This window comes from Rhinoraja longicauda, chromosome 1 (assembly GCF_053455715.1).
Source record: "Rhinoraja longicauda isolate Sanriku21f chromosome 1, sRhiLon1.1, whole genome shotgun sequence".
Taxonomy (NCBI): domain Eukaryota; kingdom Metazoa; phylum Chordata; class Chondrichthyes; order Rajiformes; family Arhynchobatidae; genus Rhinoraja; species Rhinoraja longicauda.
The window spans coordinates 122,290,153-122,398,683 of NC_135953.1; the positions used below are offsets into that span (position 1 = coordinate 122,290,153).

A 108,531-nucleotide genomic window follows, 5' to 3' on the forward strand; every position below is an offset into this window, starting at 1 on the left:
GAGTGGTCGATCACACAGACTGGACTTCCCACCATTAACTTCATCTACACCATGCTGTCTTGGCTGGAAAAGCAGCCAACATAATCAAAGACTTGGCCCACCCAGTCATTCCTTCTTCTCCCTGCTTCCGTCTGGCAGAAGGTACAGAAGCTTGAAAGCGTGCACCACCAGACATAGAAACAGCTTCTTTCTCTCCATTATAAGGTATCTAAACAGCCCTTCCATAAGCTAGAATACCATTTGACTCACCTCTACCCCATTGAGGTCATTGGACTTTGTCTAATGCTGAGAACATGTTCTGCAATCCACATCTCACTGTGATGGATGTTTCTTTGATGGATGTTTCTTTTTTGTGTGTTTTTGGGGTTGGGTGGTTTGAGTGCCTGTTTGATGCTTTTATTGTTGGACTGTGTTTTTGGGGGTTTTGGGGTGTGTGATTTGAATGCCTATTTAATGCTTCTATTGTTGGACTGTGTTTTGGGGGGTTTTTGGGGTTGGGTAATTTGGGTGCCTGTTTAGTGCTTTTATTGTTGGACTGTGGGTGATTGAATTAACATTTTGTTCAAGATGGCCGCGCCGTTGTGTTTGGCTGCCTGCCACTGTATGTTTCTTTTTTTCCTAGTCAGATGTGCAGCACTTTGGTCAACGTGGGTTGTTTTTAAATGTGCTATACAAATAAATTGACTTGACTTGACTTGACATCTTCCCTTTTGCACTATTGTACTTCAGTTCTAGTGAAGTTCATAGATATAATCTATGTATAGTACATCTGATCTGCTTGGATAGAAAGCAAAACAAAGCTTTTCACTGTACCTCAAAACTTGTGACAATAATAAACCTAAACCTAGTTCTGAGGGGCTGTGGGATCCAGATGTCAATATTGCATGATTCATAAAAGCCTGTTGTGTAGCAAAAGCAAGCAGTTAGAAACGTTAACTGAATTTTTGTGGAATGACTACAATAGTAGGAAAGATATTGTTTAATTGAGAAGGATATTGGTCAGACCACTTCAAAAATACTGTATACAATATTGGTCTTGTTCAAAGAAGTATGTTACTGAATTGGAGACCATTTGGATAGGTTTACTCGACTAATAACTACATTGGAAAGGTTCTTTTGGAGGAACGTTCAAACAGGCTAGGCTGGAGTTTAGAAGAGCAAGTGATGATTTGATTGAAGTACATACGTTCCTTGGGCATCTTATCAGAATCTGTATTGAGAGGATGTTTCCTATTATGGGAGAATCTGGAATATGGGATCACTGTTAGGAATTTCCTATTTATGAGGCAAAATCTTTCCTCTTTGAAATCTTTCGCTCATTGGGGTTGATGGTGGAGTTTTTGAATATTTTTAGTCAAGATGTAGATAGATTCTTTATGAGCAAGTGGGAGGAGAGCAACTGAGGATAGACAAGACTACTGAGTTGAGGCTACAATTAGATCAGCCATGATCAGATTAAATGATCATATTAATGTGCTTAATGTGCTTGAGGGGCTGAATGACTTTCTCCTACTCATAATACATCTGTTCATTTATTTTTCAACTGTTTCTAAATGTATTTTTTGGGATCCATGTGGCAGCAAATATTTCTGCAGCTTCACTGCTAGCAAGAGAGTGGCCACAAGTTGAAAATAAGTCCTGTGGGACCCAGCTGATTATCAGAGAAGCAGAAGTTAAAAGAACAGGCCAAAAGAATGACCAGTGGGGGGCTGGAGGCAGGGAAAAGATCCATACCAACTATATAAGATACGTTAGAATATGTAGTGATATGTTGACCAATATGCCTATAATTTGACCAATCTGTACTACCTGTGTTTTGGTGTTTCCTGATGCTCTGTGGTTCACAGTTTGTGCCTTTTTCGGGTCTGAACTAATGCTTTCTTTTTATTTTTCGGTCCGTTTGTTGTTTGTATTTCTGTTTCTGAGTTTCACTGCTTTTGTTTACATTGCTTTACTTGCACCTGATGGTTTTTTTTAATGGATCATTCAGTTGATGAATCTCAGTGCAGCTCTTCACTACTGTGTCTTTTAGTCTTATCATGTTTAAGCTTTGTTTAAGTTACACCTGCATAACTTGTGAAGCCTCTTTTAAACTTTGTGCGTGGGAAATTATGTCTCACGAGTCTGATAAGTTTCTTGAAAAGGTCCCCAAGAGGATTGATGAGGGCAGGGCAGGGCAGTGTAAATTGAATATATTGACCTTGGCAAGATCTTGAACAAGGTCCCGCATGGTAGATCAGTGTGGAAGATTATATCACATGAAATCCAAGATGAGCTAGTCAATATTATTTAAAAGTAGCTTGGAGAAAGCAGTCAAATGGTGGTTGTGGAGGGTTGCTTTCCTAATTGGAGGCCTGCGAACAGTGGCGTGCTGTTGGTTCACTGTTGTTTGTTATCCATATTAATAATTTAGATTACATTGTTAGCATTGCGAATAGGTTTGCATATAATATGAAAATTGGTGGTATAGTGGCTATCTAAGTTTACAGTAGACACTAGGAACTGCAGACACTAGTTTACCAAATAAGACAAAAAGTACTGGAGTAACTCAGAGGTCAGACAGCATCTCTTGAAAACATGGGTCGGGACCCTTCTTCAGACTGATTGTAGTAGGGGGAAGAAAGTCCCACATCTCTTCCATCTTTCTCCCTTCCTGAAGAAGGTGGGCTGCCATCTTGGGCCAGTGTGGTTCTTCTAGCAAAGCTACTCCCATAACATGGTTGGGTTGGGAGTTCAAAAAATTAGACTCGGCAACAATGAAGGACCACATCAGGACCTGCAGATGGTGATGTTCTTCTTGGCTGCAGGCTCTGGAGATGCTAATGGAATAGGGCAAATAGCTGTGCTGCCCTTTGTAAATAGTACACATTATAGATGGTGGAAAGGTTCTAGGGTGTTAGACCTCTGACCAATTGAATTTCTGGTCAATGATCGCCTCCAGGATATTGATGGTAAAGGAGGTGACAATAGTAATACTAGTAAATGTCAAGAGTAGGTTAGAGCCTCCCATGGCGGAGATGGTCATTTCCTAGCACTCTTGTGGCACCAACATTACTTGCACCTCTTTGCCCATGCCTGACTGTGCAAGGCCTATTGTTTAGGTCTTGCTGCTCCATTTGCTGAGGAGGTGCAAATGAAATTGAACATGAAGCAATCTTCAGTGACCATCTCTACTCCTGACCATATACTGGAAGTAAGGTCATTGATGAAGCAGATGAAGAGAGCATTTATATCTGGCATTCCCCTCAGTCTGGAGAAATGTGATGAGGTTGAGGGTGGGATTGGATAATGGTAATAGTATTTAAAATCATTTTGCTGACATTGGGCAACCATGATGACACACTGAAGCAAGGGAGCATATTTCATTTTGATGTTTTATGAAAGTTTACAATCTTGAGTCTGGGAAAAGTAGAGCTCTTATGTGCACGGATTGTTTAATGAGACAATAATCTATCCAAGAAAGCAACCTATTTGAAGCACTTTCTACTTTAAAATTTACGTCAGGTTAACAATTCTTCTTTTGTAACAAAATGCATTTAACTAAATCGCTTCTTTTTTTAGCAAATGTATTGTGTATCCTAAATATTCACGGTTAAGTGCTAGTGGCTGAACATCAGGGAATAAAGTACTGGAATGGAATGAGAACATAAAGCTTCAAAAGCATTCTTCCAATTTAATTACAGTCCATTAAATGTCAGTAAGATGGATTTATCCTACAAAGAATACTAATAGTTATGGAACTGTGAATAAAGGGGCACTATGTTGTTATTTATAGAATGGCATAGAGGACTGTCCACAATGATGGTATAAATTTAAAAAGCAGCTGTTGAGGAAACAGCATCTCATTAAGCTAGTTGTTTTGGAAACCACGTTGGCAAACACTAGCATTAGAATTTCTTCATATTTCTAAAATGAGATGTTTATCATAAGCTGCTTGGAAAACAATAGTATTTTAAGTAACTTGATGAACCAAAATGTGAATTATAAACAACAATATAAAGATTAGAAGATACAAAGAACTGCAGATGCTGCTTTACAAAAAAATACATAAAGTGCAGGAGTAACTCAGCAGGTCAAACAGCATCTCTGGAAAATATGGATGGGCGATGTTTCAGATTGGCACCCTACTTCAGACTGATTGTAGTCGGGGGAAGAACATTGGAAGAGAGGGAGAGGCAGGAAAAAGCCTGGTGAGTGATAGTTGCACATTGGTTAAAGGGGGGCAGAGGAGGGTTGATTGGCAGATGGTTGGACAAAGGCCTGAGGTGAAGGTCTATTGTCTGAAAAGACAAAACATGTGAGCTCAGGATGGAAAATGTGCAAAATATGAAGCTGGAGGAACAAATATGTGCAGAAGGGGACAGGGGAAAGGGAGAAATGGGAGTATATCCAGTGGGGCACAGGGAAGAGAGGGGGATAAAGGGGGGCTTGGGGAAAGAGGGCTTGTCTGGAGATTAGCTACCTAAAAGTAGAGAATCCAATGTTCATACCGTTGGGTTGTAAGCTACCCAAACAGTATATAAGGTTATAAAAAGGTTAGGCTTGGTCAAGTTGACAGTGTTGGACTAAAATCTTCCTGAAATGCTGTGGGAACATAGTTAAATATAGAACAGTACAGCACAGAAACGGGCTCTTCAGCCAAGAATGTTTGTGCAAAACATAATGCCCAGCTGCAATAATCGTATCTGCCTGTACATGATCCATATCCTTCTATTCCCTGTACTTGCACACGCCTATCGAAAAGTATCTTACACGCCACTATTGTATCTGTCTCCACCCCTGGCAGTGTGTTTTAGGCCCTCACCGCCCTCTGCGTAAAAAGATTGCCCCACACTTCTCCATTAAATATTCCCCCTCTCGCCTTATAACTATGCCATCTAGTGTTGGACTTTTCCACCCTGACAAAAAGGTTCTGACTGCCGACCCTATCTATGCCTTTCATAATGTTATATAGTTTTATCATGTCCTCTCAACCTCCGACGATCCAGAGAAAACAATCCAAGTTTATCCAATCCCTCCCTGTAGCTGAAACACTCTACTCCAGGCAGCATTCTGGTAACCCTCCTCTGCACCCTCTCAAAAGCTTCCACATCTTGCTTCTAATGTCAAGCATACCATTCGCCTTCTTTACCACCCTAGCTACTTGTGTTGGCCCCTTTCAGTGTTGACTGATTACATTTTGAAGTGCAGTTTTCTTCTGGTATTGCAAAGGTACTATCCTAAATAAAAGTGACAACAGAATATAAATCAGCACCCTCGTCTGACGAAAGGGAAAGATAGTCAGGGCTCTCATTCAGCGACCCAGGTCACAAGGCTCATGGAAAAGGCAAGATTAGGCTCCTCAGACAAATTAAGGTATGGTCCTGGAGTCCAGGTAGATTATTCCCTGTAAGTGGCAAAACAAGTAGATGGAGTTGTGAAGAAAGTGTATGATAAGCTTGCCTTCAGGAAGTCACGATACAGCTTTATAGGACTTTGGTTAGGCCGCTTTTGGAGTATTACATGCAGTTCTGGTCGCCCCAATACAGGAAGGATGTGGAGGCTTTTGAAAGAGTGCAGAAGTGGTTTACTAGATTGATGTCTGGATTAGAGGGTATTAGCTATCAGGAGGTGAACAGACTGGGATTGTTTTCTCTGGAATGTCGGAGGTTGAGGGGGGGCCTGACAGAAGTGTATACAATTATGAGAGGCATAGGTCAGGTACACAGCCAGAATCCTTTTCCCAGAATGGAAATATCAAAGACGAGTAGGCATGATCTTAAGATGAGGGGTCAAGATTTAAAGTGAATATGTGGGGCATGTCTTTTACACGGAGGATGGTGGGTGCCTGGATCATGCTGCCGGGGGGGAGACAGATATGATAATGGTGTTTAAGAGACTTTTGGATAGGTACATGGATATGCAGGGAATAGAGGGATATGGATCATCAGCAGAATGATGAGATTCATTGATCATGTTCGGCACAGACACTGTGGGTCAATGGACCTGTCTGTGTGCTGTACTGTCCTATGTTTTATGAAACTCAATGGCTGGACGTTTCCTATCTCTCTTTCAGATAAACAATATTAGAAAAAACTACTTTTCTGGTCATCATTTTCTGATCATTTGGTTGGAAAACACAATCTGGAATGAAATTCTAGTTATGAGCAGCATAGTTGAAGTCGAAAATCCAGTCCAATATTTTCAAACTCAAAGGTGTCCCTAGTATTTGATAACCATAGATCCTACCTTGGCAATGGACACATTGGATCTCATAACAACCTCCCAACCTGGTTCCTCTATATGCTATTCTGTTCATTTACCAATTGGAAATCCTATCCACCCTTCTCTAAATTCCACCTAAAAGGACATAGCCATCTTTCTACACCTGAATTCCAGTTGCTGCTTTTACCTTAGGTTCGCTCACTCCTATTTCATTGTGAAAATAAACAACAATTGTAGTTTAGTTTAGTGGTACAGCGCGGAAACAGGCCCTTCTGCCCAACTAGTTCGTGCCGACCAGCGATCCCCGCACACTTACATTATCCTACACAATCTACGGACAATTTACAATTATACCAAGCCAATTAACCTACAAACCTGTATGTCTTTGGAGTGTGGCAGTAAACTGGATATCCCAGAGAAAACCCATGCAGGTCACGGGGAGAAAGTACAAACTCCGTACAGACAAGCACCTGTAGTCACGATGGAACCCGGGTCTCTGGCGCAGTAAGGCAGCAATTCTACCGCTGTGCCACCCCGCCGCCCCTTTTATTCTTTGTGATGTTAATTATTGCCTCACTACACAATTGCTCAGCTCTTAGAATAATTCATATTAGTAAGATGTCCAACATTCTCCAGTTTTGTAACTTTTGTCGTAAGTAATCATTTCTTCTTAACTCATTGCTGAAATGGTTTTGTCAAAGTGGTCACCAATTTTGTTCTGCACCTGATGGATCAGTTTTATCTTCCGAATGGCAGCAGTTAATGCAGAGTAGAATAGCTCAGGGATTTGTCCTTGCTACCCGAGTGTAACTGGCCGGTAATGTTGTAGCTGATATTCTATGGAATGTGCCTAGCGCATGCATGGTGGATTTTTACAGATAAGAGAAATGAATGCTGGAAAGAGAGACTCTGATTTTGTGGTCTCTGAAGCTTATGGATAATAAAGTACTTTAGATGAAGTTAAATGACTCCTCATTATTACAACTTCATACACTTTCATCTTCTGGGAAATACAATTCCAGGCTTGGAGTGAAACTTTCCAGTGGAAGAAGTCTATACCATCCTTGTTTGGAAAGAATATCCTCTCAAAGAGAACTTCTTCAGTAAGTTCTTCTTGCACCTTGCTATCCAAGCATGTTCCAAAGATCAAAATGAAGAATCCCTGAAAACCATTGAGGATTGTAATTATATAATCGAAAGCAAAATGCTGGAACCAATAATCTCTGCATCCAAAACCCACTGTATCTAGCCACAGCCCTATTCTCATGTTGAATTCAATACTGCTCATTTCATGCGCATTTGTTTAGGCCACTTTTGGAGTATTGCATACAGTTCTGGTCACCGCAATACAGGAAGGATGTGGAGGTTGTTGAAAGGGTGCAGGATAGGCTTACTAGATTGATGTCTGGATTATATGGTATTAGCTCAGTCTGAAGAAAGGTCTCGACCCGAAACATCACTTATTCCTTTTCTCAAGAGATGCCGTCAGACCCGCTGAGTTACTCCAGCCTTTTGTGTCTGTCTTCAATCTAAAAGATTCTGGATGCTTTGGTTTTTGCTTCTCCTCCTTCAGCTACTTTCTCGGGCTTCTCTTTATGTGCTGTTTTTCTAAGAATGATTCATGTGCTTCCTGGATTGCCTTCCGAGGCAAACTCTTTCTGCTACAAGGTATCATCCATTGTGCTGCATCAACCTTAGTCTATGTTGTAAATGCCACTGAATCCATTTTGTTTTTCATTGATACTCCTGGATATTGAATCTAACTTTTTTTTAGCACAAAATTGATTTAACCCGGAATAAATTGTGTTTTGATAATCACTTCAAGGTGAAATCATACCAATCAAGAAATTGAACTGGGCTTTTCAGGTTGGCACATCCAATGATTTCTGATCATCAGACACTCACTTAATGGTGTCGATGGCCTTAGTGTGCAGATAATAACATGAATTGCAGCTTCAGGCTCCAGCAAATGGATGTGGTTTAATAGTTACTGGGGGAAAAGGAGCACAACACCCTGTATTCTTCTTTAAGGTACCATTTAAAGAGAACTCGGCTGTCATCAGGTCACTTCGCAAAGCAGTTGCAGAGCTGATTAAAGACAGCCAAAACACCTCTCTGTTTTGCAAAATGAGCTTGTAGGAAGTGCTGGTTGAAGCATTTGATGGATGCCTCCTTTATCGCATTTACTGAAAGAAAACTTTATGTTAGGTGTTAAAAGTAACACAGGGAGGGTTAGGGGCTTCAGGGCAGGGAACACAAAGAAATACATGCATGAAGCCTTAAGACTTTAGAGATGCAGCGTGGAAACAGGCCCTTCGGCCCACTGAGTCTGCACTGACCAGTAATCCCCACACACTAACACTATCCTACACACTAGGGACAATTTTACAATGTTACCAAAGCCAATTAACCTACAAACCTGTAAGTATTTGGAGTGTGGGAGGAAACCAGAGCACCCGGAGAAAACCCACGTGGTCACAGGGAGAACATATAAACTCCGTAGAGACAGCACCCATAGTCAGAATTGAACCCGGATCTTTGGCGCTGTAAGGCAGCAACTCTACCGCTGCGCCACTGTGCTGCCCAATACAACCTGTGTAAAGAATAATCAGAGATACAAGATCCTGACTTTCACTGAGACATGTCTCATTTGGCAGGGTGAGTTTCAACCTAGTTCTCAAGCCTGCTCTGTTTCCAATGTAGGAGTGAAGGTCGCAGTGACTCTGCTTCCTTGGTATCATTCTGGGTGGCCATCACTGACTTTCATAAATGTATCAGTTTATTGCTCATCGAACAACTAGGGACAATAATGACAGTGATGAAAAATGCCATCAGAAATCTGAAGACGAGACTCCTCAGTCCACATCAGTCTGGGGGTGCACATAATATACACTGTTTATTATAACTTCCTGCATGCTCCACAACCTGGCTAATTGTGGGCAACATCTGAGCCTAAACCAGCAGGAGACTCAGAGTCTGGAGGCTAGAAAGCACAACAAGATGACCAGTCAGGACCAGGAAGATAATGGCTCTGAGATGGATGTTCCAGTGTAATCACACAAGCTGGATCACTGCACACAATGCAAAACAGAGGCAGCAAGCAGAATCATTCTTGATCAACCTGCTACTTGCACATGTCCTCACACTAATCCTTTGGCTGTGACAGAGGGGGGTGGGGCATGCTAAAGATCTTCATACTGTGATCCTTCCGTGAAATGGAGTGGCTGCAAACAGTGAGTGGGCATGAGACAGTGGAATGTGGAGCCTTGTCCATAACATTGCTCTGCTGGCCTTTGATATTCAAAGGCATTTAAAAGCAATGGAAAGAGATTAAAGCATTTAAAAAAACCTAAAAATAATTAAAACTAAAAATAATAAGTATAGCTGAAATCATATTACACCACTGTTGATTAATTAAAAATATAAATATAAAGTGCAGCACAGAAAGAGACAAAATCCTCAGTGATTTAATTCTCCTGAATAAGTTGTCGCTTGCATATCAGCCTTAACTGGAGGAAACTGAGACACCATAAGCAATAAGCCCTTCAGCATGAGTGCCAAAGCTGCTGGTGAACGCAAGAGTCAAGAGTGTTTTATTGTCATATGTCCCAGATGGAACCAATAAATTTGTACTTGCTGCAGCACAACAGAATATGTAAACATAGTACACAGTAAACAATATAATAAAGAGAAAAAAATAGTTCAATGTGTGTATATATACATTCACAAATACACATATACACAGATCATATATTTAAACACACACACACACATACGTACACACAAAAATCAAACAATAACAGTGCAATAATAACAATAATAGTTAGTTTTCAGGCTCCTGTACCTTCTTCCTGAGGGGTGAAATGAGTGTGTGCAGGGTGGTATGGCTCTCTGATGATACTGGCTGCCTTTTTCAACAACAACAACAGAGCTTTATTTGTCATTCGGTACCAAGGTACCGAACGAAACTACATAGCAGTCACACAAAAAAGAAAAAGAACACAAGACACATGACCCCAACACAAACATCCATCACAGTGACTCCAAACACCCCCTCACTGTGATGGAGGCAACAAAACTTCCACTCTCTTCCCCACGCCCACGGACAGACAGCTCGTCCCCGACCGACCCGCACAGTCCCCGCAAGGGGTGGCCCGCGGCCGAGTCGCACCGGGCGCTGAAACGTCTCGCGGCCGAGCCGGGCGATGGAAGGCCCCGCGGCCAAGCCGTGCGCAGCTAAGTCCCGCGGCCGAGCCGCGCCGGACGATGTTAGGTCCCGCGGCCGAGCCGCACCGGGCGATGGAAGGCCCCGCGGCCAAGCTGCACCAGGCGATGTTAAGTCCAGCGGCCGAGCCGCACCAGCGATGAAAAGTCACGCCGGGCGATGTTAGGCCCCGCGGCCAAGCCGCACCGGGCACTGTTAAGTCCAGTGGCCGAGCCGCACTGGGCACTGTTAAGTCCAGCGGCCGAGCCGCACCGGGCGATGTTAGGTCCCGCGGCCGAGCCGCACCGGGCGATGGAAGGCCCCGCGGCCAAGCCGCACCGGGCACTGTTAAGTCCAGCGGCCGAGCCGCACCGGGCGATGTTAGGTCCCGCGGCCGAGCAGCGCCGGGCGCCGTGAGGAAGAGACCTAAAAGAGAAAGGTTTTCCCCCGTCCCCCCACCCACACCACCACCCCCCCACCCACACCACCACCCCCCACACATACACAACCAAAAAAAAACAAAAAACATCCCAACACCGACACACAACAAAAAAAAAAGGAAAAAAGACGAACAGACTGCTAGCGAGCCGCAGCCGTTAGGCGCCGCCACTTCCGCTATTTTTGAGGCAAAGACTAAAGTAAATCCCTTCAGTGGTGGAAAGGTCAGAACCCATGATGGCCTGGGCAATGTTCACAACTTTTGCAGTCTTCTTCGCTCCTGGGCATTCAAGTTGCTGCAACCAGTCAATATGCTCTCTACTGTACAGCTGTAGAAGTTCAAGACAATCCACTCTGACATACCAAATCTCCATAATCTTCTTAGGTAGTAGAGAGATTGATGTGCTTTCTTTATAATTGCATCAGTGTGCTGGGTCCAGGAAAGATCTTCAGAAATATGCACGCCCAGGAATTTTTAATTTTTGACTCTCACCACCATCAATAAAGACAGGATTGTGGGTCAATAGACAATAGGTGCAGGAGTAGGCCATTCGGCCCTTCGAGCCAGCACCGCCATTCAATGTGATCATGGCTGATCATTCTCAATCAGTACCCCGTTCCTGCTTTCTCCCCATACCCCCTGACTCCGCTATCCTTAAGAGCTCTATCTAGCTCTCTCTTGAATGTATTCAGAGAATTGGCCTCCACTGCCCTCTGAGGCAGAGAATTCCACTGATTCACAACTCTCTGACTAAAAAAGTTTTTCCTCATCTCTGTTCTAAATGGCCTATCCCTTATTCTTAAACCGTGGCGCCTGGTTCTGGACTCCCCTAACATTGGGAACATGTTTCCTGCCTCTAACGTGTCCAACCCCTTAATAATCTTATATGTTTCGATAAGATCCCCTCTCATCCTTCTAAATTCCAGTGTATACAAACCTAGTCGCTCCAGTCTTTCAACATATGACAGTCCCGCCATTCCGGGAATTAACCTAGTAAACCTGCGCTGCACGCCCTCAATAGCAAGAATATCCGTCCTCAAATTTGGAGACCAAAACTGCACACAGTACTCCAGGTGCGGTCTCACTTGGGCCCTGTACAACTGCAGAAGGACCTCTTTGCTCCTATACTCAACTCCTCTTGTTATGAAGGCCAACATTCCATTGGCTTTCTTCACTGCCTGCTGTACCTGCATGCTTCCTTTCAGTGACTGATGCACTAAGACACCCAGATCACGTTGTACGTCCCCTTTTCATAACTTGACACCATTCAGATAATAATCTGCCTTCCTATTCTTACCACCAAAGTGGATAACCTCACACTTATCTGCATTAAACTGCATCTGCCATGCACCCGCCCACTCACACAACCTGTCCAAGTCACCCTGCAACCTCATAGCATCTTCCTCACAGTTCACACTGCCACCTAGCTTTGTATCATCGGCAAATTTGCTAATGGTACTTTTAATCCCTTCATCCAAGTCATTGATGTATATTGTAAATAGCTGCGGTCCCAACACCGAGCCTTGCGGTACCCCACTAGTCACTGCCTGCCATTCTGAAAGGAACCCATTTATCCCCACTCTTTGCTTTCTGTCAGTCAACCAACTTTCTATCCATGTCAGTACCCTACCTCCAATACCATGTGCTCTAATTTTTCCCACCAATCTCCTATGTGGGGCCTTGTCGAAGGCTTTCTGAAAGCCGAGGTACACCACATCCACCGGCTCTCCCCTGTCAATTTTCCTAGTTACATCCTCAAAAAATTCCAGTAGATTAGTCAAGCACGATTTCCCCTTCGTAAATCCATGCTGACTCGGAACGATCCTGTTACTGCGACCCAAATGCTCCGCAATTTCGTCTTTTATAATTGACTCCAGCATCTTCCCCACCACTGATGTCAGACTACCTGGTCTATAATTTCCCGTTTTCTCTCTCCCTCCTTTCTTGAAAAGTGGGATAACATTAGCTACCCTCCAATCCACAGGAACTGACCCGGAATCTATAGAACATTGGAAAATAATCACTAATGCGTCCACAATTTCTAGAGCCACCTCCTTAAGCACCCTGGGATGCAGACCATCAGGCCCTGGGGATTTATCAGCCTTGAGTCCCATCAGTCTACCCAAAACTTTTTCCTGCCTAATGTGGATTTCCTCCAGTTCCTCTGTCACCCTAGGATCTCTGGCCACTAGAACATCTGGGAGATTGTTTGTATCCTCCTTAGTGAAGACAGATCCAAAGTACCTGTTCAACTCGTCTGCCATTTCCTTGTTCCCCATAATAAATTCCCCTGCTTCTGTCTTCAAGGGACCCACATTTGCCTTGACTATTTTTTTCCTCTTCACGTACCTAAAAAAGCTTTTACTATCCTCCTTTATATTATTGGCTAGTTTACCCTCGTACCTCATCTTTTCTCCCCGTATTGCCTTTTTAGTTATCTTCTGTTGCTCTTTAAAAGAGTCCCAATGCTCTGGCTTCCCACTCTTCTTTGCTATGTTATACTTCTTCCCTTTTATTTTTATGCTGCCCTTGACTTCCCTTGTCAGCCACGGGTGCCTCTTACTCCCCTTAGAATCTTTCCTCCTCTTTGGGATAAATTGATCCTGCAACTTCTGCATTATTCCCAGGAATACCTGCCATTGCTGTTCCACAGTCTTCCCTGCTAGGGCCTCCTTCCAGACAATTTTGGCCAGCTCCTGCCTCATGCCTCTGTAATCCCTTTTGCTATACTGTAATACTGACACCTCCGATTTTCCCTTCTCCCTCTCAATTTGTAGAGTAAAACTTATCATATTGTGGTCACTGCCTCCTAATGGCTCATTTACCTCAAGTCCCCTTATCAGGTCAGGTTCGTTACATAACACTAAATCCAGAATTGCCTTCTCCCTGGTAGGCTCCAGTACAAGCTGTTCTAAGAATACATCTCGGAGGCACTCCACAAACTCTCTTTCCTGGGGTCCATTACCAACCTGATTTTCCCAGTCTACCTGCATGTTGAAATCTCCCATGACCACCGTAGCATTACATTTGTAACATGCCAATTTTAGCTCCTGATTCAACTTGCACCCTATGTCGAGGCTACTGTTTGGGGGCCTGTAGATGACTCCCATTAGGGTCTTTTTACCCTTACAATTCCTCATCTCTATCCATACTGATTCTACATCTCCTCATCCTTCCTCTTCCAAAGTTCACAATTATTTCCTTGGTCTTACTGACATTGAGAGCCAGGTTGTTGTGCTGGCACCATTTGGTCAATCAATCGATTTCGCTTCTAGACTCGAACTCATCACCATCGTTAATTCGTCCAATAACAGTGGTGTCATCGGCGAACTTGAAGATAGAGTTCGCACTGTGATGCGTGACACTGTATGATACTGTGTGACACTCTGAACTCCATGATGTATCTGATGGTGAATGAGTGGGACAGATGCACCAGTATCCTTAATTCCTACATTGTGATGTGCAGAATAGGAAGCTGCAGATCTGCTCACCCAGAGGCTGGGTCAGGATCATTCTCTTCAGAACCACTTGCCACAATACAGCACAGTTGAGCCAAGATCTGAAAATAATGGAGGAGTGGGTGGTTTGTATGTGAAGAGATGAGTAATCCAAAGAGTTGTGGAGGGTGCAGTCTCTGCAGAAGGGGGAAAGGTGTGGGGATGGGAAGATATGGCTAGTGGTGGGCTCACGTTGGAGATGATGGAAATGTTGGAAAATTATGTTGGAAGCAGAGGCTGGTGAGGTGGAAGGTGAAGACAAAGGGAACTCTATGCTTGTTCCATCTACAGGACACAGAGGAGATGCAGGTGAGGGATCCATCTATGATGGCAGGGTGTAATCCATGTTTAATACAGAAAGAAGACATTACAATTGTCCTAGAATAGAAAGCCTCATCTTGGGAAGAGATTTGGCGGGGATGGATAAATTAAGAGTAGGTGATAGCATTTTTGTCTGAGACAGGGTGGGAAGAGATGTGGTCCAGATAACTGTGGGAGTTGGTGGCCCAGCCCTGTGATGGAGACAGACTATCGTGTGATGTCATAGATGGAACTAGCGACCAATTAGATCTCCCAAGAATTTTTTTTAAATCCCACACTGACACCATTGACACACTGACACTAGCTCCTAGTAATGATTAAATGCTCCAAATAGAGCACAAAGAAAGGTGAAATACAATTTCTAAGCAAAAACCTCCTAAACCCACCATTCTAACTCCTTCTGGATCTATCCTCTCCTGCAAATTTTCTTTCATGTTGTTGATCAACAAGAGATGTCAACTTTCAGATAAGATGATAAACCAACATTATGTTTGCCTTCCAAGACAGATATAAAGCATCATCTGAAGAAGGGTCCCAATCCAAAATGTAGTCCTCGAATAGAAAGCCTCATCTTGTGAATAGATATGGTGGAGACGGAGAAATTAAGAGTAGCTCTTAGCGCTGTCTGTCCATTTCTCTCTAAAGACGCTGCCTGGCCCTAGGAGTTTCTCCAGTAGTCTGTTTTATGCACAAGATTCCAGAATCTGTAATCTCTTGGGTACAGATATATATATAGCATCCCATGTCAAGGCTTTAAAGAAGAGCAACAGAATTTTCCCTGGTGTCCTGCCAATATTTCTCCTCAACTAGCAACATGATGTGATAATCATGTTGTGTTGTTTTCTACATAAAAATAGTGGCTGGATTTAAAAATCACTGCACTGACTGTATAAAGCTTTGGAGCAACTGAAATGCTCATGAGATGAGCTATTTCAATGAAAGATTTCCGTTTTGTTTTCCTATGCACAATGTCCCCTTTATCATCTTCTTCAATGATGGCTGAAAACATTGTAAACCTGCAAGAAATGCAAATACATTGTTAGGCCAAAAACTGTTCCTACATTCTCAGCCGTGCCTATCTGGGCAAACAAAGAATTGTACCATTATGTAACCCTTATGACAATTATAACAACCTAAACAAACTATTCAAACTAGAAATCATTGAAATTCTCAAATTACAGTCTTTTAACACAGCTCCAGTAACTTAAACATGTACCCTTCAAAGGTAACTATTTGGTTTATTCGAAGTGTAAACATTGATGGTCTAACTCCATCCCGAAGTTTGCAGATGACAACACTGTGGTGGGCTGGACCATCTCTTTGGTGGTTCCGATGACATTTATGTGCTTGGTTTGATCATAACCTATCACTTTGCAAGACGTACAGTAATTGAATTAATTACTTCATGAGGCTAAAATGTGACTAAAGATAATGACAATATTTAGAAAATAAGCTTATTTTGGGGCCACCATCTATTACACAGTATCACGGAAGAACCCAAGAAAGTTCCTATATTGACTCAAACACAAAGTGCTGGAGGAACTCAGCGGGTCAGGCCTCATCTGTGGAGGGAATGGACATACAACGATTTGGGTCAGGACTCATCTTCAAACTCAGTTATTTTGTCACAATTCTTGAAGGAATAATCATCCATTGCAATAGGTGATGCAACTGCAGATTGCTGCAATTTCCATGTTTGCTTAAACATGCCTGAAATGGAGACTGTTAGAATATCTTACTTACTTGGATAAAATTCAACGGACACAAAATCCTATAATGAAATTTCAGGAAATTCTAACTGAAGAGTGATTTATAATTTAGAAAAGTTAAAACGAGCTCATGGATACCTGTGGGTTTCATACATCACAGTAGCAATAATCAAGTAAATTCAGAAACTGGGGCTTTTGTGACATTTTTCATTTTTACTTCTTTGTTTTCTATTAGTATTAATTGATCTCAATATCCTAGAGCTGGGGAGGGGAAATGTAAATAATAATTTATTGATGTTGATCACATTGTAACGATTGTGACAGGCTTTTGAGAGTGAGGAATTCAATGGGCTGCATTATATCAAAAAACAAAAACTATGAATGCTGCAAGTCCGAAATAAAATGGAAAATGGTGTAAATATTCAATTAGTCTATGGAGAGAAATATAAAGTTATCATTTCAAGTTGGCAACCTTTCAAGCGAATTAGAAAAATTAAGGAAAACATGTTTTAAGTTGTAGAGAAGGGGGAGGCATGGAGAGAACAAAGAATTGTCCACCAACACCATGGGAAAGACAGTGAGAGGTGGAGATGGAAGAACAAATTTGGAATTCGCAAAGGGAATGGTCCCTTTAGAATAATGACAAGGGGAAGGGCCGCAATCTTGTTGAATTTGAAGGTTTATGGGGTGGAAGGTAAGGACAAGGAGACCCCATCCTTGCTCAGGCTGGGAGGGGACAAGTAAGTGCAGAATATTCACGATATGCAGTTGAAAGATCAATACCTATAGTAGAAATAAAGCCATGGGGAAAAACGAAAGCATTTTTGAGCTAATAGTGTAGAACATTATCAGAACATATAAGGCAGAAATGGAAAATCTGGGCGAATGCAATGGAGTCATTCTCGGAAGCAGAGCGGGAGGAGTTGTTGTTGATAAGTGGGCTTGTAATGTATATTGAGATGGAGATAAAGAAGTCAAGAAAAAGAAGGGAATGGTCAGGGTGGATAAAATGAGAAAAGGGTGGAAATTGGCAGAAAAAAATCATGAAAAATATTTTGTTGAAGCTGAGCAAAATAAGAGTGACAGCACCATCTGGTGTGCAAAATGCCAACATTCACTTATCAACAGGAGGAATAAACTTGTACACACTATCAGGGGTTAGTTTAGCTCATAATACACTAGGACTGTGATTTTAATTGGTACTTTATTACGCTACAATGGTTTAGGATTTTAAAAAACACCACATAAAGTATGTAACCTCTCAGCAAGCCATGTTCAAACATTTCAAGAGAAGAAGAGAAGGAAACCCAGTGTGTATTCCACCAGCAGGTAAAACAGCAGCTCGGTTAATACAATGATTTGTTATTCTCTCCTCCAACTACCAACCCATCAGTAAGAATTTGCCATGTACAAAAAAATCGAAGGAAACAAAATTAAATTCTACCACTCCACAATGAAACTAGTTGTCCAGAAAATCTCACTTAGCCCATCTTATAGTTTTACTGCTTGTGAATAAAAAAGTTTAAATGGATTTTGTTAAACAGACCATCTGTTCTAAATGTTTCTATGCTACTCTGCTATAAGTTCTGCAATAGCTATAGACCATTTTCATCACTCACCACCCAATAGGCACCTCAACACCTACCTCAATGCATTGCTAGATGTTTATAGAATGATAAAAGTTAACCATTCCAATTGACAGAGATTACATGATGGAAAAAAACTTTTTTAGAGATAGGAAATTCTTTTGCGGGTAATCCTTGTGACAGCATTGGTAAAACCCAATATACTGATCATTGTGGGTTAGCAAAACCTTTGGTGCTGCTCCCTGGTCTGAGGTGAATGAAGCCATACTGGTCCACTCTGGACTATGGAAAGGTTTAAAAAAAGATCAACCAGGATTTATTTCCTGGTTACCAGCCCGTGAATGTTCTTTGTTAATTGCGAGAGCTATTCATGTACTTTTTCAATTTGTCTGTCTTTTCATAGTACAAAGTACCCTAGAGTATTTAGTTCCCAACTTTTTAACCATTTTGAAACAATGGTCATTTCATCAAAACCATATATCTCTCCTTATGGCACCTATTGGTCTCTGCGAGTACAAATGCTTTGTGCCTTTAATTTAAACCATTTTTTAATGTTCTTTGATTTGATATTCACCAGTAGTTTATCTACAAATTCTCATCTTGTATTGGTCTGCTTATCATAATCTATATCAATATAACCTTGATTTTACCATTACATTTATAAAATTTCTCATTATCTTTACTTCATCCTTGACAATTTTTAGATCAAAGCTCGATCTGCAACCTTGCATAAAATACTTGATTTATTGATCTCCTCACAGTAACTATACTGTTAAATTGAGTATTAATCAACAAATGCAATAATCATGTGAGACTTTAATCTTCACACTGAACAAATTAAATGATCAAAAGAGGTTTGGAGAATTGAAACAAGGAAGAGTTTCCAAGTAAATTTGGGAACACTCTCTATTCCTTAAGAACTGATCTTATTTCAATAAGAAATAGAATTTCCTGTGCAGGGTTGATGCAGGACTTCCTAATTTCTCTTAAAAATTCCCTATCAACAACATTTGAGCTCCAAGACAGGAGAGAAACATCCTGAGAAAAAGCAGAAAATTCTGAAAATATTTAACATGTCAGATGCCCATCTGTGGAAGTAGAAAGGGAGGGAATATTTCCAAATGATCTTTACCCTGTACGTTGCTCTCACTAAATTAAAAATAAACAGGAATTCAGCAGGTAACGATCACCTGTTCTGGTATAAATGGGTGAATCTGTTCTGTGAGTCTCAAATACAGGGATCAATACCGGAACTCTTATTGTTCGTTATATACTTTAATGATGCAGATAGGAATACAGGAGTCAACGGTTCAATGGTACTTTATTGTCACATGTACCTGGATAGTGAAATTCTTTGTTTTACGTACAATTCAGTAAAATCATAATATTCATTAGCATAACCATATACAAGTACAATAGTACAATGATTGTTGTGTAAGAATAGTAGACTGCACTGAGACAGTACACAAGGAGGCACCACATTTGGGAAATTATGAGAAAATGGGATAATATAGAACTAGCGTGAACATAGAAAGTAGGTGCAGGAGTAGGCCGTTCGGCCCTTCGAGCCTGCACCGCCATTCAATATGATCATGGCTGATCATCCAACTCAGTATCCTGTACCTGCTTTCAACGAGTGATCGATGGTCGGCATGAACTCGGAGGGCCAAAGGTTCTGTTTCCATGCTGTATCTCTAAAAAAACTAAAGACCTGTAAGGATAGAACATACACATTGAGGCCTTGGGAGTATTGATGAAAAGAGGTACTTTGGTATACAAAACCAAGGATTCCTGAAGGTGAAAGCACATGCAGATAAGATGGTTAAGAAGACAAATGGAATATTTGCCTTCATTAGCCTGGGCATAGAATATAAGATCAAATCAATTATGGTCCAGCTTTATAAAATGTTAGGCCACAGCTGTGTATAGTTATGATTGCCACACTATACCAAGGATGTGATAGGACTGGAATGAGTGCAGAAGAGATTCACCATAACGTTTAAGAAGGAACTGCAGATGCTGGTTTAAACTGAAGATAGACACAAAAAGCTGGAGTAACTCAGCTTTTTAGAGAAGGAATTGGTGAAGAAGGGTCGAAACCCTTCTTCAGACTTTGTGTCTATCTTCACCATAATGTTGCCAGCGATTAACATTTTAGTTATGAGTACTCTGGAGTCTGCAGGTTTTCCTTTGAGTGAAAAAGCTGATGGGAGACCTGCTGGAGGTAAACAAAATGACGAGGGGCATAGATAGGGCAGAGAGTAGTGAACCTTTCTGCATGATACTGCTGTTTAAGATTAGAGGCCATGTGTTAAGGCTAAGGGGTAAAACGTTTAGAGTGGTTCTGAGGAAGCATTTTTCACCCAGAGGGTAGTTGGAATCTGGAATGCACGGTCTGAGTGAGTAACATGGGCAGGTACTCCAACAATAATTAGTTGTTCTGGACACACACTTGAATTGTCAAAGCGTAGATGGCTATGCGCTGAGTGCTGGCAAATCGAATACTATAAGTAATTAACTATCCACACTATCTTGCAAAGCAATCGAAGATTATGGGAATCTTCAGTGGCTTTCAGGGCCGCAGGGGGTGTCGTCCTAAGTAGGCGCAGTACAGTGTGTAGGAACTGAAGATGCTGGTTTACACTGAAGGTAGGCATAGTCTGAAGCAGGGTCGCGACCCGAAACGTCACCCATTCCTTCTCTCCAAACATGCTGCCCGTCCCGCTGAGTTACTCCAGCTTTTTGTGTAAATCTTCAGTGTAGTGTATATAATGGTAACTGTAACTTTAAGTACTGAGTACTAAAATGGTATGATTTGTGTCATGTGATGTATTCTATATTTTATCAGTCTCGTGAATATGTGTGAGAATGCGCAGTGTACTTTTGCAAAATAAAGACCCACACTGGTAACAGCGTGTACTGAAAACCTGTGCTTGTTTTAATTTGAAGCCATAATATCTTACAATGGTGGCGAGGATGCGATAGAGTTTGTGAACTTAACTTTAAATACAGTGCAGGACTATTTTGCAATATGCAGTATTGTTTAACATTTTAAACAGCAAATTCGGAGCTGTGCCACAGTTGTTTGCAAACTGGACACGATAGGCCACACATCCTTCGATACATGGGACTGTAGTTTAAAACAGCAGCTGCACATATCGTCTAGTTTGTCAGGCTATCTTTGTGTTGTGTCTACCTGGCAAGATGGCATCGTTGGGATACATAGGCTGACTAGGGACTTTCGACAAGAACCGTGAAACCTTTACCTTGTACTGTGAGTGAATGGAAATGCTTTTTATTGCAAATTACATTATTGAAGCTGAAGAAACAGAGGATGATGATCAAGAGCAGGTAAAAACACAAAACAAGGCCATCCAGGAACGAAAGAAAGCCATTCTATTAACTGAAATTGGTCCTGAAGTTTATGAAACTCTCTTTATTTTTTGCACAATCCGCAGGCATTGCCACTTTCATTTCACTACACATCGTGTATGTGTATGTGACAAATAAACTTGACTTGACAACATCCTAGCCCCAGAGAAAGCAAGGAATGTTTCATTTAAGACTGTTCTTTCAAAACTTGATGCTTACTTCAACCCTAAGTCCATAGAAATTGCAGAAAGTTACACATTTCACAAAATAAATCAGAAGCCTTGTGAGACTGTGAGTACATTATCTCATTGAAGAAGTTGTTTCTGCACTGCAATTTTGCAACATTTCTGGATCGAGCTTTGTGTGATAAATTTGTATGTGGAATGCTGGATGAGCAAATCCAATCAAAATTACTGAACACACCAGCCCTTACCTATGATTTGGAATGTAAAACTGCTTTGGCCATGGAGATGACATGTCAAAGTGCACATGAGTTTCGACATGCTGGCACAGTAACAGTCAAAAGGCAGTTCCAAAACACAAGCATGACAAGACAGGGAAAAGGCCTTCACAGCAAAGTTCTGGGAAAAGCGCAGATATGTGCTATCGATGCAATGGTCAACACAAAGCAAATAAGTGCGAGTTCAAGGACTCTGTGCTACAACTGTCAAAAGAAAGGCCATATTGCATCAGCATGTAGAGCACCATCACAGGATAAAGCAAAACAAAAGGCTCGACAAAACCAAATGCGAGGGATTCACAACCTCAAAGAACAGTCAGCGAGTAATGAACTTGGACTGTACGGCATCTATACTATGAACGGTCGGTCTGGAAAGGAACACTTTCAGACAAAGGTCAAAGTGAACAATCAATACATTACTATGAGTATTGATACCGCTGCTGATTGCACAATTATAAGCAAAGACACCTATGAATACAAGTTTAGCAATATGTCTAACACAGAAACAAAAGTTCTGCTGAAAACGCACTCTGGAGAAGTATTGGAGACATGTAGAGATAGTTTGTGATGTACAACACAAAGGCAAGACTTTGAATTTGCCAATAGTTGCCGCAAGTTATGTCAATATGCCAACGTTGATGGGCAAAAATTGGCTCCGCTTACTGAAACTGGACATCTGTAACCCAAGTTGAAGAGCAAACACAACTGGATCAGTTGATGCAAAAATATTATGCTATGTTCAACGGCAGCTATGATGGGATAAAGGGTGAGCAAGCACACATCAGGATTCGACCCGATGTGTAACCTGTCTACTGTAGACCGCGACCAGTGCCATATTCGCTAAAGAGTAAAGTGGAAGCTGAAATCAAAAAGTTGGAACAGAACGGGTGTATTGGTTAAAACAGATCGCAGTGATTGGGCTACTCCAATAGTAGTGGTTCCGAAAGCGGACAACACAGTGAGATTGTGTGGAGACTACAAAGTGACCATCAACAGGCAGTAGATGATGAACAGTATCCACTACCAACCTCACAAGATTTATACGCCGAACTTGCTAGTTCCAATGTATTCTCTAAGCTAGATCTGCCACATGCATATGCTCAGCTAAATGTTGATCATAAGAGCCAGCAGTCCCTCCTTCCACATCTGCAGTTCCCTCCTACACATCTGCAGTTCCTGCAAATCCCTCCTACGCATCTGCATTTCCCTCTTACACATCTGCAGCTCCCTGCTACACATCTGCAGTTCCCTCCTACACACTGTACTTTGCCGGCTCGGGACTACGCATCCCGTGCGGCCCCGTCCCGTCCCGCCCCGCCCTCCGCCCGTCCCGCCCCGCCCTCCGCCCGTCCACGGAGTGACGCGCGATGATGGCGCTGCGGGCGAGCTGCCGGCGCGCGGGGACGCTCGCGGACTCGGCGCTGGGCCGTTTAACGGTCGTGAGGCGGTGCGCGCGCTCAGCGGCGGGAGGGCGAGACGGCAGGTGACGTCGCGCGCGCGCGCGCGCACCACCCGCGCTCTGGGTCACAGGTGCCGCCGACCGGCGCTTACGGCCAGCGCCGGCTGCTCGCCACCAGCTTCCGGCTCATGGCGGGGGCGAGGATGAGGGCACAAACATGGCAGCGGCTCCTCGCCGGTTTAACCCCTCGCCAGGACAGTAGCGGCTTCTCTTCGGTTTAACCAGTCGCCGGACAGTAGCGGCTCGCTGTTGTAGCCCAACACACAGACCGTTGCAGATTATGTGTTAAACTGCTAACGCCAAGCACACAATAGCCATTGATTGCCTTTTATTGTTGCAATGTGGTGTCGTTTCTATTTGCAAAGTTTATCCTTATTGTCGGGGGGAATGGAACAATGACTAACAAGAAAAACACATTTGCTGGCTGACAAGCCTTCTTTCGATTGATCAATAATGTCCTGTGTATTTGGAAACATTCTAACGAGTAGTTTTGAAAGCGGTGAAATAATTCACGCAATTGTATTCGCATATTGAATTGATTGGCGAGTCTAACAATGTAATTAGATCGGCGTTTATCGCTGAGTTTGAGCATCCACCTGACTTCAAAGAATCTTGTGGCCTGTAACCCTAGTTAATAAGTAGACAGTATTTTACTGAAAAGTAATAGGACTAAGTTATATTTTATCGTTAAATTTCAGTAGCGCATTCGAATGCTTGCTGTTTGCAATTTGTCAAATTGACATCTTGTGCAGGACCTGCAAAAGATTCTTCCACTTTCATTTTGAGAAGTCCAGAGTCATTTGTGTCACTCAAATGTAAAACCTTTGTCACATAATGTAAGCAACTGTATGAAATTAACCAGACTGTAATTTTGGAGTCATATTTGAACTTGAGTCAGTCTCTTTTCAGTCAGAGAGTGGTGAAGGTGTGGAATTCTCTGCCTCAGAAGGCCAGTTCGTTGGATGCTTTCAAGAGAGAGCTGGATAGAGCTCTTAAGGATAGCGGAGTGAGGGGGTATGGGGAGAAGGCAGGAACGGGGTACTGATTGAGAGTGATCAGCCATGATCGCATTGAATGGCGGTGCTGGCTCGAAGGGCTGAATGGCCTACTCCTGCACCTATTGTCTATCACCATGACTGCCTTTTTTCAATACCTCTACCATTGCCTGACTCCACCAATGTTTATATGCTGAAATCCTCACCAAGTCTGTGTTCCCTCTAGATAATGCCAATGGATATCCGAGTCAGATTTTCTTTTATGACATCTGAACTTGGTAGCTCACCAAAGTTGCAAGGAAGCAATGTAGAGCAAACATCTTTGTTAATTCCATACCCAATATCCAATCCAGGGGACAATAACAAATAAATATTTACCATTGAGTCAGTTGAAACTGACTAATGAAAAATACAAAGATGTATAGGCCATCACTCTGATGTGCGCTGCTAATTGGGGACAGAAGATGACAAAAGTGAAAAATATATATATAAGAGAATAACATAAGAAAATAACTGCAGATGCTGGTACAAATCGATTTATTCACAAAATGCTGGAGTAACTCAGCAGGTCAGGCAGCATCTCGGGAGAGAAGGAATGGGTGACGTTTCGGGTCGAGACCCTGCTGAGTTACTCCAGCATTTTGGGAATATAAGAAAATAACTGCAGATGCTGGTACAAATCGAAGGTATTTATTCACAAAGTGCTGGAGTAACTCAGCAGGTCGGGCAGCATCTCGGGAGAGAAGGAATGGGTGACGTTTCGGGTCGAGACCCTTCTTCAGACTGATGTCAGGGGGGCCTTTGTCCCGCCCCCCTGACATCAGTCTGAAGAAGGGTCTCGACCCAGAACATCACCCATTCCTTCTCTCCCGAGATGCTGCCCGACCTGCTGAGTTACTCCAGCACTTTGTGAAAAATATATACGCGCACATTGGAACATGGGGATACCATATACCAAAGAACACCATAGAAGCATATAAAGCATATACCATAGAACACGGGTCATATTCAGCTGATTGGTGGCATGTACTCTGACTGGCCATAGACACAAAACGCTGAAGTATCTCAGCGGAACAGGCAGCATCTCTGCATAGAAGGAATGGGTGATATTTCGGGTCGAGACCCTTCTTCAGACTGAGAGATGGGAGAGGGAGACACAGTGTAAGGTGTGAAAATGAGACCTCAGAGAGGATGTCGATCAAGGAAAATGTGGAATACTTCATTGTTTGCTCGGTGAAGCATATAGAGATAAAATTTAATTAAGGGGGCAGTCAGACTGCTCGGAGAACTAGGAAGGGGGAGGGATGGAAGCAGGGAAAGCAAGGAATACTTGAAGCAAAATAAGTCAATATTCATACCCTAACCTGCCCAAGCGAAATATGAAGTGTTGTTTCTCCAATTTGCGCTGGGCCTCACTCTGACAGTGGAGGAGGCCCAGCACTGATAGGTCGGTATGGGAATGGGAGGGGGAGTTAAAGTGTTTAGCAGAGTGCTGTGGATAATTTTGTTTTAATGTGGTGAGACATTGATACCTTTTTATAATGAAGAAAAGTTTTTATTATATCTCAAATGTAATCCATTTAAATTTCTATAAAATAGATTTAATTGGCCTTTGGATGCATTGACATTGATGCATTTTGATTTATCATCATAATTGATGATAAATTAGCAATTGCAACATCAGCAAAAACACAAAAATGCAGCTTTCCATTTTTTTCTAATATTTCTGATATAGCAAGAACATTCCAATAAGCCAATACAGTACACACAAATGTTGACCTATTTGAGCAAACTTACCTATTTGAGAAACTGGTTTCTCTTTGGTAACCAGAGAAAGGTTACCAAATTAACTAAGAGCACATTATTTTAAGTGTATAATATCCTCCAGTCAGCCTTTTTCCTTCTTAAAAGAACCACAAACCTTTTCTTTCCTGGCTGCTGATTGGGGGCAGTTTGTAGCTAACTATATTCAGTTTACCACAAGTGAAATTAGGTTTATATAGTACAGTCAATGCATTAAATACATTTTCAATTAACCTAATGGTTAAATGTTTGCATTCTTAATGCTATTTGCATAACTTAATTTCAAATACTTTCTTTTCATAAACAACATGACAAATACAAATGTTGTATGAACATCTACTTATAATTTGGAGATTGAATTTAAACAGAGGGATAGATTTATTGTATTTGTGTATGTAAGGAGTTGTAATTTTGATTATTGTCCATGTTTCTTCCTTGTGCATTATTTTAAACTGCTTTTCATTTAGCAGATGGGAGGGAGTTGTGGGATTGGAAGTTCATGCTCAGTTATGTTCCAACTCCAAACTTTTCTCTGGGTCGCAGGTGCAATTTTCAGCACCTCCTAATTCATTGGTATCATATTTAGATGCTTCACTTCCAGGCACGTTACCAGTAAGTATTTCTAAATTTCTTCATGCTATATAAGTTGAAAATAATAGCACTTTGTATTATTTTCTTTGGACAGAAATCCTGCACAAAACCTCCTATTTATGTAAGTTACTTGTTACAAATAGTCCATTGCTCTTATATTTATCAGCCTCGTTACTTTTGAATACAATGAAACATTAGGCTACTTGCCTCTTGATATTATCTGAATAAGAAAACCTCTTCTTTATTGAGAAAGAAAATTATTTTAGGAATAGGGTCAATTATATTATGCCAAAACTAAAATGAACTGTACAGTAAGATGGATATATTATGGTGCTAGTCAAATTGACACTTGTGAACAATATTGGAATGACAAGAAACTTGTAGTGTAAGAGCACTGAGCATTGACATCCTGTAGTGTGTATACAAGGATCTAGTAAAACTTTTAACCACCATGTAGAAACGAAGAACTGCAGTTACTGGTTAATATACAAAAGGACACAAAGTGCTGGACTAACTCAGGTAGCATCTCTGAAAGTTAAGTTGAGTTGAATTTATTGTCACGTACTGAGGTACAATGAAAATCTTTTGTTGTGTACTATCCAGTCAGCGGAAAGGCAATACATGATTACAATCGAGCCATCACAATGTACAGATGTATGATAAAGGCAATAACGTGAATAATGTTTAGTGCAAGATTATGTCCAGTAAAATCTGATCAAAGATAGTCCAAGGGTCTCCAATGAGATAGATAGTAGTTCAGGACTGCCCACTAGTTGTTGGTAGGATGGTTCAGTTGTCTGATAACAGCTGGGAAGAAACTGTCCCTGAATCTGGAGGTGTGTGTTTTCACACTTCTACACCTTTTGCCCGACTTTCGCGTTCATTTTCTCTCGAGCTGCTGCCTGACCTCTGAGTTACTCCAGCACTTTGTGTCCTTTTAACCACCTTGAATTAGTCCTCAGGGGGGAATCAACTGTGGTCTGTCTCACTGACAAGGTTTGGCTGTGAGTGATACCTGAATTGGAACTCCAAGCAGTCACTGATAGTTTGATTTAAGTGTGATTTCATGTAATACATGTCTATTTTGCAAGTTTTCTTGACCTCCATGTAGTGGGGTATTATCTTTACTACAATCTAAAAACAAAATAACCCACGTGAGCTGGATTTTATATCACTGTTTTGTTTTGCTGCAAGTTGTACAAAAACTGTTACACAATAATTTATTGTTGGACTAGATCAAAATATAAAGTAAAAGATTAGTAGGTAAATATTTTCTGAAAACTGTTATTTTATAGATGCCTTATCTTAAACCATACAAATAAGCTGCAGTAAAAACAATGAAACACTTCAAGTCTAAAACAATTAGTAAAAAATAAAAGTGTAAGCCAGAGCAGTTGGTATTATATTTCCTTCATCTAACCTGTTAAATTGTCTACTCTGATCTAGAATCTTTCGTTTTGTTTTTATATCTGACTAAAATTATGCAGTCTGGAGTTTGGATCCAGAAACAGAAAATTCAGGAAACATTCAAGAAGTTAGGCAGAATTTGTGGAAAGGGAAACTACAGTCAGCATTTCAAGTCCAAAATGATTTGTCAGAAGTAATCCTCTATCCTGAGAAAAACTACCTAAGAAGAAGAGAAGAGGAAAAGTTAGGTGGAGATTTCTTAAATGATACAATGTTCCATTCACAGCTCCTCAGATGAGGACGCGGTCTTTGCCTCCAAAACGTCAAATATTTGGGTTTTGGCTGCCAAATCTCAATTAACATTAATGCTATAAGGTGTCAAACAACAATTCTGTCCAATGTAAGAGCTCTAACTGTTTACATGTAATATTCTATTGCATTGCTATTATCAAATACACCATCATTAATATTTTAAATTGTTATTAACCAGAAAGTTAACTAGGTCAGGCATGAAAACATTGTGACTAAAAGAAAAGGTAAAAGGTTGGATTTTCTGTGGGTGACTTGCCTGACTTACCAAATACAGGGCATCAACTCATCAGTGCCTCTTTGACAGGACTCCTCAAATTGGTGACCTTCTCTCCAGAGATGCTGCCTGTCCTGCTGAGTTACTCCAGCATTTTGTGTCTTTAAAGGGAATAATGTTTAGTGCAAGATAAAATGTAGTCTCCTTGCGTAAAGATGGATTTATTTGCCACAGATTAAGTGCAGCAAAGATCGCCAATATGATTCCTGAGATTGCAGGCTTGGCGTGGGAGAAACTGAATGGCTAGCCCTCTTTAATTTAGGCTTAGAAGAATGAACATTGACCTCATTGAGATTTACAAAATATTCAAGCGGATTCAACAGAATGAATGCCATAGTCACAGAACGATACAGTGTGGAAACAGGCCCTTCAGTCCAACTTGCCCACACTGGCCAACATGTCCCACCTGCCCGCGTTTGGGCCATATCCCTCCAAACCTATCCTATCTATGTACATGTCTAACTTTTTTAAACGTTGGGATAGTCCCAGCCTCAACTACCTCTTCTGGCAGCTTGTTCCATACACCCACCACCCTTTGTGTGAAAAAGTTATCCCTCGGATTCTTATTAAATCTTTTCCCCTTCACCTTAAACCTATGTCCTCTGGTCCTTGAATCGCCTATTCTGGGTAAGAGACTCTGTGCATTTACCTGGTCTATTCCTCTCACAATTTTATACACCTCTATAAGACCCCTCAACCTCCTGCGCTCCAAGGAATAGTCCCAGCCTACTCAACCTCTCCCTATGGCTCAGACACTCTAGTCCTGGCAACATCCTCGTAACTGCCGGGTGGATGTTTCCTTTGATTAAGGAGACTATTAGTCCCACAATCTCAAAATAGAGTTTCCCACAGGTACTTCAGGTATTTACATCTAAAATGAGGGGGCATTTCCTCACTCAGGATTATGAATTCTCTATCTTTTAACTGTGGAGTCTCGGTCGATGATTGCATCTAAAATAGATATGAGTGGAGTCTTGCGATCTGGGATGAGGCAGGGAAATGGGTTGGAAGAGAGATCAGGTGTCATCTTATTGACTGACAAAGCAAGTTATGACCCCTTTAGTTTTCTCGTTCTTGTGTTAACTCAGCATCGGCCAGAATAGAGTTATTTAGTTTATGATGGTAATTATATTTGTTTCTTAAACTATTATCAATCATTTGATGCAGAACGTGTTATGAATTGCAGCTTACATAAGAAAATCATAATTATATTTCTTCATTCTCAAAAGGTTCTAAATAAGCACTGTGTAGAAGGAGCTGTGAAGACAGCCTTAGCTGTGAACTGTACTATCAATAAGAAATCCACCTTTGACAGAAAACACTACTTCTACGCTGACCTGCCAGTAAGCATGTGCATTATTTCAATTCTCTTGGATTAAGTGGATAATTTTTTGATTTATTTCATTTTAAATTAATAATTTCACTTAAATAGAATACTGTTGTTAGTTGATAAACTCAGCTGACAGAAGTGCAGCGGCATACTTGCTACGGAAAATTTCAATTTACAATAGAAACTAAACCTTGCTCAAAATGCCAACAGGCTTTTTTTGAATTGTATATTTCCTCAAGGAGTATTTTTAATTTAATGTATAATATGAATGCACACCCTCTGGATATTATGGTCTTTGCCAATTCAGCAAAAGGCATACAACATATGTTCTAGGAAATGCATTTAACAAAAAGCATACGTTCTTGTGTTTTTCTGAAACTGAAATTGTCAAATATCAGACGTGGATGTCCAGAGTTTACATGCACTACAAATTCTGTTCTCCACACCACCAAATTCTTTCATGCCTCAAATAATAATTTTTTTTTTCTGAATTTCCTTTTTTTTTGTTTTTTGCTTTGTTTTCATTTTTTTTGCATTATCAGGACACTGCTGCAAAGACAAGTGCTTAGCTGCATTTATTTTTGCCTTGTCTCCAACAGTGTCTGTTGGTGTGGTAATGCAGATATACTGAGAAAGGTGATGTGTGATCGTAGATTATTTTAAGAAAAATGATTTGACTTGATGTTGAACTATTAATACTACCTGCAGAGTATTTCTACACCTGTATAAAGGATCCATGACAATTTAATCTGTGATTTTGATCTGGCTTTTTGAAAGGTTTTGTTTATGCATTTAGGTCGGATATCAGATTACACAACAGAGATGTCCAATTGCCGTCAATGGAAACCTTGCATACAGCCTTTCTGTTGGGAAGAACAATATGATACCCAAGTCTGTACGAATCAAACAGATCCAACTGGAGCAAGATAGTGGCAAAAGTCTACATGATGATGCAAGAACTCAAACATTAATTGATTTAAATAGGGCTGGTAGGTGGGCGGATTTGATTTCATATCATATATCATATATATACAGCGCGGAAACAGGCCTTTTCGGCCCACCAAGTCCGCGCCGCCCAGCGATCCCCGCACACTAACACTATCCTACACACACTAGGGACAATTTTTACATTTACCCAGTCAATTAACCTACATACCTGTACGTCTTTGGAGTGTGGGAGGAAACCGAAGATCTCGGAGAAAACCCACGCAGGTCACGGGGAGAACGTACAAACTCCTTACAGTACAGCACCCGTAGTCAGGATCGAACCTGAGTCTCCGGCGCTGCATTCGCTGTAAAGCAACAACTCTACCGCTGCGCTACCGTGCCGCAATTTGTCATTGTAAGTCAGGCATTTTGCTCATTTTAAGGAGGGAGCCATTGGCTTGTGGTTGCTTTCCCACAGGAACTCTATGCTACAGGGTTTGATTCCTGCTCCAGAGAGCTCTGGGTCTGAATTCTGGATTGACAGACAGTGAGATATTAGTCTGATTGAATATGTGCCAATGAACCTACCTCCACTTTCCCTCTTCCACATTGCCTGAGCCTCTAAAATCTTTCAGTCGTATTGGACTATCTACCCGTTAGCCTGATATAAAAATAATTTTGGACATGGAAGATGCTTTGATGTTGGGACTTTTATTTGACCACACCTTGTTTCACTGTTTCTGACTCCTCTCCACATGAAGAACATGAGGATCTGGAAAGATTATAATTTAAATTGCAAATATTTTACATGTTTCGGTGATTCTACAGGCCTTGTCAAGAATGCTTTTTGGAGGATTTATGCTGCCAATGGTGTGTTTGGGTTATTTTTCAAAACTTTGTCTATCCATGCTGTGCATATCATACTGAAGGCATGTCTGAAGGCATATCAGACATTTATAGTTGTTCACAAGAGAAATTAGGACATGACAGTTTATGTCTCAACATTGTCAGTGATATCTAGTATAAGAGGGAATTTACCTTTTTTTCCATTCCAAGTAAGGCGTGCCATGATTGTTCCACTAGATTAGTGCAAGTGCTGGTTTGAGGTGAATATGTTTGTGTGATGCCTAAAGAAAATAGTGGCCATGCAGATATATTCAATATTGCCATATGAATGGGACAAATGGTGGCACAGTGGCACTGGAGGTAATGTAGTTGCATCACCTGAGTACAATTTTAATCTTCAGTGCTGTCTGTACGTTCTTCCTGAAACCATGTGGGTTTGCCCAGGTGCTGTGGCTCCCACATCCCAAAGATGTGGGGTTAATTAAGTTAATTAGTTGCATGTAAAATGTTCCTTGAGCAGATGGGTGGTAGCAATATCAGAGGGGTCTTATCTGGCCATGTGTGATGAAATGGTTTACAGGGAAACAATTGGGGGGAAAGGGATTGATGGGATTTGTTTCCTAAGAAACTTGCATCGGCTTAGTGGGCTGAATGCCTCCTCCTGTGTTGTAAGGAAATATGACAATATCCTCTACTTTGGTGTCAATGTAGAAACATAGAATCGGGAAGGTGACCAAAACTTTCACGATTTGCAATATTTGACACAGTAATATGGTTTTGTTTGTTGTATTTCTTAATCAATTTTTTGTTCCTTCGGCATTTCATAGTTTTCAGAAGTTATCTAGTGCATTTTCCTTCCATCTCCAAAGATTAATTGGCATTTCTGATAGCCAAGGGTGCCAGCGTAAATCCTTAAACTTACCGCACGGACCTTGCATATCACTGGATCATATTTTATGATCCTAATGCCTAATGATCCTAATGTTTTATGATCCTAATGGACATGGCATTCTTTCCTGTTTCCTGGGTGTCCAGATTACTGAAGGACAACTAAGTTGCTGTTTTGTTTTGTGGAGACAGGTGGAGCCTGTCCACTTTCTACATCATCCTGTGGGCTGACATCATCAAAGCTGGCTACATTTTTCACAGCCTTAATGGGGAAATACATTGGGACACACTAGGTCAAGACAGTAATTGTATTTTATATTTCATATTACCTACTTTTCAAGAGTCAAAGAGTGTTTTATTGTCATATGTACTGAAGCAGAATAAAAACATTCTGGCACAAGATCAGCGTCTCTAAAAAGATACAACTCATTTTTTTAGCATTCAAATAGTAAAATATTTAAAATATTTTCCACACTTTTCAAACGTAGCAGGATGTTTCCTTGCTGTTCAAGCACAAGTCACATAGAAACAGATTGAGGTGGCTTTAATTTTCTTGTGGGACTACTGTTCATCGCAGTAACAATATCATTTGAACCATTTATTTGATTACAAATTGCTTTAGGATGTACTGACTTCCCATTTTCAGGCTTTCTCTCCCTTAATTTTTTTTTTCCCCCTCCAGAAGTAATCCTTAAATTGTTTGATTGCAGGGGTTGGTTTGATAGAGATTGTTATGGAACCAGATATGTGTTGTGGTGATGAAGCTGCAGCAGCAGTTAGGGAGCTTCAACTTATTCTACAGACACTTGGGACAAGCCATGGAAATATGGCAGGTAAACATGTTTTCTAAATCTGAAGTAGTGATCCTGTATTCACAAAGTTTAAATTTATGTTTAACTTTAAAACACATGGTTGTAAACTGCTATTTTGTTCGGAGGAGGGCGGGTTTTGAACATCGTTCAGATTGTTATGGGCTTTTAACCAAAATGTGTAAGGTTGTGAAAAAACTATCAGTTTTTGTTGTTTGCACTGTGGGGGGCAGCAAGGATGCTATAATTGGCCAATTTGCTCATTAATTAGGAGGGGAGTTATAAGTGACAGGAATTAGTATTTGTTTACTGTGTATCAGGTAGGGAGGACATTATTAGAAAAATGTTTTTTTGTGTACATAAGCCATTTATTCCAAACATACAAACTATATAGATCTAGTTTCATAGTTCTAAAGTCCAGAGGTACATCACATTTTATCATTTTTAATTACTTTTCTACAAGCGTTCTTGAACTTGTCTAAACCTCTTGTCTTTCAATAGTTGCTACCGAAGTGAGAAACTTAGCAGATTTTGTTGGTGCCAAAGTGATCACTAATAGTACTGTCTCAGCATCCTGGTGAATTTTCTTTACTTCAAGTTTTGTTTTGCGGATACAGAGGGCTATATTGGCTGGCCTTTCGCATCCTGCATTGGTATACTGCTATGGTTGTGCCCTTCAATGTCCCTGTAGGATTTGGTAGAATTCAAACAGTGAAAACTTATAAAATAAAGCGTGTAGTTCATCTGATCAATGACATTTGATTAACGTTAATGTAAAAATTAAGACAATTAAAAAAATAAAGTTAGTTAAAATACATTAAGATGCTTAAATGGATGAACATCAACCTAAGTAAAATAATGTTAAATTAATTACCTTTGCTCCCTTACCAGTAGATTGAGAATAACCAAAGAAATGAATGGTGTTACTGATGCTGCACTATATCAGACATGGGCTTGAAGGACAGGTCTCCAGGATAATGCTGGGGAATCTCAGCAAAACCAGGCTCCATGTAGACTACAGCAGCAGCACATAATGCCAGATGTAACATCATCTGTTACTCAATAAGCCTTGGACTTGCAATTGGCCTGTGTAAATCTGGGAGTTGCTCCAATTGGAATAATGAATGCCCTGAGGCTCCTTCAGAACCTCTGACAATGGCTTGGAAGATTTTCCCTATTATGTTTCCAGCACATAGATACAGCGCAGGATTTAGTTCCAGGGGAATGAAGTGGGGGAAATGATGCACATTTTCAATGGGAGAGCAATTGGAAAATAACAATCAAAATATCATTGTCTAAAATATTAGGCAAAGGATAAGTTACCAATTTTATAAAATGATTCTCCATCTATTATTAATACAGAGCGTGGAAGATCGTAACAATTAGAAATGGCATAGGCATCTTCTAGTGGAGGCAGAATTCATGACTATAATATCGAATTATATTTTTGCATTTATCTTCAGTAAAATTGTAATGCTGCCAGTTTCAGAGTGAAGGAGAAGGGCAGTAAAGCTATTACATGGGGGGAAAAACTGGTGGTATTTAAAAGGCTGAACTCAAAGTAAAAATATCATCTGGTCCGGGTAAAATGCATCCTAGGCAGTTAAGGGAAATTTGCGTAGCTCGGGGCAAAATCTTATATTTCACAATGGGAATCTGAGTGGTGTCAGAGGACTGGAAGTGTTGTATCCTTGATCAGAAAATGAGAAGTATGGATAAGAGTGCACAGAAACATTTTAGGTAGAGTAGATAAGAAGATTAGCAGATAGTTCAAGGACCAGGGAACACACTGAGAGGCAAAGAATTTGGCATTCTGGGGGAGTAATGTGTCGGGTGGAGAATTTGAGCAAATACATTTTTACAGTGTCTGCGATCAGGAGCTTACTACTTGTAAATGTGGTGGAAACAAAATAATAATGGACAGACACCTGAGGGATAAATAATTTATTGGGCCACTGGAAAAGAATTGGGGATGAGACTGAATTAATTGCTCTACAGAGAGCCAGCAAGGATTTGGTTACTTAAATGGCCATCCCTGTGCCATAATATTGCCATGATACAGTCTAATAGCTGCATTATAGCTTAATTACTGAAAGCTGAAATGGACTCAGAAATGATAAAGTAATGGAGGGGATTATTAAAGAGAGAAAGATTGTTTGCAGATATCCAAAAGTGGTTGAGATATCACATTACAGAGGAAACTAGTTTATAAGTTCAACCAGAAATCAGTTGAGATTGACTGATGAAAATACTTATTTACATCAAGTGTATGAAGGAACTGCAGATGCTGGTTTAAACCGAAGATAGACACAAAATGCTGGAGTAACTCAGCGGGACAGGCAGCATCTCTGGAGAGAAGGAATGGGTGACACTTCAGGTCGGGACCCTTCTTCAGACTCTATTTACGTTATTTACATCCTGATTTGTTGCATGACCCTTTCCTGAGGTTATACATCACAAGTTAAAAGATCACATGACAAGATGGGGATCAGGGTTCTTTATGTCTTGATCAGTCTAGAACATGTTACACAGCAGAAATAATGGCTTGATTTGCTGAGTGGTATGTTACCTGAGCTCATCAGCTGCCTGCCCTTCAAGCGCACTCTTATTTAGAATTGATCTCTGGGTGAAGTATTCCTCCAGGTAGCCAGCTCCTAACTGATCATAAAAACACAATGCATTTCCAGGTGCAACAGAGGCTTCATTCTCTTTGCTTTGAGATCTGGTCCCCAATTTACCAGTTATCACTTTAATCTGTAAAAAGCTGTCCTAGGGATTGAATATCTGTTTTGTGAGATTTGCACACAAAAGCACTCTACTAAAGATATTCATAATTAAAAAATATTCAATTAATTGAAAAATTAATACATAAAACCATTAAGAGACAAATACTTTAAAATTAACCCAAATAATAAAAAAATGACTTTGTAATTGAAATGAGTGGGCCTGGTGAAAGATCAGCAGTTTCAAAAGGAAGGTTTTGCAATCTATCTGGTGGGAAATGTATGGAATTTTACACTTCTCACTGGACTTTGCAGTGAGCACAGAAATATAATATGGTTTCTCGAAAGAAACAAGTAGTTGTCTGGAAGTTTGGAACTTTCAATTACGCCTGAGAGTACAAAAGTTCCAACCAGTTATGTTGGTAAAAGTCACTAGTTCTGGTTGAGCTACCTGTTCATAGGAGAACGATCCTGGACTATTTATGAATTTTATAGAAGTTAAGTAGAATCCTATTTTGACAGCTAATTTGCCCCATCCATTAAAATTCTGACTTTGAGAATTGTATTTATATTTCATAAAATAAAAATAATGAGCACGTCCCACCACCCAGATGATCACCTTTGTGAAGGCTGGAGTGCAGCTGCCAAGAACCACAACAGCCAAGAATCGGTCAGGAATCCTGGCAACTGCGCAGGATTGGCAGCTTGCTGTAGACCTGGTGAAACAGCTGAAGTTCACACGGCAAATCGCCCGACCTGAAATGCCACCTATCCCTGTCCTCCAGAGATGCTGCCTGACTCGCTGTGTTACTGCAGCACTCTGTGTCTTTTTTTGTACCTGTAGTTCCTTGTTCCTACATAGTATCCTGCAAGTTGTGCGAGACCTTCTGACTTAGAAATTTAATGTAGTCTGAAATATATGAATCATGCCCTGTTAACTTTCCTCCTTTTGTATTATATTTTGAAGGAGATTGATTTTAATTCTTCTGTGTGAAAGTGTCATGATTCAGTGAAGTTTTCATTTGAATCTACATTTATAAAATCACTGTCCAGGAACCATAAGCAGATTGTATCCAATTAATTTTTATAAAGGCTGATTGTAGTAATATCTCATTTTCATTTGTATAGAGGGACAGTTAAGAGTGGATGCCAACATTTCAGTACATCAACCTGGGGAACCATATGGCGTGAGAACTGAAGTGAAAAATATTAACAGTGCCCGATTTCTGGCAAGAGCAATCGGTTTGTGAATATCTTCCATCTGTTCTAATTTGCTCTGTTTGGTACTCCGTAACTTTATCCTCTTAACAATGTTTTCATTGATTTAAACTCTGTACAAATGTGTATTTGTTCTTTGGTCACGTGACTATAACATCAAGTGCAATTAATTATTTTTAAATTTACTTGGATAGCATTTTGAGAATGGAGATTAATATTATTTAGTTTGTTGGCTGTGGTTAATTGTATGTAATATGCAGTTTTCTTTATAACAGATTATGAAATTCAGAGGCAGATTGAAGTACTGGAGAATGGAGGGAAAGTATTAAATGAAACCAGAGCATTTGATTATAAATCAGGGTGAGAACTTATTTTGGACTTGCTTATCTCTGTAAAGAACTGGAGAAATTAGATGTTATTGTACTTTATCTGGCTTAATTTTTTTTGCGTCGCGAAGCCATGCAGAACAGAAAGATCCCAGCGTTTATCATTTTTTCCATGTTGTGTTGGCTATTTCCCTGCCATTGCAGAGCAGATAACGCAGATGGTTTTAGCATCTTTGAGCTTGGGAATGATCAAGCAGCATGTCAGCCTATGTTTCCACCCACTATGACACTACTCACATCACTGGAGGCACATGAAAAACAAACATAGCTTCTTCCAGCTTTATATTCCTCACTATGATCCTCAGATGTGGTTTGGCTGCTGTTTTTAAAAGTTGCCTGGTTACTTCTTGGAAATTATTTTGAATCTTTAGTACTGCTGTGATTTTGAAATCATTGATTGAGCATATTTTATTAGTTGTTTAACAGAAACATCGGAAAATAATGAAAGGAAACTCTCGTAATAGTCACACCATAGTTTAACCATCCAAAAATCTCTGAAGGAATTCCATTTGGAGTCCGATTGGTTGTTAACAAATTCCAGAGTTTTCTGAAAATATTTTCAATCTGCTGACTAGTTTGCATGTAATATAAAACTAAAGTTATCTTTTATTTGAGTTTCCATGTTATTTGGTTCTGCCCTAACTCTTAATTCGGAGTTGCTTTTGTAGTATTTTAATTTTCTTACTCTACAAGATAAAACACCGCTACTGGCAGTGGCCCAGATCCCTTTGATTCAATTGATTTTTGATGACTATATTAGCCAAACCCAGCATATCTTTCCTTGTTAATACCATCTATTATCCATCTGGGTCCACCTCCGCCCACATATTCCTCTCCCAAGTTACACATCCTGACTTGGCAGTATATTGTTGCTGCTTTAATGTTGCAGGATTTAAATCCCAGGAACATTATGTCCAATAATACTGTGCAAGTGTGTTCATCAGAAATTTCAATTTCAAGTTCAATTAAACAATTGCTCCTAATCTAGTTTTCAAATACTTCCGAGTTGCACAGTGCCAAAGCATACTTCCATAAGTGAATTTTCTTTCTTGGAAGTAGACCAAGATTTTCATATTTACTGGTGCTAGGAACTGAGTATTCCGTGGCTAACAGCAATACAGGTCTCAGCAGTACTGTATCATTTATACTTCATAAGAAATTGCATAATCCATTGTTAATCCTGTAAATTATTCTGGATCCAGATCCACTTGCATGGAATATTGTTGCAATTTTCAAGGGTAAAACAAGAAATCGGTGGATTTATTTTAGTAAATTTAGACAAACTTTAAAGTGTTTATGAATGCATTTGATGTTCTTGAGAAGAATTTGCACTTGTTCTAAGAAATTAGTTCTTAACAAAATTCTAAATTTATTTTCAGACAGACCATATCTATGAGAGACAAAGAGGGAAAACAAGACTACAGGTAATAATGCATTGAAAAAATGTATAGGTAGCTATGCTATAACGTGATAATTGCGTTCCTAAGAAAATTATAGAAAACACGTTATAGAAAATTGCGCGAAAAAACTATTATACTCTTGGGGAAAAGGAGGTTAGGGGCTAGAGTTCCAGACTCTCAATAATTTATTTTTCCCACAGCATTTTCAAAAGTAACATTCTTTTTAATAGCTACAGTTGATTTTTATTACTGCAAGCTAAAAATACAAAAAGCTGTGTGTTACATCGTTTCTTAGAGTATCGTTGCACAAGTGTTAATAGAAGCGATTGCTTATCAATCTCAGTGGCTACCTGTGGTGAAACAACCTGAGATCTTAAGAAATGATGGTGTCTGATTAGCACAGGGAGGTTACATGAAACAGTATTTTCCCCTCAGATGTATTCCCAAAACAGCTTTTTTTTCTGCTTGTCAATTTGCAAAGTAACTTTTAAGTGGTTCTCTCGTTCCTGAATGAAGTTGTGTCATAATCAATTTGGCCCATGTAACATAGAGTGTTCCCAAGTTCATCAATATGTTATATCCAATTAGTATATGGAAACGTGTGTCAAAGCAAAACTACATTACCATAAACATGTACAAAACTACATGTACTTAATAAATACTGTTGTGCCACCAGTAATAATTGTTACAAACTTTGAGGCTAATTATAAAGAAACATTCTTTTTTGGGGGGTTTTCCAATTCGAAGGGAGTTGATTTTTTTTTCTCCAGTCACTGCTCATTTATACCACATTTACAGTCTGTTGTGGATACTAAGTTATTACATTTACAATTGATTTCTGTGAGGATACTTTGCATGCATTTGGAACAATCAGTTATAAGAATATTGTAAATAGTCATGAAACTAAAGTGACTTAAAATTTACGATGTAAAAATAATAATATATTACAGAAAATAAATTTGTATATAGATTTCTTGTAAGTAAAAGGTTCCTTACTAAAAATGATATGTGGAAAAAAAAACTTCAGTTTCTCATCATTAATATTTTCTTTCATTTTCCATGAGTTTCAGCTAGGGGAGAGACTGATATAAATTAATCAATCTACTCTGAACATAACAATGAAAAGTTATGCATTAGTGCATTAAAATGTACAATTACACAATGCAACAACACCAAGATTATAGGAAACAAATCTGCAGATGCTGGTTTAAATCGAAGGTAGACACTAAAAGCTGATTGATTAGTAGGACTAGATGTTACAATCCCTAAGGTTTGCACTACAATTGACTGGTGTTGTTCTTGGGGGTGACCACTAGGTAATGTTGCTACAATTCAGACACATCTTCAATTGTGTACCTCAACGTCACTGGGTGTTTCGGCCCTTTATCACAAGACACCCTCAGTCGAGGCAGGCCCACCGCAGGGTGATCAGTCCTGGGTGTGTGTCTTATGGTTAGCCTCTAGATATGGTCACTTGGCAGCCCAGACAGCATCTTTTCTTTTCAGCTACAGCCAGTGACTGCTCCGTTCGGCGGCATTCGCAAGTTCTTTGATTGCCCTCCTTTGGGCCTGCCCTCTGACTCCTACTTCCCTCAGGAGCCTTGCAGTGGAACTGGCTACAAAGCCACTGCACCCCACCTCCACTGGATGCACCCTTACACTCCAATCTCGCTCCTCTGCCTCTACTGCAAGGTTGGAATATCTCAGCCTTTTCCTTTCATAATAATATTTTGCAAACTTTTTTTGTCGGCCTCTGATTAAATATTTACATTTAAAATCAAAGAATATTAGTTTAGTTTAGTTTAGAGATACAGCGCGGAAACAGGCCCTGTCGGCCCACCGGGTCCGCGCCGACCAGCAATCCCCTCATATTAACACTATCCTACACACACTGGGGACAATTTTTACATTTACCAAGCCATTTAACCTACATACCTGTACGTCTTTGGAGTGTGGGAGGAAACCGAAGATCTCGGAGAAAACCCACGCAGGTCACGGGGAGAACGTACAAACTCCGTACAGACAGCACCTGTTGACGGGATCGAACCCGGGTCTCCGGCACTGCATTCGCTGTAAGACAGCAACTTTACCGCTGCGCCACCGTGCCGCCCTAAAATGTTAAAATATTTAAATGATTCAATTGAGTTTTATATTTTATTTTTTAATTTCCCAAATGTTTAAGGTTTATGCCAGAGCCAAATTTGCCTCCATTGATCATTTATGACAATGAAACACTCCCTGCTAATATGAATCCTCGACAAGTGGTAAATATTGACTGTATTCGTGAACAGCTGCCTGAGCTACCTTGTGTTAAAAGAACAAGACTGGTGGAAAAGTATGGTATTTGTAATGAACACAGCTTCACATTGGTGGTAAGTAATTAGACTTGAATCTTTGTATTTAGTCCTTATCAACTCAAAGATGAAAATGCTGAGTTTTAATTTCTTTCACAATTGTACCGGTGCCATTTATTGTCATTTGCATGTTACGTTGCAATAGTCTTAATCCATGGAGTACATTGTTTTAAAGTAAGCATAGAAATGGAAGGCTTCTAAGAAGCTGAACTGGGCCATAAGAACTGGGCCATATTGACCAACCCTAGATTGATGAATAGCTAACCTCAATTTAAAATCACAAAAATGCCTACAGCTGCATAAGTAAACATCTGGTATAGAGATTTTCAGAATTCATTGTAATCATTAACTAAATTGCTGTTACCTGCTTCACCAATTCTAGCTCGCTCGCTTTGTGGGCTTCAGTGGAGAGTCCATTCCTTACAGAGAGGGGTTAGGGAAGGGGAGAGGGTGTGACTGAGGAGCCCTGAACCCAAAGCCTCTCCTGTATTGGTGTAGCACCCTCAACCCCCCCACTCAATCCCCCTTATGCCCCCTCCTCCCCCCACTGACCCACTCCACCCCCCTACGCACCCCCACTTGCCCCTCCCCTGCCCCCACCCCCACTTGCCCCTCCCCTTCCCCCACCCCCACTCCCCCAGTCCTGCCTCCACCCCCATTCCCCCCTCCCCATCTCTATTCCCCCTCCCCCACTCTCCCTGCCCGCACCCCACTCTCCCCCCACCCCAATCTTCACACCTCCCCACCCCCACTTTCCCCCACTATTCCCTCCTCCCCACCCCACCCTCCCCTCCTCCCCAGCACCTCATCCCCACCCCCACTCTCCCTCCCCCTCCTCCACTCTCCCTCCCCCTCCTCCCCCACTCTCTCCACCCCACCCCCATTCTCTGTCCCCCCCTTTTCCCCCCACTCTCCCCTCTTCCCCACCCCCACTGTGCCCCTTCCCCACCATCACCCCCACTCTCCCCCATCCCCACTCATCCCTTCTCCCTATCCCAGCCTGCCTTCTTCCCCAGCCCCTCTCCCCCCCACCACCACTCTCCTCCCCCCACCCTCCCCCTCCCTCTCTCCTCCCCCACCCCCACTCTCACTCTCCCCCACCCCCCCTTTCCCCCTCACTCCCGCTCTCCTCCCCCCACCCCATCCTTCCCCACTCTCGCCTCTCCCCTCCTACCCCTCCACCCACTCGGCCCCCACGCCAACTCCCATCCGTGGACCCGTTGGCGGCGAAAGCCACTTACCACTATCCGTGCGTGGAGGGAGGAGGAGGGAGCTCCGGAGGAGAAGAAGCTGCCCGTTGGTGCTTGTTTGCGGTGATGGTGGGGGGCGCTGGGCCCGGGTGGAAGCGGGGACTCGAGGTCGCCGTGTGTTGAAGGGATGGAAGGGAAGGATGAGTGGACCATCAGTCCGACTTTCTCCCTCCTGCTCGGAGTGTCCCCCGGGTGGGGGAGAGAGGAGAGGGGCAGGCGGCGGCCTCGCTAACGGCGTCCATCTTGTTCGGTCGAGTGAGGAGAGAGGTCGTGCGTACGCTATAGTGACGTCATACTCACAGCACTTTGAAGGATTGGGTTTTAAATGAAATTAGAAATGAACTTTTGAAACTTTTAAATCTCTCCAACAAAAAATATAAGACCAATGTAAATAAAACTTGTTATAAACAGTCGGCAGGACAGTGGTGATTAAGGTGGTGCTAAAATTGTGGCGCTATGGTTTACTGTTTTGGCTGTAGGTTCACATTTTCAGACACATATATATATATATATATATGAATTTTGGTAATATATACTAGACAAAGTATATGTTGGGCCCAAAGGTATAGTTGGGCCCATTCCTCGTAGAGGGGGGGGCAGGGAAGGGGAGAGGGTGTGACTGAAGAGGCGACTCTCTCCTCCCCCCCCACTCTAACTCTCCCCACACCTTTTCCCACGACCCTTTTCCCCACTCTCTCTTCCCCTCCACCCCCCCATTCTCTCATCCCCATCCCCTTACACTCCCCCACCCCCCTTTCCCCACTACCCCCCTTCCCCCCACCCCAGCTGTCCCCTCCCCAGTCCCTCTCCCTCCCACCCCCTCTCCTCCTCCCACCCTCCCCCTCCCCCCACTCTTACTCTCCCCCATGCCCTTTCCCCACCAGCCCCTCTCCTCCCCCACCCCCTGCCTCCCCCACTCTCTCCTCCCCCCACCCTGACCCCCATTCTCCCCTCCACGCACTCACCCCCTCCACACCCCTCCATGGAGCCGTTGGCGCCGAAAGCCACTCACCGAGCGTGCAGGGAGGAGGAGGGAGCGCCGGACTACTGGGGACGGGCAGCGCGGCGGCGGCTGTGGCCTAGCCGAGCTGGGATTACTCGTGGTGGTTGTGGGGGAGAGGGGAGAGAGAAGCGAGGGGAGAGAGGAGAAGGGAGAGGAGAGGGGAGCTCCTGATTACAGGCGGGCGGCTCCGCTAACGGCGTCCATCTTGTTTGTGCGAGTGAAGAGAGAGTCCGTGCGTGCCCTACGGTGACGTCATACGCACAGCAGCTCTTGGAAAAATGTTTAGAAATTAGATTTTTGAACTTTAAAATATCTCTAACTTCAAAAATATGACCGATTTAAATGAAACTTGTTATAAAGAGCTGCCACGGGAGTGGTGATTAAGGTGGCACAAAAATTGTGGCACTATTGTTTACCGTTTTGGCTGCAGGTTCACATGTCACATGTCTCTCAGAGATATACATACAGACAAATATAGTTTATATATATACAAGATCTGAGTTTTAGTAGTATACTAGAACAAGTGTGCCCGTTCAAAGCGGGCCCGTTGGGCCCGTCCCCACACCCCCCATTTTCTCCTCCCCCAGCCCCACTCTTACTCTCCCCACACCCTCCCCTTGGGCGGAGTCCCACTCCCCGGTCCCCATTCTCAGTCCCCCCCATTTTCTCTCCCCCAGACACACTCTTAGCATCATTTTGGGAGAGAGGAGAGGTGCCACGCTGAAAGCCTTCAATAAATCAGTAGGAGGGGGGTTGGGCGAGTTTTTTGACGTCACACGCTGAAGGCAATTGAAGAAACGGCTTTTTTTTTTTTTTTGCACTAAAACCTCTGTAACTTAAAAAATACGAGACCGAATCAAATAACAAAATCATTTTCCAGCAGCGTTCGGCGTGGTGATTAAGGCGGTGCAAAAATCGTGCTGCTACTGTTCACCGTTTTTGCCGAAATCAACCAAAATAACTGAGAGAAAAAATATTCTGACTTTTAAACCTCTGTAACTTAAAAAATAAACGTCCGAATTAAATAAAAAAATCATTTCCGGCAAAAATTGTGGCGCCACGGTTTACCGTTTTGCCGTAATCAGCCGAATCAGTGAAATATATGTACAAGTGAGGAGATGCCGCGCATGCGTACTGAGCACAGCCTCACCGCAGCGCCCTCTATAGAAACCTCAATAACGGGGGGGGCAGTGCTTTAAAACCTCTGTAACTTAAAAAATATGCAACCGAATTAAATAAAAATATCATTTTGCAGCCCCACCCCGCGTGGTGATTAAGGCGGTGCAAAAATCGTGGCGCTACGGTTCACCGTTTTTTCAGAAATCAGCGAATTCGCAGATACATACATAACATATATTCACGAGATCTGAGTTTTAGTAGTATACTAGAACAAGTGTGCCCGTTCAAAGCGGGCCCGTTGGGCCCGTCCCCACACCCCCCATTCTCTCCTCCCCCAGCCCCACTCTTACTCTCCAAGTGTGCCCGTTGGGCCCGTCCTCCTGATCTGTGTATGTCAAGTGACCACTATAACCCTCTTTTTTTTTTTTTTTCCTAATCAGATGTGCAGCACTTTGGTCAACATGGGTTGTTTTTAAATGTGCTATACAAATATAATTGACTTGACTTGACTTGACTTGCAATAACAAAACAATCAGTGCTTTTCTGGAAACTTTTCGAAACAATGTAGCCGTCACAAGCTGAAAACTAAATCCTTTTCTGGAAACTTTTCGAAACAATGTAGCCGTCACAAGCCACAAGCTGAAAACGAAATCTGCACCGCAGCGCCCCCCTGAAAAAGGGGGGGGCAGCGCTTTAAAACCTCTGTAACTTAAAAAACACGCGACCAAATTAAATGAAAATATCACGGCCGAGCGAGCGCGAGATTGGCGATTGAGGCGGTGCGAAAACCGTCGCGCTACGGTCCGCCGTTTTGCTGCAATCGCTGTTACGAATATATCAGGCCAAACCACAAAAAAAAATATACACAAGATCTGAGTTTTAGTATTATATAGAAGATAGAAGATAGATAGACTAGAACAAGTGTGCCCGTTCAAAGCGGGCCCGTTGGGCCCGTGCCCACACCCAGGGAGTGGTGGAGGGAGGGAGGTGTTGAGGATGGAGGGGGGGAGGGTGATGAGAGATGGGGCGGTATTTGTGGAGGGGGGAGAGAGTGAGGGGGGAGGGGGCCCGGGGGGGAGGGGGGATAGCGGGGAGATGTTCTCCCGGGTGTGGGAGAGAGGAGAGAAGCAAGGGGAGAGAGGAGAGGTGAGCCGGTGATCGCGGGCTGGCGCCGCTAACGGCGTCCATTGTTTTGGTGCGAGTGAGGAGATGCCGCGCATGCGTGCTGAGTACAGAGTGAGGAGATTCCGCGCATGCGTACTGAGCACTGCCGGACCGCAGCGCCCCCCTTCTGTCAAAACTTCGATAAATGAGGGGGGGCAGCACTTTTAGACCTCTGTAACTTAAAAAATATGCGTCCGAATTAAACAAAAATATCATTTTCCAGCAGCGAACCGCATGCTGATTAAGGCGGTTCAAACATCGTGGCGCTACGGTTCACCGTTTTGCCGGAATTGCCGTATTCAGCCGACATCAGTGGAATATATATACAAACATACTAGATATAGATAGATAGATAGATAGATAGATAGATAGATAGATAGATAGATAGATAGATAGATAGATAGATAGATAGATAGATAGATAGATAGATAGATAGATAGATAGATAGATAGATAGATAGATAGATAGATAGATAGATAGATAGATAGATAGATAGATAGATAGATAGATAGATAGATAGATAGATAGATAGATAGATAGATAGATAGATAGATAGATAGATAGATAGATAGATAGATAGATAGATAGATAGATAGATAGATAGATAGATAGATAGATAGATAGATAGATAGATAGATAGATAGATAGATAGATAGATAGATAGATAGATAGATAGATAGATAGATAGATAGATAGATAGATAGATAGATAGATAGATAGATAGATAGATAGATAGATAGATAGATAGATAGATAGATAGATAGATAGATAGATAGATAGATAGATAGATAGATAGATAGATAGATAGATAGATAGATAGATAGATAGATAGATAGATAGATAGATAGATAGATAGATAGATAGATAGATAGATAGATAGATAGATAGATAGATAGATAGATAGATAGATAGATAGATAGATAGATAGATAGATAGATAGATAGATAGATAGATAGATAGATAGATAGATAGATAGATAGATAGATAGATAGATAGATAGATAGATAGATAGATAGATAGATAGATAGATAGATAGATAGATAGATAGATAGATAGATAGATAGATAGATAGATAGATAGATAGATAGATAGATAGATAGATAGATAGATAGATAGATAGATAGATAGATAGATAGATAGATAGATAGATAGATAGATAGATAGATAGATAGATAGATAGATAGATAGATAGATAGATAGATAGATAGATAGATAGATAGATAGATAGATAGATAGATAGATAGATAGATAGATAGATAGATAGATAGATAGATAGATAGATAGATAGATAGATAGATAGATAGATAGATAGATAGATAGATAGATAGATAGATAGATAGATAGATAGATAGATAGATAGATAGATAGATAGATAGATAGATAGATAGATAGATAGATAGATAGATAGATAGATAGATAGATAGATAGATAGATAGATAGATAGATAGATAGATAGATAGATAGATAAAAATAATATAGATATATACAGATATTGAGAAAAAATTGAATTGGGAGAATATTTTGTATTGCTTTGTTTTACAGAATGAAGATGGGCTTGTTCAATTCTTTGAACGCATTGTAGAACAGACCCAAGCTAGTCCAAAGAAGGTAATTGGTTGGGTAATTAATGACTTCCTGGCACTCCTGAAGCAAGATAATTTCAAAGTTCACCAAAGGTGAGGTGTATAATAGTTCTTTGTAGACAATTTAACTTTTTTGCTGTACTCTTACAACTCTATTAGGAGGGTAACATTGAATACCTGCCAATGTAAATATTATTGTACTAGTCTTTCTTGGGTTATCAATGATATGGTTGTCTTATAAATATTGTTCATATGCTTTACATTTTACTGTAATAATTGTTATATTTACAACAAGCACCAAAAGATATTGTTTGTGAACCTCAGAATATAGTGCAATTGAGTAAACTAACACTAAAAATGTGCGGGAAGGTATCCCAAAGCACATTTAGAAGTGTGTACATCAGATATGGAAAATTGGCTAAAATAAGTTAGAAAGGTATGGTGATTGTGGGTGGGCAGTCGTTATTAAGAATAACCATGACTTGACTTAACATGATTAACAACACATAATCCTCCAAAATTTTTGCCACCTCCAACAGGATCCCACCACTAGTCACATTTTCCCATTTCCACCCCTTTCCGCCTTCCGCAGAGACTATTCCCTCCGCAACGCCCTGGTTAGCATTCCTTCCCACCCAAACTACCCCCTCCCTTGGTACCTTCCCCTGCAACCACAGAAGATGCAACACCTGTCGCTATACCTCCTCCCTCGACTCTCTCCAGGATCACCTTCATATGAAAGTGAGGAACTAGTTGAAATTGAAAGCCACCTGCTTCTGGATTGTTTTGATGTCAAATATAGTGCAAGTGATCTATGGATGTTAGACCTAATCCCTTCTCAAGAATTTTAGCATTTTTAAAAAACGTTAGCGATTGTTACAAAGAGCACATCTACAAGGAGCATGTAAAATCGAAATAAGTAAAGGTATTGGTCCCTTATTTGCGTTATGGTCAAACACCGTTTAGGCTACAATTTGGGACAAGAATGCATTAAAAAAAATTGTTACTTGTGCCGTCCCGAGCACTTGTATTATCTCTTTTTTTTGCCTTGATTTTTTATCACCCCTGCATAATTTTGATTAAAATATGACATTAATAAACCAGCCTCCCAAATGGCATAAATGTTTGCTAAACCTCAATTTTACACTTTTACTATTTTATATATGTATGCTGGTGATTTTTATTTGCTAATTTACTGTTAACATTTAATTTCTGTCTGTGTTATTTTTCAGCCCCATCAGCCCCACTGATATGTCAGAAGTGCTTAATCTCTTGGAAAATAGATTGATATCATCCTCAGTAGCAAAACAAGTGAGTGAACAGAACTTCTGCATTGTGACTGATTGGCAACAGAGAGGCTATTAGAATATTTTTTAACTTCAAATGAAATGCAATTACCAAAACAATTCTCACTTTTTTAATAGATTTTGATTTTAATGGTCCCTCCTCCTCACAGAGTTTAAAAAAACAGCTGTGATTAGGAATAATTAGAAAAAGTTGCAGCTGTGAAGTGGGATGATACAGTAGATTATATGGTTTGTGTCAAGAGGCAAAACAGCCCGTCATAATGAGTGTAACTATAGCCCGCCACCCCTCCTAATAGACAAAAGATGAAAGAGCAAAACTGTTTCAAAAGTTCATAAAATAACGCAAGTTGAGGATTTCAGTCTTTCTAACATTAGTTGTGACAGTATCAAAATAGAAGAAGCAAAATTCTTGATCCAAAGATCATCATATAGCAAGCCCAAAGTTTTAAGACATGGGCAGAAAAGATCACAGTGGGGCAGGGATTGGAGGCGGTGATCATATTTTAGTTAAATTCGGGATAAATATGCAAAAGGACAAAGATATATCAGAAATATAAATCTTAAATTCAGGCAAAAACAGTTTTGCAAGGTTGAGATATGATTTAACAAAGTGGATGGAATGTGCTCATTGAAAGTGAATTGGTGTCAGATCTGTCAGAGGCATTCAAGGATGAGATAGTGAAAATGAAAATTTAGAATAAATTGTTTTTAAATAAGGAAAGCTCGCAATTAGAGACCCCTGTGTGTGTTGAACACATCTGGTAGGAAAAAAAGGAAGCTTATGACAAATACATAAAACAGCAGAAAGCCAGAATTTGAGAATTGCATATAGGTGATATTTTAAAAGGAAGTCAGAAAGACAAAGAGGGTGGGTGAACAAGTATTGGAAGATGGCCTGTACGTGAATTATAATGGAAATAGTAGATATTATTAGAACCACAACAACTGCCCAAGGGTGGAGCTAGAATTTGTGCATGTTTATGAATACCTTGCACGTCTTGATGAAAGATAACAATAGAGACATTGAGATTGACAAGTGTAAATATTGGAAATGATAAACGGAGCCATGTTGAAAGCAGATGAATTACTAGACATGGATAAAATATATCTTGTGCTCTTGAGAAAAAATAGTTCATGCTCTGACTATATTATCCTTTCACTGCAGATGTAGTGCAGTAAGGCTGGAAAGTTACTGATATATTAATGTGTTCAAAAGTTAGGAAAGGGACAGATCAAGTAACTGGACGCCCGACACTGATCTTGGCAAATTGTTGGTAAAAATTCTGAGGAAGAGCATAAATCAGGTTTTGGAAAGACACGGTTAATCAATGACTGTGAATTTGTCAAAGGAGGTTCTGTCTGACTTCAACAGTTTAGGGATGTAAAAAGGAATGTCAATGAGGCATTTGATGTAGCATATTTGGATTTAACTTATTTTGACTTGGGGATTTCAGAGATCCTTTAGTAATTGTCTGGTGCATTAAATATCGGTAGTCTCTTCAGCCTTAATGGACATCAGAGCATAAACCTAATTCCTTTATGGGTGTGCATCTAAAGGAGGGCCAAAGTTAAATCTCCCCTTGCTTTCCCTAAATTTGCAGTGGATATTTACGGTAAGCCTACTGAACTTTCTTCGTTGATACATGGCACAAATGGGGTGCATTGGTCAGATTTTATTTTTGTGCAGCTATTGACTAAAGATGATAATGTACGAGGGAGGCTTAATCTACAGCACATAATGACATTTAAAATAAAACAAACTATATTTGCACCATCCAAGGAATCTTGATATGGTTTGGATCATTCATTTGATATGAATAATTCTGGATATTGTACTCTTATGGAACTGTACTTTCACTTTGAAGATTTGAACAGTGATATATTCATGTTCTGGGTCTGGATTTGTAGGTACTTGTTGAACTGTGGAAAGGCAATGGTAAAACTGCAACCCAGATAGTTGAACTAAAAGGATTGGGACTGATCAAAGACCAGAAGAAATTAGAACAGATCTGTCAAAGTATTATTGAAGATCACCCTACAGAAGTAAGTTATTTCAACAGTTTTATCTGAATGCCGGAATGAGAAAAGAGGAAAGGCAAATCATGCAAGATCCAAATTTGTTCCTTGTTAATGTTGATATTACAGTAATTTCTCTACTCTCTGCTCTATGTGTAAAAACATTCAGAGTAATGCACTATCTATAGGTGATTTTAACAATTCACACAATGTAATAATATGGTTTGTACTATTGTTCAAATATGGTTTTAAGTAATTTTGTACACGTGTTGTATGTGACTATGCATATAAAGCCCATATCACTATTCAGAGAAAACGGCCATGATTGATTTGTAATCTAACTGCATTTGCATGCTTTTCCCCGTACTTAAAGCTTTTGATTGACAGCAATCTATTACACTCAATTTTAAAAAAAACCTAATTGTGTGAATTGCTCTTTGCAATAGAATTTCAAATTCGTCAAGGGAGGACTGAGACTAAGAAATTAATTGTTGTCGTATCCATAGAGGAATGGGTGAGAAAGGAAGATAATTTTTTGCACAGAGGTGGGTGGGGATGAGTTTGATCATGGTCACATTCTGGGGTCCATAAGGACACCTGCAATGAGAAGGGACTGGCAACAAGATGCATGTACAAAATTTAAAGGAGACCTCCTTGCACAAGGGTATATATGTACCAGACCTTATAAGGAGGTAAAATAAAACTTCTCTAGAAAATCCAAAAAACACAAGGGGTACGTTAAACCTCTGATAATTCACTATTCCATTGCTTGGAAATCCTGAAGATTCAGCATCCAGCTTGCTGTGGGCCCATTTCTACAGTTCCTTTGCAAGCTCCTGATTCAATAAAAATGTATTCCATTACTGCGTAACATATTTTTAAAGTACTGGTGTATTTATAAAAATGATATTCAATGGTCCAAAAAAATTGCTAGTGTGGCACCACCAGTCCTGAAGATGCCAGATTATTGCAGTTTTACTTTAATAGTAATAGTATGATAACACATGTGTTTAGTCTGGTTTCATGCAACTTTTCCTTTCAATTCTAGGTTTCTGAAATACGGCAAGGAAATTGGAAAGTGATAAACAAACTGATTGGCCAGGTTCAGAGAATAACACATGGCCGTACATCCCCCACACTGGTGAAATCCATTTTAGAAAAGAAATTGTCCTAAAAGTTGCAACCACATAAATTAAGATGGATGGCAGAGCTTGTTGCTTGGAATTACTCATGGGTTGAGATTGTACATTTGCAAGCCATTTATTCCAATCTGTTACCATAGCTTTGGGATTTCATCAGTCATACAAGAGATTCTGGAGATTCTGCTATAAATGGAGGTTAATGATGCTGTATAATTTTAAAAGCTGTGTTATCTGCATTATTTGCACAGAGATGTTTATTAATACAATGATGAATTACAACCAGATTGTGCACCAGTTATGGAAAATATACTAATTTTCAATAAATGTAATTGTTTTAAAATGATAAATAAATGATGTATCTGCATAATTCAATTACTTATGCCATTTTTGCAGTGACAGTTTTTGTTTGTGGACAATTGTGAATACCAATCTTTTTGGACAGTGACCTGAAGTGAACTTGGTGGCTGAGATCCAGTATGGGATTTTTATTCACAAATCTAACTTTGGAACAGATTTGCTGTGAACTTGGATTGACGGAAGCTTAAGCCAGAAACTGCAGTTAGAATTCCTTTTCTACTGTTACTAATCTGAAAAGCTGGCACAAGAGCAATTGTTAATGAGATCTCCACTCACAATGCTCCTGATTACAGATTGCAGTGGTTTGATTGTCCAGTTACTTCAAGTATTTGTGTGATTGCAAAATATATAACATGTGTGGTTGTGAAAGATACATTTCTCATTTTAAATGTTGTTTTTTAAATATCCCTCTAAAATAACAAACATTCTGCTGAAATTTTGACATACTGATGCTTGAAAACTCAAGCCACGGTATTGAAAAAAATAAATAGTTCCTCAGTATACACCTATGTTGGCAGCTTGTATACAGACGCACAGAGACGATTATTTTTATTGAACCACAGAGAATATTTTAATAAGTTATCTTGCTCTTCAGGAGAAACTTCTCTGCTTATTTATAAATACCAATAACCCTCATTTTTGGAGAAGCATCAGGATGCAATAAAAATATTTTCATTTTAGAAAAACCCAGAACTACTTAAGACTTGTATATTTAAATATTTTTTATAATTCTATTAAGTTTTTCAAATTTTCTTCCTGATATCTACTAATGTTACAAAAGAAAATAATCTCAAGGTAACTTCAACACCAACAATAAATTCTTTCTCAAATTCTGCCAACACAGCACACATCCTTTTTTTTATCATACAGAAACACCCCCACATTAATTTCATGCCTTTCTTTGTGGTTGTTACTTTTCTGCTGCTAATAGTCATTCTCAACTTTTGTATCATCTTTGCCTAAAAATTGTCATGAAATGCCACATGTGATTTAAAGCTGATTTTTAAAAAAAGAGAAACTATCAATAAAGTGAAATTGATTTTTTCAGTATCTTAAAGGCAGACAGTGCAGTTATTTTCTTAAAGCATCTGCAGTTATTTTCTTAAAGGCAGACAGTGTCATTATCCACACATTTGCTCTTTGGTGTTTTATTCTTGCCATGTAATGTTGCAGAATATCAATGTTAGAAGATTTGCATCGTAGATGTGCACATTTCAATTTCACAAACTGCCAGATGTATGTGGATTTGTTATTTAAATATACTCAAAAATACAATACCCTTCTTTAAATAATTAAAATATTTTGTCCCCAGAACAATTCATGTACAGCTTGCATAGAGAGACAATTATACCAGGGCCTATTCCAAAAATAAGGTGACTACATTTAAAAACATAAGTTGAGCCCACAGTACTCGCATAAAAGTTCCAAGGTTTTTTCTCATTTTGTTGAGATAAAATAGATCCACTCTCTTTTCCCATTCCTGCTATCCAGTTCCATTTTGAGTTAAGGCATGGTAGAAATATATTTTGTTTTGGAAAAAATTAAAAAGAAAATGCTTCATTTGTATTAAAACATTTCTTAACCGAATTAACTATTCTTCACAGTCCGCAAGAGCAGAATGAGATAAGATGGAATGTTCTTGTGCAATTGCTGCAAGTTCCTTAAGAAATTCAGTGAAGATAACAGCGGCGTTGATTGCACTTTTCACACTGGAAGGCATCATTGTCTTGCTGAAACTATTCAAAAGTTGTTGTGGATTTTGGGCACTACTTGGTGTCTTAGATGCACTTTCTGCAAAAGTTTTTCAACAAAAAGAAAAATACAAGTCAGTTACAGTGATTATTTTTCATATTCTACAATTCTCATGTTATTTTTTAATTTTAGATATCTATATACTAAAACTCGTTTGTTTGTTTGTTCCTGAACTACAGCCAAAACAGTACACAATAGCACAACAATTTTAGGCCCACCTTACTCACCGTCGTCCCTTTGGTGCTAATGGAAGAAGTTTCATTGAAATCGGTGTTATATTTTTTAAGTTATTCACATTTTAAAGTTTAAATCTATCGCCGAGGGAGGGGCTGGAGGGAGGATGAGGGGGATGGAGTGGGTGGGGGGGGGGAGGGTGGGAGGGAGAGAGGGGGGAGGAGAAGTTTGGGCCAACGGGTCCATTTGGTCTAGCACAGAATAGAAACGGAACTTTGGTCTCACTGAGTCCACGTCGAATATCTAGAATCTGTTCACATTACTTCTATATCATCTCCTTTTCCACCACTCCCGACACACTAGGGGCAATTTAAAGAGGCCAATTAACCTATAAACCTGCATGTTTTTGAGACGTTGGAGGAAACCGGCACACCTGGAAGAAAGCCACTACGTCATAGGGAGAACACGCAAATTCCACACAAGATCAAACTATGTCTGGTGCTGTGAGGAGTCAGCTCTATGAGCTGTACACTATGCTGCCCCATGTTTACTCATGTATTGTATTTTCACATGACAGCTGATTAAAAATTTCATATTTATGAAAATCAATATTGAAATGGGGAAATACAATGACTCTAAAGCCTTGTGTAACTCACCATTTAGGAACTACATGATTTCACAATTTATACATTAGACTTTCTGGATGCATAGTACAGTTCTTCCCTGTCAATTGAGGTTTTCTTCCAACCATATTTTTCCCTAAATTTGCATTGGACTTCAAAACAAATATTTCCCTGTGCATTAGGTTACATGACTTCTGGTGGTAGACCAGCTGGTCATAACCATCATTGTGCCTTGCTTTATAATTATGATATATCTGTGCTGGTATAATCCTTGATGTTGATACAGTCTATCCAGTACATTAGTGGAAGTAGGTGCAGCATCAACTGAGTGGGACTGCCGCAGAGGATCAGAGTCAGAATGTGGGAATTAGAAGGGATGGTCTCTCATCAATTCTCATAAGTCAAGGTGGTCAATAGGTAGCCATCAGAAAGGATGGGGAAATGCAAGAATCATCAGGTCTTGCTCAAGCCATTATTTGACACTAGATTAGTGAGGGTGATTGATGAAGCAGTGCAATCCACAGCATAGCACCGTGGGACAATGGCATATGCAGGGGGAACAGAGAAGGTTATTAAAGCAGTATTCATGGGGGGTTCTGCAAGGGGCATACAGGTAATGGCATATTGGCATAGATACCGCACAAGGCGGGGGGAAGAAAAACTAAAAAATGTTTTGAGTGAAGAGCTCGATTAAAGTGCATGGCACAACCAAAACATGGAAAGTTAAATGATTGAAGACCTGCAGTCAGTTTTTTAGGAATTACTGAGGAAGTTTATAAAATAGGACCAAAATACTAGTATTCTCCAGTTTCGTCCCAACACCATTCACTTGCAAGGTTGGGGAAAAATATGATTAATGCATTAAAAAGATTCAGACTGGATGGCTGAGACACATGTTCAAGCCAGATAAGGTTAATGGGAATAAGCCATGTAAGTGTGGGGAGATTGTCTGGAAAGGTTGGAGAGGGTTTTAATTAATTTGGTATGGGGATTACAAATTGTAATAGAAGAGGATTAAGATGTTTAAAGTGTGCTCCATAGTAATCAAGCAGTAGCGCCATGTTGAACGGCAGAAGGCAAAACTACATTAAATACAATAAATATATAATACACCAGACGTGAAAAAGATTGGTGCAAAGGTACAAAAATACAAATCGGATTCCACAATTTGAATACCTGTTAAATTATAAAAGTAGTGACAGTAACTGAAATGTGGTTCAGAAATAAGATTGAGCACTGAATATTCCAGCAGAAAAATAAAAGAGAAAGAAAAGGGGATGTGTGGCCTTATGAATTAAAAATCTGAAAGTTTTTGCCCATGAGGGGTCTCGTATAGAATTAATTTGTAGTATCCAATGAAATAACTGCCGTGTGAATGCACGAACAAAATATTCCACAGACTATCAAGGTAGAGAGAGGAGCAAATCTGCAGGGAAATTACAATCATTTCCAAGAATTGAAAGGTTATGTTATTGATTAGAATAATGTTAAAGGGCAAAGAAGGGGAGAATCTGTTCAGGAGAATTTAATAGTTCAGTATGTTTCTGACCCAATGAGGAACAGAGCATTGTTAGACAAAAAAAACTGGAGTAACTCAGCGAGTCAGACAACATCTGCAGTCTGCATCAGCACCAGCATCTGCAGTTCCTTCCTACGCACACGAGGAACAAAGCATTATTGGGTTTGGCCCTGGACAAAACAAGGGTTTGCCGAGCAGACCAAGCCTCAAAGGGGAGCAGTAATCAACCAACCCTAAAGTTTAATAAGATATACAGGCAAGGAGAAATCTAAAGTACAACTTCTTAACTGGAGTGGGTTAACTTCAATGGGATGAGTAAGGATCTGCTGAGGATGACATGAATTCAGTAGAACTCTATGAGCAGGTGATTCAGGTAGAGGTAGTCACATTCTCAGAGGAAAACAGATAAAGGAATCAGAGCACCCTGAGTAACAAAGGGAATGGCAAAGATGGTATGAAAGGATGTATGAAACATGCCACGTGAATCACTCCAGTGAATCCTAGGCTAAATATAATGAGGTGAAAAGAATAAAAAGTGAAGTGAGAATGCGAGACCAGAGCAGTTCACATAAAAGAGAGCGGAAATGTCTTCTACTACCACATCAGTAGTGAGTTGTAAGAGAAGGGTTGAAGTTGATCAGGGATAAAAGGCTGTAATCTATTCATAAAGGCAAATGTCACAGCTGGAATGTTAAATGAGTACTCTGTGTCAATCTTTACAAAGAATTGTATGTTGCCTGAAAAGCAGTAGAGAGAAGATAACAACGAAAATGGAGGGGATTAAACATGAGGTTAAAGTTTTAGAAGGCCTGGCTATTGCTTAAAGTATACAAGTGACCTGATCTGGATGCGATGAATCCCTTTAATGCTGAGGAAATGTGGTATTGTGGTTGCAGAACATCCTACTATATTTGTATTCTATGTAAATATAGGAAAGGTGACAGCATTTAAAAGACACCTTGACTGGTACATGGATAGGAAAGGTTCAGAGGGATATGGGCCAAATGCAGGCAAATGGGAATAGTATAAATGGAGCATCTTGGTCGGCTTGGCAAGTTGGGCTAAATGGCCTGTTTTCATGCTGTATGACTTTATACCTGGAAAATGGCAGGTTTAAAATCTTTCTTCAAAAAGGAGAAATAAGTACATGCTGGACTAGTTAATTTATTAACCTGTTGTGCATGAGCTTATAAAAACAAAGTGGGGGGAAAAAAACCGCTTTGATTTGCTCACGTTAATAAATAAAAGCCAGCATGTACTTGTTAGAAGCAAATTATTTTTGACTAACCTGACTGAATATTTTGTTGTGATAACAAGATGGTTAATGAAGGGGCTGCAGTAGATGTTAGCGGTTGATAAAGCCTAACGCAACAGGGTGGTTAGAAAATTTGAATACAGTGTCATTAAAAGTTCAAAAGCAACAGGATAAATGATGGGCTCAAAAGCAGAAAGAAGAAAGTAGCAGTACATTGTTATTTTTCAGAGCACAGTTTGGTAGATGGTGGTGTCTCCACGGCTTTATGCTAGGACCATGGCTCCTTTTGAAATGTATTGTTGACTTAGACAAGGGTGTGCAAGTGGCATAAAGCTTGAAAGTACAGTGAACATGGAGGATAGTAATATACTGCAAAAGAACACAGATAGGCTGGCAGATTGGGAAGACTAGTGGCAGGGATGAAGGATTTCTGCTATAAAATTAAGACAGGAGATGAGGTTCTCCTTGAAGCACAATGTTCCTTGGGAACATTTGATAGAGAAACTTGATCATTACTGATTTAGGTAGATAAAATAGATGTTACCATTAGAGAATGGTTTAAAGACCAAGAGGTACAAGATAGATGTGAGTAATTTTTTTACTAGATGGGAAATAGTTATGATCTGGGACTCATTACCTTACAACGATGGAAATAATCAATCATGGCTTTCAAAAGGATATTGGATAAGAGCTTGAGCGAGAATCATTTTTGCAGAGCTATAGGGAAAAAGCAGGGCAATGGGATTGACAGGATTGTTTAGCTGGGAGCGGGCATAAATGGGCTGAATGATTTTCAATCCGGAATGGTTATAGGATTCTACCCAAAGTGAAGCTATTTTGGTTAAAGGTAACTGGCAAAATCTTGAGAAGCATATCATGACCAAGAGAAAATAAGGGTTTTGCAAATACAACCAAGTAACTGCAAATGGTTCCACTCGTGGACATTATTACAATCATTTAATATAAAATCATATTTTTTTAAAATCCTACCAGCATGGTCATTCAATGCTCTTACAATAACTTGTTTAAAGTCAATCTTTTGTTACTTCAGAGATATATCATTTGTTCCTTGAATCCAATAATTAAATCCTGAATATTGGAGATCTGGGCTTTGTGCAATTTCTGATCTAATGGATAGTGATTTCTTAAAATAAATACTATAAGAGATGGGGCAAACAGTTAGAAAGTAGGGTAGAGCAAGGGAGTGGTGCAATTAAATAGCTCTCAGAAAGCCAGCAAAGCCACATTGGACTAAATGGCAACCTACCATGCTTTGAAAGATTTTGATTTCATAACTGTAAACTTGAACAAAGTTTTCAACGTTACCTTTGTCTGTTAGTTCTTTTTGTGATGAAGGGATTTCAACCCGAGCAAGCAGATGTTCATGAGAATGGGTTAAAAATGAGGTGAAGTTCTCCCTTGTGGATGCAAAGTGCTCAATACTATTTTTTACAGATGCCAGCACCTATTGTAAAGACAAAAAACTAACAATCAAAACCGTGTCTCACATTTCTTACATTTGATAAAGAAATGGTGATTCAATTTAAACAAAAATTCAGTTTTCACTTTATTTTCCTTCAGATCTTTTTTTACCAAATAATTAGAAGTGGGGCATTTGGCCCCTTCATTAACTAAGAATAAAGCTCAACTCTGCTTTCCCATCTACTCACTGCAACCTTCCATTACCGTGCTTGTCAAGAATCTATCCACCGCAACTTTAAATATATATTTTAAAGACACTGTTTCCATTGTAAGGGCAGTCCAGAGGTTTACAACCCTTGGAGTGATATTTTCCCCTTATCTGGTTTACATAGGTAACCTTGTATTATAAGATAGCAAACAAGGAGCATAACTTCCCTGTTTTGTATTCGATTCCCCTCGCAATAAATATGAGCATAATGTTAGCTTTCCCAATAACCTGCTGCACCTGGGCGCTGGCAGGAGGACACTCAGCTCAACCTATATCTCAGGCCGTTTACATTCTCTTCCCATTTAAAGAATACACTTCTCTTCAATGATCAAATTACGTGGATTTGTTTTCAATTCATAATGAATATATGAATTCAGAAACTTTGCCTGAAAATGTAAAATATATGCAAACACGTGCCAACATCTCAATTTGAGTGTTCTGAATAGATTTTGCATTTTGGAGGGTTTTCCTTGTAGTAAACAATCAAATAAGGAAGTATTGTGATACTTTACCAGCTAGAGCAGAAACGTTGCTCAGTTAATTTTTAACTTGTGCTGAATTAGCCAACCAGCAATGGCGAGATGGAAAGTTCGTGAACCAGTACCTCATAGGGTGAGGTAACCTATCAGTACCAGTAGTGCATTCAGGGAGCACATCCCATGAGACCAATACAGAAGCCTATTGTAATATTAAGTGTACTGTGTGGCTTGCCTGACACAATGCAGTGATGGCACAGAAAGGGAAAATCCACCACAAACTTCTTGCCAGACTTCATGTGGAACCAGGAATGTATTGCTTCAGGTCTGTAAAATGGTGCTGACCTTCCTGCCAGGCGGCTGTAACATTGTCACAGTGCAACAGCTGGTGCAACAGGTCTCTGCTTCCTTGAATCCACAGGTGGGGCCCATCCAGTCTCAATGGAGTCTCTGGCTGCAGATTGGTTTTCCTCCACAATAGAAACCTAACAACCGTGGGAACTTTGTTGCGTGCAGAGGACAGAGTATGTTAAACGAACATATTGGTACAGGTGTGGAGGCTGATGTGGAATTTAGGTCACAGCAGACACATGTACCACATAATACAATTTCTAATGGAGCATGAAACTGCTGTCATTTCTCAGAATATCACCATTCTTCCCCTCACTGTGGTTCTCAGGTAATGCCAAATAAAGTTGTTCATTGCCATATGCTCAAGTATGATAAGGTACAGGTACAATCATAATCTTGCTTGCACCCACATCATTGGCACATAGACTCAGAAAAACATAAATTATACATGTTCTACAAGATAGCGCAAAGAAAGATTGTGCAAAAAAAACCAGACAGCCGTGCAAAATACACAATTAGAACATGTGCATGGTAGTGCAAGAGGTTGTCTGTGTGTTCCTTTGAAGGCATAGAATTTTGGTTGTGCAGGTCGGCTCATGATCTGATGGTCATGAGAAAGTAGCTATTCTTGAACTTGCTGGTGTCATAAGATCATGTGATAGGAGCAGAATTAGGCCATTCGGCCCATCAAGTCTAGTCCGCCTTTCAATCATGGCTGATCTATCTCTCCCTCCTAACCCTATTCTCCTGCATTCTCCCCCATAACCCCTGGCACCTGTACTAATCAAGAATCTATCTATCTCGGCAAATATATCCACTGATTTGGCCCCCACAGCCGTCTGTGGCAAAGAATTACACAGATTCATCACCCTCTGATTAAAGAAATTCCTCCTCATCTCCTTCTTAAACGAACGTCATTTAATTCTGAGACTATAACCTCTAGTCCTACTCTCCCACTAGTGGAAACATCCGCTCCTACTAGAAACATAGATTCTATGTTCTCCCACTAGTGGAAACATCCTCTCTATCCAAGCCTTTCACTATTCTGTATGTTTCAATGAGGTCCCCCCTCATTCTTCTAAACTCCAGTGAGTACAGGCCCAGTGCCGTCAAACGCTCATCACAGGTTAACCACCTACTCATTCCTGGGATCATTCTTGTAAACCTCCAGAGGCAGCACATCCTTCCTCAGATATGGTGCCCAAAATTGCACAAGTGTGGGACTTCAAGATTCTTTATCTCTTGCCAGATGGTAGCAGTGAGAAGTGGGTAAGGCCCAGATAGTGGGGATCATTGATGACTGTTACCACGTCCTGAGATGGCACCTCATATAGATGTTTTCAATGGCAGGGAGAGCTGTGCCCGTCTGAGTCCACCATTTTCTGCAGTCTTTTGCATTGGAATTTGCTGTACTAGACCATTACAACCAGTCAGGTGTAGCGACCATAGGGATTGGTCCTGAGTCGAACCCTCGGATTGGCCAGCAAGGTCACATGGTGGTGCGACCATAGGGATTGGCCCTGAGAGTCGAACCCGCTGATTGGCCAGCAAGGTCAGGTGGTGGTTTTGGGCCCAAAAACCAGGCAGTGGGAAGAGAACTTCGATGTGAGCAGTTTGAGTTAATGGTTGTCTGTAATCTCGTTTGTTATCCTTTGTAATTGAATATTGCTGCCGCAATAAACTTCTTTAACAAAGTACAAGCCTCCAGACTCGCCATACAGGATACTTTCTACAGATAGATCTGTGGAAGTTTGTTATCTTATTTGGTGACATGCCAAATCTCTTTAAACTTCTAAGAATGTATAGGCTTTGGTGTTCCTTCTTTAGGAATATATCTATATGCTGGGCCCTAAACAGGCCATCCGAGATGTTAACACTCAGGAATTTAATGCTGCACTCTCCATAGCAGAGCCACCAATGAAAGCTTCATGCAGTCTCCCAACTTCCTCTTTCTGAGGTCAATGATCAGTTCCTTGTTCTTGTTGACCTTGAGCAAGAGATTGTTTTTGCAGCACCACTCAATCAGGTGTTCTAACAGGTATGCAGATTCATCACCACTGGCGATTCTACTAAGAATACAGAAGTCTTCTGCAAATTTATAGATTGCATTGGAGTTGTGCTTAGCCATACAGTCATGGGTATAAAGAATGCAGAGCAGGGGATTAAGCAACTTGAGGTGCACCTGTGCCGATGGCCAGCAAAGATGAGATGTTGTTACTGATCTGCACTGATTGAAATCTGCCAGAGGAAGTCAAGGAGGTACGGGGGGGGGGGGTCTTGGAGCTACTGTCCTGATCTGTGCTGCACTCTCAGCCTCAGCAAGATACTGCAACAGCTTCAGTTCATCCAGGCCATGTTCTGCTCATGATCATCCATCACAACCATTTGCAACCAAAGGCTGCAGACTTCCACAAGCCTAACTGCAGCAGGTAGAAGTGTTACAAGGCTCGGCAAAGTTGCTTGGAAAGCGTTCAGAGAGAAAACACGTGAGTGTATGGTTCATAATGTTCAAATATTAAATAGCTACTGTCTTAGTGGTTTGACATTAATGTTTAACATTTTATTTCTGTCATTCCTGTGCCTGGAGAAGCAAAGGTGGTGGATGGTTATGGGTGCTTCTGAAGGCTGGAGCAACACATACTGCACCTGTGTAACATTAATCATTAATTTATTTGTTGAATGTGCTTAAATGCAGGCACTCAGTGGGGGGGAAACCCATTGTTTTAATGTGCCATTCACTATGGCACATTGCCATTCCTCTCCTGCAAGGTAAAGGTGTGGTTTCAATATTAACCGTGGTTATGTGAAACATGCATGAGAAGTAACATGCATAGAAGCGCCACTCTATGGGCACTGGATCATTGCCATGAATTATTTCCAGCGCTTGTGATATTTCCTCCTTTATTTCTATCAGTAGCAGATCCCTGATACCATTCAGAGCAAGCTCACGCTGATTTACTACTCAGACTTTGTTGAAAGTCAGACGTGGACAATAATTGTTTCGGTGTTGAGAGATTAAGGAATTCTGTTGGCCAGCTGGGCAGTCACAATTCTTCAAAATAATCAAATGGGTCATAAATTTTATTGCTGATATGAGGTTATAAAGATTTCAGTTTTATTGCAAAATCCTGTGATTTAGAGCCTGATTTCACACAATGTCAATGTCTAGTTCACACAATGGTAAAATCACTGATTCTTCAGCTGACAGACTGCTTTGGTCTGGTATCCTAATGTTTACCACATGATGGTATTGATTCTGGCTAATAACTATCACAAATAGGTATTTACAAAGTCAACTGCAAGGATGGGTGAGTGTGTCCAGCAATTTACCACGGTGTTATTAGCAACAACTTTTGTACAGCTGTTGATCAAGGTTTTGTAGAACACTTGTTTCTGTAAATTACTCCATGGGCTCAAATTGGTTTTCCAAAAATATTGATTCACACAATGTCGCAACTTGCTGGACTCCTCAACTGCGGGCTTTCTCTGAATTCAATGCCACAGAAGTCAGAAAGGGTGTCAGAAACACCATAAATGCAGTCAATCTTTCCTCTAACCTTTGGGAACACATCACCGCTCAGCTTGCGTGCTCAGCTAAAGGTCTCTGCTCAAAGTACCCTTTCCTTGAGCTGAAATGCTCTGAAGAACTGAGATGCTCTAATGCTGAAACGAAAGGCAGAAATGGCACAGAGCAGCCAGCACCACCTCAAATAATCACGAGGCTAAAAAAAATTAGGTGAACAATATCTTCCGCCTCGATGGCCAAAGCAAATCAGGTTCGGGTGAATGGCCATGGTTCTACCACTGAAGACCAAACTTCCATTACTCCTGGTGTGGTAAATAAAGTCTGAATGGTCACATGGACATTCTTGGGAGAATAAAATAAAAACAGAAAATGCTGGAAATACTCAGCTGGTCAGGCTGCATCTATGAGATAGACACAAAATGCTGGAGTAACTCAGCGGGCCAGGCAGCATCTCTGGAGAGAAGGAATGGGTGACTTTTCGGGTCGAGACCCTTCTTCGGATGGGAAATTCCTCGATGGGAAAATAAACATTTCAAGTCAAAGGTCCTTTGTTGGAACTGGGAGGGTTGTTAAGCTACAGAAAGGGAAACATTGGGAGAGATGGCTGGGAAAGTGTCTGCAGTGGAGAGACTTTTTCCCATCCTCTACAGGGGTCCTGGACACATTTTCCCAGCTTCTGACGCCAGTCCTTAAATTGCAGCTAAGGTTACCGAAACAGGTGCAGGACAATGAGGAAGTCCAGTTGATGAGTGTAGACGATAGACTACACTCAAGAAAGTTTGGTTCAATAATCTCTCCACTGACACCTCCATAAAAATAGATACGACCGATCTATCAGGCCACCCGAGGCATGAATCAATCGTTGTCCCTTGTAGAAAGCTCAAAAGGTATTGACGGGTGTCAGAGGTTATGGGGAGAAGGCAGGAGAATGGGGTTAGGAGGGAGAGTTAGATCAGCCATGATTGAATGGCAGGAGTAGACTTGATGGGCTGAATGGCCTAATTCTGTTCCTATTACTTATGACACGACTCGTTTAAGATATTTGTTCATTTGTACATCAAACCGCCTCTGTCCCAGTGCCTTTCTTAAAAGCTGCAGGAACTCAGTTTGTTTACAATTGAATATATAAAGATGCCATTTTCAAATCCTTTCCATGTGTTTTAAAGCAAATTAATTCTGATCAAACATACTCTGATCCAGAACCAAAAGGCCAGGATAAATAGAGGCAGAGATTAGATGTCCTGGTTTCCTACACTGCTAAAGTTTTCCTAGAATTTTCAAGATTTCCTTGTGACGGCAGAGCTTCCAGTTACAGCTGACTCGGTCATTGGAGCCATTTAAATAAAGATCGGAGTCGACGGCTTTTAGCAGCTATTTTCCCATCTACACATTTACTTCACAATGTAATTCGCCAAGTCCTCACATTCCAAAACTCTGCTAATCGAAGCATCAGTGTGAGACCACAAACAAAGCGTGTTGCACGAGCAAGGGCTTTCTGAATAGCACCATGAGGTTGATTTCAGTTTCTGATTTCCAGTTGCATTTGTTAGATGTGAATCTCCAGGAACTGAGAACTAAGGTCCGGGGCATTAGTGTTTCAAAGGTCAAAGGTCTGTTTATTGTCACGTGTACCAATTAAGCTCGATTACCATACAGCCAAACTAAAAAAAGCAAAAAGACACACAGCTACATAAAAGTTAACATAAACATCCACCACAGCAGTTTCCCCATATTCCTCACTGTGATGGAAGGCAATAAAGTGTAATCTTCTTCACTCCTTATTCTCCCAGGGTCGGGGCAGTCGAACCATCCCCAGTCGGGACGATCGAAGCTCCCGCAGCCGGCGATCGAAGTTCCCGCGATCGGGGCGGTCGAAGCTCCTGTGGTTGGAGCTCCAGATGTCGGTCCCTAACCAGGAAATGCCAGCTCCATGATGTTCAGTCCGCAGGTTCCTGTGGTCGGAGCTTTTGAGGTCGATCCCCGACAGGGACCGCCAGCTCCACGATGTTAAGTCCTGCAGGCTCCCGTGGTTGAAGCTCCCAAAGTCAGTCCCCAGCAAGAGGCCGTCATCTCCTCGATGTTAGGCCGCAGTGCGGACAGAGATACGATACAGAAACAAAAAAATGGCATCTCCATCGAGGTAAGAGATTAAAAAAGGTTTTCCCCAGCCCCCCCCCCCCCTCCCCCACATAAAACAAGATAAAGAACACTAAAACATCCATTTAACACACACTAAAAAACAACAAAGAAGGAAAAGTACAAGACAGACTGTTGGCGAGGCAGCCATTGCAGGCACCACCAAGTTTCACTTGCTTTCTGGTAATACCCAGAGAATGGGAGTTTGCACAAAGTTGCTGCTGGAATTAATACATTTAAGTGGTCGAGGACAAGAAACCTAGCATGGCTAGACTCAAGGAGCAGTATATATTGGAAACAAAAATAGGCAGAGTCACTCATTTTGATTTATTTGGAAAAAAACTGATATATTTCCAGAACTGAAATAACCAAAAGAGATTTTTTTAAATAAATCCAGGCATCCCATAAAATGCAAATGGATTTTTTTGGCCCCAAATTTCCTGTCAACAGTGAGCTACCTTAGTTGCTTCAATCTCCACACCTGATGGCACTTACCTGGAGTGAATCTACAAGTGGCAACATAGTTCCAAAGCCCAGTTCTGACCTGATCTCAAGTCCCTGAGAAGTTTAGGGTTTGCTGATCATAAATCCAAAGTTATGTCCTGACAACCGAATAAACCGCACCTTCGGGCTTGATTAATGCCAAGCGGTTTAATCGCTATTAGTGAGAAAGATACTAATACAAAATGAGGTCAAAGCCAACAATTGTGTTTGATTTAAAGACAGTTGATGTTCTTAATGCTAATTCTCAGTAAGATGCTGGTGAGCACAGATATGTTTGTTGTACCTGATAAAGTGAGCGAACACTGGGTTGAAAGACCATGTTAGTGTTGAGCAAGAACGAACGGAGGAGGGGTTGTGGATAGCAAGCCAGTTGTGCAATAATCCCGGTGAGCAGCAAGTTGACATGTAATTCATTTTCCAACATATTCTCCGTCTTTGATAACAAAACGCTAATGAATGGTCCTGTAATCAGAAAGGCAAAGTGAGTCGGAGGAAGACAGAGTACATCCAGCTAATGCCAAGAACATGCAGGTGTCAGCTAAAAGCCTCTTAAGCCCATTTCACAACTGAGCCATAAACTAATTCCCATTTAACTAGCCTTACCCCATATACATTTATATCATTGGTTATTAATCCCTGGTTTGAAATTGCCATTAATCTGACATGAATTGATGTTTGCAGTATAGAATTCTAAATTTCCATCACACTTTGCATTTTAATTATTTCCTAACTTTGCTTCTGAAAGGTTTGGTTCTCATTTTTGGACCATACCCCATAATTCTACACAAAATAGTTTCTCTTTCACTACTCCATTCAATCCTTTTAATATCTGAAATTTCAATCAAATGTTCCTCAGTTTGTAATTCTACATGAATAAATCCTACTTTGTGTAACACAAAATCAGAATGCAAGAAACAACACAATGGATAAACCACATGACATGTCTGGCAGCAAGTGTGGGAGAGACAGTAATATTTCAGTTATCAGATCTTCATCAGTACTCTATCCATTCTAATAAACTCTGATGAAGGGACTTTAACCTGAAGATCTGCTTCATAATTTAACTTCGAATCACGTAGTTATAGAGCTAAACAGCGAGAAAACATGCCCTTTGGCCAAACTTGCCCATTCCGACCAAATTGGCATTCTCGACTAGCCCTAATTGTCTGCATTAGGCTCATATCCCACTAGATGCATCATATCCATATATATGTCCAAATATCTTTTGGAAGTTGTAATTATATCCGCTTCTATAATTTCCTCTGGCAGCTCGTTCCAAATGCAGACTATCCACTGAATGAAGTTGTCCCCGAGGTCCCTCTTAAATCTCTCACCTCTCATCTTAAGGCCTCTGGATATAGAATCTTCTACTTTGGGAAAAAGACTGAGCGTTCACTTTAAAATGGCTCTCATGATTTTGTACACTTCAGTAAGGTCAGCCCTCAACCTCCTATGCTTCAAAGAAATAAGTCCCAGCCGATCCAGCCTCTGCCTTTAACTCAAGCCCACAAGTCCAGGTCACATCCTGCTGAATCTTTTCTACACCCTTTCCAACTTAATGACATCCCTGTAGTCTAAGTATTATTCTTGTACATCTACACTATGCTCCCTCCATGAACAATAAAATATTCCTACGGATTGCACCCCAGTTGTAACGTGGTCTAGATACGAGCTTGACATTCTGTTATGTGTTCTCCAATCTTCTTGATATAAAAACCAACATTCAATTTTCTGTGCTTATTCCCAGCATTTGATGAAGTATGTTCGGAACTCTCCCCCAAACTTTTTAACCATTCAGTGATATATTTATTTCCAGCCTCTTTAGGTTCGAAGAGGATGCCCTCACGTTTGCCCACATCAAAAAACAACAGTCAATGTTTTTATCCTAGCTTTACCTAATGATATGTTTTTATAATTTAATATTTTTTCTATACCAGTTATAATTCTGTCTATCCAGCTAGTTTCTAAATTGTTACCACCATCGGTTTGAGTGGTTCTGTGATGAGAAGTAGGAACAGAAAAGGTTAAATTAGTCATTATTCCTACTTCCGCCGATCACCCGGGAACTTCACCATGTTGAACATTACGAGAGATTAGATTGAGCTAAATGTTGACCTGGCAGTCACCTATTTTGCAAATCCAAAGCATTCAATTGTTCCACGTTGGCAATAGTTAGCTAAATAAGCAGAAGATGTAAAATAATGCAGAATATGTTCTGTATAAATGTTTTCACATTCTACAATGTTTTGATAAACTCTCATCAACCTGAAACATTAACTCTGCATAGAGTATTTCCAGTATTTTATATTTTTGTTTGAAGCAGTAGTTAATATATAATATTTTTTAATTTACAGTTGAAAAAGTAAACATTTATGGGAAAACTTGCAGTATTGTTTCGCCAACAGTCTGTCTGTCCCTTTCTTCGTTGTTTTTTAGTATGTGTTAAATGTATGTTTTTAGTGCTCTTTAGCTTGTTTTATGTGGGGGCTAGGGGAGAAAGTTGGGGGAAACCTTTTCTAATCTCTTCCCTCGACGGAGATGCAATATTTTTCCATATCGTATCTCCGTCCGCACATCGAGGAGTTGGCGGCCTTTGCTGGTGACTGATTTTGAGAGCTCCACCGTGGGGAGCCTACGGGACCTCCAACATTGCAGTGCCCGCGATCCCTTTGCCAGGGATCGACCTCTAAGGTCCACCGCGGGTGCCTGCGGACTTTAATATCTGGTCAGAGACCAACATCGGGAACTCCAAGACGCAGGAGCTTTGACAGCCCCGACGTGAGAGCTTCGATCGCCCCGACGCGGAAGCTTCGACCGTTGCGGGAGCTTTGTTCGCCACGACGGATGATTCGACTGCCCCAACCACGGGATAAAAATGAGGGAAGATTAGACTTTATTGCCTTCCATCACAGTGAGGAATGTGGGAATCCGCTGTGGTGGATGTTTATGTTAACTTTTATGTAGTTGTGTGTCTGGTTGCTTTTTCAGTATGGCTGTATGGTACTTCGCATATCACTGTACCTTAATCGGTACACGTGACAATAAAAGACCTTTGAAACCCTTTAAATCAAAACAAAATGGTCCAAATTGTTTTAAATGGTCTACTACATTTAAAGACAATTACTTGGAGATACTTGGACAGGTACATGGATAGGAAAAGTTTAGAAGGATATGAGCCAAGAGCAGGCAGGTGGGACTAGCGTAGATGGGGCATCGTGGTCACGTGTGGCGGCGCCTAACGGCTGCGGCTCGCTGGCAGTCTGTTTGTCCTTTGTCTTTTTTTGTTTGTGTGTTGGTGTTGGGGTATTTTGTTTTGGTTGTGTATGTGTGGGGGGGGGTGTATGTGTGGGGGGGGGTGTATGTGGGGGGGGGGGGGTGGGGGAAATCTTTCTTTTTTTAGGTCTCTTCCTCGGGGCGAGTCTTGGCCGCGGGGCCTTCCATCGCCCGGCGCGGCTCGGCCGCGGGACTGAACAGTGCCCGGTGCGGCGCGGCCGCGGGGCCTTCCATCGCCCAGTGCGGCGGGGCCGCGGGACTGAACAGTGCCCGGTGCGGCTCGGCTGCGAAGCCTTCCATCGCCCGGTGCGGCTTGGCCGCGGGGCCTTCCATCGCCCGGTGCGGCTCGGCCGAGGGGCCTTCCATCGCCCGGAGCGGCTCGGCCGCGGGGCCTTCCATCGCCCGGTGCGGCGCGGCCGCGGGGCCTTCCATCGCCCGGAGCGGCTCGGCCGCGGGGCCTTCCATCGCCCGGTGCGGCTCGGCCGCGGGGCCTTCTATCGCCCAGTGCGGCGCGGCCACGGGACTGAACAGCGCCCAGCGCAGCTCGGCCGCGGGACTTTCCAGCGCGGCTCGGCCGCGGGACTTTCCATCGCCCGGTGTGGCTCAGCCGCGTGAACTTTCCATCTCCTTGCGGGGGCTGTGCGGGTCAGTCGCCTCGGTAGGGGTCGAGTTGTCTGTATGTGGGAGGGGCATGGGGGAAGAGAGAGGGGAAGTTTTTGGCCTCCATCACAGTGAGGTGGTGTTTGGAGTCACTGTGATGGATATTTGTGTTGGGGTTGTGTCTTGTGTTTTTTGTACTGCTGGCTAAGTAATCTCTTTCTGAACGAATGACAAATAAAGCTATTTTGGATTTGGATTTTGGATTTGGCATGGACAAGTCGGTATGACTGTTTCAATTTACAACAGAGGCATTTATCTTTCCAAAATAATACAATTTAAAAATTATGCAAGTGAAACCATCGTGAAATTCTCCTTTACAAAAATGCAAGTCATTTTTAAATCTCTTAACTGGTTCTTGAGAAACCAATACCAGAAATTTGGACTGCTTGAACCACAGAACTTCTCTGCTCCTCTGGCAAAACGCCCAGCTGCACCAGGTCAGATTCATGGAACTGAATACAGAGCAAGCAGTCATGAAAAGCCTATTTGAACACCAGTTTCATGTGCTGCGATTAACTTAATCAGTATTTTGTTTAAAGGCTAGAAATGATGAAACTAAGGACCGCGCTTCAAGGAACAAATTAACATAATTTCCGGTTTTTAGAGAGGGAAAGGTTTAACCACACATGACTGCTGTGGAGCAAGCACAAGGCAAACAGTTTTATAGATCTGAATGAATGCCAATTTAAAGCTGGTTACCTCTGCTGGAAGTTAATTAAGTTTTATTTGAGATTTCAGGGGCAAGTTTTAAGAACTTGGGACTGTGCTGTGTTCGGTTTCTAAATTTACTGTAAAATTCCAAAAAAGAGAACGATTGATTGGATACCTTCAGACTATGAATGATCAGACTTTACTGGACCTTATGCTGTACTAAATGTTATTCGGGTGTTTCCCTTTATCATGTATTTGTACACTGGATGGCTTAATTGTAATCATGTATTGTCTTTCCACTGACTGGTTGGCACGCAACAAAAGCTTTTCACGGTGACAATAAACTAAAATTCAAATTCAAACTTAGTAAGCAACATATCAGGAGAGAGCTCCTCTGCACTGGGGCAGTTGACCCAGCCGGACAATCGCACGAACAATATGGCAGGATGCCCTCTGAATTGTCATCTTCAGGAATGAGGAACCCTGAACAAGTTCATGACTTCTCATGATACATCATGGTGAGTGAGCTGCAGGCAGCAACTCCCCATCTTCATTCCTGGGTGTTCAAGTTACAAAACCAGGCCGTGATGTATGCTCCCTTCTGTACACTTGTAGAAGTTCAAGAGATTATTCATCGACATACCGAATTTCCTCAATCGTCTAAGGAAGCAGAGGCATTGGTGTGCTTTATCTATGATAGCTGGGTCCAGGACAGATATTCAACAATATGCAAGGAAATAGAGGCATTGGTGTGCTTTATCAATGATAGCTGGGTCCAGGACAGATATTCGACAATATGCATACCCAAGAACTTGAAGTTGCTGACTCTTTCCACCACCGACCCATTTATGAAGACCGATTTTTGGATCCTCAGCTTTCTTTTTCCAAAGTCAATAATCAGTTCCTTGGTTTTACTGACGCTGTGAGCAAGGTTGTTCTTCCGTTATCATTCAAGCAGACAATCGATCTCCCTCCCATACACTGACTCATCATTACCTGTAATTTGTCTAACAATGGTGGTATAGTGGTTGAATTTCAAAATGGAGCTGTAACTGTGTCCAGCTGCACAGTCATGGGTGTAGAGTGAGTAGAGCAGGGGGCAGAGTACACTGCCTTGAGGTTCCCGTGCTGATGGTTATCGAGGAGGAAGTGTTGATGGCAATTCAATAGACAATAGGTGCAGGAGTAGGCCATTCGGCCCTTCGAGCCAGCACCACCATTCAATGTGATCATGGCTGATCATTCTCAATCAGTACCCCATTCCTGCCTTCTCCCCATACCCCCTGACTCCGCTATCCTTAAGAGCTCTATCTAGCTCTCTCTTGAATGCATTCAGAGAATTGGCCACAACTGCCTTCTGAGGCAGAGAATTCCACAGATTTACAACTCACTGGCTGAAAAAGTTTTTCCTCATCTCCGTTCTAAATGGCCTACCCCTAATTCTTAAACTGTGCCCCCCTGGTTCTGGACTCCCCCAACATTGGGAACATGTTTCCTGCCTCTAACGTGTCCAACCCCTTAATAATCTTATATGTTTCGATAAGATCCCCTCTCATCCTTCTAACCGATTGTATTCCGTTGATGAGGAAGTTGACGATCCAGTTGCAAAAGGATCCAGTTCCCCGAGTTTGGGAGGAAGGATGCTGTTGAATGCAGAGCTGTAGTCGATGCACAAAGCTTGACGTATAAGGATTTATTATCCAAGTGGTCCAGTGCAGAGTGGAGCCGGCGAGATTGCATCCCCCGTAGATCTATTGTGGCAGTAGGCAGATTGTCGTCGGTCCAGGTTCTTGCTAAAGTAGGAGTTGATGTGCGCCATATCCAACCTCTCAAAGCACTTTATCCCCACGGACGTTATGCAAGATTGATGACATTCCCATCACACAATGACCATTGGTTCAGGTGACAGCATCTGTGAAGGCAGAGATGAGGCCACCTCACAAAAGCCTAGCTACTCAAAATGTGCCCAAGGAAACTGGTCATCTGCAGCCCCTTGCGTCTCCACGACCATCTGAGTTGGTGTGAATCAGAAGCAAAAGCAATTCCTTGAGCAGGATGATGGAATAATATGGAGATCACATCTGATTTGTGTAAGCAGTAAAATAAGATCTTTCTTCATCAGTATTTTCCAATTTATATCTTGGTAGGATCAAGTAGTTAAATATCTGTAACTGAATCTCATGAATCCAATAAGAGAATTTTCATCAGCGATTAAGTGTGACTTCAATGTCAGTCCTTCAACATGTTGCAATGTTGATCACACTACATGGAGTGGGCTGCAATGGTGCATACCCACCACCAACATTGATCATCTTCCCAAAGCAGAAAGCTTCTGACCAATGTTAACAACTGGGTATAGAGTTCCTCTGTGGAAAGGCTATTCTGCATGGAGGTCAGAGAGCATTAAGCTGAGATGTCATTCATCAAGAAACATAGAGACATTGTGGGATTACCTTTTAAGCAGTAATGCGTGATGTAGGTGGGCCTGCCAAACATCACATAAGGAACAAGCAATTGGCATCTGGGCTACTCCAGCTTTTTAATATTTTGCAGGGTGTTCACAAGAATTGTCTCTCTGCAAGGACATCTCTTGTTTGGACAACGTCTCCCTCCTTTGTTCAGTAGAATAAGAACTCTTATGGTGTTGCACCGGTCCTTTCCTATCAACTTCTGCTTCTGGCCCACGGTCCCTTAGCTGCTTCTCCTCCTGTCCAACTCCTAGCTTTTGTTATCAAGTTATGTAGCATGCAGGCTATCACAATGAAATCTCACACCATTTGAGGGTGTATTACAGAGAAATCTCAAACTAAAGCACCAGAATCTCACTTTCAGGAATCCAACATTTTTAATTGTTTTCATATTTTACGGCTATCATTGTACCAATGTCCAGCTGGAGTTACGTAAGTGCATACAGGATCAAAATCCATGGAAGCAGAGGCCGGTTCTTGTCCCATCGACATCCATTCCCAAGACAATACTCCCAAAAATCTCAACCAGCATAGATATAGTTATGAGTCAACTAACAGAAAGCAGTTGCATTGGGGTGGTCTTAGGTTAGCTGCTGGGCAGGTATGGTGATGATTTAGAGTCAGAAATATAGTTGTAGGTTCAACAACTACACATAGAGAGGCAGAGGTATGCATGTTCAAAATGTCAGTAGAGATTTTAAGTTAAACATCACAGTTCAGCTCCATGTGTAATAACACCAAACACCATCTTTGTACATAAGACAGTCCACTTTCTCTAGTGGCCCCACAAAATCTCATGGTATTGTGCGATGAAGAATAAGTTATCGTCCAGTCAAAATAGCTGCATACTGATGGGAAAGCAAAATGATGGAGATGCTCAAATCTGAAGTAAAACTACTCAGCAGGTTAGAGAGCTTTTGGAGACCGAGAGGTAATATTTTAGGTTGATGACTTTCTAATCAGAACTTCAGATTTTTTTAAATCAGAATACACAGATGAGCAACAGTCTGTTGTGTACAAGAATGAATTATCTGGCATTTGGTTTAATATGATGTTTGGGATGCATTAGTGCACACATTAGTCTTTCTCTATGAAGCAAGTCACTTCAAGTTCAACCCATTGACTGAGGCATTTTGAGATTTCCTGATGTATTATAACAATATTTGAGTTATTCTAACACACCAAGCATCAGAACACCCGAGTAAGGCTGCAAAAACCATATGGTCTAACTTATCTAAAAGTCTGAAGTTCTGATTAGAAAGTCATCAACCTAAAATATTACCTCTCAGTCTCCAGAAGCTCTCTAACCTGCTGAGTAGTTTTACTTCAGATTTGAGCATCTACATCATTTTGCTTTCCCATCAGTATGCAGCTATTTTGACTGGCGGATAACTCCTTATTATAACTCCTTTCTCTCAAGCATACACTGTAATACATAATGCTGAACAACATTACTTTTAAGTATCTCCTGGACAAACAGCTCTAGTACTTGACTGTATTTAAGAGCACCGTGCATGTACTTTCAACTTGAAATAAAAATAAAAACAATGATAATGAGATCACATACTTTTCCAATGAATTGACATTGTTATTCTGAGGTATTGATTCTCAGTTTGATTCTAACCTTTATCTTCTGGTTCAGAACCATGTAAATGCTGGGAAAATACAGAATTCCATTGGAGTGGTTTGATGTTATTTTCTCTGATTTGAGATATATCTGACCTCTGTGACTCAAATAATAAATACGAAGAAAGAAATGGAAGGAAAGATCATTTATAAAGGACTTTTCGTGATCTCCGGACATCATGAAACAGTTTCCAACCAATTATCTATTGTGGAGTCTGAAGAAGAGTCCTGACCTGAAACGAGGTCTATCCACATCCTCCAGAGTTACTCCAGCACTGTGCTTTTGTTTTGTAAACCTGTATCTGCCGTTCCTTATATTGCCAATTAACTATTGTCATTGATTTAATGTTGGAAATATGACAGCAGATTAACATCCAGCACAGTAATGTCCCACAAACAGGAATGATTATCTGTTTTAGTGATGTTGGTTCTGAGATAAGTACTAACCAGAATAATATATGTAACTGCATTAATCGTGATAAAGGACCTTTTAATCCTTTATGTGCTATTCCACTGCAGACAGCTCCCCACCACCACCATTTAATGGCTCAGATGGCATAGGTTTCCCTGATTATTAAACTGAAATACCAATCAAAGTTTTGTTTTCAAGTTAATCGTGTGGGTGATCAGTGGATGGGAGCTCGATGCCACAATTCTGTCAGGCAAGAGTGCAGTGACACAATCAAACACGTGCATCTACACTAACTTAATGCAAACAACAAACCGATGGAGTAACTCAGCAGGTCAACTCCACCTCTTTCTAAAGGGGCTTCTCTGAGACCCTCTCTCACTGCTCCCCCACTGTTTTTCCTATGGCTATCTTGCTCTACAACCATGTTCTCACCCAGACTCGCTACCACACCCATGGGTTCTTCCTCAAAAAATCTTGGGTCACCAATCCACACTCATTTGTTGTATCACTGAAATGACCTCTCCCCAATATTGGCTATTGCATCAACAAAGCCCAAATAACAATATAGGAAATCTGTATTCAGATACTCTTTTCTACAAGTCTACATACCTGTAAATGGAGCACCGTGTATCTGAGCTGGATTATGGGAAAACATTAAGTGAGCTTTTGGACCAAATGGAAAAGTTAGGTTGTCAGAATGTGGTGCCACAGTGAACTTCTCAAAATCATCTTCATCTTCTGTTGGAGTGCTGGGTTCAGAAGCGTTTAGGTTCAATGCAACCAATTCATTTGGATTATAGTTTAGTTTTGCAAGAAGATCATGATACTGAGAGAGGAAATCTTCAGTCTCCATGCTCAGGGTATGCTGGTTGGAGCCTTTGGACTCAATGTTAACTCCGTCTTCCTGGTTCTGATCTCCAAGGGCAGGTCCCTGTCCAGAATGCTCCATTTCTGTGCCCTGCTCAGGGTTGGCACTCCCAAGGCTTTGTTTTTCAGAAACTGGGTCCTTTGGTGTGCTCTGCGTTGTCTGATTCACAGGACCATTACTCAACTGTGCCTTCTGATCTGTGCTCCTCTCGCAAGCTTTGGCCTTTTTAGCATGACTTTCAACCTTATCCTGCGCATCCTTTTCTGCACAAAGTCTATAAACCATGACATCGTCGTGGAAATCTGATTCCTCAATATAGGACCCTCTGATGAGCATTAATGCACTCTTCTTCATCTCCTGAATGTGTTTGGGAGGAGCAGTTGGTTGTGCCCCGTTCACTGTTCCTTGTTTAACTGCAGCAGGGAAATAGGGCTGCAAAGAGCCGTCATCGGACCCAGGGGACATTCCGGTATCGTAGCTGTCATCCCATTCCAAGTCCACCTGTGCCTTTTCCTTGACAGAACTGCTCTTTGACCGGTTCCTCCTACTGACAGAATTGTGCTGGCTTTTTACTGGTGCTTTGCTACTGAGTTTACTGGTGCCTTCTGACGATGCAGGGGGAAAAAGTTCAGGGTCTGGATTTTCACCGTCGTAAGGAGCAGACCACACTCTACATTTTCTCATGCAGGCAGTAATGTTAACCCGAGCCTCCCACAGGTAATGCAGGTAACTGATATCCAGTGGTTTTCTGAGTCGGTCCCAATCCCCTGGGATTTCTGTGCATGCCACCGTTCCATCAGACCCTGAGACACAAGAGGATTGAAGTTAACATTCAGACGTAAGGAACTGCCGTTTCTGGAATCTTGAGCAAAACACATAGTGTTAGACGGACTCGGCGGGTCAGGCAGCATCTGTGACAGGATGGACAGGCTGCACCCACAGAGTTCCTCCAACACTTTGTGTTTTGTTGAAGTTAATATTATTAGGAGCATCTTGGTCATAGAGGAACTATACGGTTTAGATGCTACTGCAGTCTACATTGCCCACTTGCCTTGGCTTTTTAGAGATTCAACATGGAAAGAGGCCCTTCGGCCCACTGAGTCCACGCTCACCATCGATCACCCATTCACACTAGTTCTATGTTATCCCACATTCCCATTCACTCCCTACATATTAGGGGCGACTTTGCGCGGCACCACCCTGCCGCCCTGAGAAGTCTGTCTGAGAAGATATGTCTACATTTGGTGGGGCGTCACAGGGACTAGTTTCATGACAGCCTGACAAACTCGAGTTTACAGGATTATACTTACGAACAGCATTCCAGACTCCTCCATCACAATTCCTTGGTATATCCTGTCCCAATCTGGGGCAGAGTGTTATATACAAGAGTGGGAGTAAACCTGGGAGTCATCAACATTGAATCTTGACCCAGGAAAACCGCTAATAACAGACCTAATCTGGCAAAGAAACCTCCTTCTGATTACTCAAAGACAAACCTTCCCACCCCCTTCCCAGGTACATTCCCCAGTGTCCGCAGAGATGCAACACCTGTCGCTATACCTCCTTTCTCGACTCTGTCCAGGGACCCCGACTGTCCTTTCAGGTTAGGCAGAGGTTCACTTGCACCTCCTCCAACCTTATCTACTGTATCTGTTGTTCAAGATGTGGACTCTTATACATCGGCGAGACCAAAAGCAGACTGGGCGATCGTTTCGCGGAACACCTTCGTTCAGCCCGCCTGAACCTACCTGATCTCCCAGTTGCTGGACACTTTAGTTCTCCTTCCCATTCCTACACAGGCCTTTCTGTCCTCGGTCACCTCCATTATCAGAGCGAGGCTAAACGCAAATTGGAGGAACAGCATCTCAAATTTCGCTTGGGCAGCTTACAGCCCAGTGGTATGAATATCGATTGCTCTCACTTCAGATAGCCCAGGCATTCCCTCTCTCTCTCTATCCCTCCCCCAACCAAGTCACACTAGCTTCTCATTTTTACCCTCCAACAGCTGACAATGGCCTGTTTCCTTTATCATCGTTACTTTTTTACATATCTTTCATTCATTGTTCTTTATCTCTCTACATCATCGTCTATATCTCTCATTTCCCTTACCCCTAACCAGTCTAAAGAAGGATCTCGCCCCGAAACATCACCCATTCCTTCTCTCCAGAGATGCTGCCTGTCCTGCTGAGTAACTCCAGTTTTTTTGTGTCTATCTTCGGTTTAAACCAGCATCTGCATTTCCTTCTTACCCAAATACTATTAGTGAATACCAACCTGCATTTTTCAAATGCAGGAGATCAAATACAACAAAACAGCAAAAAATGTATTCTTACCTGCAGTGATTGTGTGGGATTGACCTGATGCCAGGACGATTTCACCTTCTGGTTGTGCCTGCATGAGGCTGATGCCAGAGCTACAAGAGGATGGTGTCAAGGCGAGCAGTTTGGCAGCAGACACGGAGTAGCAGTCTCTTTCCCTCACCGCCTGACGCTGGCTCAACATCATGTGATTACATGGTATTAGATACCTGCAAAATCCAAGGCCCCTAGTTAATCATACATCACAATTTTATGTTTAGTATTAGCGTGACCTTTATCAAACCACAAAGCGCTGGAGTAACTCAGCAGATCTGGCAGCATCCATGGAGGGAACGGATAGACAACTTTTCAGACCGGAACCCTTCTTCTGATTCATCCTGACCTGGTCTATGTCCATCACTCTCTGCACCCTCTTGCATTCTTGTGTGTTGGAATTGCAAAACTAGACCACGATGCAACTAGTCAGGATACTTTCTACAGAGCATCAGTAGAAGTTTGTTAGAGTATTCATTGACGTGCCCTATCCCTTTGTAACTTCAAAGAAAGTTGGATCACTGCCACGCCATCTTCATTATAACATTGATGTGCCAGGTCAGGTCATCCGGGATGTTAATGCACAGGAATTTGAAATTGCCAACTCTCTCTACTGCCAACTCATCAATGAAAACTGGCCTGATATCTGCAGACTTCACCTTTCCGAAGTTCAGAGTGAGGCCCAGCGCAAATTGGAGAAACAGTACCTCATATTTTGCTTGGGTAGTTTACACCCCAGCGGTATGAGCATTGACTTCTCTAACTTCAGACAGCCAGGGCTTTCTCTCTCTAGCCCCTCCCCCCTTCCCAGTTCTCCCACTAGTCTCACTGTCTCCGACTACATTCTATCTTTGTCCCGCCCCCTCCCCTGACATCAGTCTGAAGAAGGGTCTCGACCCGAAACATCACCCATTCCTTCTCACCCGAGATGCTGCCTGACCCGCTGAGTTACTCCAGCATTTTGTGTCTACCTTTCTGAAGTTAATGTCTAGTTCCTTGGTTTTGTTGGCATTGAGCGAGAGGCCACATACACAAGATTGTAAAAAACCTAAAGTGAGTCGGCCTCGAGCAAGTGTGATATCACCCATAAATATCCAAATTAACGGAAAAATGTCAACCGTGTACAGGGGACAGTGTGTGTTTTGGTTGGCCCCAGGTACCATTGAACACATGAAATGTTCTTCTTATACCTCATCTTGCACATCATAAAAAGGCATAGCACAGTCCAATTTCTCCTCCTCCAAAGCCACCCCAGTCCCCCCCCCCCCCCCCCCCCACCCATCCATTGTGTATTCTAAATACAATAAACTTCAAATATAACTGGGTGGCAACAATTACCCTGTACAGCAGGGATTTCTGCCAGTGCTCACACAGTTTCTGGGTTCCTAGTGACCCCTTGGCAAAGTGACAGCTGGAAATCCATGCCATATACTTTTCTCCACATATTTGCTGCAGTATTAAGCAAATATTATGCATACGATGGCAATGAAGGTTGCAGTTAATATTAAGTTAATGGATAGCAACATACTAAAATGTATAAACTGAAAAGCACATTAACATGATGCTGGAAGTGTGTCCAAACAGATTACAGTCACTTGTTCTCACTCCTCCACAATCTTGCCACAATCAACGCAGTTATCAATGAAGGACGAGGGAAAATTATTATTTATCATTATTTTTGTTACTCTATAAATGGTATCACCCATCACTGGAACATTCGTAATGGAGGCATTGGGTAAACAGAAGGTAGCCTGGAATATTGGAGTTTGGAAATTCTGGAGAAAACAGCTGATCAGAATTTAAACAACTTTTTTAATGCTGATCTCATAACAGGTAGCAAGACACCTGACCTGCTGCTTCCCAACGTGATTTGTCATTAGGTCCAAACTTTCCACTGTGAACAGGATTCTAAGACGTGATGATATATTCAAAGTGACTAAAAGACACTAAAATCACATGAAGAAGTTGTAACATTGAAAACCCAAACCAATGTAATACCCAAGTTACCAACAACTGGAACAATGCCACAATACAGACAATGTCACCAAACCTAAAGCAACCTGAGACGCTAATCTGAATAGTTGTGAACTGATTGTCTTGGCCAAGAACAAATGGAAGAGCCCTCAATACACCATAAAAATATTCTCCAGTAAAATAACAAAGTGGAAACACAAACACCATTTTTCTCTGTGCTACTTTGTACCCACGTCAGCCTCCAAATACATAAACTACGGAGAATTCTTATCTCGTCAAGGGGGTTGGTGGAGCTTTGGAATACTCCACACCAGTTGGCTGGGAAGACTCACTGGTGATGTTTAGTCAAAACAGAGATCATTAGATTTCTGGACATTAAGAGATTTAATGGATATGGGGACAGTGCTGGAAAATGGTCTTGAAGTAGATCAGCCATGATCCTGTTAAATGGTAGAGCAGGTTTGAAGAGCCTGATAACCTATTCCTGTCCCCTTCTCATCTGAAAGAAGGATTTAAAAAACCCCATATATTTTAGCCTAAATGAGCAGTTCTTGGGCCAAGATCTCACCGTCAGTGTACAGTGGCTGAAGTGAAAAAACTATCCCACAGGAAAAGAAATCCTGCACAGACAACTATTACTGCAAAATTAAGTTCAGAAGCTGGAACCTCATAGCCAACAGCAACAAACCTGAAACTCACTATCACGGATGGCATATTCAGATTCACTGACATTGCCACATTGAATGAGGCACAACAGGGTGGCGCAGCGGTAGAGTTGCTGCCTTACAGCACTTGCAGCGCAGGAGACTCGGGTTCGATCCTGATTACGGGTGCTGTCTGCATGGAGTTTGTACGTTCTCCCCGTGACCACATGTGTTTTCTCTTAGATCTTCGGTTTCCTCCCACGCTCCAAAGATGTACAGGTATGTAAGTTAATTGGCTTGGTGTATGTGTAAATTGTCCCTAGTGTATGCAGGATGTAATGTGCAGGGACTGCTGGTTGGTGCGAACTCGGTGGGCCATAGGGCCTGTTTCCACGCTGTATCTCTAAACTAAAGGAAATCAATGAGGATGTGCTTCTGGAAGGGCAAACTAGAAGAAGAATGTGTTCTTCACGCAATGGGTTTCTCATCAAGAATAACGATGTCTGATATTTTAGTGACTCCCTGATGGGACAAGCAGACCAACCAGACTGACTGTCATGAAACCAGCACACTACAGTCATTAATGCATAAGCTCAGGCCCTGGAAGCTACAGATGACCTGTACTCCTGGAATGCTGCAAACATTGCCTAGCCTGCTCACTGCCTAGATACTCAACAAAAACAGCCATGATCACAACGAAGGGCCAAATGGCATCCTCCTGCACCTATTTTCTAAATGTCTTAGCATGTTCGTATGTAATGCCTCAGAGTGGAAAAAGTAATTAAGATTATTAAGGGGTTGGACACGTTAGAGGCAGGAAACATGTTCCCAATGTTGGGGGAGTCCAGAACCAGGGGCCACAGTTTGAGAATAAGGGGTGGGCCATTTAGAACGGAGATGAGGAAAAACTTTTTCAGTCAGAGAGTTGTAAATCTGTGGAATTCTCTGCCTCAGAAGGCAGTGGAGGCCAGTTCTCTGAATGCATTTAAGAGAGAGCTAGATAGAACTCTTAAGGATAGCGGAGTCAGGGGGTATGGGGAGAAGGCAGGAACAGGGTACTGATTGAAAATGATCAGCCATGATCACATTGAATGGTGGTGCTGGCTCGAAGGGTCGAATAGCCTACTCCTGCACCTATTGTCTATTGTCTATTGTCTAATCTCATGAAAATACATTGTGTTAGGCTGAGTCTCACCCAGCAGTTTGAAATCAGGATCCTTTTGCCAGTTATTTCTTCTTAATGAGATCTCTATTTATTTAGAATTTTCTTACCTCAAGACAAGTTGCAGCATGACATCCTCACAGTTCAGACTGATGAGAGTCCGGAATAGAGCCAGAGAAACGACACATAACTGTGAGAAAAAAAAAATGTTTAAATCAGACTTTGATTAACATGACCGATATTTCCATAAATTAAGATGGTTTGGGATTATGATTAGCCTGAGAAAAGTAAAACTTTTAATACATACAAATGTACAATGGGACATCATCAAAAATGTGACAAGAAAATATCAATGAGATTAATTAAACAAAGTCATCATGGATTTATGAAAGGGGAATCATGTTTGACAACCTAAGAGTTATAGAGCTATGTAGCATGAAAATAGGCCCTTTGGCCCAACTCATCCATGCAACAAAGTTGCCGAACTGAGCTGGTCCCTCTTGCCTCTGCCTGACTCCCTCCAAACCTTTTTATCCATGTACCTGCCTAGGTTTTTTTTAAAATAGCTGTAACTGAAGAACAGATAAGGAGGAACCAATGGATATGGTGTCGGATTTCAGAAGGCCATTGCTAAAATCCCACAATAAGAGGTCAGTGCGGAAAATTAGACCAAATTGTAGGGGAGGGGGGGGGTAATAAACTGGCATGGAATTAAAAACAGGCAGGAAAAAGAAAGTAGGACAAAGTGGGTCTCTTTCAGGATGGCATTATGGTGACTAGTGAAGTAACCACAAAGATCAGAAGTTAAGCCCCAGCTACACAGATCAATAATTTGGCTGAAGAAAGCGAACGTAATATCGTTAAGTTTCCTGATGGCATGCAGCTGTGTGGGATTATGTATTGAGCAGGAATCAAAATGGGCTTCAAGCAAGTAGATATTAAGTAAATGGGAAAATACATGGGAGAGGCAGTGTAACAGGATAAATGTGTAGTTGAATGGCCAAATGACCGACGCCTACTCCTATATTTGTACGTTTCAATGTTTTCTATTGAAAAGCAAAAGGACACAGGTACTGGAGTAACTCAGCAGGTCAGGTAGCATCCCAGGAGAACATAGATGGGTGACGTTTCAGCACAAGAACCTTTTGCAGACTATTGATATCTCAGTCGCAAATGTTTGAACAGATGCCACTCCGGCTGTTTTACGAGTCCTTCTCATGCAAATTCTGAATAAATGAAAACTTTGATTGGCTGTAGGCAAAACAGTAAAGTTCAGAACACTGAATGTCACCAATTGGAATAACCTATTTAGAGTCCCATGCTATCAAGAAGTGAAGTTTCAGACTTTTAGCTACATTTTGTATAAAGCAGTAACAAAAAAGTGGAACCAACTACATCACCTAGTTGTCTGTGTTAAATCCTCAAATGGTCACGATTCATCCTCTCCTTCATTTCCATGATTTGAGCACATCCTTCACATTTTCAGAACTTCATGACATTACACAATGTCTGTGGACCCAGACAACATCCTAGGTGCGTTGAAGAGTTACAATCTAGAACTAACCATGCTTCTAGCCAATCTGTTTCATTACAGTCACAACACTGATATCTACCCAGCAACTTTACACCTAAATTTCCTAATGTAAAAAGTTGCCTGGGTGTGCCCTAACCACACACACAAAAAGGGATAAAACCAAACCCATTAAAAAAAAAGTCTATTCTACACTCAATCATCAGACAAGTGAATGAAGATGTAATTAAGAGTATTCATCAAGTGGCACCTATTCACCAATACCCTGTTTACTGTTGCCCAGTTTGGTTTTTCTAGGACCACTCAGCTACCGGCCGCATCAGAACCATGCTTCAAAGATGAAGCAAAGAAATGGATTACAGAGACTACGTGAAAGTGGCTGCTCTGAAAATCAAGGCAGCATTGGTTGCATTCAGGAGCTCTGGTCCATCTGAAATCGATAGATATCAAGAGAGTAAACATTTTGATGGCAGCACCTTGCTCAAAGGACAATGGTGTGGTTGTTGGAGGTTAATCATCTCCAAGAATCACTGCAGGAGTTTGCTCAGAACTGTAACTTCAGGCCACCCATCCTCAACTGGTTAATTATTTACCTTCCTTCTATCGTACGGTCAGAAGTGGGGATATTGATGAAAGTTTGAACAATGTTCAATTTCATTTGCAGTATGTAAGCTAATGAAACAATCCACATCTGCACACAACAAGACCTCAACAACTTTCAGGCACAGGCTGATTAGCAACAAAAAACATTTGTGCTGCACATGTGCCAGGCAATGCAGTTTCAACCAGAGAGATGGTCTAACCATTGACCTTTGACATTCAATGGCACTGTACCAATCCCTAAAGGTCACCACCAATGAGTAGGTCAACTGGACCAACTCTATAAATACTATGGCTGCAAGGGCAGACCTGGCTACATTTTCCCATATTCAGTTTGGAAAATTTAGATAACTTGAAGAGAGATTAAAAAGCAGGAAGTTCAGAAGTAGTAAATTCAGATTTACTCCCAGTACAGTGTGCTGAAAATACAGAAACGAGTGGGTGGAAAAAATGAATGGAAAATGTTGGGATAGCTTTAGGTATCTCAGACACTGGGACCATTTATTGGTCAAGTGGGACGTGCAAATCGGACGGGTTGCGCCTCAAAAATATACTTGCAGGAGGTTTTAAAGGCTATCGGTGAGGTTCCAATCTAAACGGGCAGAGCGTTGAGAACCTCAGAGAGAATTTAGGAAGGAGAGAGACAAAGCAAGGAGTAAAAGATAAAAAAATTAGTCAATGAAATAGGGTCAAGGTAAGGAAAAATATTAAAATGCCAAAATCGATGCTGCTTCATCCAAATCCTTACAGCATTCACAACAAGGCAGAACAATGAATAGAACTAAAGGGATACAATCAATAGCTTTATTGACGAAGGATAACTGAAACTGGGAACTGATTATTCAAGGATATGAAGGATAGGCAAGAATAAAATGAAGAAGCGTCTCAACCTGAACCGTCACCCATTCCTTTTCTCCAGAGATGCTGCCTGTACCACTGCTGAGTTACTCCAGCATTTTGTCTCTATCTTAAGAAGAAAATGGAGCTGTTCTAGTGCTATTAATGTGAAGAATACAAAACAATGGCAAGAAATTAGAATCAATTTAGGTCAAGGCTAAGAAACAACAAAAGGCAGAGAACATTGGTAGGTGTCATTTATTGACCACCACTTGGCACACCATAAATCAGGAAATTGGAACTGCATGAAATAAAGGTAATGTAACAGTCACAGGAGATTTCAAAACACTCATTGACTGAAGACAGCAAATTAGCAGTAATAAGGAGGAGGACAAATTCACAGAATGTATAAGAATAGGTTTTCCCGATCAATATGTGGAGGAGTCAGTCTAGGGAGAAGGCAATTTTACATCCTGTTCTGGTCAGTGAATAAGCTAATCAATGGTTATGTGAACGAACACATTTCATTTGGCATTCCGGAAACCCCCTCTCAAGATAATCTGCTAAAACAATTTATCTCCTCTATTACATCATCTTGTCTTGCATCATCATTATCTTCACTTATTTACCCAGCCATCCAACCACAGATCTTCCTCTTTTTGTTACATCTTGCTCTTCTTTTTCTCTCTCTCTCTCTACATTTGTCTGAAAGTTGTTCACCTCCACCATCTTTGCTCTGATGAAATATCAAGGACCTGAAACAATTTGACCTGGTGAACATTTCCAGCAGTTTTTGCTTCGGTAACGTATGCAAGCAAAATAAGAATTCTTCAGATGGTTATTACTTTGTCCTCTGCCTTGTGCAGGATGAAACATAGAAACATAGAAAACAGGGGTGCAGGAGTAGGCCATTCAGCCCTTCGAGCCATTCAATATGATCATGGCTGATCCAAAATCAGTACCTCTTTCCTGCTTTCTCCCCATATCCCTTGATTCGGTTAACCCTAAGAGCTAAATCTAACTCTCTCTTGAAAACATCTAGTGAATTGGCCTCCACTGTCTTCTGTGGCAGAGAATTCCACAGATTCACAACTCTCTGGGTGAAAACGTTTTTCCTCATCTCAGTCCTAAATGGCCTACCCCTTATTCTTAAACTGTGACCCCTGGTTCTGGACTCCCCCAACATCGGGAAAAAATTTCCTGCATCTAGCCTGCCCAATCCCTTAGGAATTTTATATGTTTCTATACGATTCCCTCTCATCCTTCTCAATTCCAGTGAATATAAGCCCAGTCGACCCATGCTTTCATCATATGCCCGTCCCGCCATCCCGGGAATTAACTTGGTAAACCTACGCTGCACTCCTTCAATAGCAAGAATGTCCTTCCACAAATTAGGAAACCAAAACTGCACACAATGAACACACTTTCTGTCCACCATACACATTCAAGGACAACAGACCTGGCTACATTTTCCCTTATCCAGCTTGACACTGAAACCAATGTACTGTCCCCACTATCTCCTTGCAGGGCAAAGTCAAACAGACGAGTGATAGGACTTGTGAATTTGCTACTAGAGAATCTTGGAATTGTTCATCTAATTTCAGGCTTCACTATTGCTGCGGTTTTGTGCAGTAATTGTGTTGAAAGGAAGACAAACAGCTGGTTGCACCATTACATCTATAAATCAACAGCAGTGTTAAAAATGATCTTACCCGAAACGGGGTGTTAATTCGGCTGACGAGTGTGTCTAGAATCGAGACATTCTCATATTCATGCAGCAGAATGAAACTCAGGAAGGTCTGCATCATTGCGGGCTCCGAGATGCTGCGGAGGAACAGATCCAAGTACGCTGTCGTAGTCATAACCTCTTCCACCGTGGTCTGAAATCATCGTAAAGCCACATCAAGGACAATGGGAATAGAAAGGGTAACATGTACATTGCGCAGCAGACCGCTGAATTGCAAACAGTCCTCACAACTCAATGGGATAGCTTCACGTCCTTGTGTGATGAGGTAAAGCGAGAACTAGCAACCTGCCAGCCTTCCCGCCATCTCTCCAGATATTTAGGGAGGAAGGAACTGCAGCTGCTGGCTTACACCGAAGATAGGCACAAAATGCTGGAGTAACTCAGCGGGACAGGCAGCATTTCTGGATAAAAGGAATGGGTAACGTTTTGGGTCCTGACCCTTCTTCAGATATGAAAGGTCACCCATTCCTTCTATCCAGAGATGCTGCCTGTCCCGCTGAGTTACTCCAACATTTTGTGTCTGTCTCCAGATTTTTATTTCCATACAAGTCAAATTGTCAGTCCATCCCATTTTGCTTCTAACACAGACACAGGTGTCTGAGTAGCTCTCTCAACAGAGGCATTTTGTCAACATCTGGGGAACACGTTCCAGTCAAGTTCAACAGAACAATGTAACCGAATGAAGAATATAATAAATATGGTTCATCAAAATTGACCTATTGCATTACACTCACAATAATCTGCAAATACAAGTTTGATTGATTTAGTGTTTTGCAATAGATTAAACATAAAAATAATTTAGTGGATGTTTTTAAGTATTTCCACGCACTTTGTATTGAAGTCTTCCCCATTGGAAACTGGAAACAGAATTTCCAAGTGTGATTGACTCACACGAGGTATCATTTATTCATTCTTATTCTCTCATTGTTTACTTTATGACAAAAATTGATTCAAAAGGTCACAACGGTAACTCACAGTAAAACAAGGAGTAAATCACACATTAAGTCAGGAACCATGCATGAATAAAGAGCGCCCGTATTTATAAGCACCAACTTTTCATCATCTTTACACCATATGCAACAATGACTCAGATCATAGCATCGCAACCAAGATGCTGCATTCTTAGGCTTCAATGATCCCAAGGCAAGCTGTGGCTTAGAGCCACGAGTGGCGTGGGACATAAATGCACCAACTCCGTTACCAGGAGCAGTCTCCATGACTCTGTACGATGACCAAGGAGAGCCAAAGCCAAGGAGAGAAGTAGACAAGGACTGACGTCACTTTGTGTAATGGCCAAGGGCAGAAGTAGTAGGAGAGCCTAGGACTAGAGGACATCCTCAGAATAAAAGGACATACCCATAGATTGGACACACAGCAGGTTCTGCAGCCAGCTGCTGTCTTTTAATATGTAGCTTTTGTTCTACTGTTTCATGGACATGACAATTTCTTAAAGCGAGGGAGTATCAATTTTGTGACTTTTTTTTACCTACCCCCTGGTATCATTAGCGCTACGTATTTAACATTACTTATAAGAGTGAAATACAATTTTCAGGCAAAGGATTTTGCAGATGGTTGTTACTAAACAAACTGATCAGAAAGAAGTGCCCTTTTTACTTCAGAAAAGCAATTTCTCTAAACGTAATCAGAAAAAGGGTATGGGCTCTTGGAAAGAAGACACACCAACACCTACAGTGCTGACCAACATCCAGATCTGATAGCAGACCGAAAAAAATAAGAATTCCCCAAAGTATTTTGCTGTACATGATAGGCGATCTTATTTTCCCATCTAACTTGTTGACTTCAATAAAGAACATTTCCTGAATGACACACAAAGCTTTCATCTTCATGAGAAAAAAATGCAATGTAGTAAGGCATTCTATTTAACTGAAGCAAACTGCTGGATCCAATGTTGCCCGACAAGCTGAAACCCACAAAACAAGCCAGATGAAACCTCATTGCATGATGACTATTAATTTGTCACACATCCGCAGGTAGCATTAGTTGCCACTATGGCTGAGGGTTTCCTGGAGATTTGATCACATGACATTCTGACCATGACTTCATTACTGTTCAGTTTCCCATGGGTGGGGCATTTTATGTTTTGCTCAAGATTTAAGTATTCGTAGTTTCTTTTGTCTCCATTGGCCTGCATCCATGCTGTACGATTCTATGAAGGGGGTAAGTGGCTAAGGATATGACTTAATAATCATTGTGTCAAGCATACTCCTAGTAATATAAGAAAATAACTGCAGATGCTGGTACAAATCGATTTATTCACAAAATGCTGGAGTAACTCAGCAGGTCAGGCAGCATCTCGGGAGAGAAGGAATGGGTGACGTTTTGGGTCGAGACCCTTCTTCAGACTGATGTCAGGGGGGCGGGACAAAGGAAGGATATAGGTGGAGACAGGAAGATAGAGGGAGATCTGGGAAGGAGGAGGGGAAGGGAGGGACAGAGGAGCTATCTGAAGTTGGAGAAGTCGACGTTCATACCACCGGGCTGCAAACAGCCTAGGCGAAATATGAGGTGCTGCTCCTCCAATTTCCGGCGGGCCTCACTATGGCCTAGTGTTACTCCTAGTAACATCTGAGCAAACAGTTCTGGAGCAGGAATAAATGCCATGCGGATCTGTAATCATATAGTGGAGTGGATTATCTTGTTCAACTTCATCTGGAGGTCCACACTATCACGGGAGTTGTCCAGGTGAAGTTCGTATGCCCTTCCTGTGTGGATTTCTTTCAGATACTTGGTTTCTCCCACATCCCGAAGGCAGGCAGGTTGGTAGATTAATTGACCACTGTAAATTGTAAACCAAACCTTAAAATCTTTCTTGATGTTTCAAGAGCAGATTAGGGTGAGGTCGTACTCTGGTTTGTGTTGAGTTATCTGATGTGAGATAATGATAACAGCATTCCAATGTATCTGGATTAGGAAGGGAGAAATAAAATGAGTTTGCTGCCTCTTTGTTTCCTATTTTATCTTTCTCAGCTGTTCTTCTCAAAGCTGGTGTTTTTACAACGATGATTTTACAATGGTGTTTCTCCCATCAGGCAGAGGATACAGAAGTTTGAAAACACAAACCTCCAGATTCAGGAACAGTTTCTTCCCAGCTGTTATCAGGTAACTTCCATCATCCTTTCAGCAATTAGAGTGTGGTCCTGACCTCCCGTCTACCTCATTGGAGACCTTTGAACTTATTTTAATTGAACTTTATTGGACTTCATGGTTCCATCTTCACACTAAATGTTGTACCCTTTATCCTTTACCTTTGCACTATGGGCAGCTTGATTCTGTTCATGTGTCGTCTTTGTTTTGATTAAATAGCACGTAAACAAAAGATTTCCAGTGTGTCTGGGTACATATGACAATGTAATAAACTAAACTAAACTAAGAAACTAAACAATTCCAGCAGTGTCAGCAGTTCCTTGTCCTTGTGGTTGCCTTTTCCCTGTGGTTCTCGAGCAAGAACATTTGGAGTATATTTTTTCTGAATGCTTAGAATGGCAATAAAGCTAGAATACATTCAATATTATTTCTATGGAGGTTAAAACATCAGTGAAAGAGGTGAGCGAAGTCTCAGGTCCTGCCAAATGCTTAGTTTCATATTCAACTCAGGTTGCAGTTAAAACACTTCACAAATCTCCAATATAGCTAATCATGACAAAATTTGGATAGGAATTCACAGCATACAACCTACTAACTTTATGAAGTGCAGGAGCCATGACTGGCACAAGGAATCCATTGTAGATATAGTTCACAAGTTGATTGCGTATCAAGGGATGAGCCACCTAAATCAGCAAAGGTTGCAAAGTCAGAGAAAATATTAAGGAACACAAAACATATTTACAACAGACTGTCTTTATTTCAAATCCGCACAGAATAGGTAAACACCAAAAAAGTTTATTGGAAAAAGATTACTTTCAAATGATAGTTTTGTCTGCAAATGCAGTTGAGATGTAGGGCTTTTTTGAGAATTGGGATGGAAAGATTCTAAGGATTTCTCAGCATTACTGTAGGGACTTTGACAAATATTGAGCTGGATATAGTTTTGTGGTTAAGTGGCACTGTGTAGGAGAAAATCAATGCATGCAAAGATCTTATGGCATTGTGTAAACATTGATTTTGAAGCTCATTGTTGTAAGAAAGCTAAACACAATAAATAAGACAGATTGTAAAACAAATAGCTTTCAACAAAAGAAAACACAGAGGCAAACACAAAATCACATTCTGTCCCAGAGTGCTAGAAGTTATAAGCTTAGATTTAATTCAATTACTGAAAAAAGTTTTCTTAAATTCATCTATTACCTTATTTTGAGCAATTTTGTTTGACTTTTCCTTTTTGAAAAATTAATGGATTTGCCCAATTAACCAATTGAATATGAATCAATATCATATTTAAATATGAAAGTATGATGGCTAAAGGGCAATGCGTATAAAATGTGCACCGTTCCGATTTACTCGAATTTTATGAGCCAAATAGTTTATGGATCGCTCACCCAAGTAAGAGACAATGCCAAAGTGTGATCTCTACACAAAAACAGTAAAATGCAGCAGAGTTCATTTATTGCAAAATGCGCCATATTCCAGATACAGAAAGTTTAACACTGTTATTATTAAAAAAGTTTTGGTAAATAGGTTCCATCCCTGAAGGAGAGCTATCTATTTATATTCCAACTTTTACTCAATCTTAGGTTCTGAAAAATATTAGATTTAGCACCAAAAACAAATTATTTTGTCAGGAGATCTCAGCTGGAAGCTGAAAAACTGATTTTGCAGGAAATGTGAAATGGCCTGAACATCAGACAACATTCATGAGTTGAAAAGTGAACGCCCTACATTGTTGACACTGTATTTATGCTAAGGGCTGAATATATCTTTACCTGGATTACCGCATTACAGAACTCCAGGGAGTTCATAAACTGTACCAGTGCCGGAATATGCATCCAGTCTTCTCGCTGCAGGTAATGCCACTCATCAGATCTCACCTCCAATTTAGTGGGCAGGGAAGAATAGAGACCACTCAACCCTGTGGCTAACACCTGTGGGGCAAATAATAGTGTGAGCGGATCACTGAATGAGCAATAAAAAGCCACTGAAGTGACACTCAGAATATAAACTATCAAATGCTGCAAAAGGTCTTAAATGAAAGTAGAACTGATGAAAATATTTTATAGGTTAAGCAAAGCAAAGCAGTTAAAATATAAAAGCTTTAATACGAACTAGAAGTAATTGCGAGGTAAATGCACAATCAATTGCTGATTCTTTTCATTCTTAAACTTATCATTGAGTTGTGAAAAGTAGATTGTTTTTCTAGGGTCATTGCATTGCATTGCACTCCACCTACACAGATGGTCTGACACCAGGTCCAATTTCCTTCCAGTTTGTATAATCATAAGTGGCTGTATGTCATCCTCACTGGGATTGACAACTATAATTTCCTGTTTAGTTTAAAGTTTTAGTTTAGAGTTACAGCATGGAAACAAGCCCTTCTGCCCACTGAGTCCATGCCAACCATCTATTTATTACCCGTTCACATGACTTCTATGTTATTCCACTTTCTCATCCACTTCCTACACACTAGGGGCAATTTACAGTGGCCAAATTGACCTACAAATCCGCACATCTTTGGGATGTGAGAGAAAATGGAACACCCAACGATAACCAATGCAGTCACAGAGAGAACAGGCAAACTCAAACAGATAGCACCTGAGGTCAGCATCAAACCTGGGTCTCTGGCTATGTGAGGCAGCAGCTCTACGAGCTGCGCCACTGTGCCTGTTTGCCTGAAGATTTTTACGACAAAATGATGACGACTATCCGCAACTTGCAATATATGGTGACATTTGTCTTATGAAGTGTATACTACAAACTAGGGCCAATTCACAACAACCAATTGTCCTTATATCCCATACAACTTGGGAAACTTGCATATCAGCGGGAAAATATTCAAACTCCACCACAGACAGGGTTGAATCCAAGACCTGATAGTCAGAAGCTCTACCTATCCACTGTGCTTTAACTTATTTTCATAATGACAAAAAAAAATCAAAAGAACCTTTTTACCTTATACATAACAAATTCAACTGAATAGTGAACAATCACTATTCCAAAGTACTGAACCTAAAAATATTTCATTTCCCTATCAATATATCTACAAAATCTGCATTTTTACAGCATTGTTCCATGATTGAGTTTTACATGTCTGTGTGAAATACTTTGAACGTACATATAAATCATATGTCAGTGTTAATCCAACTATAGTAGTAATACAAATATGGAATGGTTTCCTATTTAATAGATTTATGTAATTTGGTCTGTTTCCTGCTGATTTCACTTGTTTTATTATTAGCCAATGACTCAATTTACCTGATAGCTACAAAGCATCATGTAGAGTTTTTAAGAGCTAAATACCTATGTTATGAAAAAGGGTGACCCTTTGTTATTCGATCTAAGGAATTGTGCAGATAAGCAACAGCCTGGGCGGTGAGAATGTGACATTCATTACTCATGTCATCAACTCTGAAAGTCTTCATTGTGCAATACCCTGAACAGAGTCTGAAAGAGGTACGTCATCTCAAAGTCTGCATATTTATGGTCTTTCAGATGCATGATTAACGCCCAATTCTAATTGTGCTCATATAATTAAAGCTGAATAGTGGTCCTGGCCAGAATGAAACTCGTGCTTCGATTTGATAATACTGCTGACGCACAAGGATTTGTCTTTCAACCATCTACAATTCCTCATAAACTGGACTGTATGTCTTAAGTAGGTATCATTTGTGGACGAAGCAATTAAAAATATCTCTGATCATTTAAAATGTTTCCTAATGTTTGCTTTTTTCTCTGAAGAGAGTTTTATTAAAATAATGATATTAATCTATTTTCCTTGCTCGGTTGGCTGATTGTGGTTCCTATCTTTAAATCGCAACCAAACACAACACTGATATTGACAATGGAGCACAAGAGACTGCAGATGCTGGAACATTGATCAAAAAACAAACAGCTGGAGGAACTCAGCGGGTCATGCAGCATCTGAAGAAGAACTCCCTGCACAAAACATCGTATGTTATTTCCCTCCACGATACTGCCTGACCAGTTGAGATTTTCCAGCAGTTTGTTTTTTGATTGAGACTGACAAACTGCTCTCTGCAGTGTGAGGAAATGCAATCTGGTAAGATCTACACGTGGGCCTTTGCTTTAGAAGACATATATATAAACATCCAACTCTCCACAACGTGGGGTGGGGTCAGTTGCATATTTCCATTTTAAGCAGGATCTCACAGAAAATATAAGACCACAAGCTGAAACAAAGCTGTCTGATAATGAAAATGAAGAATACCAAAACAGTTTTCCTTAAGATTTTTTACCGAGGTTTCTCACAACAGTGCTTAGGGAAGTAAACATTCATTTGTGGAAGCTTTCGGAAAAGGTTTGCGGAAAGTTGAGGACCAGAGGGCACAGCCTCAGAATAAAAAAGGATGTACCTTTAAAATAGAGACGAGGACAAATTTCTTTAGCCAGAGGGTAGTGAATCTATTAAATTCATCGCCACAGATGGCAGTGGGCCCCAAGACTGTGTGGAGAAAGGTTCTTGATTACTAAGGGAACATTGATCAAAAAACAAACAGCTGGAGGAACTCAGCGGGTCATGCAGCACCCTTAGGTTAAGGGGAGAAGACAGGAGATTGGTTTTGAGAGAAAAAAATAGATCAGTCATGATCGAATGTAGAGCAGACTAGATGGGCCGAATGATCTAATTTTGCTTCAATGTCTTATGATCTCATGGTACAGAGCTAATAGAGATATATCAACATACTGAATAGCAATTGTTTGTTTCCTTACACTTGTCACTTTAACTTTGTTTATTAAAATATTCAAGACAGTAAAGCATCAGTGCATTAACATTGCCACAAGGTACTGGAGGCAAAATTTGCAGCTCAGATTCCCTCACTAAAATAGTTTCCCTCCTCAGGCCCTGATCTGAGTTCTGCACCTCACTAATCATAAAGGTTTACATTTCAACAGCACCTTTCACAGCTCTTTAAGGGTGTCCCAAAGAGTCTTACAGCAAGTGCAGTACCTATGACTGACAACAAACGTCCACAAATGGCAATGACTAGATAAAAAACTTTCAGTGATGTTAATTGAACATTTAAGAAAGAGAGAGTTATGGCAGAAAAGGCCACCAGATGTCAATCCTCACCAGCTCCTTGGAGAGCAATCGCATCAATCCCATAACCCCACTGCTTTAACACAGTACTGAAAATTGTTTTTTCAATATAACCTCTCCTGCTTTTGTATTCTCTGACTGGGTAATACTGAATTTCTATATGTTTGGATAATACTGAATTTCCATATGACTGGATAATACTGAATTTCCATATGACTGGGTAATACTGAATTTCCATATGACTGGGTAATACTGAATTTCTATATGACTGGATAATGCTGAATTTCCATATGACTGGGTAATACTGAATTTCTATACGACTGGATAATACTGAATTTCCATATGACTGGGTAATACTGAATTTCTATACGACTGGATAATACTGAATTTCTATACTGGATCAGCTTGATTGGAGGCCCTTCTTGGTGAAGATAATTAAAGATTCTTCAGTCTTATCTTTGACATTCATATGCATGACACTATTCTCAGATTTCTAGCCAAGTGCTACTCCCAACATATAAAGTCTCAGTGAACAAGGGTTGATTCCTCTGGCATGATAGTAATGATGGAGTGAAAAATATTCTGACCCATAAGGTTAAAGATCTTTGTGGAATATAATTTTGCAGCTGTTGATTGTTCAAGAGTCAAGAGTGTTTAATTGTCAAACAGAACAATGAAATCCGTACTTACTGCAGTTTTACGTCCATTTACGTAAAACACAAATAAATATACAATAATCACTAAAACAATAAATTAATAATCAGGGGTGAGCGAAGGTGGCGGCGGCAGTGAGGAGGGAAGTTTCCTTGGGTTTGTTGTTTGCAAGGGGGCGCTGTGATTTTTCGCCTTGTCCCGGCTCTGGGCGGTGGTGATCCGGTCTCCGGTGAACCTTCGCCAGCAGCTTCTGCCTCCAGTCCCCGCCGCCTAAGAGCTTGCTGCGGGCCGGATAAAATCTCATGGCGGGCCGGATGTGGCCCGCGGGCCATAGTTTGGAGACCCCTGCAATAGAGCTAGATGCACGGTGGCGCAGTGGTAGAGTTGCTGCCTTACAACAAATGCAGCGCCGGAGACTCGGGTTCGATCCCGACTACGGGTGCTGTCTGTACGGAATTTGTACGTTCTCCGCGTGACCTGCATGGTTTTTCTCCGAGATCTTCGGTTTCCTCCCACACTCCAAAGACGTATGGGTATGTAGGTTAATTGGCTCGGTAAATGTAAAAATTGTCCCCACAATGTGGGTATAGGATACTGTTAATAAACGGGGATCGCTGGTCGGCGCGGACCCGGTCGGCCGAAGGGCCTGTTTCCGCGCTGTATCTCTCAACTAAACTAAACTAAATCTAAAATAACTTCACAACCAATGGATCAGATGAAAGCTCCAGTACATGCATGAATGATGGTGGATAATTAAGCAGCTCGCAGAAGGCTTCATGAAATCACCATTCTCAACAACGGCAAAGTCCAGTGCATGCGCCAAGAACAAAGGATGAAGCATTTCAACATGCAACAACTTTCCATGGAGGACATTTGCCTCTAGCGAAGCTGTTCCAGAACAGCTGCCAAAATATTTAACCAGGAAAACTCCCAACTGTGAAAAGAGATATGGATCTCTTACATTAACTTATGAGTATTGTACGAGTCTTATGAGTATACTTTCAATCAGCACGAATTGATGGAAAGTGTCATCCAAAGTGGCATTCACTCACAATCAAACGGCTCACTGATTCTAAGTTGGGTTCCTTCAGAAGTGTGCACCTCCAGTCCTCATTCCAGCTTTGGTTCAAACATGGGCAGTGAGATGTATTTCGGAGATGGAGAAATTTAATCAAGTGTGGCATCAAAAAGCTTGGGTAAAACTGAAGTCAATGGGAATCAAAGGTACTGACCAGAGTAAAATGGAGGATGAAAGTGGTTTTGAAGGTTAGTCACTTCACCAAGGTATTGCTGCAGGATTTCATGAGAAGAAGTCCTAGGCCTTACCATCTTCAACTGCCTCACCAATGATCCTTCTTCTATTGCGAGGTCAGAAATGGGAGTGTTTGAAAATGATTTCACAGTGTTCAATTCCATTTAAAATGAAAGTGTTTGCTTGAAGGCAGCAAGAGCTGGGCAACATTCATATAAATGGTTGATGTGGCAAATGATGCGTGCACCACATAAGTGTAAGTGATAATCACAATTGAGAGAATCCATCTTCGATCGCTTGATAATCAATAGCATTACCATTGACAAATCTCTCACTATCAATATTTTGGGCAAAAGAAAATACCACAAATTTAACTGAACCACCAATACCAATGTTGTAAATGCTGGTTAGAGACTGGGCATTCAACAGAGTGTGTCAGACAGAAAAACATAAATTATACATAACTTACATAAAATTACACTTAAATTCTGCAAGACAATAAAAAGAAAAAAGACTGTGCAAAGAAAAGCAAAACATTAGTGCAAAACACAAAGAGACAAAAAAAAAAACACCAACAAAAACACATCCAGAGCAGTGCAAGAGGTTCATAGTGTCCCCTTGCCAATATAGGCTTTGGGTTGTGCAGGTCGAATCAAGAAGCTGATGGTTGTAGGAAAGTTGCTGTTTCCAAACAGTGGTGTGGGACTTCAGGCTTCTTTACCTCCTACCTTCGGCAAGAGGCACAGCGTAGATGGTGGGTATCCACGATGATAAATGCCACTATCTTGAGGTAGCGCCACATGTAGATGCTTTCAATGTTGGGGAGGGCTGTGCAGCCTCTGTAGCCTCCTGCGTTCTTGTACATTGGAATTACCGATCCAGGCCACGTAGAGACAATGTCATGCCTTCTTCATGTGCATCAATGTGCTGGGCCCTGACAATCATCAAAGGTGTTAATGCCGATGAAATTGAAGCTGCTAACTCTACCAACTGTCGCGCCATCAATGAATACTGATGCGTGGTCTCCCGACTTGCCCTTTCTGAAGTCAAGGATTAATTCCTTCGGCTTGTTGATGTTGAGTGAGAGGGTGTTGAGTGAGTGTTGGTTGTCATTCAACCAGGTGTACACTCTCTCTACTGTACGCTGACTCACTGACTTTCACGATTCAGCCAGCAACAATGATGTCGTCAACAAATTTATAGATGGTGTTGAAGCCGCACAATTCCAGGAATACAGTGGAATACTTCCCACTTGCATGGGGAAGTACAGCTCGCAAATACGAGACATTCGAGGCAACACCCAGGACAATCCAGCTTATTTTGTATTGGTTTATTATGGTTGAGTACATTTTTTTTTAAACTGCATGGACAGCAAAGAGGTAGATTAGGAGACCAGAAATACAATACTTATCTTATGAGAAGACTGTTCAAGAATATGATAAAAGCAGAAAATAAGTTGTTCTTGAATCTTCTGTTTGGTAATCTTCTGTTCAATAGGAGAGGAGAGAATAGGGAATGACTATAGGGGGAGAAGGGAAGGAGGCTGGTTTGAGTAATGAACTGAACAGTGTGCTCAGTGCTGTAAATGTTGCGTCCTTGAGCAGAGCAGATGCCAAACCAAGCTGTGATGCATCCCCATGTGATGCTTCCTACGGTGCGTCTATACAAATTTGTCAGCGTTATTTGACACATGCTGAATTTTCTTAATCTTCTGAGGAGGTTGGGTTTTCACTGTACTTTCTAGGCCATAATGTCAATCTGATTGAGCCAGAGCAAATTGTTGGTGATATTTATGCCCAGGAACTTGAAACTCTTGACCATCTCGACCATCGCACAAGTGATGCGGACTGGGGCATGTAAACCATGTATCCTTCAGTTATTGACTAGCTCCTTCGTTTTGCTGACAAAAAGAGATGGTTGTCCTGACCCCATGTTACTAAGCTCCCTCTCTCCTTCCAGTGCTCAGGCTCACCATTGTTTGAGATCTGACTTCCTGCGGTGATGTCATCTGCAAGCTTGTAAGTGGAGTTAGAGCTGAGTTAGAGCAGAAATCGGTCACACAGTGGTCAATGCACAGGGAGCATAGTAAGGGGCTGCGAATGCAGCCTTGCGGGATCCCGTTGTTGAGAATTATTGTGGAGGATAGTTTATCCTTACTGATGGCCAACTAATCGAGGATCCTGTTGCAGAGGGGAGGATGGTGAATCCTGGGTCCAGAGGTTTGGAGATAAATTCAGTTGGAATTAAAGTGCTGAATGCAGGGTTTTAGTCAATGAATAAGCATCTGATGTAGATGTTATCCAAATATGTCAGCGATGAGTGCAGGATCAGGGAGATGATTTCTGCCGAGAACCTGTGAAAGCGGGTATTCAATTGCCGTGGATCAAGTTTGTCTGGGAGGCTGGAGTTGATGTGCGCCATGACCAGTCTCTCAAAGCACTTCATGATGATGGATGTCACACCCACTGGGCAGTAACCATTATGGCACGACACCGTGCCTTGCTTTGCTACCAGGATGACAGTGGTCTTCTTAGAGCAAGTGGGAACCTCAGAATAGAGTAGGGGGAGGTTAAAAACATCTGAGAGTACTTCAGCTAATGGGTCTGCGCAGGTCCTGAGAACAAGGCCGAGAACGTCTTCAGACAAGTAGCTTTCCATAGATTACTGTCAGGAAGGTTGATCCTGGAAGTCTGTGAGACCTGCCACAGCAAGCGAGACCTGCCACAATATACAGACGTCCGTGTGGTTATTCTGGGGCTTTAGGTTGGTCCGCAATTTTCTATTGGTGTACTTGATGACTGCGAAGATTGGATTAATTGGAATTTGAACCACCGGTCTAAAGAATCATACCTTCCACCTTTGGCACACCATAACTACATTATATAACACCAGCACTTCCCAACACGCAATCCCAACTTTAAGAAAAGAGCATCGAGTCCAGGTGAACCTACAATTAGCATTTTAAGTCGCACGACATGGAAATATATCACTGATCATTTTGAAGATAGACACAAAGTGCTGGTTTAACTCAGCTGGCTATCACTGACCATTTTGATTGGGTTCAAATCCTGGACCCTTCCACAGAAGATCACTGAAGGGGAAACTACCAAATGAACTGCACACTTTCAAAAAGGTGGCTCATCACCTCCTTCGCAAGGGCACAGGTCTGGGCATGGACCACTGGCTTTGACAACAAGGCCATATCCTGGGAGTCAAATGAAATATTATTATTACTCATTAAACCAGACTATGATTCCAATCTGAACAATATTTGCTTAGACTCTTAGTGCTTTGGCATAATTCAAAAACAAATGCCTGTGACATGAGAATTTTATTGGAACATATCAGGCAGTTTACACTTTAGCAATTACTTATTCCCAGCTATTTTCAGTAATTTCAACCTGTGATGGTAGATAATTAAAAGCCTCAACATTTAGGACAGAGATGTCAATTTGAAACTACAATTTTTAATAAGCCTTTGTCCCACAGTAGACATAGTTATGTAATGTTATTATATAATGTAGCCACAGGTGGAAGGTATGATTCTTTAGACCGGTGGTTCATGTTCCAATTAATACAATCTTCACAAATCCATCGTACACCATGACAAAATTCCAGACCAAGCTGCAGCCCCAGAATAACCACAGGAACACCTGTAGATTTTGTATGCCATTACGGGCTACAAAATGAAGTCAGTCGTATAGCTGGCAATAACGCCTCCCTCTCGAACAAGCTCAATAAATACATTCTAGACGTGCCAGAGTTACTGTGTAAATCAATTGCGTATACGTTAATGGAAAAAAGCCAATTCAACCCAGAGAGTTGTGAATTTGTGGAATTCTCACCACAGAAGGCAGTGGAGGCCAATTCGATGGATGAATTTAAAAGGATGAATTAATAGTGCTCTCGGGGCTAGAGGAATCAAGGGATATGGAAAGAAGGCAGGCATGGGTTACTGATTGTGGATAATCAGCCATGATCACAATGAATGGCGGTGCTAGCTCGAAGGGCCCAATGGCCTCCTCCTGCACCAATTTTCTATGTTTTCTATGTTTCTAACTCCAGAAATAACTCAAATACAAAAAAAAATCTATGAAGCTGATTAGATGACACCCTGTGGTACTGATGTACAAATGACAACTCTGTAATAAATTTCATTTAAATCTTGCCTTTATAGCATGCTCTCAAGACACTTGAGTGGCATAATTATGCAACATTATGAATTAACATTAGGACTGATTAACTTACTCAAAGAGACAGCTATTAAGGAGCAGACAGAGGTTTGTGACAGGGTTGGTGCGTTTAGTGGCATTGCAAATCTTAGTGCCTATACAACTAAAAGCACAGCAGCCAATAGTAGGGTTGGGAGTGCGGCTGGTGGAGAGAGAAAAAAAGAGGAAGTGCCTTAGAAGGTAGAATTGAACTCTGCCTTCTCAGAGCAATGCAGGTCTGGCAGAGACTACTTAAATAGGGAAAGGTGGAACCTTGGACAGGTTTGAAAAGAGTGAGAATTTTAAAATCAAGTTAATAGTTCAGGACTTAATATAGACTGGAAAGGCCAAAATTATGAGTCTTAAAGGGTCAATAAGACTTGATTCAAGTTAAAATGCAGGCAGTTTTTGATGTGCTGAAATCTATTAAAGGGGAAATATGGAGGTACAGACAGGAGGGTTTTGGAATAATTGAACCTGATTGTGGTCTTTGCATAGATGTGTGTTTCAATAACAGACAAATTGAAACAGGTCATACTCGGGGATGGTTGGACACAGATGGTCTAGTTTTGGAGAGAATGAGGGCTTGGATTCTCAGCTCAGCATAAAATAAGACACAGAGACTTCACAATTAGGCCTGTGGGGGAGATGGAATTGGTGAGTAGGGAAAAGAGGCTTTAGTATTTTCTGTGTAAGTGGAGGAAAGTTTTCCCCATCCAGCACAAGATCCTGGACAAGCTGCCTAACAACAAAAAACCCGTTGCATTGTCAAAAGAGGTGGTGCTTAAAACCTCTGGAAGCTTCTATTGTGAATGTATTCAACTATCCAATGCAATGTTCACAATAAATTACAGTATAATGTTCAAAAATACTCTGGCCAGCCCAATTTTGATTGCATTAATTCTACGTACACTATTCACTGGGATTGCTTCACTTTTCCACCCACTAAGGGTATTATATAGCCTGACTATGGTGTTATTGGAAAGAGAATGAATCATCCCCTCAATCACAGAACTCTACAGAGCAAGAGATTTTATTTGAAATCCACAATATTAGTTTTGCAAGTGCGAAAATGACACACAAGAGACACAATCCTTTGAAGGGGAAACAGGAGAAAAATTATCACAAATTCTTTTTCAATCACCTCTCAAGTTCCTGCTGGAAGGTACACATAATTTCTGCAGGTCATAAATGTCACTCTGTGGCTGCCGGGTATATTCTATTCAAAAGTACCACACAACTCTACAGTGGGACTCACAATGGATGCTCCCCACAGCCAATATGAAAATAGCTGTACCTGCTCAGATCCCTTCCTTCAGGAGAGTCAGGAACCAAACATAAGCCTTTGATGCAGGGCATATTGGCAGGATAGGTCTTACTGTCTTGCTAATAATATGAGAACTAACAATTGCACACTCGATGGCTGCAGAGAAAGCCTCGTGTTTAGACCAACAAATGAAGCATTTAAACAATGGCACAAAAAGACAGCCTTGGCCCAAGGTACCATTATTTTGATTAAGAGCATTTTGTTTATCGAACTAAAAAATGTCTCACATTGGCACTACTATTTCTAACAATGGTATTATACAAGACATATAGTGCTGGAGTAACTCGGCGGTCAGGCGGCATCTCTGCAGAACACAGATAGGACCAGCATCTGCAGTTCCTCATCTATTTATGTTCTCCATTCATGCTGCCTGACTCACTACAGTTATTCTGGCACTTTGTGTCTTTTTTTGTGAACCAGCATCTGCAGTTCTTTCTTTCTACCATATAATACATACAGAATGAGAGTGTATGCCAAATTTAAAAATATATATATTCTCAAACTCTTCCCAAGATGCATCTATATATCAGATTAAAATGTAGTATTTCTTAAGAACACCACTTTTAGAAATTTGTTCTTCGTGCTTCTGCCATGGATGAATAAACTGACCCAAGTTCTTTATGAATTTTATGATTTTTCAGGTACCCGAATTTCAAATTCCCCATATCAAAAGGTGTCATAATCACCTACACTGAATGCTGAAACTCTTACCGGACAAAAATATGTACTATCCACAATGTGTTTCGCCACGGCACGTTCTGCTGAGATCGACATGATAAACAGCAATGCGTCCCGAGCTTGTTGTCCCACTCCTCCTTCACGGTGAATGAAAGGAATCAGCAGTGAGAAAATGAGGAAGTTGGTTGCTCCCTGATCTTCACTGGTATGGAAAAAGAGTTCCAGGATGGAAGGATCCTTGGCCAGTATGGAACACAACTGGTTAAGCAATAAAACCAGTTCAATCTCCACAACAGGAGTGCCAGTTCCAGAACATGCACTTAGCATCATCATTAAAGGCCTTAGAATTGGCTTGTGGTGCAATAATGGCTGGTGACATTGGGTGACCAACATCTCATACATTTTTATTTGCTCGATTTTCATTTCGTCTGTAAACTCCCTTCGCAGACTCCACAGGAAAAGTTTCTCCATGACATTTTCTGTCACCACAAACTCCAGGATGGGACCCATGGCAACATCTACAGCTCGCTCCTCAATAAGCAGAAAGATCATGTGCTCAACATAATTCTGGACCGCACTTGCTTCATCAGGAGGAATAACGCCATGTCTTGCATTAGAGTTCTTCACTGGGTCGTGCCTTTCCAGGATCTTTATCACCTGAACAGGGAAAGGTTTGTTTCAATTAGTCAAATTTAATAAAAGGATATTCTTCGGTTTTCAAGAATTAAATCTTGGTTAGATTAGCAGCATGTTGCTTCAAATTAGCAGCCTTACAATCCCGAGAAGAATGAAAATCACCAAAATCACTACTACTTTGTGTTACTATCTTATAACCTATTTTGGAATGTGGACATGATAGGAATCCGGGCAAATTTATTATAGTGCACGGCAAATAACAATATACGGCAGGGTTTTGTAAAATGCTTTCCTAAGCAGGAGATGTGTCAAGGCAAAGTCCAATATTTCTTTCTCCCACAGGCTACAAAAGCATTGGATGGTAAGCTGAAGCCCCTTGGCTTTTTAATTCATCCTCTATCTCTATTATATTGGCAGCATGGTAATGCAGTAACTGGTTCTGGTAGGTTAAATGACTGCTGGCAAAACAAAATAAAAAGGAGCTGATGGGCATAAATTGCAGGGATGAGAGGGCACCTGTTTAACACACCATTAAATAAACATAATGAACCACCAGAACATCCATGGAGTTTAATACATTTGTTTTGTCACTGGGGTTAGCAGGTAAGTGGAGGAAAGAAGTGTCCTTTGATGCATATATTACAACAGTTATTACTAGATGAATTGGGAGCAACTGCCTTTAATATTGGAGGAAATATTGCATTCTTCACCTCCGCCCCGCTTTTGAAAACAGCAAAGGACTGAAATAGATTAATTATTGAAATAAAATCCATTCATAAACAGGGTAATGACTGCATTAATACAAAAGGAGTTTGAAGTGAGCAGGTTAACCCAGTACATTATAAGAAGAAAAAACACCCAGGTAGTCAGTTTGAAGAAATGACAGCCCACGCTGTACATGGATTTGGTGCTTTTCGCCAGATGCTGTGAGTTTACTTGTGGAATGGAATTTGTTTAAAGACACTTCAATTGCATTGAAAAATATGCTGATACTCATGTGGAATAAGAACATCCCGCTATTTATTCTAGAACAAACAAGTGACATATTTATAACAAAAACTGAAATTACTGGAAAGATTCTGCAGATCAAGTAGCATATTGAGAGAAAAATAAATATTTCATGTGTAGATATTGTTCATCAGTAAGAATTTCTAGCCATAATAAAGGAGTTGGAGTTAGTTGCTGCTGAACCTACTGAGTACATCTGTATTTTATGATCTTGATTCTTAATTTCAAAACCCCTTTCAAAATAAGCAATGTCACAGCAGGAATTATTATGCAGAGCAAATAAGAAACTGCTGGAGGAATTCAGTGAGTCAGGCAGCATCTATACAGGGAAATGGACAGATCACATTTTGGGTTGGGATACTTATTCAGTCTGAAGAAAGCTCCTGACCCAAAATGTCTGTTCATTTCCCTCCACAGCAGGGTTTTTTTTTGCTTAAGATTCCAGCATCTGCAGTTTCTTGTGCCCTAATTGTATATTTTCTGTCAGTCCACACCTTGCAATTTAGTTTTTTTTAAACACAGTTTTGACATCCTGAACAAGCCCAAACCAGTAATCCAGAAAGAGACAAGTTCATCTAGTCCAACAGGTTCCGATTCACAATTACAATGACAAGCAATGTATTTAGGAATAGCACGCATTAACTACAGCAAAAAAAGTTTATTTTACTCAAAACCCAAGAAAAAGAAAAAGTGTAAATTGTGATGTGGTAACTGGATCAAATGAAATATCTATAAAATTAATATTACCATTTACACACAAAGTCTAATATTTCAATAATTTAGGGTGTGGCTGAGCACTGACTAAAAGCAAAACCTATATGAACACATCATTTTAATGTCATTAGTACTGGGTTTGGCACAGCAGATTGACTTTTAGTGAGGGATCACTGTATGAAATGGAAAAACACACCAACATGAACGATGGAGAAATAATGTATAAACTAAGGAAAGCCATCCTCAATCTTGTCAAATTTTTGACATCAAATGAATTTGTCTTTGAATGTGAGCCCTTCTGTTTCCTAAAAGATGGTTCACAAAATCAGCATTATCATTGGAAAGCCAGTGAAGAAAACAGCAGCTTTGTTGGCAATGCCTTGACATTTCTGAGGCAGTGATGTGAAGAAAGTGAAACATGGTAAAATGAACACTGCAACAATTTATTTCTAGAACTACAACACCTTGCATTTATATAACTCCTGATATAAAGGAAGCTAGTCACATAAAGGAATATTAATACAAGAGACTTTATCAAAGTGGTTTTTTTTAATGGCTACCTTTAAGCAGGAGACATAGAAGTATCAATGGAACCTCTGGAGAGTGTTTCACTGCTTAGGCAGTTGAAGGTACAACTGCCAATAGTGGAATAATTAAGTTTGGGGATGAACAAATTTCTAATTATATGAGCACAGATATTTCAGATTTGAAAAGATTGGTCACAGAGGAAAAACTGGGAAGATTGTCGATGAAGACAGTTTACATTTATATATCTTCAATAGAAATGGGGATTTCACTATTTTAATATTAAAAAGTGGTAATGAACAATAAAGATGACCTCGAGGAGGAGTAAGTGGTAACAGAAGAAGTGCTGTGCCCAGGAGACATTAACCCTTCAATCCTGAAATTTTGGAGAAGTGGTTAAAAGTACTAGTGGCTAAAAAAAACACTAGTGTTTTGGAACAGTAGAGATCAAATTCTGTAAGCTTACTCATCACAAGGTGAAATGGTGTTCCCAAGCATTTGTTGGGCTTTACTAAATCAACATAGGAAACTAACTGGACAGGAGCAGTGGACTGAGAATTAAATGGCTGGTTTGGGATCTTGTTGGACAACTGAATGATCCTTCCAGAGGGCTAAAAGGAGCACAGTGTATGTGGTTGATGGTGGCTACATGCTGCAGGTGGTAAAATGGCAGAGGATAATCCATTGAACATGGTGGAGGGGAAGTTATAGAGAAGAGAATCCACACAATGGTTCTAGGAAGGGAGGGGAAAAAAGGTGAGTGAAGTAGTGCAGGAAATGGATCAAACTCAATGGAGGGCTCTGACATCCCTACTGGAGCAGATGCCTTGGTTGAATGGAAAGGGAGACTCTTTGGAAGTGCTGTGCCCAGGAGGTATTAACAATGAAAATATGGCAGAGATGATGAAAGCAACAGAATGGAGTCATCCCACAGATATAGCCTGACCTGCCGATTGTTTCCAAAATTTTGTTTTTGCTTCAGATTTCCAGCATCTGCAGTTTTTTTATTTTTCAAGAATTGTCATATTCATGCGTTTCTACTAGCAATGAGAGAGTAGAGAGACTGGATGTTTAAAATTATAAAAGTAAGGACCTAAATTATAAAAGTAAGGACTATAAAAGTAAGGAAGTGGCAGAAGGCATCACACGAGTTGTGGATGGTGATAGGAAAAGGTTGTACAAAGGAGAAAGTAATGTTTGAAACAAAGCTTAAAGACCCGGTGGCGCAGCGGTAGAGTTGCTGCCTTACAGTGGCCGGATTCGATCCTGACCACGGCCGCTGTCCGAATGGAGTTGGTACATTCTCCCCATGACCTGCGTGGGTTTTCTCCGGATACTTCGGTTTCCTCCCACACTCTAAAGAGGTACAGGTTTGCAGAGGTTAATTTACTTGGTAAAATTACAAATTGTCCTTAGTGTGTGTAGGATAGTGTTAGTGTGCGGGGATCTCTGGTCGGCTCGGACACAGTGGACCGGAGGGCCTGTTTCCGCGCTCTACCTCGAAACTAAACTAAAACTAAACTGAACCCAACTCCACAGGCTGCTTCCAACACATTCTGCAAGCAGGGCTATTCTCGTAGCTTAATCAGCCCTTTCCCATAGTTTTAAAAACAGATAGAAGAAACAAGATGTGGTTGATTCGGCTTTAGACAGACTCACCTGAGCCCAATGGTTTTTAAACACAATGGTGCAGGTTTCCGAGTCCACTTCTGAGAGACTCGGGACCTGTCGACTCCCCTTGCTCAGGGCAACTGAAGCCATGTTCTTCAGCAGATCTGCCTTAGACCATGCTGGAAAAATGCCAACACAACATATGTCGCACCTTCCCTGCTATCCTGCAGTTCCAACAAACATGCTGTACCAAATCTGTCTAGTTTAAGATTTGTAATGACCTGAAAAAGAACAAACATAAATGCATATTAGTTAGTCCACCAATTTGAACAAAAAAGCAAATATTTTAGACAGAAGCCCACAGTCAAGTCCTTATGCCATCATGTTTACTCTTAACCATTAAAAAAATTTCAACTTTAGAATTTTACACATTGAAGCAAAAGTTTGAAGAGTGATAATGATTCACCAGTCACACCAGAA

General features: G+C 41.0%; 2 protein-coding genes across 2 annotated transcripts; one reads left to right on the plus strand and one right to left on the minus strand.

Moving 5' to 3' along the window:
* Nucleotides 1-23,145: 23,145 nt before the first annotated feature.
* On the plus strand, nt 23,146-53,461 carry gatb (glutamyl-tRNA(Gln) amidotransferase, subunit B). Its single transcript, XM_078405914.1, has 13 exons — nt 23,146-23,275; nt 26,520-26,661; nt 29,863-29,976; nt 30,760-30,952; nt 33,335-33,457; nt 37,285-37,398; nt 37,650-37,734; nt 39,140-39,184; nt 41,343-41,532; nt 47,593-47,726; nt 48,866-48,944; nt 50,849-50,983; nt 52,005-53,461. Exons 1-13 carry the CDS (start codon nt 23,160-23,162, stop codon nt 52,128-52,130), a joined length of 1,596 nt encoding a protein of 531 aa, XP_078262040.1. The 5' UTR covers nt 23,146-23,159; the 3' UTR covers nt 52,131-53,461.
* On the minus strand, nt 52,773-108,213 carry fhip1aa (FHF complex subunit HOOK interacting protein 1Aa). Its single transcript, XM_078405903.1, has 11 exons — nt 108,100-108,213; nt 103,591-104,214; nt 92,146-92,304; nt 90,967-91,053; nt 87,231-87,398; nt 82,661-82,740; nt 78,753-78,946; nt 76,161-77,222; nt 66,745-66,923; nt 59,105-59,243; nt 52,773-54,246 (listed from the first exon to the last, which is right to left on the minus strand). The coding sequence occupies exons 1-11, from the start codon at nt 108,199-108,201 to the stop codon at nt 54,047-54,049; spliced, it is 2,994 nt and encodes a 997-aa protein (XP_078262029.1). The 5' UTR covers nt 108,202-108,213; the 3' UTR covers nt 52,773-54,046.
* Between the last annotated feature and the right edge of the window lie 318 nt (nt 108,214-108,531).

Bases quoted from the DNA above. Each gene is read 5' to 3' on its own strand.
- gatb (XM_078405914.1), top strand. From the start codon at position 23,160: ATGATGGCGCTGCGGGCGAGCTGCCGGCGCGCGGGGACGCTCGCGGAC. The intron at 37,735-39,139 runs GTGAGAACTTAT...ATTTATTTTCAG, and splicing joins GCATTTGATTATAAATCAGG to ACAGACCATATCTATGAGAG. The intron at 48,945-50,848 runs GTGAGTGAACAG...CTGGATTTGTAG, and splicing joins CATCCTCAGTAGCAAAACAA to GTACTTGTTGAACTGTGGAA.
- fhip1aa (XM_078405903.1), bottom strand. From the start codon at position 108,201: ATGGCTTCAGTTGCCCTGAGCAAGGGGAGTCGACAGGTCCCGAGTCTC. The intron at 92,305-103,590 runs GTAAGAGTTTCA...TTTGCCCCACAG, and splicing joins ATAGTACATATTTTTGTCCG to GTGTTAGCCACAGGGTTGAG. The intron at 91,054-92,145 runs GTAAAGATATAT...TTGCTGATTTAG, and splicing joins TCTGTAATGCGGTAATCCAG to GTGGCTCATCCCTTGATACG.